This window comes from Leucopleurus acutus (assembly GCF_964270905.1).
Source record: "Leucopleurus acutus genome assembly, chromosome: 14".
NCBI classification, from domain to species: domain Eukaryota; kingdom Metazoa; phylum Chordata; class Mammalia; order Artiodactyla; family Delphinidae; genus Leucopleurus; species Leucopleurus acutus.
The window spans coordinates 19,371,143-19,515,321 of record NC_139156.1 but is presented as its reverse complement, the minus strand read 5'-3'; the positions used below and the strand labels follow the sequence as shown (position 1 = coordinate 19,515,321).

The 144,179-nt window shown below is 44.5% G+C and overlaps 2 protein-coding genes and 1 pseudogene across 3 annotated transcripts; all 3 read left to right on the top strand.

Annotated features, from left to right (window-relative positions):
* Positions 1 to 49,131: 49,131 nt before the first annotated feature.
* On the top strand, positions 49,132 to 61,314 carry DUSP5 (dual specificity phosphatase 5; the record flags this gene model as incomplete). Its single annotated transcript, XM_082853942.1, has 4 exons — positions 49,132 to 49,656; positions 54,716 to 54,864; positions 57,918 to 58,137; positions 60,908 to 61,314. Exons 1-4 carry the CDS (start codon positions 49,278 to 49,280, stop codon positions 61,312 to 61,314), a joined length of 1,155 nt encoding a protein of 384 aa, XP_082710068.1. The 5' UTR covers positions 49,132 to 49,277.
* Positions 61,315 to 75,609: 14,295 nt separating this feature from the next.
* On the top strand, positions 75,610 to 96,246 carry LOC309971467 (large ribosomal subunit protein eL28-like; annotated as a pseudogene). Its single transcript has 2 exons — positions 75,610 to 75,645; positions 95,787 to 96,246. The product of its transcript is annotated as a large ribosomal subunit protein eL28-like (transcript).
* Positions 96,247 to 100,987: 4,741 nt separating this feature from the next.
* SMC3 (structural maintenance of chromosomes 3) lies at positions 100,988 to 133,401 on the top strand. The gene is made up of 29 exons (XM_082854384.1): positions 100,988 to 101,100; positions 102,081 to 102,156; positions 107,388 to 107,426; positions 108,928 to 108,995; positions 110,888 to 110,959; positions 111,336 to 111,415; positions 111,691 to 111,769; positions 113,177 to 113,294; positions 114,267 to 114,442; positions 115,016 to 115,096; positions 115,325 to 115,489; positions 115,815 to 115,936; positions 117,411 to 117,624; positions 119,943 to 120,046; positions 120,224 to 120,323; positions 120,950 to 121,110; positions 121,437 to 121,578; positions 123,565 to 123,715; positions 125,187 to 125,339; positions 126,690 to 126,841; positions 127,611 to 127,769; positions 128,411 to 128,518; positions 129,019 to 129,127; positions 129,781 to 130,028; positions 130,115 to 130,327; positions 130,649 to 130,840; positions 130,966 to 131,143; positions 132,209 to 132,315; positions 132,872 to 133,401. Exons 1-29 carry the CDS (start codon positions 101,086 to 101,088, stop codon positions 132,941 to 132,943), a joined length of 3,654 nt encoding a protein of 1,217 aa, XP_082710510.1. The 5' UTR covers positions 100,988 to 101,085; the 3' UTR covers positions 132,944 to 133,401.
* Positions 133,402 to 144,179: the final 10,778 nt, after the last annotated feature.

Sequence of the window (144,179 nt, the reverse complement as noted above, 5' to 3'; positions counted from 1 at the left end):
GCATGGACTCTTGGAGGCTCACTTTCCTCGTCGGGAACATTAGGATTGAAATGCTCACTTCCTAAAGCTGTGAGGCTTTAAGGGTGCTAACATGGGCCAAGTGTTGGTCCCCTTGGAGCTGGGCTGAAAGAATGACTAAGACCGAGGGGCTGGAGTGGGGTCAGGGGAGACGAGTGGTGGTAGCCCTCTCGGGGGAACTGCAGGAGCTCAGGCAGCAAGTTGGGCTGCCCTCCCTCAGAGACCCCTCTGGACCAGGTGATGCTCATGTCACTCTCACAAAGGCCCTGAGCCCTTCTGGCTGCAGTTTCTCCCACAAATTATCTGCACAGTGGAGAAGGGGCTGGTGCTGGTCAAAACCTCCATGGGATGCTGGCTCAGGGCAGCTGCCCCTGAAGTTCTCCAGGAAACAGTAAGTTGTCCTCTGGGCCTGGTTCAGATGGAAAAACAGGTCCGTTTGCTGTTCTGCTTCAGATTAGGCTTTGATTTCTCTCTCTCTCTCTCTCTCTCTCTCTCTCTCTCTCTCTCTCTCTCTCTCCCTCCCCACTCCCAATGCCTCCCCCTATGCTTGTCCTACAACTTCTTTGGATGCCCCGTGTCTGTAACCATGCCACTGGGGTCTCCAGCCAAGGTACATCAAGCACATGTGGTCCCCAACCGCGATTCTGACTCGTCCTCTGACCCCATGGATCTCACCCTTTCCCAGCCTTCATTTTCTTCCATCTTCACAACAAGCCTGGGAGGGACAATCCTCTCCAGTTTAGAGATGAACAGACTGACCAGAGAACCAGAGTGACTCACTGTTCTCGCCTGCCTGGGTCCAATCATCTCCACCCAGCCCACTGCCCCCTTTAGAGATACCTACCTAAAACCAGATGGGCCTTGTAATTTCCCCCACTCAGACATTTCTCGCCATTTCCTAGGGCCCAGCAAGTGAAGAGGCCTGGGTTGACCTGCTCTGTGTCATTGCTCCCATGTCCCTCCATCCACCCTACACTGCATCGATCACCTGCCATTTTTACTGTATGTTTTCCCGCCTCCGTGACTTCACTCCTGCTGTATCCTCTGCCTGGTATTCTTGCCCCTCCTTCTCTGAATGTCAAAGCTGAATTAATCTACTAAAGTCCAGCTCAAATGCCACCACCTCCCTTGGGACCCCCTCCGCCATTCCCCAGGAGACGTTCATTGCTTCTTTCTCTGCACTTGCTAAGCTTCTGCTCTTACCTCCCTGGGTCTGTCCATTTCATTCTGCCTAGAGCTGCCGGTGGTTTGCACAAATTAGTCTCTCCCAAGGTCTGTGAGCAACTTGAGAGCCAGAACCCCAACACGTAGTCACTTTGCTCTAGGACCTTGGGAAGTAACTTGGTCTATAAAACAGGAATAACACCAGCTTTTCCTGGTTGCGGGGAGGATTAAGCAAATTGCCCCACTTAGTGCCTCCAGTACCCATTTGGAGAACGGTGGGGAATGACGGCTGTGAACCAAGTCAGTTACAGCCAGGTGTGGCCGGACCTCCCAAGCCCAGGAAACACGGTGCTCTTTGTGCACTACCTTCCTCCCAGAATGTGTAAACCTACCTGGGGAAGTGAGACAGTTGTGGTTCTTAAAGGCAGCTACATACTAGAACCACCAGTGATCTGTTGCATCAGAATCCTCTGGGGAGCTTGCTGAAAATGCAGAGTACTAGGCCTTACCCCAGACCTTCTGAATCACCCCCCGTGATTTTAACAAGCTTCCCACGGGATTCTGATGCAACAGTTCTGGTCACACTGGGTCATAGTAAAGTTGGAGGCCAGCTCCGGTGGGGACATGACGTCCACACCTCCCTCTTTGCTTAGGTGACAGTAGAGGTGGATCTGGGGGCTAATGATGCCAACAGCCAGTGCCACTCCCACTCCCCAACCAGCTTTTCTTTGAGCCCCGGCGCAGAGCTGGATATGGGGCTGATCTGCAGCCAGACTTGGTTACCGGATTCACCTCTGTCTCCCAGCTATCGGCAAAGTACCTGGCCCAGGCTGGGCGCTCAGCAAATATTTGTTGAGCCAACTGAACTCCCCTAGGGCCACCTCCGGCAGGAGACTGAGGACCCAGACTGCTGGGCTAGACCTCAGCCCCTGTCCTTACTGACCCTGGATGTCTCTGCGCAGAGCCAATGGGGGCTGCCAGACTGGTGCCTTGGGGAGGGTGTGTATGGTGAGGCAGTGGGCAGAGGGGGAAGCTTTGGTCCTCAGGCCAGGGAGCCATTCCCCAAGGAAGGGAAGCTGGAGGGAAGAGTACCTGTCTGCTCTCCTCCCCACTTAGAAATAGAGGCAGATACCAGTCAGCAAGAATTTACTGAGCTGAGACCATATGGTCTGACTTAGAGCTCACCCAGGGCCTCTTAACCCAACTGCACAGTAGATTATCTGAGGATGTTTGAAAAACACCCAGGCTCGGGCCCACCTCAGACCAAAAGAATCAGAGCCTCTGGCGTGATGCCCAATCATTGATATTTCTATAAAGCAACCCAGGTAATTCTGTTGTGTGGCTATAAATGAAAACTTGCTGGACTGGCCCCTCCTTTCCTCTCTTTTCTCCTCCTAATGCTTGCAGCCTCACATTACCCAAACATTTATAATAATGACTGCAAATCATAATTAGTGAGCCCTTCCTATGTGCACAGCTCCACACTAGTTACTGTAGATACAGCAGGGAATAGGCTAGACTTGGATCCTCCCCTCACAGGGCCCACAGGCCAGTAGAGAAGACGGACTAGCAATAATTCCTAATCATGATAACACAGGATGTTCTAAGGGTGCTCCAGAACCCACCTCAGCTGCTGAGGGTTGGCAGGGATGAGGGGAGGCTTTCTGGAGGGGGTGGAGCCTTTGCGGAGGTCTGATGGACAGGTTGGGGTTAGCCAGGGGGGCAGGCAGGTGGAGACAAGTGAGGCAGGCACGTGCAAATCCCCAAAGCAAGAAACAGCTTGGTTCGTGGAAGGAGTGAAGGAAGTTCAGGTCCACTGCACTGTGGTTGGAGGGATTCCCATGGAGGGGGAAGGCGGACAGGGATAGATCACAAAGAAGTTTGTAAACCATGTTAAGGAAGCCAATTTTGATCCTAAAAATAGTGAGACGCCAGCGATGGATTTGTAAGAGGGGAAAGTAGAGGTTGACGTGGACAGGTGGGTGTTTCACCTGCTGCTGGGTACAGAATGGATTGGAGAGAGGGAGCGTGGAGGCGGGGAGACCAGTCAGGAGGTGATGTAACCGTCTGGGTGGGGGATGATGGATGCCTGGACTCAGGTAGTAGTAGCAGTGGAAGTAGGTGGGTGAATTCAAGAGCTACAGAGGAAGTGGCATTAACAGGGCTTAGTGATTTACAGGAAAAGGGAAGAGTGAGGGTGTCCAGGACACCACTTGGGTTTCTAGTTTGCAAAGCCAGGTGGGTGGGGTGCCATGTGCTGAGCCGTGGTGCCCGGTAGAGGAACAGGTAGAGGAACAGGTAGAGGAACAGGTAGAGGAACAGGTTGGAAAGGGAGATGAGGGGTCTGGTTTGAGGCCTGTTGGGTTTGAGGATCAAAACTGCTCTGGCTATAGCTGTTCCCCTCTGACAGGTACGGAAAAGTAGCCATGTAGTCATGGAGGAATGGGAATGAGATGTCCAGGGACCACCTTCTAGGTTTACGACTCCCCGTGTGCCATTGGAGAAGCCCCTGACCGTCTCGGGGGCCCTTTGGGCCTTCCACGTCCTGTACCACTTGGGCCTTAGAGCCCTGTCCCCACCGGCCATGCTCCTGGGACTAGGCCTCACCATCTCTCAGGGGAGAAGGGCTGTTGTTCTTGGTCTTCCCATCCAGGATGTTAACCAGGAAGGGGGCCTGTGCCCCAGGGAGCCAGTGAAGTGCAAACAACTCAGAGTTGGCAGAGTGCTCTTCTCTTCCTGCACAGCCTCCCGCCGGGAGGTAAAGCTCCAGTAGGTCCCCAGGCCACCTCGCCTCAGAGCCAGGAGGCCCCCAGAGCAGAGGTCCCGGCGCAGGGGCTGCAAAGAGAGCCAGGCCCAGCCAAATTCCGCCGCTGTTCCTTCAAACACCTGGGCCTTCTCTCCTCCTCGTCTCACTCTCCCGCATGCCCCAGAGCTAGGATTGCCAGATTTAGGGGGGAAAAGGGATACCCATTTAATTTAAATTTCAGATAAACATGAAATACTTTTTTTTTTTTTTTTTTTTTTTTTTGGCAGTACGCGGGCCTCTCACTGTCATGGCCTCTCCCGTTGCGGAGCACAGGCTCCGGACGCACAGGCTCAGCGGCCATGGCTCACGGGCCCAGCCGCTCCGCGGCATGTGGGATCTTCCCGGACTGGGGCACGAACCCACGTCCCCTGCATTGGCAGGCGGACTCTCAACCACTGCGCCACCAGGGAAGCCCTGAAATACTTTTTTAATATAAACAAGTCCTAGGTAATATTTGGGACTTAGTTATACTAAGAAATAAATTTGGCACATATCTGAAATCCAAATTTAACTGGACATCCTGTACTTTATCTGGCAGTCCTACCCAAAGAAGCCCCAGGAGCCAGCCAACAATCAAAGGAGAAGCAAGGGATGGTTCTCCAGCCCCTCTCCCCACCCTGCTCCACTTGCTCCAGCCAAAGGCTGCTGAGAATTGGTCATTCCCCAAATCCATGGCAATCAGCAGCCTCCACCAGATGTTAGGGCTGGCTTTGGAGTCAGGGTATCTTTGGAAAGGTGTCACATCTAATCAACCTAATAAGTAGGTTGTAAGCTCAGACCGGAACAGGCGGAGGAATCACCCTGACAGATGGGAAGGAGAGGGTCACACCTGCTGCAGGCACCTGCCAAGAAGCCGCCGGTGTGTCCTGCGGAAGAACTAATATGAGGCTTTGACTCCACATCAGATATGGGGCAAGAAGAAGTTAGACCAACATCATATTAACCACCATTTATGGAGCCCTTACTATGTGCCAAGCACTGAGCAAGCATGATCTCATTTAATTGTCACAACGACTCTAGCAGGCAAAGGCTATTATTATCCCCATTTAGGAGATGATGAAACTGAGGCCACAAGAGGCTGAGCAACTTGCCCAAGGTCACACAGCTGGAAAGGTGTAGAGATAGGGATAGAGACTGCAGCCATTTGGACTCTGGAGTCTGTGTTTTTAGCCACTGACTCCTTGGTTCCTTCTCCCACCTCTTCTCCCCACCCCCAATCAGTTCCAAAACATTTGTGAATGACATAAATATAGTGAGGTGGATGGAAACTCCATTTATTCATTCCACCAACTTTTGAATCATCGTCTGTGTTGAAGACATGTGGTAGACTGGCGGGAGAGATAGGTATCAATAAATTATTGTTAAAGAAATGAAACAAAAATGTTCAATGAAATAGCATAAGTGTAATAACACAGTGTTGCTGTCAAGAGAAGCCATAGAACATGGTGGTCAAAAGCCTGGGCCCTGAAGCCCAGGCTTGCACACAAAGCCTCCCTCTACTAAATGTGTGACTCTGGGTAGGTTAATTTACTTCTCTGCACCTCAATTTCCCTGTCTGAAAAATGGGAGTAATGTTACCCACCTCACCACGTTGTAAGGATTAAATGAATTAACACTTGAAAAACACTAGGATAGTGCCTGGCACAGAGTGAGCGCTTTATTCAGCAAGTAGTTTCTGAGTGACTGCAATGTGCCAAACACTGGTTTCGGCTATTGGGACACATTAGTGAACAAAATAGGTAAAAATACCTGCCTTTGTAAAGTTTGTATTGTTGCTTACCTTCCAATGATAGCTATTATTATTTTTACATGAACTATTATCACATAAATACTATCAACAGCATTTTTTAATTATTATTTTAAATGATCTGGTATTACTTAATAAATCGTGCTCTGTTGATCTTGACAGGACACAAAGCAGAGAAATATTTAATCCTCTGAGTTGGCCCGAGGACATTTCCTGTGGTTTCAGAGGTGGGTGGATGACTTTATTTTAAACCCTCACTGGGTCTGGGGATGGGACTTGAGGCTGTTGATAATCTACCAGCCTCAAGGCACATCAGTTGAAAAGCTGGGGAGCAACAGGGCCTGTAGGATCAGGGCTTGGGCGAGCCCAGCTGTCAACAGCCGGGTGGGCAGAGAAAATGTGGGGATGGAGGGAGGGGGTGGTCTGCCTGCTGGGGCTGAGAGGGTGGGATCTGGTCTTTTTCTGAGAATCCTATGTACAACGCTGGTCTGAGGAAAAAGCCTGGCCCGGAGTAGGTGGCTAAAGTTCACTAAGGCTAAGGTGGTAAGTGAACTTGGCATTGGGAGAGGGGAGGAAATCAGCCACAGCTTTGGCAGCCCTGACTAACTGCTAAAAACAGGATTCCGGCCACAGGCTCAAGACACTCCAGGGCCCTACATAAGTCTAGGAACTCCCACTCCAACCTTGGCCTCCCCGCCCTGCCCCCAAGCCCTGGCACACACCTGTTCAGGAGAGAATGACTTTTGATTTGTCACCTGTCATGCTGCCAGCCTGCCCCGGAGGGTGGGGAGGGCCCCCGGAAGCCCTGTGGGAAAACTGAAGCTGTTGTGAAGATTAGATGGGAGGGAGCGGGAGGCAGGTGTGCCTGGGAGAGCTCCGGGGATCAGGTGCCCTGTTCTCACGCTCTCATTATCTAGAGAGAGAAGGAGCCTCTGGCTGAGAGCAGGGATGTTAAGTGTCCAGCTGGATGACCCCCCCTCCCCCAGCCTGTGTGCAAGGTGTGGGGCTTGTGGCCCTGCAGGGTGTTTAACTCATAGTCAGTGAGGGCCTGGGAAGCCCCTGGGACTGTTTTTGTTTGGAAACACACACTTTAAACTTCTGGTTAATAGAAAGTATCTTTGGCTCAGGGGGATAAGGGGGAATTCTAGCCCACTGGTAGCTGGTGCTGCACATGTATAAATACAGCAATGTGCCTGCTGCACCCAGGAGGGCACGTCTGCTTTGCAGGCCTGTGCTCATCTCTGGGTGGACCTGTGTGTACATGTCTGTGAGCCTGTGTAGATATGCGAGTATGGTTCGTATGTCGGGTCAGGGTGGGCAGGAAGGAGCTCTACAGAGTAAGTCAGAAAATGTCAATTTCCCTGTGTCTCCTCCCAGCTGGGCATCTCATGGAGTGAGCCCTTGGGTTCTGTCCCTTCTGCTCTGCAGGCCTCCCCTGACACAGAGCCCGTTAGTCCAGCTATGCTGCCTGATGCTGATGACCCTGAGGGTGCTGGGTTCTCAGTGCAGTGTCCCGGAGCGGAGAGAGGAACTGGGGCCCAGGAAGCCTCCATGGATAGGCATAGGGTCACGGGATGCACCCCACGACTGGCTAAGTAGTCCCTTAGCTCGGAGCCCAGGCGCCATCATTCTGGCACTGCTGCCCCTGCTCCCGGCCACGCCCTCTCAACCAGGCTGCTCCAGGGATAGGAAGAGAAGCTCTGCCAGCCCACGGACCCACCCAACCAGCAGCCAGGCCAGGAAATAAATCAGTGTTCAGGGCTCCGCCCAGCCTCCTGGTCTCAGCCTGCTCTGTCCACTTCCTGTTGGAGGCAACCTTTAGGCTTCCTGACATCATGGTGAGAAAACGCTATTTTCGGAGAAGCTTCCCAGCATGGATGTTAGCAGGGAGGGGGTTGAGGGTGGTAGCCATCCCTGAATCTGGCTAATTATCTGCCAAACAGAGTCTCCAGAAACAAACAAAAAAATCCATGCCACCCACCCATTTCTGCTCAGACCACCTCTGTCTCCATCTTTCCCTCTCATTCCCGGGCTGGTTGTCCTATTGGAGAAATTCTAGTGCAAAGGCTCTCCAGTGGAACTTTCTGCAATGATGGAAATATTCTCTATCTGTGCTGTCCAATATGGTAGCCACCTGCCACATATGGCTATCGAGTACCTGAAATGTGGCTAGTGTGACTGAGGAATTAGGTTTTTCATTTCATTTCATTTCATTTTGGAAAGCACAGCTCTAGTAAACCAATTCCTACAGAAGGGACTAAAAATGGGGTCACCATCCAAGATGCACGTTTGACACTATACCAATGCCAGAGTTCTTCCGTGTCCACCCCCATTGGAGTCTCACAGCAACTCTGCCAGGCCAGGGCAGGAACTACTAACCCCACTGCACAGAGGGCCAGACAACTTGCCCAAGGTGTCCCTAACAGCAGGCAGGGAGGTGGAGCTGGAGCCCAAGTCTTCTAGTTCTAGAAGTAGGGTTCTCTCCATCAGTAGCCTCGTCATAGTAGACCTTCAGTCAAGCACTGAGAGCCAAAAACAATGACTGATGCTAGAATTTCAGGCCCAGGTTTGACCTGTAGAGAAGAGGTTTTAAGGGTGGTATTGGAACTAAATTGCTCACTCTATTTGTAGATGAGGAGAGGGGAATATGGATATGTCTGGGGGCACTTGTATGCCAGACACTGTGGTAGGCTCCTTACAAATCTTTTTTTTTTTTTTTTGCGGTACGTGGGCCTCTCACTGTTGTGGCCTCTCCCGTTGCAGAGCACAGGCTCCGGACGCGCAGGCTCAGCAGCCATGGCTCGGCATGTGGGATCTTCCCGGACCAGGGCACGAACCCGTGTCCCCTGCATCGGCAGGCAGACTCTCAACCACTGCGCCACCAGGGAAGCCCGGCTCTTTACAAATCTTATCTCCTTTACCTTCACAAAGTAAATTTTACATTTACCCCACTTTACAGATAGGGAGGCTCAGAGAGGTGACTTGAGTTGTCCAAGGCCATACAGCAAACAAGTGGTGGAGCTGGGCTTTGAACCAGGCACTTTGGCTCTGAAAACTTCTCTTCCACTACCACCTGGCTTGGGATGAAGGCCTGATTTAGAAGAAGCTGATTGTGTGAGTCAGACAGCACTCTGCACTGGGCCCCCACTATGTGCAGATCTATATTTGAGACTCTCCAGGGGCAAGAAGAACAAGGCCCCCTGGGGCCCAGCCCTGGGAGCCTACTGCCTTTGACCGGGAAACAGATACAAGTGAGCCAATTAATGGCCATGAACAAAGAAAAGGGACTGGAGTGGCCTGGGTGAGCCAGGCTGGGACTGATCCACCTGGAAAATCTTCTCCAAGGAAGAGAAAAGATGTTAGTGATTCACCTGCATTTGATGCTTTCATTCATTCAGCATCTCCACGGGCAGCTTCCTGACCAATTAGTTTCAAGTATGTTTTTTTTTTGTTTTCTTTTGTGTTTTTTTGCAGTATGCGGGCCTCCCACTGTTGTGGCCTCTCCCATTGCGGAGCACGGGCTCCGGACGCGCAGGCCCAGCGGCCATGGCTCACGGGCCCAGCCACTCCGCGGCATGTGGGATCGTTCGGGACCGGGGCACGAACCCGTGTCCCCTGCTCGACAGGCGGACTCTCAACCACTGCGCCACCAGGGAAGCCCTGTATTTTTTTTTTTAAGTAAGTTTGTTTTTTTCTTTTTTTTTTAAATTAAGTTATTTATTTATTTATTTTTGGTTGTGTTGGGTCTTTGTTGCTGCATGCGGGCTTTCTCTAGTTGCGGCGAGCGGGAGCTACTCTTCGTTGCGGTTGCGTGGGATTCTCGTTGTGGTGGCTTCTCTTGTTTCAGAGCACAGGCTCTAGGGTGCACGGGCTTCAGTAGTTGTGGCTCGTGGGCTCAGTAGTTGTGGCGCACGGGCTTAGTTGCTCTATGGCATGTGGGATCTTCCCGGACCAGGGCTCGAACACCTGTCCCCTGCATTGTCAGGCAGATTCCCAACCATTGCGCCACCAGGGAAGTCCCGAGCCTTCTAGTTTTATCTTTCAAAGTTCCTCCCCGTTACGCCCACTCACTGCCTAACTGAACTGCACTCCAGCAAATACACCTGTGCCTCGGTGCCACTGCACAGTCTACTCCCTGCCCAGGATGCCCTTCCTCCAATCATCCATCTGCCCAGTCCTCTGCCAGCTCTCTTCCTCCCCAGGGCCCTTCCCAACCCCCTCCCCCAGAGCTGGCTTCCTCTGCTTTTCCCCCAGTCGTTGATGGGTCACAGTGGCTCACCTGTGGAGGCAAGCAGGCTAAGGAGCTTGCAGGGCTTTCTCAGCAGCCCTGCGGGAAAGACCACGCAGGGACCTGGCCTTGATAATGACAGTGGGCCCCAGTGGTCAAACACAAAGGCTCTGGAGCCAGGCTCAGTGGTTCAAATCCCACATGCAACCTAACTTTTCGGTACCTCCATTTTCTCACCTGTACAGTGGTGATAAAACAGTACTTAGCTCCTAAGTTTGTTGTGAGAGTTCAATGAGAAAATGACATGGAAGGCACCTGTGTCTGATATGGAGTGAATGCTCCATTGTTATTGTTCTTACTGTTATTAATACGTGCTCCTCATAGGCCTGGCTGCGGATGTCTGAATCCCTTGGAACAAGGGAACCAAGGCTGACCCCGCTGTGACCTTCAGCCAACTCCTCCCTCCCTCCCACCCTCCCCCAGCCCCTAGAGCCCAGCTGGAGCCACAGTGCCGGGTGTCACAAGGTTCCCTGTTGCTGAACTCCCAGCCCCCAACCCTCAGTGCCTCCCTACCTGGACTCACCCCGCCACAGACCCCAGGCAGCCTGAGGGGTGTCAGCAGGAGACCACCGTCCTCCAGCAGCTGAGGCTCTGGGTGTCACAGAGAAGGAAGGGTCTGACACGTCCCCACTCCTGGCTGGGTGCTGCTCTTTCCTCTCTCCTGGGAGGTCTGGAAAGGGGGCTATTGAATAGAATGAGGTCTGTGCCCCTTTCCCAAATCTGGCCGGAGCTCACAGGCCCTGAGACAAGTTTAGAGAGTGTCAGCCTCAGAGTATGGGGTGGGCCTGTCTAGTTAGCTAATCAGTCGTTTTTGTTGTCCATTCTTTTCTTCATTCCACAGAGACTTCCTGAGCACCTACTACGTACCAGATGCTGTTCTAGATACTGAGGATACAGACAGAGCAGGACTGATAAAAGTGGACCCCAAGAGAAGTGTGCCATGCCTGTGAGTGGGCAGCCACTTTGTGGCCTTGAGTTCTGGGGGCCCTGTTTGGTTCCCTCCCTCACATCTACCCATGCCTGGCACAGGGGCAGAACGTAATCTCGGGACTCCACAGTCAGAATCCAGTCCTGGATGTGCCTCTTACTCACTGAATAGCAAGTTTGCTCAACGTTCCGAGCCTCAGTGTCCTTATCTGCAAAGTGGGAGTACAGTTAGGAGGGCCAAGTTAGCAACACCTGCCAAGGAGCGAGCACTGTGGCAGAAGCTTCTTAGTACGTAACAAACGGCCTTCGTCTGCCCCCTGCCATCATCGCCAGCAACTCCCACCTCCTTGGGCTGGAATCGTGCCCTCTTCCTTCTGACTTCCTGGGCCAGACGCAGCTTTGCTGACAATAGCCAAGTTCCCTTCTGGACCCCGGAGTATGCCGGAGACCTTTCCTGTGAGCCATTTGCCCCCTGATGCCGGGGTCACAGAGGTCTTCAAACCTGAGATCAGAGAAGGAAGAGGAGGAGGGTGACAGGGGCCATATATCAGGGGCCTGTCCTAGCTGTCAGCAGGGACTCCTTCCCAGCCAAGGACAGATGGGACCAGCCTCCCAGAGTCGGGATCGATTGGGCACCTGGGGTGGAAGCCGACACCAAGGGTGAGGAATTCATGTGACCCTGTCATCCCCTGTCAGGAGACTCCCACGCTCCTCTTCCTGCAGCCAGGAAATGAAGTGACAGGTCATTCTGATGGGCAATTGCTGACAGGCCCTTCTGTAACATTTATTTAGAACTGGCAGCCCTGTCTCCTTCCAAAAGGGGCTAAGGGACTGCTCTGACATTTGTGGGATGCCTACCGGCTAACCAGGCCTTTCTGCATTCACACCATCATCAAATCCCCACGAGAACCTCCATTTCAGCAATGAGGTAACTGAAGCTCAGAGAGGTGAAGTAACTTGCTTATGTCACCCAGCTAGTCCAAGGCAGAGGAGCATAAGGAACCCAGTTCCTCTGACTGTTATTCTTTGAAATGCAGATATGACAGAACAACAGCAACAAACCAAAACCATAACTCTATCAAAGGACAGAGAGAGCAATGTTCTTAACTTCCGGGAGCACCTTCTAAGAAGAGGATATACATGTGCATTCATAATGCTTATAAATGAGTTCAACATTTCCTGAAGGGATATAGAAGAAACCATGACTAGCACAGACCTTCAGGAAGAGAAACTGGAATGGGGGAAGGAGTAATGAGAGAATTTTGCTTCTCATTCTGTGTCTTCCGGTAGCATTGGAACTACTTTCCACGCGCATTTAATAAGCAGAAACAAAGGGTCATCTGAGCGGTGAGAGTATGGATCGTTTTTCATTTTCTTGTTGATATTTTTCCTGAGATAAAGAAAGAAATTAACATATTTCTTTAAAAAAAAAAAAAAGACTGGGCTTCCCTGGTGGCGCAGTGGTTGAGAGTCCACCTGCCGATGCAGGGGACACGGGTTCGTGCCCCGGTCCAGGAAGATCCCACATGCCGTGGAGTGGCTGGGCCCGGGAGCCATGGCCGCTGAGCCTGCGCGTCCAGAGCCTGTGCTCCGCAACGGGAGAGGCTACAGCAGTGAGAGGCCCTTGTACCGCAAAATAAATAAATAAATAAATACACAAATAAATAAATTAAATAAAAAGACTTTGAGAAGCTGATGAAAACTGAACCTCAAGAAAATTTCACAAATACATTTATGCATACAGTTAAGAACTCTTTGTAGGGAAGATCAGAGGGAATAAATTATACTTAAAAGCCAGGCTGAACCAAGATTTTCATGACTGAAGGCAGGGTACAACTGTCTGATATCTGTATTGAAGCTGCTGTCATCAATAATTAAAAATGGAAAAACTAAAACCTAGGCTAATGTGGTTTCTGGAACCAAGCATTTCATTGTGCTTTGAGCTTCATGCCTTAAATGGAGCCTGGAACACAACAGATGCCCCCCAAAATCCATTGGTTAATAGATAATCGTCTGCTGTGCTCACTGGATCCTGAAGCAGGTACCCAGTCAATACCCGTTAATGGAAACCAAGAATAAAATGCTATCAATCTCAACCAGTATCCTGGACCCCAGCTACAACCCTGATCCAGGCGGGGCCCGGGATGAGTGTCATCAACATTGGGCTGGGTCGTAAGACTCTGAGCTCCCCTCTCCACAACGGGAATGGGCAACCAGGGGGACTGACCCTCATCTCTGTCCAGTATCTGGGAGTGGTGAGCACAGGCAGGTCTTCCCTTCCTGATTGCCCTGTCAATACGGAGCACAGAGGATGTGTGGGCTCAGCCTCATGCAATATTTACTGCCCTTTCTCAGCCTACCTCCGCACATGCAGGTGTGCGGAGGCCCAGACTGAAACCCTCATTCTCACTCATCTCTAGGAACCAGCATCAAACGCCCACAGGATTCCTTTCCTCAGCCGAGATGGCACCCAGAGCACGGTGGGCCTGCCATCGCCTCAGAGACAACACAGCTCCACCCGATTGCACCATCTTCCTCCAAACCAGGCTTTTTCAACTTCCCGCTCTGACCACGGCTCCGCATTCCCCCCATCACCCAGGCCTACAACCTCCGTCTCCAGCCCACTCCCCAAATCCAGTCTCCAGTCACCACGTGTCAAGAGCACTTCCTCCACCAGGCCCACACTGCCATCCCCTCCAGTTTTACTGGCAGCCCCCTCACCAGGCACCCGCAGTCATCTCGTGCCTGGACCACTGCAGGAGACTCCTAACTTGCCTTCCTGCTCCCAGGCCCACTGTCTCCAATCCAGCCTGCACAGGGATGCAGTTGAATCAAAGTAGAGAATCCTTTCCATCCATGCACAGTCCTGCCCAGAAACAGCTAAGAGTTTCCAGTTGCCTTTAGCGTGGGGTCTCACTTGCTCACCAGCATTCATTTAATTTGACCGACATCTATACAATACTCACTCAGGATCAGGTACTATTTAGTCCAAGTGCTTGCACACATGAAGTCATTAAACCTCATTAAAATGAGGTCGGTACTATTATGATCACTGCTTTACAGATGGGGAAACAGAGGCATGAAGAGGTAAAGTAACCTGTCTAAGGTCACATCGTTAGTAAGTGACAGAAAACAAATTTGAACCCAACTACTAGTCTAGCTCTGGAGTCCTCATTCCCGTCTTTGGGCATCTGTGGCTAGGATGCGTGGACCGGATCCTCCTTCCTTTCCCAACCTTCTCTTCCAACCCCTGGGACTCGTGAACTGATGAACGTGGCTATCCTCTGCTCCTTTCCTTCCCATGAGGACGCCTTTGCTCTGTGTCCCTCCTACGTGTAATGTCACTCCCCACCCGCTCTGTTCTGTCTAGCTCTTGCCCTGTCAAGGCTAAGCTCAGCCCACTTCCCTGACACCCCCAACCTCAGTCATCCGCACCTCCTATGACTTCCCCTCAGCCCTCACCTGGTGCTCTTGTCCACAGTCTGGATTGCCCGCCCTCTCTCATGGGGTCCAAATAGAATCTACCTCCCCTGTTCCTCTAGGGCAAAGAGAGCATGTTGCAATTCTCACTGATCTCCCATAATAGCCCATTGCCAGAGGGAGCGGGGAGAAGAGAGGGAGCTGGTGAGACTAGACCAAAAATGAGACGACCACAGGAGGGGAGGGTGTGGGCTTCTTGGAGGAGGTGGACATGCACAAACTCATCAGTCCCTGCAAGGAGGGAAGGGAAGGTCCTCAGGACTGGCCAGCCCCTGCTTGCCTTTCCCACCCTGTGATCTTCCCATTGCCCCTCCTCATCAAATTCCTGGCACCCTGGCCTCCTCATTCCTGTCCTGGGGCATTTGTGGCAGAAATGCTTTTCCCAAGGTGCTTGCAAGGCCGATTCCTCTTGTCTTCAAGGTTCAGCTCAACAGTAACCTCCTCTTCAAGTCTTTTCCTGACTGCTCTCTCCGATGTTCTAGCCTCTTCTTTTCTGTCTCTCTCTCCGTTACCCTGGTTTATTGCCCTGTTTTATTTTTCTTTCTGGTATTTCTCAGTCCCCAAAGGTCTTTACTTCTTTCCTTGTTGTCTGTGGCTCCCACCACTCCATTTAAACAGATCTCCCTTATTCACCTCTGAATTCCAGCAATTTGAGCATAGTAGGTCATTAATAATTATTGATTGAATGAAGAATAAATGAAGGGCCAAATGAGAGAAACGTGTTTGCTGTGGACCAACACATGCATAGGCCTGTGCCTCTCCTGCCCACTTTGGATGGGAAAGACTATCTGTGCCCACATATGGCGGCAACGCAAAACCTCCCCCAGATGAATGCCTTTGACAAGACCCCAAAGGCACTATGGGCAGATGTGGAGTTGTCAGGACATAGGACTGTGGATAAGGGTGGTCTTGATCCCCAGAGTTTCCAGCTTAAGTGGAATGAATGTTTTTGGTTTCAACCCTGATTCAAATATTTAATATGTGTAGGTCATTTTGACCATTGTGGTAGGCAAGATTTGTTTAATGTAGGCATAACTTCCTTAACCAACCATTTTCTTACTGGATTCTTATATGATCCCCAAAAGGTAAGTAGTAATCTGTTTTAATGGACGATGAAGTTGAGGTTCAAAGATATTCAACTACTCACCAAAGATTACTCAGTTCTGGGGTGGGATAGGGAGGGTGGGAGGGAGAAGCAAGAGGGAGGGGATATGGGGATATATGTATATGTACAGCTGATTCACTTTGTTATAAAGCAGAAACTAACACACCATTGTAAAGCAATTATACTCCAATAAAGATGTTAAAAAAAATTATTCAGTTCTAAGTTCTTGTCTTAGATCAGAATATTATTGAATGATGTCTGATCACTTCATTCTTACTGGGGGGAGGGGGGATCGTTTGTACAAAGAAACCCTAAGAAGAGGAGGTATCAATACTATGTAGCTCTTATCAAGCTATTTCTATGTGCCAGCCACTTTTCTGAGACACTTGCATGTTGAAATTGATTGAATCCTGTCGCTGCCCTAGGAGAAAGGAACAATTGTAATTCTCAGTTAACAGATGGAGGAACTGAGACACAGAGAGGGTAAGCAACTCGCCCACGGACACATAGCTAACCAGCGGATGTGACAACAATAGTAAGTCTCCCCAAATACTCCATTCGCTTCCCTTTGTTTCCCACTCTCTTCCTGTGAAGCTGTGACTAGTTCTAGCCAATGAAATACGAGTGGAATGGACGTCTGTCACTTCCAAATGTAGGCAGTGAAAAGCCCAGGCATGATTCTCCAGTCTGCCCTTTTCCCTGACATGGAAGCGTGGAGATGTACGGATGGCACCTCCAACCACCTAGATCCCTAAGTCACTGTGTGGAGCAGGGTCCCCCACTGCCCCACATGGGACATGCAGCATGGGAAGAAATAAACTTGTATTGTGTTAACGGCAGAAATTTGGGGGATTGTCTATCACCATGCATCTCCTAGTCAATCAGTAGTGGAATCAAGGCTCAATCCAGCTCTGTCTTTACCATGAATTCTAAGGCTCAAATTATCTGGGGATGACTCTTACCTAGTAATGGCCACCAAAATCCTCAGAACAAATCGAGCCACTTCTCTCCTTCCCCTGCAGGCTGCAAATCTGTAGGGGACATCTCATGGAGCTCCCGGGTATCTTAAAGCCCTCAGCTGCAAATCCGTAGGGGACGTCTCATGGAGCTCCCGGGTATCTTAAAGCCCTCAGCTGCAAATCCGTAGGGGACGTCTCATGGAGCTCCCGGGTATCTTAAAGCCCTCAGCTGCAAATCCGTAGGGGACGTCTCATGGAGCTCCCGGGTATCTTAAAGCCCTCAGCTGCAAATCCGTAGGGGACGTCTCATGGAGCTCCCGGGTATCTTAAAGCCCTCAGCTGCAAATCCGTAGGGGACGTCTCATGGAGCTCCCGGGTATCTTAAAGCCCTCAGCTGCAAATCTGTAGGGGACATCTCATGGAACTCCCGGGTATCTTAAAGCCCTCAGCTGCAAATCTGTAGGGGACATCTCATGGAGCTCCCGGGTGTCTTAAAGCCCTCATTAGTAACACTACTCTGTCCATTTGGTTCCGGTGGAACCTAGGACACAGCCTGGGCAGTGAGAGCACTGAATTTTCCCAGCCCCAGTGACTGTGCACACGACTCTGGTTGGTGCAGACAGGGCAAATCCCAGGGCTTGTGTAGGATTTACCAGGGCAAGAAGCACTCTCTCTCCTGTTCATCCTTAGGGGCTGTAGGCCTGAGCTGATGGCCATTTTGCCACCCCGTGGGACCTAAGAGTGAAACCAAGCCCCATGGTGAGAGCTGAGCTGAAAGGCAAGACCCAGTGGTGCTATCTGAACCACTGGATTCAGCTGGGTCTCATTCCAGCTCTACTCAAAAGTGTCTGTTGTTGACCAAAGCAGTTCAAATGGAAATCTTCTGTCACTTGCAACCAAAAGGTTCTGAGTGGGATGTCACTGCCCCATCTGCTTCTGCCATGCTGCAGAGCACTGTGTTATCTCGATGGAGGGAGAAGAGTTGCCTGGGGACCCAGGAGCAGGGGTCAAGGAGACATCTGGAAGAGATGGTGGGCTTGGGCAGAGCAGGGCTGAGGTGCTGGCAGGATGCCTGGATAGAGGTGCCTGACAGGTATGGAAGGAAGTGTGGACAACAGTCTGAAGGGTGCTAGAGCCTCTGATCCAGATATGGAAGGTCACGGCTGAGGGTGCGGGAGGATGTGAGACCATGGGACAGGGGGAGGGAGGGGAGTGGGAGTCAGAAAGGGACCAGAGAAGAGAATGGAGTCCAGACCTTAGGGAGTGGGAACCTCAATTCAATGAGAGAAAGACTTAAGTGGAAGGTGTTTGTGGCTTGGGGCCAGCTCCTGAGCTACTCTCTCCCTCAGTCTCTTTCCCTGTTAAATGGGTTCATAGTCTCCCTGTGTTGTGCTGTGGTGAGGCTGGAGGATGCAGGGCAAGCCCATCTCTGAGTGCCAGAGCTCAGCCAAGCTGAGCTGGTATTAATTAAATGGGAGAAGAGAGGTAGAGGACCCAGTGTGGACGTGTAAGGAGAGGCGTTTCCAGAAGAGGTGGCTTCCTTCCTGGTGTTCCCCGCACATGGCTCTCACAGCCTGTTGTTCTGAAATTGCCTGTTGCCACCCAGAGCCCCTCAGGTGGAGGCAGGACCTGTTCTCTTTGTATCCCAGAAACCAGCTGGCATGGGGTTGGCACAGAGCAGGCCCTGGGGGAGTGCTGGGTGTGGGGGCTGGTAGAGGAATGGAAGAAGGACTAGCTGCCCTGCTGACTTCTACAGAGGAGGAGGAGAGGCCCAAGAAGAGGCCACGCCATTTGTCTCCTAAGAAGTCACTGGTGGCTGTTGGGCATCGCATGGTTGACTGAGGATCTGCTGCTGTTCTATGTGTCCCTGTCCCTCCAAAAGTCACTTCCCACCACCAGCAAGTGAAAGGAACTGGGGGACCAGGGGGTATCGGGCTGCACCTCTCACTGAGTTTCCCAAGGGCAGACCAGGCTCCCTTTCTCAGGCCCAGACTTGTCACCAGCTGGCAGGTAGCCAAGGCTGCCGCCCCCCTCAATTTGGTAGGGGCTCTTATCTCAGACTGCTGGAGGAATTTGACACCTTTGACCCCCTTTCATCCTTCCTGGGGCAGTCTGGCAGGCAGAGATGTTCCAAACAGCAGCTGGGCTCATCCCCAGAAGGGCCACCCATATATAGGTGATGGTGGCGCCAAGGGCACTTCCCCAAGGCAAGCCCCCAGGGAACCTGCATCTTGATGATATCTGCTGAGGCCCAGGAGTGATGCGGGAGGGTTAATCTGATGTGGGCTGGGGCAGAGGCCCTAGAAGAACCTTTTGCACCTGAATCCCTACTTTGCACAACTTCACTGTCCCTGCGGCCCTGCATTCCATCCTTGGGGTTGTTGTGAGTCCTCCTTTAAGACGAAAACACCTCCAGGGTGGGACACCATCACTGTAGGGAATAAAAACAAACCCCTCAGCTGTGGCCCTGTGGACACAGGGAGAACACGGACTTGCTGGAAGGGATGATGAAGAAAGTGAAGGAGTGGAAAAGGACCTCAGCAAACCTTTCCCTCCTTCACAACGTTGCCTCCTCGCAGTGGGGTGGGGCTGAGCTCCCTCTTGCCTTTCTTCCCTTCCAGACTCTTTGCCAGCTGCTGGGTCCGGTGACAGGGACACCCCGTTTGTTCAATCAAGTCCCTTGAGGTGAGAGTGAGGTGAGACCCGCAGAGCCTGAAGAGAGTAAGTGTCCCTCCCCTACCTTTTACCCCTCCCACCCTCTCCCTTGTAGCCCACCCTGTCTCAGCGAGGAGGAGAGACACATCTGAGGGAAAGGGCTCAGAGGACAGTGGGGGACTCGGGAAAAGCCGCCCTCGCCTCGCCTCTGGATCCTCAGTCCCCGGGTGGGGTGGGATGATCCTCGGGGTCTCTTCCAGCTGAGACCACCACAGTCGTCAGTGCCACCTACCTCATCCTCCTGACACATAAGAGGAGAAGGTTTTCCCCTTCTCCCTGCTCCCAAGTGATTCCCAGGGGTACTGGAGGGGAGACAAGCCTTCGTTCCAGATCGGGGCCCCTCTCTGGATCCAGGTGAAGCCTGAAAGGCACAATTAATGCCCTTTACCTAGAGCAGTGGCTCAAAGTATAGCAGGAGTTTATTCTGATGCCACTAGTTTGAGAACCACTGACCCAGGGAAGACTTAGGCTAGAGTTTGTGGGGGGACTGGGTGTGGAGTGGAGACAAGGGAGAGGACATCCCAGTGGCCTGGCTGGCAGCAGCAGGTGGGCTTCTCCACGGGAAGGAGCTGGGCCAACTCCAGGGTCAGGGGTCTGGCCCTCCCTCTGGGCTGGGGGTGCTTATGGTGGGCAGGCCAGGGGAAGAGCTGGCCCATGGTTTTCATAAGCTGTTCAGAGGAACGTGAAACCCCACGATACTGGAGCCTTTCTCTGAAAAGCTTTTAATTTATTTAATACACAATTAATATTTGAATACATTCTCACCAGAAAAAGTCAGACCACACCAAAACACAGGGCACAACAAGAAAAGTCCTCCCCTGACGCCCCACAGGGCTAGACCCCTCCCCAGAAGCAGCCGCTGTGACCTGTTTGGGGTTTGTCCTTCGAGAACTCTCTGTACATGTGTATGTACACACAGAAGTACACGGCTGGGGAGTTTTTACATAAACGGGACAACGATGGGTATATTACACTTCAACTTCCCACCCCTCACCTCCCCCACCGCACCCCCATTTAACAGCTCATCTTAGCAATCCATCACAGGCTCTGGGACTCTTCTCAACAGCGTCTCTGCTGTGGTGGCTCTTGTGGCAAGACAAAGAAACATGTTCACATCATATAAGAGCATCCTCCTTTCCTTGGGCCCTCCACGTGCCCCATCCCAGTCATGCCCACCCTACCCTGACACACACACTCTGACAGTGGTCTGAATTGAGGAAATCCTCTGCAGCTCTTGACCTGCGTAGCAACCCCTGAACTCCCGAGCACTAGGGTGCCGAGGATCTGGGGCCTCTTTTGGCTCCAGGGCAGGCATTCCTTGGCCCCCAGAAGGCCCTCCCTGGAACCAGAGCGGGGATGGGCACTGGAAGGCGGTGTCACCACTTAAAGAGTTGTGTGCATTTGTACCTTTATCCTGAGTGGGAGTCCAAAGTCTTCCCTCAGTCCCAAAGGCTTCCAAAACCCTGAAAGATTAAAACCGCAGCTGTAAATTGATTACTTCTTAATGGGAAAGAGCATCGTAGTCAAAATAATTCAGTTCTTTCTAGAGCACTTTCTAATGTACAGTCGCAGGCTCCGGAGTCCTGCTTGGGAATATGGTGGCCTCACCCTCTCCCCAAGCTTGGGGCTGGGGACAGAGAAGAGGGAGGAAAGGAGTGAGGGAGAGGAAAAGTTAAAGACAAGATGAGGAGTGAAGCAAGTGAGCAACCCAAGTGTCCCCCCAAAATCCATGTCCTTCCCGGAACTTCAGGATGTAACCTTATTAGATAGGGTTTTTGAAGCTGTTTACTCTTCATGACTGTAGTTTTGTAGTAATTAAGTTAAGATGAGGTCATACTGGAGTGGGTGGGCCCTTAATTCAACATGACTGGTGTCCTCATACAAAGAGAAGAGAACCGACACAGAGGTCCCAGAGGGGACAAACGCCACGTGACAGTGGAGGCAGGGGTTGGAGTGATGCATCTGCAAGCTAGGGACCCACAGGGCTGCTGGCAAGCACCGGAAGCTAGGAAAGAGGCAGGAGACAGCCTCAGGGACCAACCCTGCCAGCACCTAGATTTGGGAATTCTAGCCTCCAGAACTGTGAGAGAATGCATTTCTGTTGTTTAAGGCACCCAGTTCATGGTACTTTATTATGGCAGCCCTAGGGCCCGAACACACCAAGACAGGGTGGCAAAAAGCAGAGTTCAACAATGGGTTCTGGGGAGACCCCGAAGCCGCCTCCCCCCCCCCCAACCAGAGTCCCCGGCTGTCAGTAACTGAAAGGGCCAGACCGCTCTGGGTCAAAGAGTCTGCACCATGTCCTACCCTAGCTGGGGCTGTGCTCTCTCAGGTGTGCAGGCAGCTCTCAGCCTGGAGAGATTTCCCCTAGTAAACAGCAAAACCAAACACATGTTCCCCTCCAGGCCCCGCGTCACCTGCCACTTGGCAGTGAGAGACGTCAGCCCAGCCCCTGGCTGGCAGCGCTGACAGGCGCCCATCTGCTCCGGAAGTGCCCGGCCTGGGTAAACACAGCCGGGCTCTGCCTCTCACTGCCGGACCAGCCGGGCCCGGCGGGCCATGCAGGAGCCCTGGGCCTCAGGCCCCCTCAGGGTCACTTGCTACCCCAGGCTGGCCACGGCCGGCTGCCCCTACTGGAATGGCATCCCTGGAAACTGGGAGGGAAGACACAAGAAAGGAAGAGTGGCGGCTCATCGCAGGATGTAGCCTCCCTCCCAGGTCACTTCCTTGAACCCCTCCCTGCTGGGCCCAGGGTCACTGCCCCCGCCCACTTGCCCTCCCCTCCTCACTCATGCCCACGTAAAGCCATCTGCCACCCTCGCCCCCCGGCAGGCACCACAGCCTGTGACTCAGCGCCCAGCCCTGAGGCTGCTCTGTGGGTGGCCCTGCCGGAACCTTGGTGGGGAGGGAGGTGCTGGGAAGGGGGCCCGGGGTTGGTGGGGAGGGGGAGGGCTGGGGGGAAAGACACGTGCAAACCCCAGGTGGCCTTTCCCTGAGCACCAAACCCTGACCACACTGCCTTCATCCGGTTCTTAAAGCAGATGACTCTCCAGCAGAGGTGTTGCCTAAAACGTAATAGTCTCGTTAAAATGCGCCTAATTCGGTTCCTTTTATTCCTCCCAGTTCCACCAGCTGTTCTTCAGGCCCTGACCCCTGGGCCCAACTGGGACCTGTTTCTCTTGAGTATTTCACCCTCCCCTCATGTGCCACCCCCAGCCCCTTGCAGCCCTTGGAACAGCATATTCACCCCATGCGCCCTTGGGTGGATAAATTCCCGCGAAGGGTTTAGAGATTTCCTGTCACCTCCCTGCAGACTTGAGCAAAGAGCTTGATCCCAGTGTTTATCCCAAAGGAAGGGCGGTAATGGTGAGACCGTAGGCGTTATTCTCGGGAAGGAGTAAGTGAGGGTGGAGAATGTCACCCCTACCAGCGGCAGGACAAGGGGCTGGTCCTCGCCCTGCGCATCTTGGGAAGGTGGCTCCAGGTCTGCTTCTGAGTCAGGAGCTCTTTACGTGTACGTTCTTTTCCCTCAAAGGGGTTTGGCCCCTGGAACTTGGCTGTGGAGGAAAAAACCTGGAGGCTGGGCCTGCCCCACAGCTGGAAGACCGGGATTTGAGGCCCAGCCCCAGCCCAGGGTTGAGGATAGGGGTGGAGGATCCAGCCCCGGAAGACCTGAGTTCCCAGCCCACAGGAGCCTGCTTGGGGCATCTGTCTCCACTCACTCTTGCTGAGCCTCCTTCCAGAGGGTCCAGCCTCCTCCAAGGCTCTCGTGAGCTGCGTGGAGTTTTAGCCACCTCGCCCCAAAGCTGAACAGAGTCCTCGGGATTTGGTCCTCGTTCCCACCCTTACCTGGCGGCCCCCTGGAGTCTGTCTCGGGATTCTCTTACAGAACCAAGCAATGATGCCCTGTCTTCTTTTCCCAGCCCTGTTCCCTCCCAAACAAGCTACAGCCTCCTTTCATTTCATAGTGGTTGTTGTACTGCTGGTAGCCACAAGGAAAAGGATCAGGCCTAGCAAAAGTTAAGAATCCTGGAAAGCTCCAAGAAACCTCAAACTTGTAGCAGGAAGAGCATGCATGTGTTTAACTTCTGGCTCTGCAGCCACGTGTAAACTTGAGCAAGATACCTACCCGCTCTGTGCCTCGGTTGCTTCAACTCCAGGTAGGGGATAACGTGAGTATCTGACCCAAAGTGCAGCTGTGAAGGTTTAATGAGGCAGAGAATTGTGAAAATACACAATCTGAGATAGTTAGTCTGGTTCCTTCCAAAGTGTACACAGTCTGCTAATAGTAAAAATTAATCATAGTCACATTCATTATTCATTTAGCACTTTTCTGTGTCGACGCAATGAGTGTCAGACACTGTCTGAGGATTTGCCTCCCATAAGTCTGTGTTCTTTCACCCCAGTCTTTCTTCCCACACTTCTTCAAGAGACAGTTCAATGCCCACGGAGGCGCGCCTCCCTCTCCCTGGGCACTGGGTTATTTTCCAGGCTAATCCTCTTTAGAGGAGAGTCTCCCAGGCACATATGCTGCTTCCCAGAGCAGGAAGGTGGGCAGAAAACGGCCCCAGCTGGAAAAATCAGAGTTTGCATTTCCACACAACTCCTTCAGAATGATAGACTTGTAGAAAAAAACAAAAAGCTCCACTTAGAGAGCAGCAAAGCTATTTTGCCAGGGTTCTCCCGACCTGCCCCATTTCACAGCTGCAGAAGTTGTGATATTTCCCAAGGCCACACAGCAAGTAAGCAGCAGAGATTCCACCAACACTGAGCACCTACAACATGGTAGGTACTGTATCCACCACGGTAGGTTCCGTATCCATCCACGTCATATACACCCATGGCATCCACGCCATGCTCCCAGCTCTGGTCAGAGCGCTGGAGAGGTAGGAACCGGGAATGGCATAGACATTCTATGGAGAGGGATCAGACCCCACACAAGTCCAAAAAGTCACTGCTGGGACTGATAAATGCTATGAAGAAAATAAATCTGGGTGCCAGATGGAGTGGTGGGTGGATTTAGGGGAGGGGGCGCCCACTTTACCTACTGTAGTCAGGAAGGCCTCAGAAAAGTGACATTGAGCAGAGACTGAAAGATGAGACACAGGTATGTGAAGAGCTGGAGGAAGAGGCCTCCAGCTAGAAAGATGGCAAATGCAAAGGCCCTGGGGCAGGAGTATGCTCGGGCTCTTCCAGGAACAGGAAGAAGGCCAGTGTGGCTGGAGCAGCAAGAGTGATGGGCAGTGGAGGAGACCAGGAGAGAGAGGCAAGGGGCCTCATTGCCATGGTAATGAGCCTGAATTTATTCTAATGGCAACGGGAAGCCATAGGAGGTTTACTAAGCACGGCAATGACCGTTATGATGTGTCGTGTACAAAGATCACTCAGGTGGCTGTGTGAAGAATGGATGGAAGGGGGGCAAGGAGCTGTGAGGAAGCTTTGGTGGCCTGGACCACCAGGCCAGCTGTGGGGATGGAGGGAAGAGGAAGGCAGATAAACACCTGGTACTAACACATGTGAAGCACTGAGCACCGGCCCGGCATGCATCAAGGGATACTCACCATAGAGTTGGGGGCCCAAGAAAAAGGGGTGCTTGTGGCTAGATGTGTGGCCAGGGTTAGGAGAAGCGGGGGCAGTGACAAGGAGTTGGGGGCCTGCCTTTCCTGGGCTTAAGGCCACAGGAGGCCAGCAGCCCGGGGTGGGACCCTGCAGGGACAAACTCTGGGGATCCCACATCCTCCTTTCAGTTCCCTAATGTGTATGATGTCTTTCTCTTCTTAAAAGGCCATTGTCAGAGGCACTATTTGTGACATATCAGTGTTGCAGAAATAAAAACCTGGAAGCAATTAGAATAAAAAACAGCTTACTATATTCAGTTTTGTATTTCAAAATTTTGTTTAACTTGTACATACACGTGATAAAAATTTCAGAGTACAAGAGCATATAGCAAGAGATAACTCTCCCTCCACCCCATCCTCGTCCCTAGAACATATTCTGTTATCTATTCTTTTTAATTTTTCCAGAAATATTCTCAGCATATACACACATATATATATTACACATTAAACATGGAAATAGCATAGTATAGTGTTTTGTATCTTTTTTTCACCAAGCCATATTTCTTAAAGATCATTTCCTATTAGTCCATGAATCACTGTTTCATTCTTTTTTGGTGGCTGCATGTTACACCATTACAGAGCTGTATCATATAGGAAAGTAGGTATTTAGATGATTTCCAGGTTTGGCTAATATAAGCAATGTAGCCACAAACATCTTCATATGGAGGTCTTTGGCATTTCCATTTCTAGCTCAAAGGACAATTACATATTTTTCTGTTTGAATAAGTATTGACAAATTGCTGTTTAGAGCAGTTGGACTAACTCACTCCCCACTCTCACCCACTGCTGACCCTGACAGCATCCCTTTCACAATGTCAATACCAGTCATTGTCCAAATGTTTCATTTTTGCCAATCTCACCACACCTGACAACTTGCATGTGTTAAGTGTAAGCCCACCTTCATTGGTGTGGTGGCTGTCATCACCCTCATTCTGCAGTTCGGAGAGCTTAGTTCACTCACCCCAGGACAAAGCCAGTGTCCCAGCACTGCTGTGAACCACAGAGATGACAGAAAGCATGGATGGGAACAGAATAGGCAAGGCCAGGAGTGGGGAAGCTGAGGCCAGGCAAGGGTGTGGTTACCTAAGCAGACACTCAGGCTCTGGCAATCAAGATGGAGGAAGGGGACATACAGGTCAGAAGCCAAGAGACCAGTCAATGATCAGGTCTATAAACCCGCTCCACCGGGACCAGGGACACAGTGCTACCTCTTCTGCGCTCATGCCTGGGCCAGCCTGAGCCCCGGATGTGGGCGTCAATGAGCCATATTAGGGCTAAGGGAAATAGGTCAGTCACTTGCTGGAGGAGTAGCAAATTTAGGAGCAGAGATGAGAGTGGATGTTGACACCTGGGACTAAAGCCCCAAGTTTCCTTTCTTCCTACCATGAACAGCTTGGCGGTTGCAAAGCAGGAAAATGCAGTCTCCATTAAAATTGAGAGAGAAAGGTCCCTGTCAATAAACCACAGTTGCCAAATGAACCTAAGTTTAGCATCACACTCTAAGCCTGTTCGGGAGCCTCTTGACTTTTCTAATGGGCTCCACTTCCGTGAACTCAAGGTAATGGCATCAGCTTCAGAGAAAACAATGTTCTAAATAAAGAAATGCAATCAGAGCTGCTGACCTCCGACAGAAGACTCCTCTCGTACGACTTGGACTTGAAGTAAGGAATGTGTGCTTTGAGAGGGTGTATGTGTATGTGTGTGTAAAGATTATGAATTTCAGGCGTGACTGAAACCAGAAAGTCCTAACATGTTACTAACGCTGGCCTATTAAACAAACAAACAAAAACTTTAAAAAAATTTAGAGTCAGGAGGGCAGGGAAACCTGACTTCTGAAACTGACATTAGGGCCCATCCAGGTATAGGGGGTATTATTCAGAGATAGGATGCCCAAAGGAGTGGGTTTCCAAAGACCCCCTCCCAGACTCATGGCACAAGCCTGAGCAGCAATTTGAAAACATGGAATGCTCCAAGGTGGGCAAGGTAAGACTCCCAAAGCAGGCTCATCCTAGAAGCTTGCATCCATAAGGAGAGCACTTGCTGAGCTCTGAAGGTCAGGATCAGGCAACCATAAAGGCCTTCAAGGGGGTCCTAGGGTATCAGCCCAGAGAAGCCCAGGGTGTGGTCTGTGGCTGGCAATGACTGTCTGAGATACTGGAATTTCCAGTTGTTCATCCTTCTCAGTGAAGATGGTCTCTACTCCTCCAATTTTCTGGAAATTTCCATGGTATTCCATACTGCCTATCCATCTATCCCATCCATTCCACTGTCTCAAGCAGTCCGTAAAAAAAACATTTTTTGAGCCTATGACAAATCAAAGACCATGCTAGGCACCATGTGGGATACAGAGTAGGGCACAAATGGTGGTGGAATGTTGGCAGTGGGGACTCTGATACAAGGTCATGGGGAGTATAGGTAGGTGTAATCACTTTGGAAAACAATTTGGCACAATTTGCAAAGTTGAACTTGCACACCAATAACCTAGCAATTAATTCCTCTCCTAGCTATATACCCCTCAAACTCTTGCAGCTGTGTGAAAGACATGTATAAGGATGTTCAAAGAAGCATTGTTCAAAATAGTAAAATTATGAAAAACCCAGATGTCTATTACCAGGAGAAGGAACACTTGTGAATTATGGTCTGTTCCACAATGTACTATTATTATGCAGCAGTGAAAATGAATGAACTATAGTTATATGCAATAAGATGAATGCCTCTTAGAAACAAATGATGAGTTTCTGTTTTTTTTGTTGTTGTGGGGCTTTTTTTATTATTTTATCACTAACAACTTTTCCAGCTTTACTGAAATATAATTGACATATGACATTTTGTAAGTTTAAGGCGTACAACATGGTGACTTAATACACATATATATTGCAAAATGATTATCAAGATAAAGTTAGTTAACACATACATCACCTCACATAACTACAATTGTGTGTTGGCGGGTAAGAAAATTTAAGATCTACTCTCTTAGCAACTTTCAAGTGTATAACACAGTATTGTAACTGTAGCCTCTATGCTGTATATTAGATTCCCCAGTGTACCACCATTTATTTATCCATTTACCTACTGAAAAGTATCTTGGTCGCTTGTAAGTTATAGAGTATCTGTAAACCTTCATGTGCAGATTTTTGTGTGGACATAAATTTTCAATTCATTTGAGTAAATACCAGTTAGTAGGACTGGTGAGTTACCCAGTAGGCCTAGTTTTCTAAGAAACTGCTGAATTGTCTCTCAAAGTGGCAGTACCATTTTTGCATTTCCTCTCTTTGAATGAGAGCTCCTGGGGCTCCACACCCTCCGCAAGACTTTGTCTCGTCTGTGCTTTGGATTTTGGCTATTCTAATAGGTGTGTAGCTCATTGTTTTAATTTGCAATTCCCTAATGACACATAATGAGGTATCTGTTCAGATCTTTTGCCCATTTTTAATTTTTCAGGTTACTCTCTTATTGTTGAGTTTTAACTGTTCTTTGTGTATTTTTAAAAACAGTCCTTTCTTGGGTATTTCTTTGCAAATATTTTCTCTCAGTCTGTGGCTTGTCTTCTCTCTCTTTTGTAGAGCAATTTTAAATTTTAATGAAGATCAGCTTATCAATTATTTCTTTCATGAATCGTGCCTTTGTTGTTGTAAAATGATGAGTTTTTAAAAAGCAAGTTTCAAATTAATACAACTTTGTAAATCAACTATACTTCAATAAAATAAATTTTTTTAAAGAATTTTAAAAGCAAGTTTCAGAAAACTACATATACTGTATCAATTTTTTCTAAAGCTTAAAAACAAGCAAAGCTAAATAACATTTTCTAAGGAAATCAAACAAATGTATCTTAAAATTTTTTTAGAACCAGGAATACTGAGCATAAAATTTCGGATAGTTGTTATCCCTGGGGGCAGACAGGTTATGGGACAGGGGAGGATCCCACTGGTAGGGCCAATGATCTAGTTCTTGGGCCACATAGGAGGTATCAAGTGTTTGTTTTATTATTATATTTTATTCATTGCATATATTCTTTGATATCAGAAATACATGTAAACATTTTCATGGCAATAACTCCTGGTCTGAAGGAGACTGCCATTTATACGAGAAAATACAAACACAGACGCCCAAAAAAGGCATTTCGTATGTCACAGTACAAGAAAGAACCTTATGAATGACCATACTTGTTTGGACTCATCGCAAGTGACTGAAACCAAATTCAAACTATTTCAAGCAAAAGTAATTCGTAAGTAAATAATAAGTAAGTAAGCAAGTCTGGCTTGTTAATTGAGGTGAGGCCAGGACCAGGAACTCTAAAAACTCGAATAATGAGCGACTCACTTCCTCACTCTCACTGCTTCTCTCTGTTGGCCTCATTTCCTCCCACTTCGGATGGGTAGCTTGGGGACCTTCCTTCTGGTGAGGGAAGGAGAATAAGGGATGCAGATACTGCCAGCCTGGCTTGCATCACGCACCATGTCAGTTTGGCAAACCCAAGGGAAGGAGAGATGGGTTTTTCTCCCTATGTTCCATTCACAAAATCCCAGGCAAGGATTCCAATTGGCCTGGTTTGGGTCACAGGTCCATCCCTGGGCCAATCACAGTGGCCAGAAGAAAGGGTATTATGCGATTGGAGGCCTCATCAAATCTCAGGGACCGGACGAGGGGCGGGCGACTCAGAGAAAAGGGAGTCCTATCGTCAGAGGGAGCAGCTGAAAGGATGACAGGACAGACAGACATGATAGATGTCCACTCCCAAGGCTCAGACAGCAAAGGGGATAAGAGTCGGGGAGTGGGGAACACAGTGAGGCTCTTTGGAAGAGAAGGTCCTAACGTGTAGGCTGAAGAAAGGGCAGAACTTGACGCCTTAGGGAGGGAGGGAGGCTCCTGCCAGACCCTGGAGGCTGGAGGCTGACTGTATAACACAGGAATGGCTCTGGGTGATCCTTGGGGAGCCATTTTAATTGTTCTGTGGGCTGGTCGGCTCCAGGGTGTAAAAACAAACCCTGATGGGAGGGATTCCCTGGGAATGGAAAAAAGGTAAGCAGAAGGCAGAACACAGGATGTTGCGGAAGCCCAGAGGACGCCCACACACAGGGGTCGGGCTGAGTCAAGCGGACGTCTGGGGCTGTGGAGGGGGCAGGTTGGAGGCAGCTGGGAACAGAGCACCGCTCAGGGCCGGGAGCTCTTCCCTCTAGAAGGAGTTGCCTAGAAGGATGGTTTCCAGCCCGGCCGATCTGGTTCACCACCCCCAGGCCGCAGCCCTCAGGAATCCCACGCCAATTGAGCCAGAGGGGTGGCCCTCGGTGTGGGCACCAGGGCCCAGCAGGCCGGGCAGCCATGTTACTGGCCTCAGGAGAGGCGGGGCCTCCAGGCCCAAGAGTCCCAGCTTCAGAGAGAAGCGGGGGTGGGGGGCGGGTGCGAAAGCACGTCAACTCGACAATGCCATGCAATTGTCAATATGAGTCCCGGGCTCTAGCGTTTGCCCTGGATTCGAATCCCTGTTACGACACTTGACGAATATGTGACCTGCGCCGCATGCTTCACTCTCTGAGTCTCAGCTTTCCAATCAGGAAAAAAGGCCCAGAACACAGTGTCATACCTACCCGAAGGGCCAACTGTGAGGTTCAGGTGAGAAAAGGTTATCGTTGGCATGAGGTTCTGCATCAGTATTTGCCATGGTTATAACATGACTTCCTAATTTAGAATCCCTGAGATGAGAGTTGTGAGCCCCCAACAGTGCAGACAGCCACACAGAGGCTAAATGACCCCGTCCTGAGGACACTTTAGAAGGCGCTGTACAGTCCATTTGAAGCACTTCCCCACCCCCGGGCCTTAGCTTATGCCATGCCCCGACACTTGGAAGACGCTTCCCTCGGATCCTACATGGCTGGCTCCTTCTCATCCAGGTTTAGGATAAATGTCATCTCCTCAAAGAAACCTTCTCTGATCACCCTAACTAAAAAAAGTAAACTCCCTGCTCTCCATCCAATTACTCTCATTTATGATCTTCCTTTCATTATTACCCTCTTATATTAACTTATGTATTTTATTTGCTTATAATCTGATTCCCCTCTGGAATATAAGGTCACTGAGTACAGACACCTGTTTCACCACTGTATCCCTAGCCTAGCATGGCACATTGACTGGTGCTTACATATTTGTGGAATGAATAAATGAAGACTGCCCTGGTAACACTCAGGCCATGCATTTCAACTAAGGCTCAGAGAGGTTCCCTTACGTCTCCCATGACCTTATTTACATCTGGCTTCTCAGAGCTCCTGGCTGTGAGGCCCTGGTTCAAGTCAAGCCATGGAGACACCAGAGCCGGGCACCAACTCCTGAACCACCCTAGCAACCTGGTCTTCCCTGGGGTTCATGTGGTTCACCCAGAACCTCTGTGTGGGGCTGGGGCTGGCCAGTTGGAGCTTAGCTAGAACATCCATCAGTCTATCAATAAACATTTGCACAGTCCCTCACTACCTGCCTTTGGGAAGTGTCCTGGGTTGACCTGGGGAGACAAGGCCTGTTGGATATCCTCCTTGGCCACTATCCTGAAGCCTTCTCCGTGGCACCTACTGGGTAGTATCATGCCTAAATGTTTAACCCTGAATGACAATTTATGATTTCATGCTGAAAAATGTCACTGAGCTACAAGCCTGACACTCCGGTTTGCTGATCAGCATGAGCTTCTCTGCCTGCAAGTCAGTGTTTTGCAAGGCATGGTCTATGGCCCATCTGTAACAAATCATGAGCTGCTGGTTGGGGTGGGGGGAACTACACAGGCTCCTAGCCAGCCTGGACCTGCTCGATCGGAATCTCTCTGCAGCAGGTTTTGGAGTCGGCACTTTTCTTTAGAGTAAATAAGTGGGGCAAGATCGCATAACTAGTGAGTGGTGGAGGAGGACCAGACCCAGGCATTCGGGCTCCAGAGCCTGTGCTCCTAACTTTTGTCCAGCGGTACCTCTCCATTCCCACAGGCCCACCGCCGCCTGCCCCAGCAGAGACTCGGCAACACTTGTCTAAGTTCCATTGGCACCCTTCCAACGAGCAGGTCCAGTCCCCCTGATGATGGCTACCTCCATCCTTTGGCAAAGTCTGTTGTGAGCACGCAGGTCGGTCTGTCTCCCCCACAAGCTCAGAGGGTGAACAGTTACTTGGGTCATTTCTGCACCCGTGGAAGCCCAGACAGGGGCTGGCCCAGATTAACTCCAGTCTCTGTGGGTTGCAAAAAAGGATATATTCACCCACCCAATACTTCTGTGCCTACCATGTGCCAGGCCCTTTGTGGGCACTCAGGATGCAGCAGTGTAAAACCAAACAAAAATCCCTTTCCCCCAAGGAGCTCATATTTTGTGGGTGAAATGTACAGGTGAAGTGATAATGGCCCCTGCAAGGTCTGCTGGGAAGTAAATGAAATAAACTGTAAGTGTGGAGAGAAAGGTAAGAGCTCTGGGGACTGAAGCAATCAGAGAGGGCTTCCTGTAAGAGGCTTCATTGGCATCACCTTCCTTATTGTTGAAATCACCTAAGATAAGTCTGTTGAAGACTTGGATTTTCTCTGTAGAGCCTCACTCCCAGTGGCCAATGCTAAGGACGTGGTGTATCAGGCACAATTCCCACAGTTCAAAGCACCTTGACCAGGGTCTGCAGGGAAGGTGTGGGGGTAGGAGGAATGAGGGTGGAGAGTCAGAGGGACACTTATTAGTAGTAATGTTATTTTGGGTGAAATCTTTGTTCTGGAATCCAATCCCAACTGTTTCTCTTGGGTTGCTGTGAGGATTAAATGCTTAACTCGGACAAAGGAGGAGAGGTCAATTAATGGACGGCATTGTTGCTGTTTTGGGTAGAAAACACTCTCAGTAGTCCCAGCTCATCTACCTTAGTGGACAAGAGGGAAAGGTAAGAGATGGTCTGGGAGCCTCAGATTTTGTGGGGCCTTGCAGACCATGGTGAGGAGAATGGATTTAATTCTGAGATGGGAAGCCATTGGAGGCTTTTAAGCAGGGTGATGATGAAAGATCACTGGCTGCTTGAAAAATGAACTGTTGGGAGGATAGGGTAAAAACAGAGACCAGTTAGGAGGCTACTGCCAAGGTCCAGGTGAGGGACAGAGGAGGCTTGGATGAGGGTAGTAAAAGAGGAAATGTCTTGGTGAACACACATGAATTTTGGATGTGTGAAATGCGGCAGGGGTGGGGCACAAGGGAAAGATGAATCAAGGAGGACCTCAGGTTTTGGGTAGGTAAATGGGGGTGCCATATTCTTAGATGGGGAAGGTAGAGGAAGAGCAGGTTTGGGAGACAAAACCAAGAGCTCTGGCATGCTTGCGTTGGTGGCAGCTGAGCAATGCCCCCCAATGATGGAGCCTGTGAATGTGTGGCCTTACATGGCAAAGGGACTCTGCAGATATGATTAAGTCGAGAATTTCGAGATGGGGAGATTAACTTGAATTATTTTGGTGGGCCCAGTGTCAACACAAGGGGCCTTATAAGCGGAAGAGGGAGGCAGGAGAATCAGAGCTACTCAGCGTGAGAAGGACTCAACCCACCTTTGCTGGCTTTGAAGATGGAGGAAAGGAACTTTAAGTCAAGAAATGAGACAGCCTGCAGCAGCTGAAAAAGGTAAGGAAATGGCTTCTCCCCCAGGGCCTCCAGAAGGAACACGTTCCTGCTGACACCTTGCTTTTAGCCCAGTAAGATCCATTTTGGACTTCTGACCAAGTTCTCTCCTACCTCTCTCTCTCTCACCCACTAAGTCCCAGTCCCAGGAGCATTCATGAATCCTCAAACAGGCCACACTGATCCTAGCCTCAGGACCTGGAACATTCTTTCCATGATTCATACATGTCTGGCTCTTTTTGATCATTCCATCATTACTTCAAATGATGCCGCCACAGCAAGGCCTCTCTGGCCTCCAGCTATAATCGCTCTCCCTTCTCCCCAGCTCCTACCACACAGGCTGGCTTTGCTGAGTTTATTTGTGTATTACCTGTCTTCCCCACTAGAAAGAAGATCCATGATGGCAGGGAACTCATTTACCTTGTTTACCACTGAATTCCTAGTACCTGAGCCAGTGCCTGGCATGTAGTAGGTACTCAAAAAATTAAATAAAAATGAATGTTAAAAACCCAACAAACAATAAATTTGACGAGAATGTGGAGAAAAGGGAAACCTCATACACTGTTGGTGGGCATGTAAATTGGTGCAGACACTATGGAAAACAGTATGGAGGTTCCTCAAAAAAATAAAAATAGAACTACCATATGATTCAGCAATCCCACTCCTGGGTATATACCCGATGAAAATGAAAATACTAATTTGGAAAGATACATGCACCCCAGTGTCCACAGCAGTATTATTTACAATGGCCAAATATGGAAGCAACCCAAGTATTCGTCAACAGATGAATGGATAAAGATGTGGCATATATATTTAAAACTCAACCATTAAAAAAAAGTGAAATTTTAAGCAGAAACTAACACACCATTGTAAAGCAATTATACTCCAATAAAGATGTTAAAAAAAAAAGTGAAATTTTGCCATTTGCTACAACATGGATGGACCTGGAGGGTCCCTCCATGGACCTGGAGGGTCCATGCTTAGTGAAATCAGACAAAGACAAATATGGTGTGTTATTACTTATATGTAGAATCTAAAATATAAAACAAACAAATGAAGATAACAAAACAGAAAAAGACTCACAGATATAGAGAACAAACTAGTGGTTACCACGGGGAGATGACTGGGAGGGAGGCAAGATAGGGGTAGGGGGTTAAGAGACACAAACTACTATGTATAAAATGAATAAACAACAAGGATATATTGTACAGCAAAGGGAATATAGACCATATTTTATAATAACTTTAAATGGAGTATAATCTATAAAAATATTGAATCACTATGTTGTCCACCTGCAACTAATATCATATTGTAAGTCAACTGTACTTTAATTTTAAAATAAATAAAAAATGAATGTGATTTAGAGAAGAAAAAAAAAGATAGTCCTTGGTTTATGTCCACAGAAATCTAGAGTCTGAATGCTATCAACCAGCTCCCCTTGAATTCACTGAGCCTATTATATACTATTTCCTGGGAGGCAGATGGGGAGAAGCCAGCCAGGAGCTCACAGCCCAGGAGGAACTCATGGAAGGGAATGGAAGGGGAGGGAAGGGGAGGGGAGGGCAGGGGAGGGGAGGGCAGGGGAGGGCAGGGGAGGGGAGGGCAGGGGAGGGCAGGGGAGGGGAGGGCAGGGGAGGGCAGGGGAGGGGAGGGCAGGGGAGGGCAGTGGAGGGCAGGGAAGGCGGAGAACTCAAATACAAGGCCCTCTGGTAAATGTCCAAGCAGAGTGAGTAGAGTCCCAGGAGCTCAGCGAGGACTGGCTCCGTCCACTTAGGAAGGAGGAGGAAGAGATGCGATTTCAGGGGCTGGGGGTCCGAGAGCTGGGGAGAAAGCGAACGCTCTCTTAGCTCTTTCTGAGAAGGCAAGTGTGGTTAATTCAAGAAAATTCTGTCTGAGGAATATAAACAGCCTAAGAGCCAACTTTGGCTCCAAGCCGCTTGCAATCCAGCTGTGGAGAGGAGTACCAGAAGTGCCCAGCAGAGCACTGGAGGGATGCAGCGCAGGGAACGGCTTCGGAACTTAGTTTGGGGTCAGGCAAGCCTAGGTCTGCGTCCCACTTCTGCCACTGACCGCTGTGCCTCAGCTTCCTTATAAGAATTTTACCTCCTTCACCAGGTTGTTGTGAGGCTTAAAGGAAGATAATAAATCTGAAGTGCTCAGCAGAGAGCCCCGCGCACAGTTTAAGTGCTCAGTAAAAGGCAGGCATTATTATTAAAATAAGTAGCTTGTTCACTGGGCGAATCTCTTAGTGTTTGTGAGATTCCAGGGGTGAGAGGGCAGGTTAGTGTACCTAGAGATGAATGTCTGGGTCATATATAATCCACCAACCTGTGTTTCTCCCCGTGGGGTGCCCGGCAGGCCACCCCAAGAGACCCGTGAGGCAAAAGGTCTGTGGCAGGATCCAGAAATCGGAAGTTTAACAACCCCGCCTCCCCACCCAGTGACGTCAGGCCACTCAAGGCCAAGAACCATTGCTTCAGCGGAGCCACGCTCAGGCAGACTCCCCAGGTTTTTGCTCTTCAAAGCAGTATTTGGATGACTTTCTCATGGAAGCTGAGTGCCTTAACCCTGCCTTCAGTTTCCCGGAGCTGGGGCCTTCCATGTGCAGTCAGAGACACACCTGGTTTGTGGATCTCTGAGGGCTGGGACTCAAGGAGACCTTCTGAATAAGGATGTGGTTCAGAAATCTACAGAGACTTGAGCTGCGGGGAACACCAGCTCACTCTGCCTTCCGCTTGGGCCCCCCCCATAATTCTACCTCCTGAGCTCCTTTGCAACCTATCCCTGTGACCCCTAAACCGTTCCTTGTTTAATTTTTCTCCGTGGCATTTATGACTATTCCACGGGCCGCTAGTCTTACCCATTGTGTTTAGTGTCCATCTACCTCCATTAGAATGTAAGCTCTCTGATTATAAGCTTTTGTTTGTTTATTGGCTGTTTTGTTCTGTTTTGGTCTTCTTTGTCCATGCTGTATCCTTGGGCTTAGAACTGCTGGCTGGCACACCACAGGCCCTCAATAAATATTCATCGAATGAGCGAATGAGTTGGACAGTTCTAATTCCTTCCTGCCCCAGAAGCTCCCAGTTCAAGAGACAGTACAAACCTGTGTCCTTTCTCCAGCCTTGTCACCAGCTAATCCTTGGGGCAGTGTTGGGGGTCTGGTGGCCTCTATTCTGGGCCTTTAAAACTTTTCCCTGCTCCCACGCCAGTGTTTTCTTTAATTGCCCCTCTTGTGAGAATAGAGAACATCGCGTGGGGCAGGGGCTTTCAGAGCTGGCTAATTAACGGGCAGTCATTCCCTTTTCTGTCCTCCTCTCTCACATTCCTTTTTATGGGGCTGAGTGTATCACAGGAAGGCATGTGCAGCCTCAAGATACCCCTGTCCTATGTTTACATATATAGACAAAGAAATATTTACGTACATGTTATTTTTAGTTATACAAGTAATAATAACAGCTGAACTTCACTGTTTACTGAGTGCCAGGCATTGTGCTAAGCATATGCATCTCCTTGTTTAACCCTCTAAACAACCCCATGAGGTCAGTTGTGTTATTACTGTCATCCCACTTCACAGATGGGCTGCAAGAGCTTCAGTGTCTGATCCAGAGACACATATCTGAGTTTGAAGCCAAACAAGATGGTCTGACTCCAACATACCCCTCATTCCTAACTGCTACAATGACTGCCTCTCTCAAAAGGTGTGCTCATTATCAGAAAGTCAAACAATAAAGAAAGTAAACAGGGGGATTCCCTGGTGGTCCAGTGGTTAAGACTCTGTGCTTCCAGGGCAGGGGGCACGGGTTTGATCTCTGGTCAGGGAACTAAGATCCCGTGTGGCACAGCCAAAAATCTTTTTAAAATTAATTTTTTAAAAAAGAAAGTAAACAGGGGGAGCTCCCCTCACTCCCCCAAAGAGGCTGCTGTTAGCTGATAATGCTTTTATACTAGGGAATTTCTTATACCAGCAGAATATAGGTAAGAATAAGAAGGTCTATATGTCTATAAAAACACACACCCATGTAGTTAAGTGGGTTTTTTCTTTTCCTACAATAGTAGTTCCAGACCTTTTGTTTCACTTAGTTTTTTCACTCTCTAATAATACATTTTGGACCAGATCTTTGAACTTCAGTAAGTGATGCCTCCCCTCTTCGAAGCTGTAGGTTGATGTTCTGGCTGCCGAGGCTAAGCATGAAGTGATGTGATGAAGACAAATCTACGGATGAAGCGAGAGGAGATACATAACATGCTGGCCAGATCGCAGCTGGGCGAGTTTGGACTCTTACAGGCTTAGGAGCTGCCTTTAGAAAGGGGGGCTTGTTTGTTGTTGTTCTTGCTTTTTAGCTTAGGCAGTTCAGGGTACTATCCTATTGGCTGAGAAATGAATAGGCTTCCCTGCCTGTATCAGAGGATCTCAAAGCCAAGCTGTCCTGGGCAGCCCCAGGTAACCTCTTGGAGACTGGGCTCAAGGGAGCCGAGGGGCTTCCATTCTAAGGATCCTTAAGTATTACGCCCATAACTCATCGCTCAGCTTCCAGGCATAGCTACTGTGCTAGCCACCAAACTCCTGGCAGTAGTTCATTTAATCTGCAAAACCCTACCAGGTATTTCACTGCCCCCACCTTACAAATGAGAAACTAGGGCTTCCCTGGTGGCGCAGTGGTTGAGAGTCCACCTGCCGATGCAGGGGACACGGGTTCTTGCCCCCGTCCGGGAAGATCCCACATGCCGCGGAGCAGCTGGGCCCGTGAGCCATGGCCGCTGAGCCTGCGCATCTGGAGCCTGTGCTCCGCAACGGGAGAGGGCACAACAGTGAGAGGCCCATGTACCGCAGGAAAAAAAAAAAAGAGAAACTGATACTCGGAGAAGTTAATAACCTACCCAGGATTGCACAGCGAGTGTGTCTTTCTCACTAAGGCCTCAAAGAATCGCAGCAGAAGGTTGGAGATGATTGAAATCTTCTAACTCTGGCCCCTTCTTCCATATAAATGAAGCACACAGCCCAGGGCCCTAACAAAGTTGGCTGCAGGCCACACAGCAGGTGTAAGGAACTGACTGAGGTTCCGGTTTTTCAGACTCTATTTGTTATAAAAGACCTCCAGGGAAGTTGGTAGAACTGAATGGAGTAGAGTCAGTTCTGCATCCTGGTAGCCCAGAGGCATTGGAGTAACTGACTTCCTGAAGAGGATTTGCCCACAGCAAAACAAAATTAAGCCCTGTGTCAATATGAACCCAGGGCAGGAGGGATCCTAATCTATAACTTCCTCCAAAGAGAAAAGTCCTACACCTGCCAAGGGGGGGTCAGCTGATAGAGCTGCCCCGAGGGGGAGTATGGGGTGTGGGGATATTATTACTGGAAACCTAAGACACCAGAAACTCATCCTTCAAATAGACCCACTCACTCCAGCTGGCCATTTTTACCAACAGGGACCATCCTTGAATCTGGAGCCCCTAATTAAATCCCTCCACCCCAATCTGCCCAAGCCACACGTATAGCCACCTAGAAGGACCTCTCCTCCCAGTTTATCCTTTTCTGTTAAAAGCAAACAAAACCCTCTGCCCAAAGAGGTGTAGACTAGGATGTCCTTCAATAGGAGATCAGATAAATAAATTATGCCAAATCTGTACCATGGAATGTTCTGAGGTCCCCCCCCAAAAGAATAAAGGGCATCTGGAAGATAAGAGCACTGAGACTTACTAGTAAATGGAAAAAACAAAGTTGCAGAATGGTAAGCAGAATACATAACTGAAAATATGGAAAATATACAAAAAGAGTATCACAACTTCATAGGAAAAATTTGGAAAATACAGAAAAGTAGGGGGGAATCACACACCCCCCCCCCACCGGCACAGACCTCCCACCCTGAACAAAAGAACCCTTGTTAATATTTGATATATTTCTCTCAGGTCTCCTGGCTAGAAGTGGTCGCGTTACATCAGGTGGTGGTCAGCACACACTGGAGTGTGACCAGAGCTCAAATCCCAGCTCTTCCACCTCTACCTGGGAGAGCCTCACTCTGTGTGCAAATCTGTTCTGTGGAAGTCATTCCACCTTCTTGGGATGGTTGTATTGATTAAATGAGGCCAAATATGTAAAGCACTGACTGCCTAGCAAACAGCACTCGATAAATGCAGCTGTCGTTGTTATTTGTAACCTGCCATTTCCCTCAATATTTTAACATAATTGATTTTGAACATTATTCAGAATCTTTGAAAACGTCACACGTGGTGGCTGCTGAATGTACCGATTTCTTCACCATTCTCTTATGAGAAATGTTTTGGCTGCTTCCATTTTTACCTTCGTATAAATAGCTCTGTGATGAACACTACTGTGAGTAGAGCTTTACGTCCCCCATGTTTTGAAGATTTTCCTTAAGATCATTTCCCAGAAGTGGAATTACTAGGCCAAAGGGTAATCACCATTTTCAGGCTTCATCTGCACAAGGCCTGATTGCACAAAGCGGGCCTTATTTCCTAGACCTAACCTCCCCCGCCTCCTTACCATCCCCAGAGCCTCCCTGCCCCCCACCAGGATGGCCTTCTGCTCCCCGGAGAGGACACCTGGCTGCCGCCACCTCCCTTGCCTCCTTCAGTGGCTGAGCTTCTCCTCTCTGCCCATGTAAATCCTCCCTGCTTTCAGTTCTTATACCTCTCCCTGGCCCACCCTGACTGCTGGGCCCTTGACCATCTCCCTCTCCTCTGGGTTTCCCAGCCCCTTGAATCTATAAACAAGTCCAGCCTGACTCATGGACACTCTTTCCCTTTCAAGATTCAGATCTGGGTCCATAACACCCAGACAGTAAGCTCCTGAGGTCAGGAATGAAGCCCTGGGCTCTTCTTCCTTCCCCTCTCAGCCCTGGAGTGAGCAGTACAGTGCTAGGATCTGAGTTCCCATTGGGCAAGATGTCTTCCTAGGGTCAGCTGTGGTCCAGGCTAGGCACTATGGCTGCAGAGACCTTAGGTGCTGGCTCCTCGCTCGGGGCGGGGAGAGGGAAACATAAATAATCGAGTGTAACCATGAAGGACAGGGGTTTTGATACAAGTTCATAACAGGGGAGAGAGAAGGGAGGGCGTCAGCTCAACCTGGTGGGCTCTGCTCAGGCTGTGAACCTTGTTGGATGTCTTGCCGTGTGACCCTGAACAAGTCATTTAACCTCTCTGAACCTGGATGCCCCCTTCTGTACCAGGCTCTCTTCACTGGGATGTAGTGAGGTTAAATCAGTTATTCAGGTGAACTTGCTTAGCCAGAGGTATGCAGCAGGTGCTCAATAAATGTTTGCTCCTGGTGAGGGCTCAATACAGACTTGTGGATTAACAAAGGGGCTGCACTGGCAGGGTGCCTGCAGCCATGGGACTCAAGCATCTCAGCAGGCCTGTTCTTCTCGCTTGGGGACTAGGTTGCTGGATGCCTATTTCTTCCACTGACGGGCGAGTTTCTTGCAGGTTCTGGCCACCTGGGTCTCCACACCAGAGTCTGGAGGGGTATGTGGAAAGGCTGGAATCATGCTTACAAAGAGTTTACTCGTGAATCACCTTTGCCTCTGATACAGTACAGCAGTGGGATGGAATGTTGAAATGCCTTCTTTTACATCCATTTTCTGAACTCGTGGCAAGCCTGCTCCCATCCCGGCTGCAAATCCTCCCCTCTAGCAGGCAGAACCTTGCATGAGGCCCAAGGAACAGAGGCTTCCGGGAGTGATGTCACTCAGAGCTCAAGGAACACCAAGGGCACCAAACTGGGCTCTCCAGTTATTCATCCTCCCTGCAGTCAAGGCGGGCTCTAAGCAGGCCCATCCCTGCAACAGATGTGGCTCAAGGTTATGGCCAAGGTCAGGCCTGTTATGTGTCCTTTAGTGGTGGGGGTGGTGCAGAGATCACTGGCCTCAAGTTTGGATTTAAAGCTGAGAGAATCCTTAGACGCCATCTAATTCAACCACCCTCCCCTTTGTAGAGGGGGAAACTGAGGCTCAGAAAGGTCAAGAGATCTGGCCAAACTCACACAGCTATGGCATGGGTTATAAAGCTAGGACTCGCTCTTTCCAAACCCCACAGTTACAAGAATTCTCATCAACCTCTGCTCTATCTGGGGTTACCTCTCAACCCACCCTTACCCCCATATACACCAATCACTATAATACTGATAATAGTGGTACCATCTATTGGATAAGCTCCTGAAGGAAGCACAGGGCTAAATGTTTAGGATGTATTGTCTAATTTAAGCCTTTCAACACCTCTAGGAGTTAAGTAAAATAACTCCTTGCTAGTCCAAGTGTGGTCTGTGGCCAGCAGAAACAGCATCACCTGGAAGTTGGAAATGCAGACTCTCCGGCCCCAGGAGGAAAATCTGCATTTCAGCAGGCTTCCAGGTGATCTTAGGCACAATCAAGTTTGAGAAGCATCGCCAAAACTCTTCCCACTTTAAAGACAGGAAACGAAGCATGGAGCACGGGAGTGACTCCCACAGTGTCCCACAGCAGGTCAGGGGCGGAGCCCTGGCTGGTGGAACCTTGGCCAGTGCCCTGGCTCTGAAGTCTTGAGGTTTAGGAATGTTTTCCCACTAGTTCTAGGCCAGAGGAGGTAGGATTCCAGACCCCACCTTCCCCAGGAGCAAGGAAGTTACTGATAAAAGGAATATCCCAAGCATTTTACAAGGTACGTTCAAGTATATTATTTTGTTTTTACTTTACAACTTGTTAATTATCCCAACTTTACTAAGAAGAAACTGTCCCTTGGTAGAGTCTAAGCCATTTGTACAAGACTGCACTGCTGGCCACTTCCAGAGTCTGGGCCTGACGCTTGTCTTCTTTACTCCAGAACCCAATCACTGTTTCTCCAAGCACAGAGTGGCATCCCAGTGGCAGGAGAAGTGACTGTAGGTGGAGTACAGACGAAAGTCTCCTATTTGAATTGCCATATATTTTAATTTCTACTGCAAAAAAACACAATTAGATTATTAAACCTCAGAGACTACTGTTTAAGACAAAATATGGGTTGGTTTTTTGTTTGTTTGTTTAATGAGTCTCTGAAAAATCAATTTCAGGAATGATAGAGTACTCAGATATTGCAAAGTCCATGAAGGTGGTAAAAGACTGGAGTGTGGGAAACAGCTCCAGGCACCACACAGCGGGGGTGGGGGGAAGTGGGGAGAGAAAACCAGCAGCCAAAGAGATCTCTACTCAGAGGCTGTAGATTTTTCACATATAGGTGGTTTTCTCCCCATGGCCTTCCCATCCTCATTGCCCCCAGAGTCTTAGTATGGAGCAAATACGATGCTCACTTAAGGGCACACACTCCCTATTTTAAAAAAAAGACCATGTTTTACCAGCCATTTATCTTTCTAGCCAGAATCTCTATGGTGAAGCTGGAGGGACCACAAACTTGCTCCTTCTAACATCCTCCCACACCCAGCCCACTTCCTGTAGCTTTCAAGGATGCCCCATGCCCATCCAGGCCAGACTTGAAATGCTGCAGGGGGTAGGCTAGGAGTGGGGGGTAAAAATCCCCCTCGCATCCTTCAGAAATAGTCTGTGGCTCCCCAGTGGAGGGGAAGAACCGCATCTTTGCTTTCAAGTGTTTGCTCTCTTCCATATCTTCCTTACTCTAACCATGTCCAGGGCCCTTAACAGCCACTCTTTTTTGGTCAGACCTTTGAACTTTGAGTAAATGGACATTCTCTGCTGCACCTCCGTTTCATTCAGAGATCACAAGTAAAGAGTTCTGGCAAATAAACAAAAATCTTCTAGGAATTCAGAAAACAGTTATAGTAAGGAACAAGGACTGTTATCTTAGAAAAGATAAGGTGGGAAAGGGACAAGATGACCATCTTCAAATATTTCAAAGAAGTTCTAGGTTTAGACAGTATTTCTCCAGAGCTGGAAGCAAAGAGTGGATAATATAGCTCTTTGTCCTTGATCAACTGTAAGATGGGGGCAATAGTGCTTACATCACAGGGAGGTTGTGAGGATTAAGTGAAGGGCTCAGGACATACCTGCCATCTCATAAAAATCCCAGAATATGCTTGTTTCCTTTTTTGGCCTCATTCAAAAATGCCTCATGAGGCAGTAAGCTCCCTCCCTGGAAAATTTCAAAATAGAATTACAATTCCTTACTGCCAAGATTCTGTGCTTCCGTGCTGCCTGTGACTTTTCATAAAGAAAAATACTGGCTCACACGGAGCCCTCACCATGCTCCAGGCAGGCAGAGAAGGGCTTTTTGTAGGTACTTCATTTAATCTTCTCATCAGCCCTATGAGGTAGGTACTATTATTATCTCTCCCCGCCCCTGCCCCGTTTTTTTTTTACAGATGAGACAACTGTGGTTTCGAGAGGTGAAGTAACTTGTCCAAGGTCACACAATCAGTAGTAAGCGGCAAACCAGGGACTTAAACGTCACGCTCCAAAGTCCTTGCTCTTACAATTGGAGGCGTTATTTATCAAAGCTAAACCCCTCTCCCAGCCTCGCCTGCTCTAATGCTCCAGGCTTTATTGATCTGTCTTCTGTAAAGTTTCTTCAGGTCTCAATATCAAAACCACCTAACTTAGCACTTATTATTGTGTGAATGGCTTCTTGTCCTTCCTAGTTTACTGTTAGTGGATCTGGGGATTTTTACTCTTTAAATATCCTTTTGTACTCAGTAAGCCTTCAGAACAAGTTCACAGGCTTCTAGTAATTCTTTCTTTCACTGACAGCTGAATTAGACAGCAAGTAACTCCTTCTTCCCTGTCATGCCTACCCCCGTCTTTTTTTTCCTGTGCCATTAGAAAAGTCTTTTCTTGGCTGGAAAAAATACTACAGTCTGTTCAACTAGTTAACGTTCATTGAGTTCTTAATATGCACCAGGCACTGTTCTAAGTACCTTTCGTGGATTAACCCACTGAATCCTGATAGTAACCTATGAGCTAAGTCCTATTTTCACTCCCATTTTACAGAAGAGGAAACTGAATGTACCAGTGCATGAGGATTTGACTGAGTAAATGAGTAAATGCTTTGCTGATGGATATTATCAATAGCAGCAACAACCACACAAATACCTTATGCTGCGTCAGGCTATAGCTTTATGAATATTATGTCATTGTCACTCACCATTAGCAGATAGGCGCTAATGTCCCTATTTTATAGAAGAGGAAACCATGACAGGAAAACAAAAGGGTGAGTGATTCTCAACAGTCACACAGCAAGTGCTGCCTGTATCCCTGAGTGAACATTGTATTCACTCCACTCTAAGATCCTGGGGGCAAGGGAGATGGGAGGGCCATGGGGAGAAAAACACCTACACACACAAAAAGCATTCTACAAATATTAGGGAAACAACAGAAGCCAGTCATAGCAGAGGCTGGACAGGAATCCAGATCTTTGACTCCTAGTCCAGTGCTCTTTCCTTTGACCAAGATGGTGGGAAGCAAGTCTTGGGTCCAGACCCAACAGCAGTCTTGACTGGGGATGTTAACACCAAAGAAAGTAGTGCTCTGGAAAAAAACAACGAGCATGCGCGCTACTTTCATGATGAGAAACAAGCAAATGAAGAGAGCTGGCAAAATGCATCGGCCGAGGGCTGGAGCCGCTAGACGACCCTTGGGTTGGCTTCGGGGTGGCACTCTGGGGCACCCTCCGATCCACCCCCACAGGCCACCTGGCCGCACTTTTTGGGCAGAGGAAGGAAGCAGGGACCATCACAGGAGTTCCCAGGTCCATGAAACTCCCTGACATTGGAAGCTGAAAGCTGTGTGTGCACTTTTCCAAGGAATGGGCCCACACTTTTTAAAAAGGGGCACTATGACCCTTCAAAGGGTAAGAACACCGGATCGCAGCGATGAACCGGGGCCTGAGGACTAAGATGACCCGTCAAGGAGGGTCAAGAAACATAAAAATCTCCTTGCCCGACTGAGTAGAACTGGCAGGGGAGAGCGAATGACAAATAGAACAAGGTCTTGCCTCATACGCTCATGTTAATTTAAATTCTGCCTTCTTCCCTGAACCCCCCTCACTCCCATTCCGAAGCAGTGGGCAGGGGGTGGGGGGGTGGAGAAAGGCATGATTATTTAAACAGTTGCAGTCTCAGACACACTCCTCCTCCTAGGCCTGTGGCCTATGCATTCTAGCTCCTGATCCTAGGGCCGGTGCATCCACAGCTTCCTATCTTGCCTCCTGACCCAGGGTCTACGGCCCTGATCTGTGCTGTGGCCAACTCTTCCCCTGGGTGCCTCCTAAAAAGCCTGCTGCTTTCAAGCCTCAGCAAGCACTGGATTCCATTCCACCAACATTGCCTGAGCTCCTACCATGTGCTGGGTGTTATGACTGGGTCACAGATGGTGGGATAAGTCCTGAGTATGGCCTGGGAGCCTTCAAACTAATGGCAGGACAGATAACACTCTGTTGGGGGAGGGGAAAACTGCACAATGTGAGAACACCCAGGAGGGCGACTGATTAACAGGCTGGGGTATTAAGGGGGGCCTTCTTGGAGGTGCAACGGCAGCTCTGGAGCTGGTGTGTGAAGGCAGGGAAGGATTCCTAACAAAGGAATGGGGGAGGCGCTCAAGTCCTGTAGAAAAGTGTGGAGGCAGCAAAATACTGGGCAAGTTTAGGAAAATAGGTAGTTTTGTGTGACTGGAGCCTGAGGCTGGGGGAAGGGGGAAGGGGGAAGGAAGGAGACGAACGAGGCTGGAGGTGGGTTACGGCCAACTGGCTAGAATTCACTAATGAATTTGGATTTTATCAGACAGTGCATAGGTGCCACTGAGGGTTTTCGAGCAGAGCAGGTGGGCTCTGTGCTCTGATCTAAGCTTAAAAAGATCACATTGCAGAAGACAAGAGAGAAAGGAGAGGGCTTGGCGATTGGGAGGCAGGATGCTACTGTAGGGTCCAGTGCAGGGGATAATGGGGCCCTTTAACTACAGCTATGCCTAGCACGGGATACATAATTTGCGGGGCCCAGTGCAACAGGAAAATTCAGGGTCCCTTGTCCAAAAATTATCAAGAATTTCAAGAGAGTGACAGCAGAGCATCAAACCAAGCATCATGCCCTTCTAAGGATGGCCTTGTGGTCACACAGGTCACACACCCAGGAAGCTGGCCCTGGCCATGGGACTAGAAAGAGCAGGTTAGGAATGAGATCTGGAAGGCAGAGTCTTTGGAAGCCAGGGACTTGGTGATCTGTTGGGGTGGGAAGTGACAGAGCAATCCACTGATGGATGGCCTTCCTGCACTGTTTGCCAGGCCACCTTTCCACCACCCCCTTGGGTGGCCCAGGATCAACTCCTACTTATTAATAAGTCTAAACTTCACCCCCGACCCCTCTCCTGCTACACACCCGGACCTGTTCCTGTAGGGTCCCTATCTAAAGGTGTCACCGTTTACTCAGTCACCCTCTACTCCTCTCTCCACCATCCCATCCCTTCCGGCAATTTACTTCCTAAATGTCTCTCCCATCTGTGTGGCCTCTTCAATTGCTGCTATCACTGCCAAGTTCCGGCAGGCCCTTATCAGCTCAGGCCTGGATTACCCACAAAAGCCGCCTATCTGTCTCCCTGACGCCGGTCTGGACCCCATCTCCACTTGCAAATAAAACATCCATCCTCCACAGTGCCACCTCAGTGAGGTCCCCAAATGCTCACCTGACCAAGTCACTGAGTAACAGCCTCATCCATGGCTGCTCCAGCCAAACGATAAGATCCAAATGCCTTAAATGGCACACAAGTCCCTCTGTCACCTGAGCCTGCTTAACTTTCTAATAAATGCCAGAAATGCCTTAGTCTCCCACGTACCTCCAGCACATACCTCGCTGGATTCTTGGTTTTCTTCCCTTTACCGCAAGCAGTTTTCTCTGCCTGGAATGTCCTCCACTCTCCCACTCCATGGCCTGGCTCACCTGGATTCACTCTCGTTAAGCTCACCTCAGCTCTCCTCTGCACTGAGTGGCCTTCTCCAGGGCCACATCCCTACCCCACCTCGCACACCGTGATGCTCTTCCACACTGACTACAGGACCTTAGGCCTGTGGCGACTTCCCTGGTGGTCAAGTGGTTAAGACTCCACGCTTCCACTGCAGGGGTTCGATCCCTGGTCCCCTGGTCGGGGAACTAAGATCCCACACGCCACGGTGCAGCAAATTAATTAATTTAAAAAAAAAAGAGGCCTCTGGGCTGGACCAAGCCTCGTCTCCTAGCTGGGGGCAGCTGGAGCAGAGTGAGGACTGCTCACTTTGGTGTCCAGCAACCAATACAGAGCCTGGCCATGTGGTTGTAGGTTGAAACGTCTGAGGCTGGGTGGTTCCGGTGACACTAGAGGAGAAGCAGATTGCAGGGAAGGCTGGCACGTATAATCCCAAAGAGAAAGAAAACCCCCCGGCATCACATCTTCGTTGGGATTCCAGTGGCAGGGTGAGGACAGCGCCTCTGACTGAAGGCATCTGAGACCCAGAGGCAACGGCCAGCTGGCTGTTGTCCGGTTTGACTGCATTTGATTTCAGAATTGGACTTCTGCTTCCTTCTAAAAACCTCACTCCCCTCTGTCGGTAGTAAACAAGCCCCACCCTAGTGGAGGCAGGCTGTTTTCCATCAGGCAGTCCCCTCCTGCCTCAAGCTCACAATAAAATGGTTCGTCCTGAGTTTGGGGGTAGAAGCATGTCCCTGCAGCTACCAGGGCACAAAGCTGACTTTCAGTAAATACTTGCTGAATGGGTGAATCGTGTCCAGTTCCCCAAGATTGGGGATGGGAAGCCTGAAGCTGCTGGGGACTGGCGGGTGCAGACAGCCTGGGATTATACTTGAGCCACAGATAATCCCCCAAATCCAGAAGCCACCTGTACAGTTGGCTGGGCTGAGCTCCATCAACGGTGCGTGTTGATGCTGCAGCTGATTTCAGGACAGATTTTTCTGGGGCTCAGAAAACGGTTCCTCAAAAAACAATTATTCTAATTTTTACTGGGAGTGTGACAAAGAAAAGGACCATCAACCCTTTGAGGGCAGAACCCATTTGGGGAGATTAGTTGCTGGCTCTTCTCTCTCCACTTTTACTTTGAGGTGCTTTTATCATGGAAAATTTCAAAATATAAAGAAAAGTAGAGAAAACAGTATAATGAACCTCCAGGTACCCGTCACCAAGTTTCAACGATACCAACACAAGCCCAATCTTGAGTCGATAACCCAGCCTTCGAAACAAATTCCAGCTATCATCTCATTCCCCGCGTAAAGACGCGTAAGGATCGAAATCTACGTCAGATCCATCTGGGGGCACTGGCCGAGGCCGCCCCTAGCTCTGCCTACCACGGTACCTGGCCCGGCCCCCAGCGGGTTCTGAACCTACGTCTCTGAAACTCTAAACCCATGTCACGACGCCAGCTCCGCCTCCCCCGCTTCCTCCTCTTCCCGCACAGCGTGGGTCACCTCGGCCTCGTGGCGTTCCTGACACCCCACCAGCAGTCCCCGGTGATGCGCAAGTGAGTGTCTCCGCGCAGCGCCACAGAGAGCACGGCAAGTTGCCTGCCACTTCCTCTTTCTCAGGCTGACTAACGCTCGGCGCCCGCCCAGCACGTCCGGCTCCCGGGGGGCGTGGCCACAGCCCGAAGGGGCGGGGAAATACTCTTATTCGGCCTTATATGGGCAGCCACGTCACAGGCTGTACACCCATTCACATAAAACGCTGAGCTGCCGGCGGAATCCCCGGCTTCTGGGGCGGCGAGTGGCCGGGCCGGGTGCCGAGCGTGAAGGGCGGGAAAGAAGAGTTGAGCGGTCGCTCCGGCGCCGGGCTCGGTCGGCCGGCCGCAGGCCCGCGGGTCGCCCTCCCGGGCCTCGCCGGCGGGCACCCTGGCTGTGGGCACCTGCGGGGCGCACTGCGCGGGGCCGCTGGGCGGCGGCGGCATGAAGGTCACGTCGCTCGACGGGCGCCAGCTGCGCAAGATGCTCCGCAAGGAGGCTGCGGCGCGCTGTGTGGTGCTCGACTGCCGGCCCTACCTGGCCTTCGCCGCCTCGAGCGTGCGCGGCTCGCTCAACGTCAACCTCAACTCGGTGGTGTTGCGGCGGGCCCGCGGAGGCGCGGTGTCGGCGCGCTACGTGCTGCCGGACGAGGCGGCGCGCGCGCGGCTGCTGCAGGAGGGCGGCGGCGGCGTGGCGGCCGTGGTCGTGCTGGACCAGGGCAGCCGCCACTGGCAGAAGCTGCGCGAGGAGAGCGCCGCGCGCGTTGTGCTCACCTCGCTGCTCGCCTGTCTGCCCGCCGGCCCGCGGGTCTACTTCCTCAAAGGTGAGCGCGTCGGGGACGCCGGTCCCCTGTCACCGTCCGCGCCGGGACGGCCCCGGGCTCTGGGGTCCCCTGCTGGCGCCGGGCGCCTTCCTTGACGCTAGAACCCGAGCGGTTCTCCGCTGGCGGGAGTCTGCACCTTGGGGCTTGACGTGCGCTAGGGAGGGCACTGCTAGTGTCAGCGCTCACAGCTTCCCCACTGGAGTTCCTCGAAAGCGCTTGACGATCGGCCTTTCGGCCCGGGTGGGTGGGGTGGGGTTGCTTACGCAGCCGGGGGCGCTGCTTCTCAGCTGGGGGTCGGTCGCCTAGTGCTGGGCGCGGGCCGGCTTTCCTGGCGCCGGCTTCACCGCTCTCGCTGGGGCCTGCGCTCTGGAGCCGTCCTGATGGACAGATCTGGAGGGATCAGCAGGTCGTAACACCCTCACCCCCGAAGTGTGGCGCCGCGGTGTCCCCTTTTCTCCCTCCTGCACGATTAACGTATGTTAGGCTGTGTCTTCTTCGACCCTCTTGCCTTTTTGACCCTGGCGAGTCCCTCTCCTCCCCTCCCCTTCCTTTCCATTTCATTTTATTGCTTTTTATTGTTCTTTGGCTTCCCCTTCTCCCCTCCCAGGCCTTTCTCTCGCTCCGTTTGGAGCTGACACCCTTTTCACCTCCTCTCCCCCACCCCAGGATCATCTGTACTGGTCGTGGGCCAAACCCGGCGGGCCTAACGCTGTCTGCCAGGGGTGGTAGGCAGGCTGGCCAGCGAGCCAGGACACGTGAGAGGTGCCACAGGGTGGCTGTGAAGGGGATTGCGTCGCATTTGGTTTGAGATCCCCAGAAGCTGCTTCACCAGTCTGCCCATTCCACCTGCTGGGGGAGATGACGTTGGTGGTGGGTGGGTGATTTACTCTCAGACTCCAGAATATTGATTTCTGTGTCACTTCCTATAACTGCTGCCGCCTTGTATTTGAGTCCTTTGTAACCTCAAACGTATTGAAGGCATAGCCTGTAGGGCAGACATGAGGACTCAGCCTAGGCTGCGCCGGCCGACTCTGACGGGGACACCTGGAGATGTAACACTGATGTGGTTCAGAGCTCAGGTGCAGTGAGCTGAGAGAGTGAGAGCGCTGTTTTAAAACCGTGCGACTTGTGGAGTTTCACACATTCCAGGCCAGGATATTCCAGAGGCACACGGGCAGCTCCCACCTCTGTTAGCACCTCTTACAGACGGTCCCCTGTTGATTCCTGTTAGGGAAACAACAGAGGCAGAAGATAATGATATTCCTCTTTTACCCAGCCTCAGCCCCCAGGAGATGGAGAGTGCCCTCCAAGCTCTGCAGAGGTTTTTCACACATAGTCCCTGATTTCTTTTTGATATGCTTTTTGTCTCCGCTTCTTAGCAGTGAGTACAGAAAAAGCTTCTGCCTCTCCAGTAGCACGAAAGATACATTCCAGGAAACCCTTCCGGGTCCTACCTCTGCTCCCCACCCCTCTGCAGGGGGCCACGCTAGCAGTTTGGAAGTTATTGCCACAGGAAGTAGGCAGCTCTGTAGACTCACATCTCAGAAAAATTAATGTTTAAAAAAATTTTTTTAATGTAAGTAACATACAGCACAAAGGCTGTACAATGAAAAGTGGATCTTCTGCACACCCTAGAACTCAGTTCTACTCCTCAGAGACAACAGTCAACTATTTCTTGTTCATCTTTAGATAAATTAATTTTCCATGAGTAAAAATAAAATGATTTTGTATATTTCCTGTTCCTGCCTCTTTCATCTAACTAGATCTTGAGAGATTTGTCCATATCAGAGCATACGTGTCCTATTCACTTTTTAAACCCATCCCCTGGTGATAGCCAGTAAGTAGGTTGCTTCCAGCCTTAGTATTTGAAGCAGTGTGGGAGAGTATACCTTTGTCCAAATGCTTTTGCATGTGCACTATCTTTCAGTAAAATTATGAGAATTGCCACGTCGAAAGTTATGTCCGTTTTAAATTTCAGTAGAAATTGCTTAATACTTACCCTTATAACAGTACTAAACTTTAAGTTGTTGCCAAAGAAAATTTTTTCTTTACCTGACTCACATCCAGATAAGAGTTCAGGTTTTTAATCTAGTGGCATCCCAGATCGTGGGGCAAACCATTTTTTTTGGCCACGCAGCATGTGGAATCTAATTTCTTCAACCAGAGATCAAACCCACGCCCCCTGCACTGGAAGCACGGAGTGTTAACCACAGGACTGCCAGGGAAGTCCTGCAATGCCTTTTACACTTCCCTCAATGCCCGCCACTCCCAAAAAAACCCACTAAAATGAGATGACCGAACGGCATTGTCAGTACGTATTTATATATAGTGTCCGTGTGCTTTCTCTGCTCAGTTCCCCTGGTAATGCGGTGGTGATCAAAAACAGAATCACTCTGAAGAGGATTGAAGCTGCCAAAAGAATTGCCACGGCTCTTGGAGTTCAAGTGAGGCACCAGAGAGGAATGTTCTGTCTCTCCACGCCTCTGATGGGAGTGGGTGAAAGACAGACCATCTAATCTATAGGACTCCTGACCCCAGCTAGAAGAGGCAGGACCCTGTTTATCTGTCCCTCAACTACACTGAGACTTTGTCTGCCTGCCTTATTTTGTCAACAGGCAGGCAGGACCCAGCCCACACCCGCACCTCCTGTCTGTCCTCCTAACAGCCAACTCTTTTTATTATTATTATTATTTTAATTTATTTTATTTTTGGCTGCGTTGGGTCTTCATGGCTGCCCGCGGGCTTTCTAGTTGCAGCGAGCGAGGGCTACTCTTCGTTGCGGTGCACGGGCTTCTCATTGTGGTGGCTTCTCGTTGCAGAGCACGGGCTCTAGGCACACGGGCTTCAGTAGTTGTGGCACGCAGGCTCAGTAGTTGTGGCTCAATGAACTCTAGAGTGCAGGCTCAGTCATTGTGGCACACGGGCTTAGTTGCTCCAGGGCATGTGGGATCTTCCCAGACCAGGGCTCGAACCCGTGTCCCCTGCATTGGCAGGCGGATTCTTAACCACTGTGCCACCAGGGAAGCCCAACAGCCAACTCTTAAGTGCTCTGTTTAAAGCCAAGAGATGGGGTGGCCTGAAGGCTTCTCTTTCCCAAGCTTCATTCAGAAGTTTGAGAGGGCCTGGGCCACTCTTACTTCAGATTCCCATCCCCTATCACTCAGTTTGTCTCCTGGGACTCAAAATGTTGAGGCCCAGGCACAGGAAGTGATTTGCTAACTAGGGACACCTCTTCGGAGGAAGCTGAGGGTCAGTGTAAGTGTGGTTTCTTTCTGCCTTCTGGGAGGGAAGGGGGTGGGGGCAATGGTGGGGAGGGAGGGAAAACTAAGCCACAGACACCTTCAAACTTTCCACCTCCGCCTCCCTCCGGCATGGCCTGTCATCATGACCGGGAACGTGGTCATTGTGGAGGTCCAGAAGCTCATTTGGGAAGGCCCAATTGGCTATTTGTTGAAGTGACCACAGGGGAGATTTGGGTGTGCTAAATGGGGTTGGGGGCAGTTCCAGCAAGCTGAGAGGAAGCAGTAATAGCTAGATGACTCATTCTAGGAATTGGCTGTAGCTTCTGGGAGAGAGCTGGAGACTGCCGTGTAATCCATTAACCATTTGCCTACTGCAGGGGTTTAAAAAACCACCATGTGCTCCACTGTGGGGCTATTACAACACCAAAAGACAGAAGAAAAAAAGGGGGCCTTTTTGGAAAAATACATGGTCTCAGAATGCTTATTTAATTGATGATTTAGGGAATTCCTAATTCCTGGCAGCACTTTCACTGCCAGGGCCCAGGTTCAATCCCTGGTCAGGGAACTAAGATCCCATAAGCTGGCAACTAGGATCTCACAAGCTGTGCAGCATGGACCAAAAAAAACAAAAAAAAAATTGATGATTTGACCCCAAGTGAATTCTCTGGGCCAGAAAAAGAAGCAGGTTTTCTGGAGGCTCTTGGAAGTGTCTTAGGTCCCTTTGGATTGGAAGCAAAGTGTTTCCCCACACAAGTCTGGCCTATGCACCCAGCAGCATTTGGCATTCTGAGGCTTCGAGGCCAGTGTTTCGTTTGGTTCTTCCCTACCTCGTGTGTGGGCCTGAGAACTTAACCTACTCAAGTTTCTATGACGCTGTCAAAGAGTAGTTTTTACCTTAAGTGATCTGATCCATTTGGAGAAGTTTAAATATAGTTAGGATTTTTATAGAATCATACCTGCCAGGTATGAGGGGGTGTGTGTGTGTGTAGCTGGGGAGAAAGTTCAGGAGGGGAGGGTCATAAGATAAAGGGAGAGTAGGTGGTCATCAAGGAGAAAGAAGGAGTTTTTACTTAAGGAGTTAAGAATTAAGTTCAGAAGGCCTCATTGCTCTGGTTTGGAAGGTAATTAACTAGATTGATTACATTGGACCTATGGAGAGGATTGTCAGCAGTGTTCTTAGCACCTTGGCAAAGAGAAAGGGCAGAGCTGTTTTATTGCCCTGAGTTTAAACCTCCTGTTAGCCCCCATTCCCTTATGAATAGAGGAGGTTTCGTCTATAATCCAGTTTAGAGCTAAGGGACTAGGGATGAACCAGACCAGTTTAGAGTCTCATTCACAAATTACTGAAATTCTGCATAATCACACCTGCATTTTAGGTAAATGAGAGAAAACAGCTTTTGTTTTCTGGAGGGATTTGGTTAATATTTGCCACATGTCAGATATATTTCCTTTCACAGTTTAAGCTTCTTCTGATAGGCATAGAAAACTTTCATTTCTTCTATGCCTATCTTCTGATAGGCATAGAAAACTTTCATCACTGCCTTTCTGAATTATAGCTTTTTAGGAGAGAGAGAGTGTGTATGTGTGTGTGTGTGTGTGTGTGTGTGTGTGTGTGTGTGTGTGTGTGTCTGTGGAGCCCGTTTCTATTCTAAAACTATTACTTGTTTTGGCTCAATTTTTTAATATGACCAAAATGTATAGTAGCTGAATATTTTTTTACTATTCCACACTCAGGGTATGGATCAATTCTGGGCATTTTCTGACAGCCTGAGAAAAATCGATGCTTTTATCTCTCTTGCCTTTTTTTTGTCTTTTAGGGGGATATGAGACTTTCCACTCGGAATATCCTGAGTGTTGCGTGGATGTAAAACCCATTTCACCAGAGAAGGTTGAAACCGAGACAGCCCTCATCAGTCAGTGTGGGAAGTCAGTGCTCAACATCAGCTACAGGCCGGCTTATGACCAGGTACACGGTGTGGAAGTACCGTCCCGGCTCCTGGCTCTGTTCCTTGCACAGCACCCTGGCTCTTCCACTCCCTGCTCAGCAACCTTGGTTGGTTCCTTTGTGGATCAGGGAGTTGGCAGAGGCCTCTAGCTTTAGAGAGCCTCTGTTGCTTGCCAACTTGAGTTTCCATCTAAGAGTAAATGGGCTTCCTTCCAGCAAATAAGCTGACAAGAGCAAATGCGCTTCAGGACGCTCGGTGGCTTCTGGCAAAAAGTGGAAGCGAAATATACATTATTGTTAGCTGGCCTGGGAGGTGCAGAGAAGCTTTGAAATATCGGTTTAGGTTTCCCTGAAGACGTTTCAGAGCTGACTTTCAGGCTTCCTGTGTTGATCTTCTTCGTAACTGTTCATGCTCTGCAGTTTCTGCAAACCAACCCAGTACCTGTAAAGGCGTGTCTAGGTATTTTTAACTGAAGGAGGAAGATTGGGGGAGGGTTGTAGAGAAATTACTATTTGGATGGCTAAGCAGCCTCCCCTAGGGGTTTCTGATGCTTATAATTCCATAAATTCTGAAACCAGAGATCAAGACACACTAGAGGATTTCATGTGTCTACAAACATGTGGGTTTCTTCCCTTCAAAGAACTGTACCTTCTGGCAACTCATTAGAGGAAGAAAAAGTGGACGGCTCAGGCAGGGGTTACCTATACAATGCAGGAGGATGTGGAAAAAGCCAGCAAGGACCCAAATCTGCAGAAAACAGAGATCAAAACCTACCTTCCCATTTTACAGAGGGAAAAACTGTCACAGCTGGTGGGATGATTGATTTTGCCAAGAATCCTGCAGCTGGGTTCATGGCCACACTAGGCCCAGAACTCCCTTCTCTTAACTCCTTGTTCTGGTTCTTTTCAGGACCCTGTTCTGCTTTCCACATGCCTTCTTTTGGAAGAGGGCCATTCTAGGCATCTGACTTGGTAGGAGGAGCTTTTTGCACAAAAAGCTCTTTGCACAAAATAAGAACATACCCAAATCATAGAAGGAAGATTTCTAGATACTGTGTAAGATGCCAGCTGCCTGCCAAGAGCAGAGCTCTGCCCCTGGGGATAAACTTCCAAATACAGCCAGGTGGCTTTTCCTTGAATGGAAACCTGTTAGCTTGGCGAGGTGCCAGGGTTATTATTTTGTTTGTTTTCTTTTATTAAAATTACAGTGTATGATGAACCCTGGACTTTCAAGCCATGGGCATCCGGCTTAGCTGAATTTCTATTTTTGTTTGTTTGTTTGGGTGGTGTTTTCCTCCTCCATTCTCAGAAAGTGAAAGAGAAACGAGAATTTGCAGGATGTTGTGAAAGCACAGCAGACCTTTGGCCAAGCAAGGACCAGGGAGGCCCTGGTGTGTTTCCACGGTTCATCTGGGGAACCCCCTAGTGCTACTCTTAGTAGCGCTTCTGCCTTGAGAGAAGCCGGGTGAGGTCGTGTTAACCTTTGGGGTTTCTGAAGGCCTTTGGTTTCTTCCTCTTGAGTCTAAAAAGAAGATTCAAAAAAGGAAAGAAACATGGTTTCAGGGGTGTTGGGCTAAGCTCCAGGAGAAATTGAGTAGGTTCCCAGGCCTGGTGTGTCAGCATTTTCCAGGCTCTAAAGAGAGGGAGAGATCTATGTAGGTACACCTAAAGTGTTAAGCTCAGGGGCCAGCTATTAAAAATACTGGTTACTATTACTACCTTTTGTAAAATCTCTATAACTTTCTTTCAAGTGGCCAAACTGGCCTTTGCCTTAAACACCTGACTTCTCAGGAAAGAAAAAGCAAACACCCATGCGGGGTAATTTGAGAACTGCCTTCTCCTGGCCCTCGTCCCGTGCCCCTTTCCCTATTGTGGGTCTGGCAGAGAGTTTCCATTCTACTCTTATTCCAGGACAGGAAATGGAAACACAGGAAGCGGATGGATGATATGGGAAAGGCTGCCAAAGACACAGCCACTGTCACCCCAGCTCAGTGTTTTCCCTCTAAATCTCCAGGGGCTCCCATTGTTCCAAGTATGGAACAATGGCTTTTCTTGCCACCCTGGAAATGCTGAGACTGCCAGAGTCTGACTAGCTAGCTGTTCTTTTTAGCTTTTCCTCAGGGTAGATGGTCTCTGGTTCTTTGGGGATCCTTCTTAACTAGAAACCTCAGGTATAGGTGGTCTCCCAAAAGGGTGAAGATGTCCGCGTCTCTCACCAAAACTCAACCCCACGAGAAGATCAGGCCTGGGACTTCCCTGGCAGTCCAGTGGTTAAGACTCCACGCTTCCATTGCACGGGGCACGGGTTTGATCCCTGGTTGGGGAACTAAGATCCTGCAGCCTGCATGCCACGCAGCGCAGCACAGCCAAAAAAAAAAAAAAAAAAAAAGGATCAGGCCCTGCTCATGGCCTAACAGCTTTTCATTATCCGAGGATTTTGGATAGATAGTGGTCATTTTCACTTCTGAGAAGTTTACTTTTTTGGGGGACGGGGGAAGCATATTTTAACATCTCTGAGCTCCAAATGCATCTTAGGATCAACAGTGTCCTAGGTTTGATGAAACACATTTTATATATATATATATATATGTATAACGTCAGGATTGTAAAGGAGGGGGCTCACCTTGTTGAACCATTTTCCATTTTATCTAGAAGGAAACCGAGGCTGCCCCCAAGGTTAAAGGACTCACTCTGGCACTCTCAGGGCAGCTAGAACTATAGCACGGGCCTCTCAAGTCTTCCATCACACCACCCTCTTCTCATCCTTGTCAGTATAGGAAGGCTGCCGGCATTTCCTACCACCTCAATATATATAAGAAAATGAAAATCTTAGCTGTGTGGGATTTGCTGTCACTGAGTCACAAGGCAGTAATGTAGGGTAGAGAGTTTACCAGGACAGAGGCTCCACCCACACACTCTTGGGTGAACTGCGCTGACTCTGAGCTCTCTACCTGGAAACCAGAAAGGGAACCTCCCACCTGAAAACAAATAGGTCAGCGTTGTTTTGTTTCTTCTCCCCAAAGAGCAAGCTAATCCAACATTTCCTGGTTGTCCTCCTTTGCCCCTCCTTCCAGGGCGGCCCAGTCGAAATCCTTCCGTTCCTGTACCTTGGAAGTGCCTACCATGCGTCCAAGTGCGAGTTCCTCGCCAACCTGCACATCACGGCTCTGCTGAATGTCTCACGACGGACCTCTGAGGCCTGCACGACCCACCTACACTACAAATGGATCCCCGTGGAAGACAGCCATGCGGCTAACATCAGCTCCCACTTTCAAGAAGCAATAGATTTCATTGGTAGGTGCAGCCATTCCCCCTCAGTTGTTTTGGGGGCCCCCTAGGGGAGCGTGTTCTTGGATTTTGATGTACTGATGGGGGTTCCCGTCAGTGAGAAGAAAAGCATCTTGTTGTAGAGCCAACTTGGCTCGTTGGATGCACCGACCAAAACGACAGAGGGGAGGATTTGAGTTGCTATTAATAGGAGCTTTAATTTGCAAGATAAATGAATTACTACAATTTTATAGCAATACTCTGTCGCTCTTGTTAGTGTTTCTGGCTGGGCGGGAAGCAGGGTGCATCCGTGTGTGAGGCTCCATGCCGGGGAAGCAGGGGAGGGAAAGAACCACCCAAACTGCTTCTGTGTAGGTTGGGATATTTTTGAAAACAAACAGAAGGACTGAGAGAGCACTCCTTACGCACTGAGCCCCCAGGGCCCTGGCAGCTTTCCACGGTTTTTGGCAAACTGCTTTGGGGGCAATTGTTTTGCATTTTCAGCTGATTTGGGACTAAAGATAGCGCTCATCTCAAGCTCTGTGCTTTATGCACAGAGAAGTTGGCATCTTTTTGCATCCTTTGTACGTTCCGTGAGGCAGTTATCATTTACTCCATCGTGTAGGCCTGGAAACCTCTCATCCCTCTGCCTAGAAAGGGCTTTGGGCCTTGGGATTCCAACTCCTCGAACAGGCTGGATTGTTCTTTCATTGGACATCTCTGTTTCCCTCAACCATCTCCCCTGGGGGCTGGACTGACTTTTTTGTGTCTCAGATTTGCAAGCACCCACCACTCCCCATCCTTGTGGGCTTGCCTCCCTTTCCAGAGTCCTTCTTTCCCTTTAACATGCATAGCTGTTGAAGCTGAGCAGTGATCTTCCTGCCTCGTGCTCTGAGGGATGTTGGAAGGAGAAAGGCCGGTGCTGGGTGCAGCAATGATTACTTAGTGCAGGGAGCTGTTAAAGGCCCCCCTTCCACCACGTGGTGAGCCCTCTGCTCAGCACACACAATCTCTACTCCACAGAAGCCTGCAGAGAAACTCACCAGAGGCAAAAGGCCGAGCCTGCCTCCCTGTTCCCTGAGCCTCTGGGCTGCGATGGTTCCTTTGGAGTCTCTGAGAGACAGTCAAGATGATGGGGTCAGGGTGGGAAACCCTTGACTTGTTCTCCCTGTCCCTGGGAATGCCTTGCCCTTGTCAGCCTGTTATTCAATTATCTAGATAGCTTCTCAGTGAGGTCATGAAACCCGCCCCCATCACTTCTCAGAAGCCTCCCTCCCCATCCTGTGTGTGCATTGTGTCTGGGTACACAACCGCACAAACCCACAGCATTCTGAAGGCACACGAGATGCCTTTCCCCAGACTCCTTGCCCTCCTGAAGGAAGGAGGGACTGAGGCCGAACCATGCATTGACCCCTTCCGAGGGCCACGTAGAAGGCAAGCCCCCAGGGGTGAAGTGGGATCCAGAAGCAACACACTGTAGGCCCTTTGCTTTCTGGGATTTGGCTCTGGGCCAATTAACAGCTAGACTACCAGCTTTTTGCTGGTGGAGGAGCAAAAGAAGGTTGGAGTCACGACCCTATAATCCTAGGAACTTGGAGTCTCTTTTGAACTAATTTACAGGAACTTTTTTTTTTTTCTTTTAAATCAGAGACTGGGGCACTTCTAATGAGGAACCCTGGGGTGTCCTTTGGGATTTTCATTCTGTTAGGGAGACTCCAGGTTCCTCCCTGACTCCTCAGAAACTGGATCTTTCAGATCTTAGAGATGCATTTGCAAATTTCTTGAACTTGAGGAGGGAGGTGGGTAAGGGGGCTGACTTTTTATTTGCCCTTCAAAATCTTAAATGTTTTTGCATACTGTGACCTTACATAGTGCCATGGACATCTAACTTCCTGTGATGTAATTGTTTCCTCACTAGCAAGAGAGGGAATTGGAAAGACTCTTTTTTGTGGTTTTTATTTGATGTGTATATATGTTTAACCTTTTACCCCTGCTCATTTTTAACAGTTGGAGCTCTTTTGGGGGGAGGAGTAGAACAGAAAAGGAGGGCACCCCGCGTTTGTCATATTGAGCTAATGAATGCTAACTGAAGGTGGTAGCTTTATAGCAGTGACTCCCATTGTTGTGCAAGATGGAGTTTGCCAAAGCCATTTATATCCTCCATCTAGTAAGCGTTACTTAGCCAAGGCTATAATTAGTGGCTGTGCACTATTTATTGTATGTTTGCTTGGTTGGGAACCCTCGGTGCTGAGCCAAGCATCCCGCCCTGGCACAGCCAAACAGGGATCCTGGGGAGGACGGAAGGCCTCAACCAGGATGAGGGCTAGGTCATCACCATTAGAATCAGACCCCGAGAGGCAGGAATTGCTTCTCCAAGTCAGTCTTTGAGCCTGGGACCCTCTCAGGGAAATGTGAATGTGCAACGAAAACTTGCATGCAGCTTCAAAGATTTTCCAAAGTCTTCTTGAAACGCATCCATGGAACCCGAGTTAAGATGGCATCCCCAGGAAGGCGTTACTCCAGGTGTAGCACCTCCAGTGGCAGAACCTGTGAAAGCATCCTAGAGAACTAAGGATTGTGAAGGTCCTACGCAGAGATAGACATCATGGTGGGACCCTAAAGTCTATCCTCAGCAGTGGAGGTTAAAGACTGGCAAAAGCCTGGTGTGGGACCACAGACGTTAAGCAGGGAGGATGATTTGATTACTAGGTCACTTTTTTTTTTAATTCTTTAATTAAATCCAGTTGCCTTTGAGTTCCAATCCCAACTCATTTCCACTGTCTTTTCTTTCTTCCAGACTGTGTCAGGGAAAAGGGAGGCAAGGTCCTGGTTCACTGTGAGGCTGGGATCTCCCGCTCACCCACCATCTGCATGGCTTACCTCATGAAGACCAAGCAGTTCCACCTAAAGGACGCCTTTGATTACATCAAGCAGAGGAGGAGTGTGGTCTCGCCCAACTTCAGCTTCATGGGCCAGCTCCTACAGTATGAGTCCGAGATCCTGCCTTGCGCGCCTAGCCCCCAGGCTCCCTCCTCCCAAGGGGAGGCAGCCGGCCCTTCGTTCATAGCCCATTTACAGACACTGAGCCCTGACGTGCAGGGTTCCTACTGCACGTTCCCTACCTCGGTGCTGGCACCGTTGCCCACCCACTCAACGGTCTCAGAGCTCAGCCAGAGCCCCATGGCCACAGCCACATCCTGCTAAGACCAGAGTGGGAAAACCAGCCCAGCTCCAAGAACAACTGTGATTTTGTATTTTGACTCATGGACATTTCATACGTGTGCAATACTGAAGACCTCACTCTGTCCCGCTGTCCTGGTGGGACCAGTGAAGGGTCACCAGGTTTGCAAACAAACTTCAGACTGACCTCGGGGATAGGTTCTTGGGACTGAAGGAAGGCCAAGCCATTATGAGAGCACAGCACGTGCTGACTACTGTATTTCCAGACCCCCTGCCCTCAGGACTGCCCAGTCTTTGCACCTCAAAGTTTGCCTTTTCATTTCAAGCATAAGGCAATAAATACCTGCAGCAATATGAGAGAAAGCAGTTGCTGGACCAGGAGAAAAGGCAGTAACAAAGCCAATTCATTTTGAAGGAAGCACAATTTCCACCTTATTTTTTTAACTTTGGCAGTCTCCGTATCTGTCTGTGTTGCTTCAGGGCATAAGCTGATCACCACCTAGTCAGGAAAGTAACCCTACAGGGTTTTAGGGACATGATGTATATGCTCGTTTGAACCCTCAGATGTTTTTGAGACTCTGTCTTGGGTCAGGTGGAGTCATTTGGGTGAAGTAGTGAGACAGTAACACTTCTGGTTTCCTCCTCACTGTGGGTTTTACCCTGACTTTGGACTTTGGCATGATTCTTACTCATACTTGAACCTTTCTCGTTGCACCTCTCCTCAAAGCAACTCTGGCGTCATTTGAAAAGAGTTCTTTAGACCATAGACCAACAATCACCCCTTTGAGGTGGTGGCACTGGGTGCCAGGAGAGAAAGGGTACCCACTGTCTGAGTCAGTGGCATTGAAACGGTTGTCAGCCCAGCTTGCTGTCCTTACATGTGCTTGTCTGGTCTCTGGTGACACTTGTTCTCTTCCCTGCCCCTTGGGGTTGTCTTCAAGCTGTTGACTTCTGGGATTTGCAGATTTCTCAATGTGGTACTACTTCTTTTTTGTCTGTAGGTTATTTCTCCAGGGGAAAAGGCAATAATTTCCTAAAATCCAGATGAATGTGAAGAAAAGCAGTATGTTACTGGTTGTTGATGTTGTTGCTTTTTATAGTGCAAAATAAAAATAGTGAGAAGAACAAAAACGCTTCTTCATGTTGGTGAGTTGGGGTAAGGCAGGGATACACTGAGGCGGGGCCCAGCCTGCCTCACTGGGTTTTATTTCCGAATGAACGCTAAGGTGATGGTGGTGGGTGTGCAGTTGGAGGCATGAGGCTGTGCATCTGCTCACGAGCTGGTGATCTTAACAATACAGAATAATGCTTTCCAGTTGGGAGGTTTCCCTTGGCTCACTTGCAAGAGAGCTCCTTAGGCTCAGGCCACATGGAGACGTGGTCAGAGCATCCGCCCACCCTGGGCTCTTTGTGAGCCCCAGGCAGAGTTCAACTTGAACCTCCACTTCTTCATCCATGAAATGAGTGAACTAAGCTAGTTGATCCCAAAAGCCCCTTAGAGCTCAAGACCCTTGATTCCAGCAAACCTGAGTGGCAAGTTTGTGGTCAGCCCCCTCCCTCCAGTGCCTGGCATGTGGCAGACTCTCAGAAAAGTTTGGAAAAACGACCAAGGGACAGATAAGTGAACTAGGTAAAGGTTTACCTTAAATGCCTGTTCTCCCTCTTTTACCCTTGGAATTAATTCTTCCAGATAATTCCCTCAGGAGTTCCTAGGTAAATCCCTCAATGAGTTGATTGAAATCCAAGGCTGAATCAACTTGCCTTCTGAGTAATTTCCTCTGTGTGGTGGAGGAAGGAAGGGGAAATATTTGCGTATTCCCGTGGCTTATGCCTCTGCTCCAGCCTAACTCTTGGGGCCTGTTTCCTAATCAAGGGGAATGGGAAATTGGCTGGGAATGATACCATACTTGCCTGACACAGGGATTCCAATCCATACCCCCTGATTATGGGGGGGGGGGCGTCCAGAGAGGCCTCCAGCTCCCCCACAGCAAGCACCATGTCAACAAATAGCAAGATGGCGGCCAAGCCCAGGGTAGCCCAGCTCTTTCTAAACGTCTCACCTCAAAGACTTTGCTTGAGACTTTGCTCCCCACACACCTTTCCTTCCCCACTGGTCCTTGGAGAGTCCTCAGATAAGAATGTCACCCAGACTGGGGAAGCTGCATTCGCTTCAGCCTGCACCCCTCATCTGCATAATCCAAGCAGGGTTTCCAGGGGAAGAAAGTGGAGTGAAGGGCACTGTATAGGAGGAAGAAATCCTGGGTTCTAGCCCTCACCCTGCCCCTGACTCTAGTGCTTTAGAGCTAATCTCTAATCTTGCTGGACCAAACTTCAGGGCTTGGTCTGCCTGAGGTCCCTCCCTGGTTTCATATCTCTGAGTCTCCGCTCTGCCTTGGAATGTGTCCCATTGTGTGGGCCTGTCCAGGAGTGGCTGGAGGGGCCGCAAGCAGGGAGAGCCAGGGAGGGGGAAGCTGGATGCAGGCTGGGGTGATGTGCTAAGCCGCATCCCACTTGCTGACATTTGCTTTATTGCATTAAAGTCTTTCTCTGAAGGGTGAGTAAGTCCTCTAAATCAGGCATATGAGGATTGCTCATAAGCCAGTGAGTCACTGGAGGGTAAGCCAAGTGAAGCCCCACAGCTGGGGATGGCTCTGTAACTCTCACTCCCTTAATAGTCTTCTTATTAATTACACCTCCATTTTTGCCAAGACCAACTTTACATTGGCTTCCAGTGCCAGGTGGAGAATTAAAGCTGGTGTTATCCAGTTCCTTCATCCCCAGGTTTTGAAGGAACACTTCTCTTGGTCTCCAGCAATGCTTCAGGCAGAGATGTGTCTGGGAGAATAGAAATGTTAATTCTCTATTCTGTTCCCCAGCAGAGTCTGTGGGTGAGCTCCTCAGGTCTACCCTAGCTCCTGAGCTAGGCCTGACCTAGGGGCAGGAAATGTGAAAGCAACTCACACCAATGTGCTCGCAGGAGCCCTGTGTACCCATGGCTCTCCTTTGTGTGAGGACCCAGGGAGAAAGCACCCCAGATCTCAATACCCTGAAAGGCTGCATCTCACTGAGTCGCTGGTGGTTTCTCTTCTGAACACCATAAAGTTGGTGACCACCCCTGTTTCCCTCTTTGCTCAGGCAAGGAGACAGCTCAGAACCAAATTTTTAGCCTACCTCTGGCAATTTTATAGGACCTTATGGCATATATTTTGGGTATCAACTCTACCTGGTTTCCATTAAAATTTCCCAACTTTATTTTTCTTTACTTCCATTTCCACAGTGACTTTTAAAAAAAGAACAACACTTGGGTAATAAATATTAAACACACCACAGTGCATTTATAGAATGAGGTGATATGAACGTAGAGAGAAGCCAGTACATCCTCGGTGTTGCTACTCTCCCTCTCTCTGAAGGATTTATCCATGGGACTGTATAAATCTTCACCTTCTCAGTAAATCTGCCAAGTTTTGTATTCTTTCTGGAATAAACCCTGTCCAGAACCCAAACCCCATGACTAGGGCCTGGCTCCATGTCTTAGAATCTCTGGCACTGAGACCCTATATTCCGCTGCTGGTGACTTTCTATGGGGGGAGCCCTGGACCAGATGGACAGATTGCTCAAAGCCACAGCATAGATGCTCCCAACCCTCACACACTGCATGTGATGGATGTGACTCTGTGCCTAGATAACCATCATCCGTCCATCCATTTAACACTGAGCACCTGCTAGAATCTGGGATTCAGTGGGGAAAGAGAGCTTCATAAGTACTGATGACTGTCCACTGGACTTTCTGTCCCAGAGTGGAGCTGGCCTCCCAAGGTGGACCCATGTCCCCAGCCCCACATAATCCCCTTCCCCAGCTCCCCTCTTCTTGGCTCGAGCTCCATCCTCTCCCCTCTGGCCCCAGGATGCTTCACGCCCAAGCTCCCAAATATGCCAGCCCGTGGACGTGGCTGTGTTTCCCCGTGCTAACCGTCTGACCCCTGCCTTGGCTCATCCCTCAGCTTCTCTTGCATTGGTTACTACCTTGTCTTGAACACTGTATTAGTCTTGCCCCACCTCCACCCCCCGACCAGTGTGCAAAAAGAAGTGAGTTCTGGCTTCCCTGGTGGCGCAGTGGTTGAGAGTCCGCCTGCCGGTGTAGGGAACACGGGTTCGTGCCCCAGTCCAGGGGGATCCCACATGCCACGGAGCGGCTGGGCCCGTGGGCCATGGCTGCTGGGCCTGCACGTCCGGAGCCTGTGCTCCGCAACGGGAGAGGCCGCGACAGTGAGAGGCCCGCATACCGTAAAAAATAAAAATAAAATATATATATAAATTAAAAGAAAAAAAAGAAGTGAGTTCTTATTGAGCCATGGTCCTTTCTCAGTCATTTGGCTAATATCATGGTCCTTTCTCTGTGGCGGGACAGGCCACAACAGCAAGAGGCCCGTGTACAGCAAAAAAAAAAAAAAAAAAAAAAACCACAACCTTTTGTGTATAGACATGAATGGCATTTAATGCCCAGTTACACTCCACTCCAGCTACAGTGGATTTTTGACAAGCTCCTTTCAACAAGACATGTTCCCTCCCGCCTCTTTTCACATTCTGGCTCCTCTGCCTGGAACACATTTCTCCCCTAAATTCACCCTTCAACTAAATAACTCCTATTTGTTCTTCACTTCTCAGCTCAAACTTCACCTCTCCGGGGAAGCCTTCTCAGGCTCCCAGACTAGGTCAGACGTCCCTGTTCAATCTTTCATAGCTCCCTATCTATATCTTTTCTTCATGTTTCACCAAAGTTTAAGAATTATTCATTTACCTGTGATTATTTTATTAATGTTTGTCATCAGACTAGAAGCAGCAGGAGAGCAAAGATTATATTGAATTTCAAGAGGAATCTAGCACAGGGCCTGATTTATAGTAAGTGTTCAATAAGTATTGGTTGAGTGAAGGAGTGAATGAATGACAAGATAGGAATGAAAAGCTATCAGAACCAGAAGCTGCTCTTTCCATCTCTCTCAAAGCCCATGCTGTCCTCTGCACATAAGCTCATAAGCCTGTTAACCCCAGGTCCCACTTTTGAATCCCTCCCCACTCCTAAAGGAAACAGGTTTCCTAGATTTAATTACTGCTACCATATTGGTCAGAGTCCATGTCAGCACATCACCTCATTGGTCACTGGTCAGCCTATGGACACTGGTCAGCCTATGGACACCTTGGGTCAGGCGTCCACCCTGGCACCAATCAGGTTCCTCTAAGTTCAGAGAGCTGCCTAGCTCAGAATCCCTGAGCAAGGACTGTAGATGAAGCAGTTTCAGCTAGAAGGGGTGGAGATCCTGCCACACACTGGACTAACTTGCCACTAAAGAATTTAATTAATGCCCAAAGACTGAGTATTCAATAAGAAGGCCCTGGAGATGACCAGATAGCCTGGGCACAGGAAAACTCAACCCTCTCCTTCTTGTCCCACCTCCGGTGAGTGCCCTCATATTATCAGTTAGAGTACCTAAATTTAAAATCATGGTAGTATTTATTTATAGTAGCAGGTCAGATCCCTTCCTGCCACACACATCCACCCCCATTCACTTATAAAGTTTATAGAAACCTAGAAGCCACTAGGTGGTAGTTTAAAATAGACCCTTGAAGCATTCCTACGCTTTTCATCCTGGGCTTCTCCAGCAGCCAGGAGAAAATGTGCTGCTCGAGAGGAATAAACCTCCCAGAGAGTGAAACCTCAAATATATCTCTAAGGTAGGAAGGCGAAAACAGTTTATCTCCAGCCCACGAGGAAAAGAATAGTAGACTTAGAATCAGGAAGCAGAGCTGCCAGACCCCTGGTAATCTAACTGCTTAGGACCTTTATTTATTTTTTTATAGATTTATTTATTTATTTATCTTTGGCTGTGTTGGGTCTTCCTTGCTGCACGTGGACTTTCTCTAGTTGCAGCGAGTGCTTCTCATTGCACTCATTATCGTGCGTGGGCTTCTCATTGCAGTGGCTTCTCTTGTTGCAGAGCACGGGCTCTAGGCACGCAGGCTTCAGTAGTTGTGGCGCACAGGCTTAGTTGCTCTGCGGCATGTGGGATCTTCCTGGACCAGGGATTGAGCTCGTTTCCCCTGCATTGGCAGGGGGATTCTTAACCATTGTGCCACCAGGGAAGCCTGCTTAGGGCCTTTAAAAAGACCTTTAAAAAAGCACTTAATATGGGCAGGTTGTATGCCGGCTGTATTTTTTTTTTTTTTTTTTTTTTTTTTTTTTGCTGTACATGGGCCTCTCACTGTTGTGGCCTCTCCCGTTGTGGAGCACAGGCTCCGGACGCGCAGGCTCAGCGGCCATGGCTCACGGGCCCAGCCGCTCCATGGCTTGTGGGATCCTCCCGGACCGGGGGACGAACCTGTGTCCCCTACATCGGCAGGCGGACTCTCAACCACTGCGCCACCAGGGAAGCCCCACTTATTTCTTCTTGAGTGAACTTTGGTTGTTTATGTCTTTCAAATAATTTGTTTATTTCATCAAAGCTGCTGACCTGCCTGGGGACACTTTGCTGCCGTCTTAACACACACACACACCTCCATTGGTGTTATACACCTGGAGAACTACTGGGTTTGGGGCCTCATCTCCCCTGTCCCATTCTGCACATCAGTGCCAGAGCATGCACACTGTTGACCTGTGTGGTTTAATGGCCAGAGCACTGGACTGGGAGTCAGGGCACTCCGTTCTCACTCCTCCTCTGTGGCTCACCAGTCATGTCTCTTTAGGCACATTAGTTAATGTCCCAGGGCTTGGAGTTTCTCAATACCTAAGGGAAGGGGGTTGAATTAGATCAACTCAAAGGCTCCTTCAAGTAACAACATCCTATGAGTCTACGACTTAGTGGCCTTGCTGATAGAAAGCTAATAATTTACTTAACCTGGCAGGACATCTAAGTTTTATTTACTTTAATAATATTTATCAAAACCCAGAGCTTAACTACTCACTTCATGCTCTTATATCTTCTCTGGTTTCCTGTTTATCCCAAAGGTTATCAAACTGCCCTTTGGGCTTATAAAATTTCTTTTGTGTTCACTACATATTATTAAATGAACAAAAAGCAGGTTTACACAACTGTATGTATCCCATTTTATTTTTTTTTAAAGTGTGTGTATAGTTGTATGTGTAAAATATATATACAATATATATAATAAAATTATAAGTATATATAATAGATTTATATAAATGTAATATATATATTTATATTGATATTTACATTTATATAGTCTGAACAGATGTGTATCAAAATTTAGGATGACTTTTTCTGGATGGTGAAATAACTGGTGATTTTCAGTTTATTTTTTCTTTATATATTTTTGTCCTTTGCAATTTTTGTCCAATGGAATTGCTTATATTTTTAATACTTATTACTTACAAACACAGTAGCTCACAAACCAATAAGTTATATCTCCTTTGGACTCAGAATCCCCTGCTCCTTTAACTTCTTCTCTGGTGTCTTCTCCCAGGTTGGCTACATGTCTTTCCATTTTAAAAAACAAGACGATGGAGGAGGGGGTTCTTGACACATGGGACCAAGTCATCTAACCTCTGGGGAGTCAGCCCTTTCTAGCCCCAGCTTTTGGCTATCCCCCTTTTCCCCAACCTCCAGTCTCTCTCCTTTTGTGTCAGTATGTTGGGGACCAACATTTTCCTCAACAGGTCTTCCCAATTTTAGTTTCTCCCTCTACAACTGATCTTGAACACTTCCAGCTTTCATTCACTCATTTGTTCATTCATCCATTCACTCATCATAAATTATGCGTAAATCAGAATAACTGAATAAGTGTGTGGTTTAGAGTTGAGGGCTGAGGTTTTGAGTCTGAACCTGCCCGAGGTATACCACGATCATGTGAAATACCCTTGGAAAACTGTAAAGACTGGACCAGTGGGAACTGTCATTGCCCAGGCCCTGTGCTTACCCCCATGGAGGAGATGAGGGGGAGGAGCCGCTGTCCTGAAGAAGCTTAGAGTTGTCTGGGAGGGTCCAGGCGTAAATGCAGAGGGGTAGGGGGAGGGCAGGGAGGGATGCAGAGATAATATTCATAGACATGGGAATGAATGACTGGATTCTGTAGAGGATGAAGAAGGCTGAGTCAAGAATCACCATGGGGTGTGGGGACGGGGTGACTGAGAAAACAGTGTGCCATTAATGTATTTGTCAATCCATCTACTCATTCATTCCACAAATACGCATTGAGCATCTGACACCAGCCTGGTACTGTCATAGTTGATAGAAAGGAAGCAGCAAACAAAACAGATAACAATCGCCCATCTACCCCATTTTGTACATTCCATGAACAACAGAGAGAAAGGAAGTAAACAAGTATATAAGCAAGATCATTTCCAAGGGTGATAAGTGCTATGAAGAAAATAACACTGGGTAGTGTGTCAGAGAGCAACCAGGGGAGGTGACATTTGTGCTTGTGTGTCATTAGCTGAAATAGAATTCAGGAGCTGGACTGAGGAGAGAGATGGTGAATTTCATGGTAGGGCTGCTGACTCAGAGATGTTAAGATTCCCCTCCTGGTGAAAATGTTTAACCTTTTATTAAACTCTGCCTTGTATCATTCTCTGGCTCAGAAACATTCAGCGGGTTCCCACTGCCCTCTGGACAAAATCCTAATTCTTTAGCTTGACATTCAAGGACCTTCACAATCTCCCCCAGCCTGCCCATCTGCCTGCCCACATCCTCACATGAACCTTCCACTCTGGCCTCAGTGGGCTCTTCATTGTCTCCACTTAGGCTGTGTCCCTTTGCACCTCCATACTTGGGTCCTGGGAAAGTCTCCTGAGTTCTCTTGTCCACAACTATCCTGCTCTTCTCAGGGCTCAGGACTTTTCTCTGCCTGCCTGCTCTCTTAGATTGTTTAAATGTCTCATAAGCAAAGGACTGACTCTCCTATAAGGATGTGTCTCCTTGAGGGAGGGGCTGGCCCCTTCATGATCCTCTCTCCATTGGATTTGCTCTGTACACCTGCCCAGAAACACATTAAGTAGCTTTACAGATCAATCATCTTGTATAAAATAAAGAAGGAAAGACAGAATGAGAAGAGTCCAGAAAACCAAAGAGTTTCCCCCTCCAAAATTCATGGAGCCAGAAGATGACAGAATTAAGCTGTGGTCAAGTGTTCAGAAGCAATCAAAAAGGAAGTGAATCAGTTTACTAGAGGAATTAGAAGTTGGAATAAACTCCATCTACTCTGTGCATCTAGGGATGAAGCTGCTTGGCGTTGCATGCTCTGAGCCAGAGAGTTCTGGGATTCCTCCCATTCCTCAATCCACAAGAGGGGCAGAATCCTGGACTCTGGTCCAGAGGAATCCATGGCCCCTCTCTCCAAGGCTTCCTTCCTCAGTTTCATAGGCTTCATCATAATTTCTTCCCTTTAACCTGTGGGGGAATGGAGAACCTCAGTTTACCCATCTGAAATGCAGGATTGTGGGGTATCAGCTGCCCCTGCCCTTCCCTCCTCCCCTTCAGCATCTTTTGATACTGATGCTCAACTTCTGTGCTTTGAGGCTATGATGTCAGGGCAGTGGGAGGTTAGGAGAGAGACACATGACTGTCATGATGGATGTTTGGGATGAAAGTCGATACCGTAAATACATATTCATCGTGACACTCCTTCTGCTGCGTCTTTCATCTGGGGAATCTAAAAGCCCTGGACAAATGGTAATTAATATTCACAGTGGCTTCCACAGGAGGAAGCAGTCTGCCTGCCAAAGGCCAGAGGGCCATAGTCCGAGTACCCCTCCCTCAGCCCTCCCTGCTCGCTCCCAGCTGCTGCCTACCCCAAGGTGGCAATTGTGAGGTGGATAGGATGCTTAGGTCTTAGACATCTTTGGGGGATTTCTCTGCCTAGAAGGCTCCCAGAGCAGGTGGAGGCTCCCAACTAACCTCCTGCTCCCACCCCTACCCTGCTTTCCCAGAGGATGACTAAGTGTAAACCAGGGCCGGAGTGGGAGGATTTCCTGCCTCCACCAGCAAGCTGGGGCCAAACAACTAGTTAGCTGACTCAGCAGGAACCACATGGCTCCAAAAATGCAACTACCTCTGCCCAGATACACCTCACGCTCCCTTGGCCCTTTGGATACAGTCACCTGCTCGTCCTCCCTCTTCCCCCTACCCCGGGGGAGCTACTCCAATTGATGTTTGCCTTAACTCTGATTATAGAGGAACTGTATGCTCATCAAAGAACACTTGGAAAATATAGAAAAATATAAAAGGGAGAATTATTTTAGTAATTCCACAACTCCCCAAATAACCACTGCTGAAATCTTGTTACACTTCCTTTCTATTCTTTCTAGGTTTTTTGGCTTTTATCTAAAAATTAATATATAATCATGGCAAATATATACACATAAAATTATATATTGCATATATATTATTTTATATATTAAAAATAAGACAGAAGGTTATAAAGTGAAAAGTTGAAGTCTATCCTAACTTTCTATTCCTACCCAAGAGGAAACTACTGTTAAGAGTTTCTTGAGTATCCTTCCAGAAATTGCCTATTGCACGTCCCAGCGTGTATATGCACACTCATTTTACATGGCTGAGGTCATACAGTATTCAATAATTTAGCCTTATCTTCACTTCACATGAATACATGAGCATTTTCTATTCCGTTAAAAATTATTGGTTAAACAACGTTTTTATCGACTGCCTAACATTTTATATTTTTGGTATGCCATAGTTTATTTAACCTTTTGCCTATCGTTGGGCATTTACTCAAGTGAGGGGCAGGGAGAAGGAAGCAAGCCAGAATGAAGTGTTGGGAGGAGGAAGCGAGCTAGCTGAGACTGAGGACCTAATGTGTGCCAACCACTTTTCCTATCTGCCCAATCATTCAATGTGAGAATTTAGGCCCTGTTCCCACCCTGCAGATGAGGCAACTGAGGCCCAGAAAGGTTAAGGAAGAATCTGCTTATAGGTAAGAGAGTCAGGTTTTTTGTTTGTTTTTTTGCGGTACGCGGGCCTTTCACTGCTGTGGCCTCTCCCGTTGCGGAGCACATGCTCCGGACTGCGCAGGCTCAGCGGCCATGGCTCACGGGCCCAGCCGCTCCGCGGCATGTGGGATCTTCCCATACCAGGGCACGAACCCGTGTCTCCTAAATTGGCAGGCGGACTCTCAACCACTGCGCCACCAGGGAAGCCCAAGAGTCAGGTTTTAAAACAAGATTTGTCAACTCCAAAGCCCATGGCTGTTCTCTTTCACCAAGATGACTTGGAAAAGTCCCAGGGTTTAAGATTTCCCATTGCTTAGCATAGGGGTGGGGAGAGCCCTTCGTTCACTTATTCTCTCATTCATTCCAATAACATTGATGTGCCAGGCAAGAGGAATTCAGGGTGGGAAAGACCCTGTCCTTGCTCTCTAGAAGGTCACAGTTGCATGGGGGTAGACGTGTAAATAAGTCATCAACCTGGTGTGGGAGAGGAAGATGCAAGGTGCCATAAGGGTCAAACTAGGGGTTCCTCTCCCATTCTCCAAAGGTCAAGGAAGGCCTCCAGGATGAGGACACTGTACACTGAGTCAGTCCTCTGGCACCAGCCAGGAAGTGCCAGTGAGGCCTGAGACGCCTCTGCTTCCTCTCCTCCCCAACCCCATGCGCCCCAGTCACTGGAGGCAGGAGTTGGCTCCACCCTGACCTGGCTTTTGTCTCTGGCTTCCTGCCCTTCACCGATTGGGTTGCCAGGCTCCCACGGCAGTCGAGTGGGTGGTGGGCCGCCAATTTCTGAGAAAAATTTCAAGCTGATGTTTCCGGTTTGTTTTCTAGGAGTTCAGGAAATGTTTATCATACTCTGGGGAAGAGTGGACAACACAAAAGGATTAGTTAAATGCTTGGGCTCTGGGTGGACAGATCTGGGTTACAGTCCTGTTTCCACCATTTGCTCTGAGACTGCTGGAAAATCACCAGTATCAGTCAGAACTCTTAGTAACAAGCCACAGAGATGGACCTGGACGATCTTAAAAAAAAAAAAAAAAAAAAAGGGAATCCAATGCAGTAGAACTGGCAGGGATTCAACAGGGGTAGTCTTGGGAAAGGAGCAGAAATTAAGGCAGTGCTCAAGGTCCAGAGCAGCAGAAGGCACAAAACCACCCTTTGGCCGGGAAGCATCTACTGAGGATGCCGATGTCACGGCAGCCAGGTACCACAGCGAACAGAGTTCTAACTCTCCAGCACTCAAGGGCTCAGGGCCCAAGCCTCAGGTCATGTGCCCACACGCATTGCCAGGAAGCTGGAAGGGGGAGGATTTGCCCTTGGACCTCAGTGGTAGGAGGTAGGGTGCTTCCTTCCTCCAAGCCAACACACAAGGGTAAGTCCTGCATACGTCAGGGGGCTTTGGAGCCTGGATACCGAAAAACTCAATGTCCCGGAAATGCCTAACATCTCAGAGTTTTGTAAAATAGAGACATTAAGGGAATTCCCTAGTGGTCCAGTGGTTGGGACTCAGCGCTTCCATTGTGGGTGGGACACGGATTCAATCCCTGGTTGGGGAGCTAGGATCCCGCAAGCCGCATGACCAAAAAAATAAAAATAAAATATAAGATAGAGACATTTATAATGTCCACCTCACAGGATTGCCATGAGGATTTTTTTTCTTTTAAAGAAGTAAAGTGCCTAGCACAGTGCCAGATACCCAGTAAATGCTCAGTAGATGTTAGTTTACTATTATTGTTGTTGTAATTATTAGTATTATTATTATTACTCTTATAATCCACTTTCTCTCTTTTAAAGTAAAAAACATGGCTAGTTTTCACTATAAAGTAATATATGCCATAGATAGAAAAGTTAAAAAATACTGAAAAGTTGAAAGAAGAAAACGAAATCTCCTACCACCCACAGAAAACCACTGTCAACATTTTGCTGTTTCCTGCCAACCTGTTTTCTATGGATTGGTTTGGGTTCTTTCGTTCTTTCTTTTTTTCTTTCAAACAGCTGTGATCATCCTGTGTGTACAGTTGTGTATCCTACCTTATAGCCTCTGCACTTCCTCATGTTATTAAAGACTCTTTGTAATCATCATTCTTAGGAGCTGCAAAATATCCGGTGGAGTGGATAGACTCATTCCCCAAGTATTGTTTCCACTGTTTGGAGGTGTGGCGGCAAAGAGGGGTGGTATGCATTTACAAATTATGAGTGTTTTTTCAAAAACTGTTTCTGATTCTGGAATGCTTCTTTGGAATACCAACTGATGCTTAATTGACATCAATTAAGCATTTGTTCAAGAAACTTTCAAGAGACTGTTTCCTAAAATTCCTACAAATCTGATGCAGGTCAGGGGACAGGACCCTACTGGATGCGTACCATATCATTGAATTTTTTTTTTTTTTTCTTTTTGGCTGTGTTGGGTCTTCATTGCTCTGCGCGGGCTTTCTCTAGTTGCGGTGAGTGGGGGCTACTCTTCCTTGTGGTGCATGGGCTTCTCATTGCGGTGGCTCCTCTTGTTGCGGAGCACGGGGTCTAGGTGCACGGGCTTCACTAGTTGTGTCACACGGGCTCAGTAGTTGTGGCTCAAGAGCTTAACTGTTCCATGGCATGTGGAAACTTCCCGGACCAGGGCTCGAACCCTTGTCCCCTGCATTGGTAGGTGGACTCCCAACCACTGCGCCAGCAGGGAAGTCCCCTTCATTGAATTTTGACAGGGCATTTTCACTGCCACCAAGAGTATGAGTGCCACAGCCCCATAGTCACCTGGACAGGGCAGGCCTGCCCACTGCTTTCTCACGTTCCCAATATGCTCAACCACTGTTTAGACTGGGATGGTTTATCCTGCCTGTGAAATTACCTGCCTTTAGTGTAGTAGGAAGTGCCCTGGCTCTTCCTTTTGGCAGCTTGGGACTTGGGGTGATTTTCTTACATCTCTCAACCTCTTCCGGAAAATGAAGAGAATCGTGTATAAATTCACTTAGACAGTGTTTCTTCCTTCTTCCTGGAGAGTTTCATATTCTTCCCTTCTTCACCTTACATCCCCCACGAACACACACCCCGACTCGGCCCCAGCCCCTTCCAGCCTCCTGGCACCTGCCGGTCCCAGGCTGAGCTCCAGGAAGTGGCTCCTGCCTACGGAGCACCCAGGGATCACGTGACCCGGCTCCCCACCAGGGGTGACTAAAATGCCATAGGTGCTGATTATTTGGACTTCCTGGGCAGGGCCCGGCAACGGCCAGCGGTGGAGCTTTGGAAACAACAATAATTAGTATTTTGCAGAGTGTGATTCTGATTGCCTGGCCGAGGAGAGGGTCCCACCCTGAGCTGGGAGCTCCGTGGGAACTGCCCCGGCCACATTCCCCGGAAGCGCTTGCGCAATGGGCACCCGCGCCCAGCCGGCAGGGAATCCAAGGGTGCCGCGGGCAGGCAGAGGATGCGCCCCAGCCTACCTGGGCGCAAATACGCCCTGGCAATGCCCTGGTCACCGGTGTGGGAATGAAGTGACCGGAAAGGGTAACTGAGGAGGGCAAAGGGAAATGAAATCGTCCTTTCCCCTCCCAACCACACCTCCCGGCCTTCTGAAACACCATTAAAACCTAAAAGAAGCAGGGGGCTCAGAGCTGTCCTTGCCCAACTCTCTCCTTTCATGCAGTTGGAAACTGAGGCCCAAGCAGAAGTGTGTTGGTCTACTTGAAGTTTCGATAAGAAATGACCAAATGAGAGTGTCAGGAGCTTTCGGAAGCGCTGTCCACGACATTGTTAATTGCGTGCGATTTCAGTGGCTCAGAAAGGCTTTCTGACCCCCCAACTCCCCAACACCTGAAATTCCACTTCACTTCTGTAAGGCTTTGATGCCCAGTAAAAGTTAAGCTTCCCCTGGAGGGGATCACTTTCCATGTCAGTAAGCAGTAGTTTCTGTTCCTTTTCTGAGAGCAGGTGTGATGGGGGAGGGACGGACATAAAACTTCACTGTGCCAGGAGGAGTCCTCTGATGACTTCCCAAATATGGTGTTTTCAGTTTTCAATACACTTGCAATGGCAATTTCCAGTCACCTTGGCAACAATGCTGTGAGGTGGGAGAACACTTAACTGTCATTCCCATTCATTAGATGAGCAAATGGAGGTCCTGAGGAGTTCAGTAACTTGCCCAAGGACACACAGTAAGTACCCAGACAGAGTTGAAATCCTGGCACTCAGCTGCTCCCCATAGCCAGTACAAGGGTGTGATGTTAGTATTTTTGTTGACTGGTTTATAGAAAAGCATTAAACAAGTCCTGGGGCTCAAGATTTGAGAGGACTTGGAGTAATATAGTGCAGAATGCCTGCCTTCTCTCGTTTGAGCCTCACCGACAGCCCTAGGCAAACATCATCCCATTTTCCAGAGGAAAAACCTAGGGCTCAGAGATTTACTAAATTCATTCAACTGTGAGGACCTCCAGGGCAACGAACTCGGTCATGTCTTTCTTTTTATGTCTGAGCCATAACTTTATCTATGAATGTTTGTTGAGTGTTTGCAGAAAGAATCCTAACACAGTCTGTGCATTTTACAGATGAGAAAACTGAGGTCTGCAGCATTAACAAATATGCCTGGGTCCCATAATTAGTGGCAGAGCCTGGACCTCAGAGTTCTCGATCCCCACTCTGGTGTCCTTTCCACTTCATTCATCCATTCATCCATTCATTCATCCAACTGTGAGAACTGAGCTGACACACCTCCAGGTACTGTGCTGGGCTGAGGATACAAACAGGACGGGGAATAGTGTGAGAAGAGTTGAGTACTTGCTTTGAGTACAAAAACCTAAGGGAGGGGTGGAGTGCCAAAAAATAATATTTTAATGCAATATTTTTTAAAAATCACATGGCAAACTAAGGCCCATAGGCCTTCAGCCTATTTTTGTAAATAAAGTTTTGTTAAGATTAAATCCCAGTCCCTGTTTTGAGGAGCCCACCAGTTTCATCAGGGCAGAGAAGCCCAAACAGAGTATTTATTTACTTCTGCATGAATGTCCTCAGGAAGCAAGCAAGAGGTGAGGAGGAGTGCCGGGGCAGGGAAGGAAATGTGCAGAAGTCTAGCTGTACTCCAGCTGGGGTTATTAGGGGGAATGACAGCAAAGTTCTTTGGTGTAGTAGAGACAAGGTCACGAGGCAGGGGAAGGAGTGGTAGGTAAGCAGGTCTCAGAGATTAAGGAGAGGACAGAGTAACGCAGGGCCCACCAGGCTGAGAACGTCCTCTAAGGATTTTGGACCTTACATCACAGGCTGACACTAAAACAGGAGAATAAGACACAAACCAGAGGGGGCAGATCTTCCCTCAGAAATACGTTCACACCACAATGAATATGTTTGGCTGGCTGTCCCTAGATGTACCTGGGGTATTTGCCCCCCTCTAGTCCTTGTCTGCCATCCTGGGGCTCTGTGGCCTCATCTGTGCCTGGACCTCTCCTAAGGGCAGAAGATGCCCACAAGCTGCTACTGCCTCAAGTGAGCTGCTAGAAGCCAGGGAACACCTTGGAAGAATGGGAGCCGCCATGGAATTCTCCTCACTTGCTGAGAATATTAGAAATGCATATTTAAAGATATTCCATGTGAATCAGAAGAGAGCCTGGCATAAAATAAATACTCAAAAAATGATGGCTGTTACTTTATGTTTATTATAAAAGTATTTTAAACAATTTTTAAAGTTATGATTTGAAAGATCCATGTTTGAAGGATGTTGTCCTTCATATGTTTGTCCTTCCTCATGTTTATGTTGATTATTGATGGTTGCAAGATGTATCTGCTAGATCAGGCTGTCAGCTAATAGCTGAGAGGGCAGGGTGTTTGGGAGGGACTAGAATCCTGGGGAAGGTTTAATGCCAGAGGACTTCCTGGAGGGGGTGGCTGGGCAGAGAGTTTTAAAGGAATTGATGAGAAGATGGCTGAAAGCATGCTGAATGACATGGCATCTGAAAGATGGAACAATTTTGCCTACCTTCTCTGAGGATTAACTGATATCATATACATTAAATGGTTGGCATGTAACAAGAACCCAGTTAGTGGTGGATGATGAACGGGGGTGGGGAGAGAACGAGGGAAAGGGGCTGCGAAGCAGGAGACCTCGGTTCTAGGCACACCTGTGCCTCTGGTTAGCAATGTGAGACTTTGGGTACATCACTGGCCCTCTTGACACCTCAGATTTCTTTTCTTTAAAATGGATTATTCAGGTTAAGATTTCCACCTCTGAGAGTCCCTGATTATAATAAATCCTAAATAATAACAGCTATTGTTTATTACCACCTACCATATACCAAGCACTTTTCTAAGTGATAAACATAACATCTCATTTGATTTTCACAACAAAGCTGTTAGTGGACTCCATTATTATTCCCATTATATTGATAAGGAAATAGAGGCTCAGAGAAGTAAAGTAACCTGTACAAATGGTAGCTTTAGTAAATAGGGTCTCTGACTGCAGGAAAGCAGAGAGATGCTGCCTCCTGGGGGCTGTCCCCTCTACGGAGAAACATTTTCCCACATAGCTGGGACTGGTGCTGGCTGTGACTCCCTGGAGACACCGATGCTACAGGAAGGAGTCTGCCCTCCTTCCCGGCCTCACTGCCCAGTTTCTGCGGCAGCACCGGCCCATAACTTGAACATCCAGCCACCCACCCACCCACCCACGCTCCCACCTCAGCACTGACTTTCCCCAAAAGCTGTGTCACTCCCACCAGATGACAGGAAAAAGTTCTGTGGTTGAATCACAGTGACCACTTCCTGTTTCGTTCAGGGTCCCCTGTGCTCCAGAGCCCTGTTTAGTAATAAGAGCCATGATACGTATGACCCCCAGCTGCCAGGGAGGCTTAGTCACCCCTTCCTGTGCCTTTATCCTACCAGGTTGAGAGGCACCAGCTCTCGACTTCAGCCCTATTCCACAACCCTGCTATGGAAAGCCTGGCGGGAGACCCTGGTTGTCCTGGGGCTGGGTAAGGAGGGTAAAGAACGAGGACCCCATCCCTCCAGACCTGTGATGTAAGGCTGACGGGGACAGGTAGGCGGATGTTCAAGCCTTAGCCATGAAGTAAGGAGTAGTCACTGACCCTATGGGTGCCTCCTGGGCACCCACTCAGGGGATATTGTCGTCTCCAAGCACAGGGGTCAGGACTCTGAGTGGAAAGACAAACACAAACGAGGTTGTATGTGCTGGGGGAAACCCCAATCCTCTCCCAGTCGCACAGAAAGGGCTTCCTGGAGGTTGACAAACTGCAAGGAACGTTGAGTGTGAGAGCGGAAGAAGTCACCAGATATTTGAAAGGCTGTCTGGTGGGGGACACTTCCTCCGGGTAAATGCCGAGAGCAGAATCCAGGAATATTGTTTAAGATCTTTCGAAGTCTTAAGCCTCTAATGATCATATTTCTTGCCCACCCTCCTCCCAGAGGTAATATAAAATTAAGCAATCTAATTCCTAAAGACAAGTATAAGGAAGTCCAATAAGGTTCTGATTTTTCTCATAATGACCGCTTTAGTGTTTTCGTGTCTTTTGTTTTCTTTTTTTAAATAGTATCAAATATCAATGTCCCTTGAAAATTTGTTTATGCTTTCAGATGCCTCCACTTTCTGATCCTGTCAGCCCGGTTTGGTCTGCCTGTTGGATGGGTGTCACTGGGCCACATGTGTTGTCTAATATAGGGAAGATCTTTCTCACCACTTGTGTTGTGTGACCACTGAGTGGGCTGCCCAGGGAAGGAGTGCCTGGTCCTTGGTGTGTTCCCACCCCCACGAGGTCAGAAGTCCCCAGGATGGGGATGTGTTGTGTGGGAACGGGAGTCAGGAAAGGGGGTGGCTCATCCTCTCAAGTCCCTTCCAGTCTGGTGATGCAGGGGTGGGAATTCCAAGCACTTCGGAAAGTAAGCGTTCCTCAGGCCCGCTCCAGGCTAGGGGTCACCAGCTGTGGGGATGGCCTCTGGGGTCCTGTTGGGGATTTTGAGGAGAAGAATTTCCCTTCCCCCAGGGAAGGCAAGCTTAGCCCCACCTTGGAGGCTTTGGGACCAGCCCTGCAGGTACATCTGGAAAACCAGCCACTGCCACAAGATGGTGGATGGGCCAGGACCAAACGGGTGGGACTAAGGGGCATCTGGGCCACTAACCCAAGCAGTCTGTGTTTAGTCCTGTTTACACAAATGCTGCCCCCAGCTCCTCTGCTTGACAAGAGCTCCTTGAAAGTCACAGCTGCCTTATTGGTCCTTGTATACCTGGTACCAGCCCCCAGTTAAATTAATTGAACAAATAGAGTCAGGAGAAGTGGGGTGGCATATTTCTTTTAGGCAGTACATAAATGCACATTCTATAGACAATAAATAGAATGCTTTCTGATTGTTTAGTGACTTTCCGAAAGGATACACAGTAAACTGGCCATGGCATTTGCCCCTGGAAGGGGAGACCAAGGGACGAGGTCTGGGGGTAGGAGGGAGACTCTCAGTCACTTAGTGTCATTTTTATCATGTGCATTTATTACTTACATAAACTAACATAAAAATGCTGGCTTAAAAATTTTCCAAAGTGCTTTCAGCAACGACAGCAGGTGATTTAAAAATAGAACGGAAGTACTGGATTTTGCAAGTGCGTGACACTCCCTAGAAGGGGCTCTCAACTTTTACTCAACTTTATTGACTTTCAGTTTACAGTTTTCACCACACTGCAGTGTATATTGTCCAGGATAGAGCTCATTAAACACATCGGGTTAAAGGCGGGCTTGTGGTGAGGGCAGCAAGCACACTTTCCCCAAGAGAGGAGTCAGAATAAGGTACCTCAAATGAGAGTCACCAAGATGACCAAGAGTTACTGGCAAAAGATTACCTTGCAGTCATGTTGTTTTTAAAGAAAGTGAGTCAAAATACTTCTTTGTTAAATCAGTTATTCCAGACAAGCTACAGAGTAGATTTCATTGACACCAAGAAGTTTGCAACCATCCATGAAAAAGAGGGGATTTCCACTTCAAGGACCAATGCTGGGCCACAGAGCCCTTCCTTGACCTCCTGCTGACTCCAAGGTGAAACCCGCATTTCCTCCCGTCATCTGTGTAAACACTGGACACCTTGACCTTGGAGAATTGCTCAAACTCTCTGGGACTGAATTCTACAACAGCCAACTGGAAATTAAAATTCCTATACTCTGTTCTGTGCTCTGATTGTGATGCTAACAGGGTGAATCTATACATGTTTAAAATGCATAGAACTGGACTTCCCTGGTGGCGCAGTGGTTAAGAATCCGCCTGCCAATGAAGAGGACACGGGTTCGAGCCTTGGTTTGGGAAGATCCCACATGCCGCGGAGCAACTAAGCCTGTGAGCCACAACTACTGAGCCTGTGCTCTAGAGCCATCAAGCCACAACTTCTGAGCCCGCGTGCCACAACTACTGAAGCCTGTGCGCCTAGAGCCTGTGTTCCGCAACAAGAGAAGCCACCGCGATGAGAAGCTTGCGCACCGCAACAGAGGAGCCCCAGCTCACTGCAACTAGGGAAAGCCCGCGTGCAGCAACGAAGACCCAACACAGCCATAAATCAATCAATAAATAAATTTATAAAAAATAAAAGAAATAAAATGCATAGAACTGTATATCAGCAGAATCAACTTTACTGAACAATAATTTTAAAACAAAAAAAAAATTTTTAATCCTATGCTTTAAGTAAGACGCTCCTTACATGGCATCCTTTTTACCTGTTTATTCTCTCTGGCATCCAGTGCAAGGTCTAGTTCACGGTACACTTCAACAAGTTGTATATTTGTCGAATGAATGAATATTGGAAAGAGGAGAACGCTGATGGCAGGCAGGTGCTCAATTGTTGTTTGTTCCTGCAACCTTCCCTTTAGTCATTTCAGATAATAGGACACAGTGCAGGTTTCCAGAAAATACTAACCGCTTGATCAGTTCTCGGCCACTTGGGCAATGTTTGACCCAAGGGGAGAGGAAAGGCAGCTGCTGGCACGGAGAGTGACCTCAGTGGTTTCCTGTGGCCATGGATACATTCTATATCGACCAAGTGACTTCTTCCTGCCAAGCACGTGGTGTGCATACGGAATCAATTTAGGCACATCTCTCTCCTTGGTCAACTCACATGACGGAAACCGAGCATTTATCTCAATGCCCTTGGGTTAACATACGCTGGGGAATCACCCAGCTTCTAGTCTCTACAGAAGTCACAGCTTATTTCAAATGACCCCCTGGGAATTAGACTGAAGGAGATTGGGCAGGAAACCAGCCAGGGTAGCCAGAGCCTGCCAGCGTGGACCCTGGGACTTGACCCACCTGTTCCCCCAGCCCTAATAAGCTCTGGAGGGACCAATTTATTCTAAGTAATAACAAGAGTGGGAATAATGAAATAGGAAACTAATGTATTAGTTTATCAGGCCATTCCTGAGTCCAGCAGCAGCAGTATTGTTCTTTGCTACAGGATAAGGCAAGCCGAGGCTACTATAGAAGCAGAAGGTTGCTCAGAACATAGAAAGAGCACAGAAGGACCTGGCAACTCTTTACAAGGAAGCAAGTGATGTCGTAGAAAGAAGGTGGCCTTAGAGTCTGAAGCAATTGGTTTGAAATCATAGGTCCAGCACTTATGAACTGTATGATCTTGAGCAAGTTACTTAAAGTCTCTGTGTCAGTTTTTCTGTAAGTAAAATGGGCACAATAACACCTAACTCATACTGCTTTAAAGTGTAAATGAGATAACATACAGGAAGATCCAGGTACAAACTAGATATCACCCAGTGGTCACTTTCTTTTAATTATTTTTTATAGATAACTTTCATTTGCAAAGGTAGCACATGCTAATGAATATGGAAAATATGCAACAAGCCAAAAGGAAAAAATCAAAACCTCTCCATCATCGAGAGGGAACTGTTGGTAGTATTTTAGTATTTGTCCTTCCAGGCTTTTTGTGTATTATAATTTTTTTAAAACAAAGATGAGATCCTATGCCCACTCCATCTTCCAACCTGCTCTTTTCACCTATAAGTGTGTATTAACATCATCTCATGTCTTTAACTGGTCTTCTACAGCATCATTTAAAAAACAATGTCTGGCATAGTGTCCTACCAGATAGTCATATCATCATTTATTCAACCAATCCCATATTGTTGAGTATTTTCACCATTATAAACAATGCCGAAATGAACATGTTAGCAGTTGAACATCTTTATTACTCCCCTATGATGAATTTCCTAAAGGAGAATTGTTGGTCCATACTTACAAACAGGCTTCCAAAAACTTCATGTCAGTTTGTGTTCCCACCTATCAAGTCCAGCAGTGTCCCCTATCTTGATTGTCGACAGCCCTTCTTTTCTCTCCAGCAACGGTAGCCTGATCACTTTCTCTTCTCCGTTCTAAGGATTTTTCTGTCCAAATACATAAATTTGGTCTCCCAGCCTCACAAGGCCTCTTCTACCTTGTCTAGTTCTGGAGACACAAACTCTGACTATCGTCTCCTGCCAGTTTTCCATCACAGCCACCAAGCCTTGCTTCACAGAGGACCGCTGATGATTAGTTAGATGACTGCTTATTTGCTATTGACTACGTTTCCCAAATCTCATCAGCCTTGTTCACAAATCTCATCTAGGGTGAGTTATTTCCTTAAAAGTTTTCCACAGATAGCTAATATCACTCATTTTCTGTGGACACTTCTGAGAGTGAGGCTCTGGCTTTCTCTCTAAAGCCAGGAGTTGGGGAGGCAGGCATTTTATCAGAGCTGAAAGTAGCAAATTTGGTTCCTGGGACAAATAACAGGAAGTAAAGGCTCAGATCAATGGAAGGGCCTCCATGGGGAAGGGGCATGGGGGAAGCAGAGGTCCCATTTCACACACTGTCCTTGGCTTGTTGGCCCACATCAATCCAACCACTGCTTCTGATGCCACGTCTGCCCCTCTGACTGCCTCCTTGTTTCCCTTAGGGACTCTCTTGAGATTACCCTGGACCCACCCACCGGGATAATCTCCCAACTCAAAATCCTTAATTTAATCACATCAGCAAAGTTCCTTTTGCCACGTAAGGCTATATAATCATAGGTTCTGGGATCAGGACTTGGACGTATTTGGGGGTCATTATTCTGTCTACCTCACCTGGGCAAGCCATTTTCTCTCTCTGGCCTGAGTTTTCTCATCTGCAAACTGTGAGTCTTTGATGAAAAGCTCTCCAGATTCCTTCCAGGTTTGGCTGCTGGGAATATTTTGAAATGTGAAATGTAGGGTGGCTGAGGTATAGAAACTGCACTGAATTTCTCCTGGGTTTCCCTATTTCTTCCTCTAGGACTCCACCCTCTCCCCTAAGTTCTACTGATGTCATTTTTGCTTATGCTCCTATTGATTGAAAAAGCCCACAGAGTGTGTTTACTATGTTCCAGGCTCTGTTCTAAGCACTTTGCAGCTATGAAACCATTTAACCTTCATAGCAACACCATGAACGAAGTGCAGTGGTAATCCCTATTTTATAGAGGCACAGAGAGGTTAAGTAACTTGCACAAGATCACAGAGTGGCAGGCTGAGGTCAAACCTCGGCTGTCTGACTGTAGATTCTGTACTCTTTTTTTTTTTTTTTTTGCGGTACGTGGGCCTCTCACTGTTGTGGCCTCTCCCGTTGCGGAGCACAGGCTCCGGACGTGCAGGCTCCGGACACGCAGGCTCAGCGGCCATGGCTCACGGGCCCAGGCGCTCCGCGGCATGTGGGATCCTCACAGACCGGGGCCCGAACCCGTGTCCCCTGCATCGGCAGGCGGACTCTCAACCACTGTGCCACCAGGGAAGCCCCAGATTCTGTACTCTTAACTGCTGATGACCGAGCCTCTCAAAGCCCTTGACCCACAGTTATGTAGCCATTGTTTAAGTCCTCTACACTGTGAGCAACTCAAGAGGAGGAGCCTTGTCTAATTCTGTGACTCCCAGCTCTGATAACACCCTGGCACACAAAAGAACAACAACAACAAAAACGATTGATTGAATGAATGAACATGGGCGTGACTACTTATCTACCTGAGAGTCTCCTACAGTTCAGAGCCATGTTTGAAGGACATGAAAATAAACATTTATGGGACACTTCAAAAGAGAGCATGATCCTCACACCAGCTTTGGGTGGTAGGTAGTGTTATTAACGTCATTTTACAGACAAGTTAAATGCAACAGAAAGAGGATAAGTCACTTGCCCAAGGTCAGCAACTGGATTTGACTTGAGACCAGCTTGACTTCCATATTTGCATCAGGAAGGTCAGCATGAACTCCCTGAGGCCTACATTTTTAAAGTTAGGACCTAGTATGACTCTGGACAACGGAAGAGCAGGAAGGAAGCAAAGGAACATTTTATTGGGCAACTATTATGTGCCAGGCCCTTGTGCCAGGTGCTTTACATAATATATACCATTTAGTCCTCAGAGTTACCTTATTGTCCCATTTCACAGATGAGGAAACTGAAGCTTACAGAAATTAAGTGACCTTCCTCAAGTCCATTGGTAGAGCCGGGATTCAAAACCAGGTCTGTTTAACTCCAAAATTCATGATCTTTCTGCTATCACTAGGCTGCTGGGCCTCAGTTCTCTCATCTGTAGAATGGAGTTGGATGAGATGATCTCTGAGTTCCAGCTCAGCTTATTTTTTAAAGCCAGCACTCACTGTGTGCTTATCCTATGCCAGGCAGTGTGCTAAGAACTTCACTTATGTGATTCCATCCTCACGACACCCTCTGAGGTGCTACTCTTATTATTATTTCCACTTTCAAGTGGGGAAACCAGGGCTCAGACATAATGTCTGAAGTTACACAGCTACCACGAGGTCCAACCTGAGTTCTAACTGCAGCTTGTCTGATTCTTAAGTCAAACTCTTACCCATCCACTATACTGCCTCCAGCAGTCCCAGACAGTCTTTAAAGTGAGAACATCGTGTGTTCCTACACGAATCGGAACAAGGCTGGAGTATGTGTGGCATGAGTTCCTCAATGCGTGGGCCCCTCTTCCTTTGGATTTCAAAGACTCACTTCAGTGAAGTTCTGTTAAAGTCAAAAGGTGACATGCTTCCATGGACAGTTGGCCAAGGCTGAGTCCAGCCCTGGCACCTCAAAGGCTTGGCTGTTTTCTCTAATCTTGTTATCAAGGCAACTCTGGATCACACTATGGTCCTACAGTTATTCTCTCTTTTTCTTTCTTGTGTTCCCACCTTTGCAAGAGAACACTTGAGAGACAGCAGCTCCAAGTGGCCCACTTGTCACCGATTGAAGGAGATGCTGACTTGAAATAAAAACAGTTGCCAGGACCTTCAAGGCCCCAAACATAAAAAGCTATATTCTCTAAACACCTTGAGAGTAGAAGCTCATTCACAGCTGTACCCGGAGCCTTACAAGGTGCTGGAAACAAGGTGATACCCAGCAAATGTTGAATGAACTAATTAGTGAAAGCAATTCCCTAAAGAAGTCAGCTAGGAAACTGGAATAGAGAGATGGGCTAAGATTTGTAGTGACAATCAGAATAAAAGTAAGTGTATGTATGTGTGTGTCCCCCAGAGCAACAGCTCAGTAACACCTGTGATGTGCAGCCTGTGTCCCTCTACTTCTCCTCCATGTCTTATGAACTGGAACTGTCAATATAGATGGTTTCAGCCCACCCAGGCTTCAGGCCTGAGGAATGAATCAACCTCTCTCTCTCTCTCTCTCTCTCTCTCCTGCATGTGCATGCACTCTAAAATACACATAATATAAAACAACACCTTGCAAAACTCTTTCTTTACCCTTGTGTTGTCTCATTTTTACCTATCTTGGATTTTAGCTATGAATACATAGACACTGGGTTTCGAGCTCTTCATCGAGTCTTAGTGTGTTACAGTACAGTATTGGTACCAATAAACGTTCGCTGGGTAATTGATCTTGCTCTGTTTTATTTTTTCTCCGTACTTCAATCTCTTAGTTAAAGAGCAATTTTGGCTTTATGATACGCCCAACACTTATAAGTACTTCTTGACTGCCCTCTAGTGGGAAAGATGAAAAAGTGAAACTCAGAACAATGTTCATCTTTCCTACTGGAATAAAATTGGCCCTTTTTTCCTAACTTACTGGACTTCACATCACTCAAAATTGTAATCAACGGCTTCCCTGGTGGCGCAGTGGTTGAGAGTCTGCCTACCGATGCAGCGGACACGGGCTCGTGCCCCGGTCCGGGAAGATCCCACATGCCGCGGGGTGGCTGGGCCCGTGAGCCATGGCCGCTGAGCCTGCGCGTCCAGAGCCTGTGCTCCGCAACGGGAGAGGCCACAGCAGTGAGAGGCCCGCGTACCGCAAAAAAAAAAAAAGTCAATTAAAAAATAAAAAACTAGATAAATTACGTTTAAAAACAAACATATAAAATAAAAACCTAATTGTTACTATCAAATTCAACAGACAATATTACGTTTCAATAAACATAATCAGAACAAACATAACAAAGGAAAAAGTAAAAAAATTGCAAAGTCTGTATGTGTTGTTCATTAAATGTGCATGTAATAACCGATTAATATAGACGATTGCTATTATGCGAATAACTTTTTTGTCATTCTTCAGTCATAACTAAAGAAAAATTATAAGTACGATATGTTTCCCCACTTCGAATGAACATTATTTATATCAATATTGTGTTTTTAATGGAAAAATACACATGCTTATGGCTTGTTAGGCTATCTAATGCAGGCAGAATGGAATATAATGCTACTCACAAGGTACAATGTCTGTTGAAACTGTTTCTAAATTTTGTTTTAATAAGAGCTCTAGTGGAGAAACCAGTATTACAGAGGTTTGTTAATGGGAATGGAAGAAGAAATTTTAAAGCCATTCCAGGAAGCTCAAGATTTTCATCTTTCACTTTTACCCAAAGTGAAGCAAATGATTCTGATTTTCAAAATCCATCTTCAATTCTCAATCCATTGCCATTTCCACCACTTTATCCTGTAAGGTTATAAAGTTGAATCAAATTATCTTTCGATTAAAGCAAAGGTTTCTGGATCTGTAAATTTCCTATCGTGGATCTTCTTTTGATGGAAATAAAATTTAAACAATTCTGTGAAATCTGTAAGACATTTGGCCATAACACCTCCCAGATGTGCAATATCAAGATCATCACCTACTTTACTGATAATTGCTGTTAAATTATGGAGCATGTTATAACAGTCTATGGAAACTCTGCTCTTCCAAGCTTCTCAATTTTATTTTTGCTCTTCGATCCCATCTGCCATTGAAAATCATATTGCAGTCTTTCGTTGCTTAGAAGTAGTAAGATCATCAAAAAATGCCAAAAATATTACACAAATAAACTAGTCTGTCATCCAAACCACATATTTAAAAGGTGGGGACCTTATGTAGGTGCGTTTTTCACTTGCTAGGAACACTGAAAGTTTGTTTCATATTCAGACATTGTTAATAGAACTTTCCCCTTCAGTAAGCATGGAATCTCATGCCTCATATCATACGCAACAATAGATGTTTCCATGTTATCAGCTTCCATGTTATCACATAATGAAGAGAAAAAAATCTCAAACTTAATACATCAGCTTTTGCATAATTCACATTTTTTTACTACGTAACTAGACACTAAATTTTTTTCATTGCAAAGCTTTCTTGATGAGGGAAGCCATGTGCTGATTTACATGCTCATGCAAGCTCTTTAACTTGGGTAATAACTACAGAATGTTTTTCTGTCAACGCAGCTGCACCATTAGAGCATATTCCTACACAAATTTAAACTCAAACCACATTCCTTAACAGTGTAATCCTTCACAGTTTTATGTAGTTCAGAGCTAGTTGTGTTGTCATCAATGAGGCTGAAAAAAAATTCTTCCTCATATCTCTACAATGTTCAAATTGCATATACATATTTCAAATTAATTGTCACGTTAGCAGTATGTGTGCATTCAACAATTTGCAATGAAAAGAAATAAAAATACTTTGCTACCTGTATTTGTTTTGTGAGTTAATCTGCCATGTCATTAGCTAGCTGCTGAATTTGTCCAGCTATGAAGAATGATATTTGACCTACCTTCTTTGCCACAAATTCACCCATAATTTCCAAGATTTTTGATACAGTTTTGCACTATTTTTTTTAATTTTAGCATCCCAAAGTCCTACTTTATTAGACACAATTAACAATGTTTATATGGGAAATTTTGAACCTCTGCTTCTATCAATTTTTAAAAATTCAATAGTCTTGCAAAGTATTCTTTAAGTTTTAAACTTATTCTTTTGTTTTCTTTGTAAATGCTACCTAAATGTGATGACTTTTTATTTATTTATTTATTTATACAATTTTTAAAGGTTACACTCTATTCATATTATTACAAAATATTGGCTATAGTCCCCATGTTGTACGATACACCCTTGTAGCCTATCTTACACCCAATACCCCCCACTGCCCCACCCCTATATTGCCCCTTCCCCATTTCCCCAATGGTAACCACTAGTTTGTTCTCTGTATCTATGTCTTCTTCTTTTTGTTATATTCACTAGTTTGTTGTATTTTTTAGATTCCACACATATCATGCATAATTTGTCTTTGTCTGTCTGACATTTCACTTAGCATAATGCCCTCCAAGTCCATGCACATGGCTGCAAATGGTAAAATTTCATTCTTTTTTATGGCTGAGTAGTACTCCATTTTATATATATTTTTATATATATATATATATATATAAAATACATCTTTAGCCATTCATCTGTTGATGGACACTTAGGTTGCTTCTATGTCTTGGCTACTGTAAATAATGCTGCTATGAACGTTGGGGTGCATGAATCTTTTTGAATTAGTGTTTTTGGTGATTTTTTTGGGGGGGCTATATAGCCAGGAATGGAATTGCTGGGTCATATGGTAGTTCTATTTTTAGTTTTTTGAGAAACCTCCATACTGTTTTCCACAGTGGCTGCACCAATTTACATTCCCACTAACGGTGTTGGAGGGTTCCCTTTTCTCTGCATCCTTGCCAACATTTGTTATTTGTTTTCTTTTTGATGATAGCCATTCTGACAGGTGTGATGTGATATCTCATTGTGGTTTTGATTTGCATTTCCCTGATTAGTAATGTTGAGCATCTTTTCATGTGCCTGTTGGCCATTTGCATTTCCTCTTTGGAAAAATGTCTATTCAGTTCTTCTGCCCAGTTTTTAATCAGGTTATTTGTATTTTGATATTGTGTTGTATGAGCTGTTTATATATGTTGGATATTAATCCCTTATTGGTCATACAATTTGCAAATATTTTCTCCCATTCAGTAGGTTGTCTTTTCATTTTGTCAATGTTTTCCTTTGCTGTGCAAAGCTTTTAAGTTAAATTAGGTCCTACTTATTTCTGCTTTTACTTCCCTTACTTTAGGAGATGAATCAAAAAAAGAATATTGTTGTGATTTATGTCAAAGAGTGTCCTGCTTATGTTTTCCTCTAGGAGTTTTATAGTACCTGGTCTTACATTTAGGTCTTTAATCCATTTTGAGTTTATTATTGTATACAGTGTTGGAGAATTTCTAATTTCATTCTTTTACATGTAGCTGTCCAGTTTTCCCGGCACTACTTATTGAAGAGACTGTCTTTTCTCCATTGAAAATTCTTGCCTCCTTTGTTGTAGATTAATTGACCATAAGTGCGTGAGTTTATTTCTGGGCTCTCTATCCTGTTCCACTGATCTATATGGATGACTTTCTTTATTAGCTTCATTTGCTAGTACATCTCTGCAGATAACATACCACAGTTTTAGTGGTTTAGTATCAGTTATGTCCACAAAAGTGAGCTTAACACATGAAGACTTATACTTTCAAGTAAAACTAATACAAATTCTTTTGGTTTTAATTTCTTCAGAATCACTTTCACAGTCATCATTTGTTTTATTACTGCTGCTGTTGAGTGTTAGGAAAAGTATGTCTTTTCTTGATTAAAAGAAGTCAAGTGAAGAGTGTTTTGACAACTGTAAGTTATAGTTAAATATTATTATGAAAATTTGCCTTCCTAATTTAGCTAATATCTACAAATTTTAAACATACTTTTACAAAAAAGTTATATTTAATAAGTAAAAAATAACAAATTATACAAAGACCTAAATGCTTTTATTTTCTCAGATTTTTGTATGCATTTGGTTTACAGTTGACCAACTAACCCTTAAAATATCACACATGGTAATATTTTCCTACTATACATACAGCTCTCAATACACCTAACTCGTGGACAGCATGAAACAATTTCCCTGATCATGCACTGGACGTCAAATTGCATGAGAGTTTCTAAACACCTGCTCTTCATCCTGTACTGCTCTCCTCATGTGATGCAACAAGCAGTTCATGGGCTGCAGGGAACTGAGTATTGACCAGAAGATCTAAGTGAGTTGCCCAAAGTCCACTGGTGCGTAAGTAGTGAACCACCTTTCTCCTAGTCTAATGCCCTCTTCATTTCGCTCTCTAAGGAAATGAACAATTTCTTCACCCATTAAATGGTTTTTGAGAGGATTGGATGAGATTTATCCATGAAGTGTCTGCACAGAGTCTGCAGGAGAGTAGATGCTATGACTATGACTATCAACTCACTGTGTGAGGGAGACTGGTATCTCACCAACCAGATTCCTAACCCTCACTCTCTTCCACAGGACAAAGTCATGCGGGGAGGGGTCAGTTCATTGGCACCGTTCAATCAGCACAGATACCCACCAATGCTCTCTTTCCCAGTCCCTTCCTGTTTGAGAAGGAGCTTCCATTTGAGATCTTTATCTTCAGTTCTCCATATGACACAAGCCTAGGAATGGTGTCCGCAGGAGCTGTGCAGTGCAGTCTACATGGTCGTACTTGGCGGCATTGTCTAGAACAGCCAGGACCAAGCCTTGGCACTGGGACACAGTCTCCTTCCAGGTAATAGATTCACCGGCTTTCCTCCCAGGGAAGTCACTGTGGTGACTATAAAACCAGCTTAGATAACATAATCAAGATCCCAATGACTGTCCTCTACTCCTTTCACAAATCAACAGAAGGTAACTGTGACTTCAGACATGATCTGCAAAGAGCAGAGATTTTATTTTGTGACTTCCGATTCTTTAGCCCAATAGGTACCTGTAGTTGATGTTTACTTGGATATCTGGTCCAGGACTGGTGGCACTTGATTAGTTTCCTTCTCTGGGATGCATAAAAATATGGGATGAAGGCAAACCCAGTGCCCTGGGCAACAAGAGGCAAGGTCAGCTAGGTATAAACTTCAAAGTGCTTAAGCATATCTTCCTTCCTTTTTTGCAGAACCATGATTGTCACATTTTGTAGTGAATGAATGAATGAGTGAAAAACAATCAACACCTGAATGTATAAGTCACAATGTAATTCCAAGGGACTGCATGATACACCTTGAAGCAGCCAATAGTCTGACCTTTAAGGAGTGTGAAATGCAGGTGGGCTAAAAGCATGGGGAAACATTCAAAGGCAACAGAAGAGTGGTGATCATTTTGAAATGCATAGAAATATCGGATCACTATGTTGTACAGCTGGAACTAAATAGTGTTGTAGGTCAATTATACTTCAACTGAAAAAAAAAAAAGGCCGGTTGCAGAGAAACGCACACACACACAATGGAGAAGAAAATTCTGCAACATGCTCCAACATGGATGAACCTTGAAGTCTTTATTCTAAGTGAAATAAGCCAGTCACAAAAAGACAAACACTGTATGATTCCACTTGTATGAGTTGTCTAGAGTGGTGAAATTCATAGAGAAAGAAGGTAGAATGGTTGCCAGGGGCTGGGGGAGAGGGAAATGGAGAGTTATTGTTTAATGGGTAAAGTTTCAGTTTTGCAAGAGGAAAGAGTTCTGGAGATGGATGGTGGTGATGGTTGCACAACAATGTGAATGTGCTTAATATCATTGAACTGTACACTTAAAAATGGTCAAGATATGTAAAATTTATGTTATTTGTATTTTGCCACAGCTAAATATGTCTTCTCCATATTTTAGCCTACAGAATACCCTTCAATTATGAGGACTCCTTTTAAACTGCAAAAAGTTTCATGGGGCCTGTCTTCACCTTCTAGCTGTTCATTCTTCATGCATTCAACAAAAGGCATTATTTCAAACCCTGATAGAGAATAGAACGACCAAAAACTACTATAACATTTATAATCCTTTTGAAGGGATGTGTATATTTCATTTATTACAATAGCATCTATTGAAAACAATGATGCTAACAGAGAAAGAAATATTTTTTTTAATGTATGAGAAGGTGCTAAACCTTACTCAAAGAAATGAAAATGCAAACAAAAAGACATTAAAATATCATTTTACATATTTCAGATTGGCAAAGATGAAAAAGTTTGATAACACTTGGATTGGGGGAATCATTAACTTATCAAATTATTATTGATCACCTATTATGAGTCTATGCTGGACACTGAGTAATTGGCAGTTAACAAAGTAAACAAAAATTCCTTCTTTCCAGCAGCATACATTCCAATATGGGCACAGGGGTATACAGTAAATGAAAATGGAAAAGAGAAGAAAAGAGAGACAGAGAGGGACAGAGAGAGAGTGTGTCATATAAGAAGTCCTCTAAAGAAAAATAAAGCAGTGTAAAGTATGGTAAGTGACCAAAGGGTACTGTTACTTTAGATAACGTGATCAAAGAAGACTTTGCTGATAAGGTGACAATTGTGTAAAGGCCTAAATGAAGTGGGGGGTAAGTCTTGGGGATGTCTGGTAGAAGTGTTTTCCAGGTAGTGTGGAGTGGTCAGGTGACTCCTTTCACAGATATCAATTATAAAAATTGGACTAGGGAATTCCCTGGCCATCCAGCAGTTAGGACTCCATGCATTCACTGCTGAGGGCTTAGGTTTGATCCCTGGTTGGGGAATTAAGATTCCACAAGCCATGCAGCATGGCCAAAACCAAAAACAAACAAACAAAAAAAACTGGACTAAAAGTTAGGCAATAGTTTCTTAGATATGGCAACAAGACCACAAGCAACCAAAGAAAAAATAGATATATCAGGTGACATTAACGTTTAAAACTTCCGTACTTCAAAGGACATTATCAAGAAAGTAAAAAGACAATGCACAGAAAAGGGAGAAAGTATTTGTTAATCATGTATTTGATAAGGGTCTAGTATCCAGGATATATAAAGAACTCTTACAATGCAACTGGGTCCTCTCTTTGGGTCTCAACATGCTGAAATCAAGGTGTCAGCCAGGTTGCAATTTCATCTCAACCTCAGGGGCCTCTTCCAAGCTCACTGGTTTGGGGCATAATTCAGTTACTTGCAGTTGTAAGACTGAGGCCCTCAGTTCCCAGAGGCTGCCTGTTATTCTCTGCCATATGGCCTTCTCCACAGCTTAAAAGCAGGGGAGCATCTCTGGCTTGGAATCTCTCTGACTTGACTTCCTTTCTGATGCCCTCTTTTGAAGGGCTCACCTGATTAGGTCAGGCCCATCCAAGATCATCTTTTTCAAAAAATTAACTCAAAATTGCCTGATTAGGGGTCTGAATTACATCTGCAAAATCCCCTCAAGTCCCTTTGCCATATATGGTAACCTAATCCCTGGAGTGATGTCCCATTGTATCCACAAGTCCCATCTACACCCAAGGGGAGGAGATTATACAGGGCATGTACACCAGGGGACAGAAATCTTATAAATCTGCCTGAAGGTGAGGGAGAAAGTCAGATAGATATGTTAGGGAAGAGAAATGCAGGCATCAGGAAGGGCAAGTGCAAAAGTCCTGAGGTAGGGGATACCTGGTACACTTAAATGCACCTAGAACAGAGAGGGGCGGTAGCAGGAGATGAGATCAGAGAGGCAAAAATGGGCTAGTTTTTTTTTTGGAAACTTCTAGGACTTTTCTCCCCCCAGAATGTTTTTATGAAAATTATCAAATACAAAAAAGTTAAAAAATTTTTACAATGAAATCCATATACCTTCCACTCAACTTTCCCATTAATGTTTTAACTACACTTATTTCATCCCATCTGTCCATCTGTCTACACAGCTAATTTTGGGGGGATAAATTTCCAAGTAAGTTGCAGACAACAATACACCTCCCCCTAAATACTTCAGCATTCATTATCATTACCTAGAATTCTATATTTAGTATGTTCTTTCTTCTGATGTATGTAAAATGAAGATACAATTAAATGCAAAATTCTTAAGTGAATAGTCATGGAGTTTTGATACACGCAGAAACCTTGGAACCAAAATTCCTATAAAGATATAATTACCATAACCTTCCCCCAAATTCCCTTACGTTCCTTCTCATTTCCCCTGGAACCTCCCCTAAGTAATCATTACTTTTTTGATTTTTTTTCCCACCATGGATTTGCTTCACCTGTTCTAGAACCTCCTATACATAGAGGTATGCAGTATGTATTCATGTAGATAGGACTTCTTTCACTCAGTTTAATATTGTTGGGATTCATCAATGGTCATTGAATGTATCAGTAATTCATTTCTTTTTGTTGTCAATATATATACCTCAGTTTATTGATTAAGTCATCTGTTGATATACAAATCATGTTGGACTTACGTTTTCATCTTAGGCAAATACCTATGGATGGACTTGCTAGGTCCTAGGGTAGATGTATATCTAGTTTTATAAGAAAGAAACTCCGTATCCGGCCGCTGCCACGAGAGAAGCTGCCGTCAAGTCCGCGCATCTGCAACGGATGGTCGTGCGGAACTGCTCCAGCTTCTTGATAGAGAGGAACAGCAGACGTACAGCACTGAACCCAATAACCTGAAGGCCCGCAACTCCTTTCGCTACAACGGGCTCATTCACCTTAAGACTGTGGGCGAGGAGCCGGCGGCGGACGGCAAAGGGGTCGTGGTGGTCATGAAGCGAGGATCCGGCCAGCGAAAGGCAGCCACTTCCTTCGTGCGGACCACCATCAACAAGAACGCCCGGGCCACCCTCAGCAGCATCCCGCACGTGATCCGAAAGAACATACGGATTTGCGTATGGCCGTCACCCGCAGAGCCAGCGCTATCCTGCGCAGCCCGAAGCCTGTGATGGTGAAGAGAAAGCGGACCCGCCCCACGAAGAGCTCCTGACAGATCTATCCCCTTCCCCAATGCAATAAAGCTGTCAGTTGACTGGCCTCAAAAAGAAAAAAAAAAAAAGAGAAACTCTTTGCAAACTGGTTCTACCACTTACTTTACATTTCTATCATGAATGTATGAGTTTCAGTTCCTCTAAGACCTCGCTCTAATACCTTTAGTGTTATCAGTATTTTTAGTTTTAGTCATTCTGATGCGTGTATAATGGTATAAAAACAAATCTTAAGTGTGCTGAGTTTTAAAATGATCAGAGATTTCAGGGTCTTGAGAATTGTCTCTTTGGGAAGGTGCCAAACAAACAGCTGAAGTCTGTATGTTGAAAAGTATAAAATATGAAGTTGCTTTTGAGAAAGTTGATTGAATGAGGTTTTGTTTGTTCTTTAGCCAGAAAAACAGATGATACAATGTCTGCATTAAATGATTTTTAAATCAATAATTCTTTTTTTCCATCTGACTTTCAACCTGGAAAAAGAAATTTAACTTTGGGCTACAGGCCAAAAATTTGGGGAAAAAATCTTGGTCCTGAGGTTAGGGTCTTTAAATCTTGCCTATAGCAAAAACTCTGGTTCTAGAAAAGGTGCGGGGAGGAGGTAAACCTCCCTCTTTTTAGTAAATAACTCATTTTTGCATTGTGTTGCTTCTTCCCCCCACCAAAAACCCTTATACTGTTTGGCGATTTTGCATTAAATAACTTTTAAATTGTAGAACATTTTAAAATACCAATTAAATTGGAAATTTTATCATCTTATTTGTTAAAGAATGTAATTTTGTGCTTAACTCTGTAGTGATAGTTATTATAGAATGCAAAATCGAGAATTTGGAAGATGGCATATTTGATTCCAAGCCAGAATTTGAATTTCTGCGCTAACCTAAATAGCTAAAGTTTTGAGTAAAGATGATATAAACATGAGATTTCAATAGCATATTTGAAATTATAATGTATTTTAATTATATATACATATATAATTTTATATATACATATCACTGGTGACTTTTATGGAATGGTTCTAGAATGACCCAGATAATTTGTACATTATATAAATCTGCACATGACCTAAATCTGGGTATGGTTGTGTGTGGATTTTTAAAATTAATTTATTTATTTTTGGCTGCGTTGGGTCTTCATTGCGCATGGGCTTTCTCTAGTTGCAGAGAGTGGGGGCTACTCTTCATTGAGGTGCGCAGGCTTCTCATTGCGGTGGCTTCTCTTGTTGCTGAGCATGGGCTCTAGGTGTGCAGGCTTCAGTAGCTGTGGCACGTGGGTTCAGTAGTTGTGGCTCGCAGGCTCTAAAGCACAGGCCTAATAGTTATGGTGCACAGGCTTAGTTGCTCCGTGGCATGTGGGATCTTCCCAGACCAGGGCTCGAAACCATCTCCCCTGCACTGGCAGGCGGATTCTTAACCACTGTGCCACGAGGGAAGACCTGGGTATGGTTTAAAGATCCATAATGAAAATTTTTCTAGTTCTTTTTTTTTAAGCTTTATTGGGATATATTTCACATATAATAAAATTTACCCGTTTAAAGTGTACAGTTTTTAAATTTTTTTAATTGAAGTATAGTTGAATTGCAATGTTGTCAGTGGTTTTTACTATGTTTAAAAAGTTGTATAACCATCATTACAATCTAATTTTAGAATATTCTGAAAACGCTTCCCAAAATCGTTCCCCAAAACCCATTTCCCAACCTTCCCACCCAATCTGTAGCCCCAGGCAACTACTAATCTATTTTATGTGTCCATGAATTTGTCTATTTTGGACTTTTCATATAAATGGAATCATACAATATGTGCTCTTTTGTGACTGGATTCTTCCACTTAGCTTAACATTTGCAAGATTCATCCATGTTTATTTGTGGGGTTTTTTTGGCTGTGCCACGTGAGTTCCTGGACCAGGGATTGAACCCGGGCCATAGCAGTGAGTGTATGTGGCAGTACAGTCTTCAGCATGTATTGGTATTATTTTTTATTGCTGACTCATATTTCATTGTATGGATAGAGCACATTTTACTCATCCATCAGTCGATGGACATCTAGGTTATTTCTACTTTTTAGCTACTATGAATAATGCTGCTATGGACATTCATACACAAATTTTTGTGTGGAAGTTTTCATTTCTCTTGGGCATATACCTAGGAATGACATTGCTGGGTCATATAGTAATCCTATGTCTAACTTTTTGAGGAATAGCTAAAGTGGCTGCACCATTTTACATTCCCAGCAACAATAATATAAGACGGTTCCAATTTCTCCATATCCAGGCTGACACCTGTTATTGTCTGTCTTTTTTATTTTAGCTATCCTAGTGGGTGTGAAGTGGTACCTGACTGGCTAATGATGGTGAGCATCTTTTCATAAGTTTACTGACCATTTGGGAAAATGTGCATTCAAATCCTTTGCCCATTTTTTTTTTTTTTTTTTTTTTTTTGCGGTACGTGGGCCTTTCACTGTTGTGGCCTCTCCTGTTGCGGAGCACAGGCTCCGGACACGCAGCCCCAGCGGCCATGGCTCACAGGCCCAGATGCTCCGCGGCATGTGGGATCTTCCCGGACCTGGGCATGAACCCATGTCCCCTGCATCAGCAGGCGGACTCTCAACCATTGTGCCACCAGGGAAGCCCCCTTTGCCCATTTTTAAACAGAGTTATTTGTCTTTTTATTGTTAAGTTATTAAGTTGCTAAGTTACTGTAAGAGTTCTTTATATATTTCAGATCCAAGTCCCTTGTCAAATATATAATTCACATTTTCTTGTCGTTTTACTTCTTTTGAGGCACAAAAGTTTTGATAAAATATATATTTTTTTCTTTCATCACTGTACTTTTAGTATCATATTTAAGAAACCATTGCCTAATCCATAGTCACAAAGATTTACTCCCATGTTTTCATCTAAAAGTCAGACTCCCTAAAACTGCCTTAAGGCCAGCCAAGATAATAAATTAGAAGCAGTACCACATCTTGGACAGAATGGTGGAAATAAGTGCCACTCTCAAAGGTTTAAAGAATGAGGGGGGGTGGTCCCCATTAAATCTCCATTTAATTCACCCGTTAGGTCCTTGCAAAAACCAGATTGATCCTGACAGACAGTGGATTAACAGAACTTAAGCGAGAAGTAACTCAGCTGCAGGGCTGGAGGTAGAATCCTTACTAGAAGAGATCAACACAGACTGGCAGTTATTATCCGGCAAAATGTATTCTTTTTCATCTTCATCTGGAAGGAGTGGAGCACTCCCATGGTGCCTGCAGCAATTCACATTCAAGGGCACATTACTTCTTTGCTCTCCGTCATAATATAGCCTAGAGTGCTTAATTCTCTCATCATTGAGCAGATTATCATGCTGGTCCACTATACTGACACCATGTTCCTCAGACCTGGGAGGAAGTGGCAGGTATACTCTGAATACCCTCTTGAAGGGCTCCAGAATCCACTACTGTGGCATAAAAATTATTTTGAGCTTAAAGTACTTGAGTTCCTGAAATCTCTTATCTGCCTCCCAAAAGAGCTCAAAGTAACTCAACTGTCATAAATCCTCTCTCCGGGAACTCACAGAGAAGTCTGACTCTTATCACTGAGTAACACCCAAACAAAGTCACAAAAACTAGCAGGTCTCCCATCTGATCTCCTAAGGGCCCATTTGACTTTCCTAAAAGTCATTTGTTTTCCCTTATGTGCTCTTTCTCTCCCCCTTTTCACCTTCAAATAAGTCATTTGTTTTCCCTGAAGTGTCCTTCTCCCTTCATCTATTAAAACGGTGTGTAAAGAATTCTGCCAGCACTAAGAGGCGCTGACAGGGATGAAGTTAAGAGGCTACTAGAAACAGTTCAATCTAGAAAGACTAAGGTCTAGAACTGCCAGCCGCAGCGGGAGGGATGGCGAGGACCAACCAACTTGAGTGGCTGCTGAGTGTAATTTTACAGGGACCCGGAGATCCAATTTCTAACAATATGTTTTTCCCCTACGATTGATAACACATCAGATACACCCAGGGTTGCCACTAGCACTTCGTATGTTTTAGGCTGTTATAAAAAGGGAGGGGAGGGGAGCTTTTCATCTTACCTAAACCTCTTTTTGTTGCAGTTGTCCAACTGCCTAGATTTATAGCAGTTGGCAGAGCAGTAAAAATCGCCCGGGGTATTAATAATTATGACATTATTAAAACTAATTTTCGAGCGTCAAGTCTATTTGGGGTGTCCTGCGACTGGGCGGTCCAGACCCAGTGGGAGCAATTCTAAATTTATAAAAGTTCCCAGAGCGAGAGAGAAGAGTGGAGGAGCAGGGATTCTGCACACCGAATCCCACCCGCGTCCAGTACGTTCCGTGTTCGGGGACGCGCGCCAGCACCGTATTTCCAAACAGCCCGACACCACGTGAGCACCTGCCCGCACCGCTACTGGCCCTTAGACTCCCAGTCTTAGCTTTGGCGCCGAAGCTTTCCCCCCTTGTGGTCGAAACCATTGGCTCCACGCTCGGAGGGAATACGGGCCAACCTCACGATCAAGGCTCTTGTCCGAGTGAAGCTTCCGACTAATTCTCAGGAAAAACTCATCTAAAAATTGAGGAATCAAGTGAAATTCACCTAAAGACATTGAAGAAGGGCTCCTTCTTCCAAAAAGAAAGAGCAGATCTGACTTTGATTCCCCCTACGCTCCTTGGGGGCTGCGAGGGTGGTTCCGTCCGAGGCGGGGACTCCGCCTCCTTGGGCGCCGCCATTTTGTTTGGCTAGAGGGGAGAGAGCGGCGCTTTGGGGGGAGGGGTCTCCTAGGCGCCTCACCTGATCCAGCTGCCGAGTTGTTGGTTCTCTCGCGGGAGGCCTTCTCCCCGGCTCGGGGCGAGGAACCATGTACATAAAGCAGGTGAGGCCTGTGCGTCCCTCCCACCCTTCACGGGCCCGTGAGGACCGCTCCTTGAGGCGGAGGTGTCGCTTCTCCCCGCAGGGTGGGCGCGGGGCTGGACTGGGACTGGGTGGGAGGGGTGCGGCCCCGGCCTGCAAGCGCGGGGGCCGCGGAGAACTGGGGCGCCGCTTTGCAGCCCAGGCCTCCCCGCTGGGCGCTCGCCTGAGGGAGGCGGGTTCTCGGGGAGAGGGGTGGAGGGGTCGGCGGGGCGGGGCCCTCTGGAGGGAGCCGGGCCTTCCCGGGAGGGTGAGAAGCGGCCCTGTGCTGCGGGACCGGCTAGCCCCCCGTGGGCCTTTTGCGTGGGATGTGTGGAGAGAGGGTCTCCCCGGCTCCGGGGACGCCCCTGAGGCCCAAGCTGGGGTGTCTCCCGACTTAACCGGAGAAGTGAAAGGGCTCCTCGTTCCTGCTGAATGTGTAGCGCCGCCTCATTCCGTTGTTACTTCTGTCAGAATGGCCTTCCCGCGCTGGAGTCCACCCCACAGATGAGCCCCTTCACACTCTTTACAAGAAGTGTCTCTGCTGGAGGTGTTGGACTCCAGGCAGCCCTGTCCCGGAACGGCGGCTCTTTTTGGCCCGTGTGTGACTGACAGGGGCTCCCAGGAAAGCTGGGCCGGTCTGCATACTTGATAGACTTTTAGACGGCCCTCTGGTTAGCGTTCCAACGAACCGTATACAGGGTGCTTGGTTTTGAGAGTTCCCTAACAGGTTACTAATTATAACTTTTAAAAAAGCAACAGTGGCAATGGTTACTGATAAACGGGCTGTTTAGAAGTTTTTTTAAATCACTTTCCAAAATGAGTTTTTCTTCTAGGACATGGAAGCTTTTCTGTCTTGCGTTAAATGAGAAACCAGAACGGGAAGGAGTGCAGAAGGAAAATGTTAGCTTAGAAGTTATTTCTTTTGGGGTGTGTTCTGAAAAAAATCTCTCTTTTATTTATTAGGTTATTATCCAGGGTTTTCGAAGTTATAGAGATCAAACAATTGTAGATCCCTTCAGTTCAAAACATAATGTTATTGGTAAGTGTTCATGGTTTACTAGATCAGATTTATGTCTCTACAGCCGTTTAAATCCTGCTGTGTTTAGGCTTAAGGAGACAGGAATTGTCTCTGAATATTACATAAATATATGTGTATTTTTTTCTATATGAAATTACTTTTCTGTTTTTTATCTGCACTGATGAAATTGCTTCCTTTATACGGTTAAAATACTTGAATAAGACAATCATAAATTACTCATTTTTATTTGGTAGCCTCGTATGTGTATGTTTTGACAGATTTAAGTTTATAGTGAATGACACTAAATTTAGCGTTTCAGCTCTTCTTGGTATGTCATTTTCTAGTTAAAGTGGACACTATTGCCTTATTTCAAAGGTGACCATTCTTTTTTCACAAATTAGATTGTTCTCAAATTTTTTTTATTTCCTATTATAATGTCTAAGGACAGACTACACAGGTTGGTGGAAAGAGCATAAACTTTGAATTGTAACAGAATGGGGTTCAAATCCCAATTCTGCCATGTATTCTTCAAACTTGACTTCCTGAGCTGCTTAGTTTTCTCATTTGCAAAGTGGAAATAATGATATACATCTCATGGGGCTGTTGGGAAGATTAAATGAGAAGGCAGTTGTGTGAGGACAAGGGGCTAATGGTGATCGCCTTTCAATATAATAGTTAATCTATAGGTTCTTCAGATGATAAGGTTCCATTTTGCTCATACAGACAGCAAAAGTGTTTTCTGACACTGCTGAGTTTTTAAAGGATAGGTGAAATGAGTGCTTCTAGACACCAGAAAAGCAAAGATTGCTATTGACATAGATTTCTGCTACAGTGTCCTCACAGAGTTTATTGGCATGCTAGTCGGCTTGGTCTACCATAACAAAATATCATAGACTAGGTGGCTCAAACGACAGGGATTTATTTTTTCACTGCTCTGTAGGCCTCCCTCTCCATCATGCTCACAGGACCTTCTTTGTTAGAGCCTCTCCCTCACCCTCTTACAAGAGCACTGATCCCACCATAAAGGCCCCACACTCCTAACCTCACATTAATTACCTTCCAAAGACCCCCTTCTCCAAAAAGCTTCACATAGGGGGGTTAGGGCTTCAGCATATGAATTGGGTGGGGAGGGGACACAATTCAGTCCATAGCATGGGTGAGGTGAGATAGAGAAATCAGCAAAGAGTGAACAATGAATACTGATGTTCCCAGAGAAACTTGGAGAATCATACTTTATTTTGAAATAAATGAATATATAATACAATTTAAAAATTGAGGGCAAGGAAAACACCTGCCCTTGGTACATCAATTGCAACTTTGTAGTTGGGAATAAAGAAAACATACTTTTCCCTCTGCCTTGCCTACTGGAGAATCATTAATTGAATTGGTGTGCCATAAGTGTAACTTGATTGTACTAGAGTTTTACTTACATTTTGATTATAAGTGCCTTCTGATTTTCGTCAATAAAAAAATCTTTAGAAACGGAGAAAAATGAATAATCACTAGATTTATATTATTTCCTTAACTTACAAATTAAAAGTGGGTAAATATCTTAATATGTCAATTGTATACAGTTGTCCCTGGGTATCCTGAATGCTTGTATAAAACTTGTTATAAAATCTTAGTGTTTTTGCATATAACCTAAGCATATCTCTAGATTACTTATAATACAATGTAAATGCTATGTAAATAGTTGTAAATACAATATACCTGCTGTGTAAATAGTTGCCAGCTTGTGGCAAATTCCAGTTTTGCTTTTTGGAACTTTCTGGAAAGTTCCCCTACCGCCCCCACCTGGAATATTTTCAATCCGCAGTTGGTTAAATCCCCAGGTGTGAAGCACAGGGATTTGGGATTTGGAGGACTGACTGTAATTTTATAAATGAACTGTAAAATGATGGCCATTATTACTTAGAATGATTAAATTATATCTTTAGGGCCTATCAAGTATTTTTGTTTTAGCTATTATCAGACAGCTGTTTTACTACTTTGGTTGCAACATTAAGATTGTTAATAGTCACAGTTAGAAAGGACATTATCTAAATGTTCTTTCGTTTTAACTGAAAAAACATAATATGACTTTGTTTAACATATTTTAAAAATAGGTCCCTTAATCATATAAGAAAGACCAAAAATAGTATACAGTGAGATTGTTCCTAAAAATGTCTTTTGAAAGCTTACCACTTTGATTGTTTAATGATTTTGACCCTTAAAAAAACACAAGATTTGAAGGCAGATACCTCATGTGCTGATACTTGAATGTTTGATGTTTAAGTGCAAGAACCATAAACCTTTCTAAGTTTACCTTTTTCCTGGCCTTCTAACAAAAGAAATATACTTGAAGTTATAGAACATAAAGAGCATAAAAGCTAAAAGGAAAAAATTTAAACTGTAATCCTCCCCAGAGCTAGCTTGTGGTTTCCTGGAAAACGGAGCCCGAGGCCTGCTTAGCTGCTAAGGCTTTAATGGGAGGGAGCAGTCTGAGGGCAAGGGGTTGTGGGGGGTAGTGGTCATAGCTTTATAAAGAAGATACACCTGGTTTGCCGTCACATTGGATAACTTACAGACAGACTTTGTAAACCCACCACACCTTGGAAAGCTCAGGTGGGAGAGGTATGGAGAAGGTTTTATGTGCTGGCTTCTGTCTCTCTTTGGTCAAAGTTTACCACATAGGGCATTGATTCCCCCCTCCCCCACACACACACTGTGCTTTTGGATTGTGTTACTCTGGGGACTAACCCCCCTGGAGTGGTTGGGGAACTGCAACCTCCTTTGGGTTTTCACAGATCTGAATGCACCCCCAGGGTAGGCAGAAACAACCTGAGGTGTTGGGAGACTAGCCTTTCTATTGACAGACAGCCAAGGCCTGGGTTAGGGCAGGTGAATCTGGGGACACACATAAACTGGGTCTATCTCAATACCCCTTCAGTTTTTGTGTACATATATATAAGTACGCCTTTTTAAATAAAAATTGGTTTGTAGTAATCTTTTGGTAATTATTTTTTTCTCCTTCAGAATAAACTGAAATATCTTTCCCTATCATTAAGTATTCAACATCCTTAAAATTGCTATGTAGCATTCCACTGTGTGGGTAGGAGTAATTCTTAGGGAAATTATAAATTTTTCAGTTATTTATGAATGGATTATGGTTTGAACTATTTCTGTAATTTTTTAATGATAAATTACCTTTTAAAACTTTTATTTAGTGATAATTTCAAATTTACAGAAAAGTTGCATAAATAAAAACAGTACAGAGACACTACTTGTGTATCCTTTACCCAAATCTACTGTTTTGGGTTTTTTTTTAATTAATGTATTTATTTTTGGCTGCATTGGGTCTTCGTTGCTGCGCATGGGCTTTTTCTCTAGTTGCTGTGAGCGGGGGCTACTCTTCGTTGTGGTGCGCTGGCTTCTCACTGCAGTGGCTTCTCTTGTTGTGGGGCACGGGCTCTAGGCGCGCGGGCTTCAGTACTTGTGGTGCACAAGCTTAGTTGCTCCGTGGCATGTGGGATCTTCCCAGACCAGGGCTCGAACCCATGTCTCCTGCATTGGAAGGCAAATTCTTAACCACTGCACCACCAGGGAAGTCCCCCAAATCTACTGTTAACATTTCCCCACTTGCTTTATCATTTGCACTCGCTCTCACACTTATTTTTCCTTAGAGTAAGTTATGTACATCATGGTTCTTTACCTGTGACTTCAATGTGTACTTTCTAAGAATAGGGATATTACTTATATAATCACAGTGTAACTATCAATGTCAGTAAATTTAACATCAATACAATAATGTTATTTTATTTTCTAGCTATGTTGGCTGACCCAGAAATTTTCTTTGTAGCATTTTTCCCCCTCTAGTACAGGATTTAATTTAGGATCAGGCGTTGCATTTAGTTGTCATGCCTCTTTAGTCTCGTTTAATCTGGATAATTTCCACAGCCTTCCTTTGTCTTTTACAATGTTATTTTTGAAAAATATTACATAAATGATGTGTCCTTTTCAGGGTATTCCACCTGGAGGCACATGATATCCATCTACTTCTTATTGATGATGATAATTTTGATCACTGAGTAGAGATTCTGTCCAATTTTTCCACTGTATAGTTAGTGTTTTCTCCCTTGCAACTAATATGGAGATGGGGAGAGACTTTTGGACTATGCACATATTGTGCTCCTTATCAAAATTCCCCCTTAGATTTAGCATTCATTGATAATTCTTGCCTTTATTCTGATGGTTGCAGAATGATGATGTTCCATTTCCAGCACTCCTTTCACATTTACCACTTGGTATTCTACTGTAATCAAACATCTTCACTCCTTAGCTATATATTTATCTTTTTATTATCAGTATGGACTCATGGATTATTCCCGCCCACCGCTGCCCCAGCACTAATTTATAATTCATCTAATTATTTTGGTGCTCAAATTGTCCTAGATTTAGCTAATAGAAGCCCCCTTCAGGCTGGCCTCTGTGTCTGTTATATGCCTTTTTTTTTTTTTTAAAGCATTTCATTACTTTCTGATTTCTTTAGAATTTATCTTGGATTAAAGGTGATGACTTTGGGGCTAATTTGTTCAGGATATTGGTCAAGATTGTGAGAGAGAGTGGCATAGTTATTCATGACTCTTAACAATGAAAATTTTGTTAAACAAAAGAAGTTCAAATGAATCATTAAATCTAAAATATTTGATATCCTTTTATGTATAGAATTGCTTATTTCTGAACTCAGGTAGTAAAAAAAAGTGCCTCATAGTTGTCTATATTTTTGTGATTCTAAGAACTATACATGATGTATAGGGCTGCTCAGAAACTGTTTAACATGGAAATGGTTTGAAAATTTTAAATGATTGTTTAAGTATTTAAAATTTTTAGCATTATGTGAATCTTTAAATTGTTAAAAATATTTTATTATATACAATTAAATAGAATTACATGTCCATTGTAATGATTATAAATCATGAAAACCAGGTAGTATATTTAGTTATTCCTGTTAATTTTAAAGTATTGGGAAAAAGCAAAAAAATAAACAATGAAATAAATTCCTTTAAGAAAAAAATTATCTGAAGACTATGCAAAAATTGCACTCATCTGGTAATTAAAGCTGTTTTGTTTATTGATTTGTTCACTGTTCTGTTGTACTTAATTTCAGTTTTTAAGATGTTATGTTAGAAAATTGGATTTTATATTTTTTGAATACTTTCTGTAAAGTTTTATTGTTTTTTATACAAAATAACATGGACTTTTTGATTTTGTAGTGGGCAGAAATGGATCTGGAAAAAGTAACTTTTTTTATGGTAGGTATTGTTTTCTGAATTCTAAACATAGTAAGACCTAGGTATCTTATGGTAGTTTATCTGAGGTTATGTCTGCATGAAACACAAGAAATACTTCTTCAAATGAGCTTGCAATTTAATGTAGAGGGTTTAGAGTGTAAGAATCTGAGCTCTAGTGATTAGCCATGTGAGACTGGGCAAAACAGTTAACTTCTCAAAGTACTCTTTCAGTTTAAAAACAGAGATATTTGCCCTGCCTACCTTAGATGGGTTGTGAGAATCAAATGAGATAATATGTATGGAAGTGCTTTCTAAACTTCAGTGCTGTATATAAATGTTGTAAATGCAGAGAGAGAGAGAGATTCAAAGAATGTAAGTGCAGTAGAATAGTTAATATTGTTATGGAAAATGGCTTATCTGTTTCATCTAAATCAATTATTTTAATAAAAGATGGAGGGGTGTAAAAAACTAGACTCAACAAAGACAGTTGTTGTCAGAAGATAGTAAGTAGAACTTTAAAAACTATCTCTAAATATAAAATGCGTTTAAGCATAGTAATGCCTCTGTTAAATTCTTTGGGGAGAAAAAATATTTTAACAGATTTGGACTGTACAAGGAGTAGATTGAAAAAATTTTGAACCTCTTAGTAGTGCTTGAGGAAAAGGAGAGTGTAGTAATAGCAAAGGTTCTATCCCTTGTTTACCTATAAAGCTAAAGGGTACTCTTTACCCCATCAGTGGTTGTAATTTGGGGATGGTGAGAAGAGTAGGATTGGAGTGGAAGTATTAATATTTCCTGATCTCCAGGGGAGATGAGGGCAGTTTGAACCTGTCCCCTCCAAGGTGATTATAAAAGAAAACCAATCCCCACCTCCACCCCCAGCATACACATTCATATATACATACTCCCTCTTTTAGAGTGTCAAAGCTCTCTTGGGTGGACTGGGAATAGAACAGTTGAATAAAGAGTTCCATTTCTAGGAGAGGGTGGTCCAGTTAGGCATCCTATGGAAGCAGGAATGGCTCCTTACAGAAGACAAAGGGTAAGTAAGTACTGCAGTAGAAAGTGGAAATCTGAAACATTTCCTACTTAGTGCTATTTATTTTGAAAAAGTATGCAATTAAGGATATTATAGGAATATATCCTATTTTGTTAAATATTTTAATTTATATTATTTATATCTACTGGATAAAAGCAACTATAGCTTGAAACCTAACCATGTATACTTTGATCAAGAGGTACACCTTAGTTCTAGTCTGTTCGTGTATTTCAGTGTTTTTATTTTCTTACCTTAAATATTTCAGTGAAAACTTAATGTTTTTCTAATATCATCATTTCCTAGCTGATTAGTCTGAAGTACAGGCAAATTTTCTGCATTCCTTTTGTCTATATAAAACAGGTAATCTACTTTATCTGCATTGTTCATTACCTGATATACTGTATTCTGTGAAGGTATGGGAAATTATAACTAAGGCATAAATCCTTTTTTAGATCCTCCTAATAGTTGTTTTTGTATTTCTAGCAATTCAGTTTGTTCTCAGTGATGAGTTTAGCCATCTTCGTCCGGAACAGAGATTGGCTTTGTTACATGTGAGTGAGACTGCTTTATGGATATTAAATACTTCTAAAAATACATTGTCAATTCTGGTAAACAAAATTATTTTTTCAAGTTTCAGATCCTTTGTGAACATGACACAGTGTGTCTCTTATGTATGTTGTTCTGCTGTGAAATTTAGCTTACTATATTAATGCAGGATAAAGGCTTAAATTTTATGTAATGGTAAGAAAATTGTGCGAGTTCCCTATGGATGGATATGCCTTCCATATAAATATAAATTCTTTATTAGGAGTATGGCCTGGTAACGGTCTGGAAGCAGGTTTGCTGAGAAAGAAGAAAGTTAGGTTGGGGATTAGAAACTTTGAGACTCAGAATCAGAAGTTAATTGTGGGGACTTCCCTGGTGGTCCAGTGGTTAAGACTCTGTACTCCCAGTGAAGGGGGCCCAGGTTTGATCCCTGCTCAGGGAACTGAGATCCCACATACTGCAGCTAAGCCTGCGTGCTGCAGCAACTGAGCCCGCGCACTCTAGAGCCCATGCGCCACAACCAAGACCCAGTGTAGCCTACATAAATAGTAAATAAATAAATAAGTTAATTGGGAGCATAGAAAAGCAACCATTACAAACTAAACAACATAAAGTTACTTTTAGCCATATTTATACTTAAATGGTAACATCATTTGGTAACAACGGTAACATCCAATATGAAAGACAGTATATAGTAATGAAAATTGTTAGAATTTTTCTTTAGATAATTATGAATAATAAACTAATTTTAGGATAAGAAAGTATAAAAGGCTATGATAAAATGATGTAACTATTTATTTACTTACGTACTTATGTACTTACTTACACTGGGTCTTTGTTGCGGCATGCAGGATCTTCATTGCAGCACGCGGGATCTAGTTCCCTGACCATGTATCGAACCTGGGCCCCCTGCACTGGGAGCGCAGAGCCTTAGCTACTGGACCACCAGGGAAGTCCCTGTCTTGTTTAAATATGGCTTATAATTAATTTTAAGACCAGAAAGCGAGATTCTTCAATATATCTCCACAGTATCTCTCAGACTTAAAGTTCTTTTTCTGACCATTATATTTTTCTCTGCCTCACTCTTTTTTTTTTTTTTGGCTGCGCCATGTGGCTTGCAGAATCTTAGTTCCCCAACCAAGGATTGAACTAGGGCCATGCAGTGAAAGCACCAAGTGCTAACCACTGGACTGCCAGGAAATTCCCTCCCCCACCTCTTACATTTGAATTTTTAGTCCAGTAATCAGGATTGATTCCCTATAGAAAAATCTCTCTTTAGGTTTCTCAGATTAGCATTAAAAGAATAATTTCTTTAGGTATCATTCTTCATTGTATTGAACTACTACATAATAGCAGTTTTCACAGTCTAGAAATTATCTGGGCTTGGTATGTAAGTAGTTGGGTCACAAATCGGTCTGAATGTGACCCATATGTTAAATGCATATGTTTTCATAGCAGATTTAAAACTATATAGAATATCTCAAATGTTTAAAAAGACAGTTTTTATCATGTGACTTGTTAGGGCTCCTTTCTAGCATTAAGGTGAATCTATAAGAGAGAAGCCTCAAAGTGTTTTATATTTTAGCAAATAGGTAAAATAGGGTGGCTATGGGGTCTTATGCTCTAATGAGGTGATATGCAGAACAAGACCTATGTAAATCTAACTTTGACGTCTCTTGCATAGTTCTCATTTTTAAAATTCAGAATCAGAAGCTGTTTGGTTGAGTTTTATTATCCTAATCCAGTGTTTGCTGCTTTGGCAAGAGGGCTGTATTATTAGTCTGATAGAAATTTTTCTCCATTGAATCAGGCTTGTTACCATGCACTAAACTTTAAATGTATTTAAAGAATATGAAAATCCCACTTATGCAACATATTAATTTTTCTCATGTTTTAGGAGGGTACAGGACCTCGTGTTATTTCTGCTTTTGTGGAGATTATTTTTGACAATTCAGACAACCGGTTGCCAGTGAGTAACTGCTTTTTCTTTTCAGTAGTAACATTGAGAATTTTATTGATGCAACTGACTTTTTTCATGCTTTGAAACACTTATTTATAGTTGTACTTAGACTTTTATAATTTAGTTCATACTAAAATAACTACAGCTTACATACTAATTTTGTCTTAAAGTTGTAATGAATATTCTGGTAAACAAATGGGAATGTGCAAGCCATTGTGAAAAAATGTCTTTGTCATAGTATTGAGTATTCGTGGCATATCTTTAGTGAGATGATTGAAATTTCAAAATAATTGCTATGGTGAGGGACTCTGAAATGACCTTATTAACTATAAAGTTTCCACTTTTACTATTAGATTTAACTTTGGGCTTTTCCTTTTTTTCTTAGATCGACAAAGAGGAAGTCTCACTTCGAAGAGTTATTGGTGCCAAAAAGGATCAGTATTTCTTAGACAAGAAAATGGTCACGTAAGCATTTTTCTTTACGTTTGTAATTTCTATACAAAAGACTAAAAGTATTCTTTTACTTGCCTCATATATGGTACTTTTGCCTCATGTTCAACAAATCACAATTTAGAGCATAAACATAAGAATCAGAAGATTCTCTGAGGCTGATAGAACAGAAGGGTTAAATAACTGTTCTGTACTCCTTCATGCACCTTAACTCAGGAGTTAGTGTACTCTTTTTGCTTATAGTTGGATTGTTATGTATTTGAAATTTTTTTTTAATTGTTTATCAACAGGAAAAATGATGTGATGAATCTCCTTGAAAGTGCTGGTTTTTCTCGAAGCAATCCTTATTATATTGTTAAACAAGGAAAGGTAAGAAATAGTTATCTTTTTAAGTGGAATTTGTTTTTTGAGTATATTCATTGAATGATGAGTTTGATTTCATTCTAGTGGTTAAGTTGGAGTGAAAATAGACCTTATTGTCTTCTGTTTTCATTGATTTATTTTGCACTGAAGTTTGTATTACCTTTTCTGTGGCCATAAATTTATGTACAAAATAGATCCATTGCATAGTGGGATAAAAGTATTTCAGTAGAATTATTTAAGTGGATCTTATTTTCGTGGTGATCTGTATCATTTACCAAGGTGCACTGTACTGGAAGACATTTTTGGTTTGTAGAAGTTACAATCATATTTAAGAATGTTGTAGAAACTTTATAAAAATCACATTTGAAAAAAGTTACTCTCTGAAATTAATACTCTCTCTGTTAGTATATCACAGAGTTAAAATGCTAGAATGCTTAAATTACCAGAAATCTACCGTAGTGCTACATATTATTTTCCCTTAATACAATTTATATTCTTTATAGTTTTTAGGAGTTATATACTTTATCTGATTGTTCTACTGTTTCCTCGTATGTTTTAACTATATATATCTAAAATAATTTCTTTTTCTTAGAACATATCTGCAGTGTCCTAATAGCTTTCTGTTGTGCTATATTGAACTAGGGGAAAATCCTTTTAAAATGTCCACTTCTTATTTCATGTTGGAGGCTTTTTTAGGTATGTGTTGGAAAGTTAGCATTCAGAAGAAGTGATTAGAAAGAATATGGAGTTTCACTTTAAGAGCAAGAGTTTGAAAAGACTGTCTTTATAAGAGAAATTTCTTTAAAAGGAGGCTGGGGTCTTCCCTGGCGGTCCAATGGTTAAGACTTCACCTTCCAACTCAGGAGGTGCAGGTTCAGTCCCTGGTTGGGGAGCTAAGATCCCACATGCCTTGGGGCCAAAAAGCAAAACAGAAAACAGAAGCAATATTGTAACAAATTCAATAAAGACTTTAAAAATTGTCCACATCAAAAAAAATTTTTAAAAATAAAATAAAAGGAGGCTGATTTGAAAGCCGTTATCTGAGTCTTCCCTGCACACATGCAACATAGTAGGTCCCTTTACATCATTTCAATTTTTGCTCATATGTCATTTCATATAAGCGATCTATGTCTGCCTCTTTTACAAGAGCATTACTGTCACTCCAACTCTTTATGCTGTATTTTCTTATTTTGTTTTGTTTTTCCGCATAGCAATTATAATGTAATGGTATGCATACTTCCTGGTTTTTTTCCACTAGAAAGTAGGTTCCTCGAGGGCAAGACCTTTTCTGTTCATTGCTATTTTCCCAGTGTGAACTCATACTTAAAGCTTAGCATGTGAATAACTTTCAAGGAAGAGCTCTTAAAGAGCATTCTGTAGCTCTGTAAATAATTATTTTTCTAAAACTTTTAGATCAACCAGATGGCAACAGCACCAGATTCTCAGAGACTAAAACTATTAAGAGAAGTAGCTGGTACTAGAGTGTATGATGAACGAAAAGAAGAAAGCATCTCTTTAATGAAGGAAACAGGTAAAATAAATATGATTCTACATTATTCTTTTTGTTGTGAATTACTTTTTCATTGTGTTATGATACTTGAGAGGAGTTATCTATTCTCAGAAGTGTATTGTATGATAATTTGCTTATATACTGAATGGAGAAAAAATTAGTTTCAGGAAGTTTAAGGTTTGAGAGTTCCAATAATTTGTCTCTTTGAATAAAGAGTTGTTACTGTGAGATAATAGTGCTTTTCTAGGTCACCTACTTTGTGCCTCTAATGTCCTTTTTATTATTAGTGAGGATAATAATGTATGTATTCCTCAAAAAAAAATTGCTGGAATATCAGTTGGCATTAGGCTTTAAGTTGTTCAGGAGCAAGTAAATATGAAATTTTGAACTTCGGTCTTCCTTAGTACATTTATTATGGAAACCCTACTTTGCTTTTCAAGTGCTGTGCCCTCTCATGGCTTAGAGTCAGACAGTTTTGGGTTCAAAATCTTACTAATAATTACCTGATATTGTGACTTTAGACTTGACCTCCCTGGTCCATAACTTTCCCATCTTGTGAAATCCTTTTTTATAGTTTGTAGTGGTGAGTAGAGGAGCAAAGTATCACCATGATTGGAATATAGTTGGTATTCAATATATGGTAGTTATAGATAATGCTGTTGTAAGAATTGAGAATCAGTGACACCAGTGATGTTAAGTACGTTTTTTTTTTTAATGTCATGGGAAGGCACACTGGCTTTTAAAGGAAGTTTAAACAGAGGCCTTTACCACATGTAATATAAGAATCAGTGTCACCATGTGTTTATTCTCCGATGCTTTTCATAATAAAGCATTTTAATGGCAATTTTAGCATCTTGGATTTGGTTACCACATAATATCAAAGAAATAATGCTAACGTTCTTAAGATTAAGTTTAACTCATGGTATATTTGAGAATTGATGTTACATAAAAATTTTATTGAACTCCTTCACCCCTCTCCCATTTATTTTTAAGAGGGCAAACGGGAAAAAATCAATGAGTTGTTAAAATACATTGAAGAGAGATTACATACCTTAGAGGAAGAAAAGGAAGAACTAGCTCAGTATCAGAAGTGGGATAAGATGAGACGAGCCCTGGAATACACCATTTACAATCAGGAACTTAACGAGACTCGTGCTAAACTTGATGAGGTAAAATACTTTGCCACTTCAGTTTAATTTTATTTTTACGAATATATTAAACTCATTCTATATTTATACTTTTCAATGATTTTTAAACACAAACTTCAAAATTTTAAAACCTCTTAGTGAATTCATTACTCAGCAAATTTACACTATCAGTTTACTCCAAGGAAAATGCCTAGACCCACATAGTCCTTGCTGTAGTTGTATCTGAAACATAATTAGGTGGTGATGTCAGGCAGACCAGGATGAGAGGAAGCCACCTTTAAAGTTTCATGAATTTTTTTCCTGGCTTTTTAAGGTGTAATTTGTTATTAGTATTGCTGACATTTTGTACAAAAATTTGTTTTAGGTAATGCTGAAAACTACAGGCATTTTCTATTTAAAACCACTACAATTATTTTTGGAAACAAATTTTTAAGTGAATGTTTATTTTAACAGATATTTTAAAATTTTGCTAAAAATACTTAGCAGATATTAAAAAATTCAGCAGATATTTTAAAATTTAGCAGATATTTTACAATTTTAAATACTGAACAAATTCGAAATGAGTTAGAAATCATAGCTTGGTTTTTTTCCCAGCTTTCTGCTAAGCGAGAGACTAGTGGAGAAAAATCCAGACAATTAAGAGACGCCCAGCAGGATGCAAGAGATAAAATGGAGGTAAGGTTATAAACCAGGTTTAGTCACATTTTTGACCACAGTAAACTTTTTGTACCAGAATTATAGAATGGTAACTTCAAGTGGGCTGTCACCGAGATTGAGTATTGGAAAGACAGTAGTACTGAAAGTTTAAATGAAAGAAAAAGAAGAGACAAATCAGTGGTGTCCTGATTTTGCTGTTGTATTTCTAGTTGTCTAACTTGTTTCTATTTGATACTTTTTGAGTAGGATATTGAGCGCCAAGTTAGAGAACTGAAAACAAAAATTTCAGCTATGAAAGAAGAAAAGGAGCAGCTCAGTGCTGAAAGACAAGAACAAATTAAGCAGAGGACTAAGTTGGAGCTTAAAGCCAAGGATTTACAAGATGAATTGGCAGGCAATAGTGAACAGAGGGTGAGTTAAAGTGCTAAAAATGAAAGATACAAATGTTCAGGTGAGTGGGAACTGCAGAGGACAGTCCTTTCTGTGGCACGGGTGCTTGAATTTTTGTAAAAGATTTGGCACATTAAAATAATTTGCATTCAAGTTGCAACTGAGTACTATCTTTGTTACTTACACTTAAAAGTTAGTTTTGTGTTGCAGGATCAGTTTAAAAATCAGTTTTGTGTTGCGTGATCAGTCTCATGCATTTTTTTGATGAGAAAATATTTTATGCTAGACTTATAAATTAAACAACAGTTTTTAAATAGATTGCATTTTTACTTATCTTCATTTACAGAAACGCTTATTAAAAGAAAGGCAGAAGCTGCTTGAAAAAATAGAAGAAAAGCAGAAAGAACTGGCAGAAACAGAACCTAAATTCAACAGTGTAAAAGAAAAAGAAGAGCGAGGAATTGCTAGGTCTGGGATTTTTTTCACCAACAATTCTAATTTTCTACATTGTTCCTCTATAGAACCTTATTAAGTAGTTATGGGTTAAGAAGGTACAGTAAATAAGGGCAAAAGTTAAATGTCCATTTCAAAGTAATAGGCAGTGTCGGCCAAGCATTATTGTATGCTTATTGCCTATTCAAAAGCCCTAGGAGATCCACAGTATCACCACTGTAAATTTGACAAACTGGAGGCTCTGGGGGTGTTCAATAACTTGCCCAAGATAACATAGCTAAATGTTGGGCATTTAAAAACATGCATGATGATTGTTCTTTTTTTACCCAAATTGTATCCTGCTGTGTGTTCATTCTCCCACTTTATGTCGTTTTAACATCTAGACATTTTAATATCTATCCATAGATTGGACTTGCCAACGTTTGCTGATTTCACAATTTAGTACATTATTATGTTTTTATGCCACTTATGTTCATTTTAATGAATTGCCTGTTGATATCTTGTGTCCATTTTTTTCTGATTTTTTTTGTCGGCTTTTTAAAATAATTTATTTTATCCTACTTATTTTTGGCTATGTTGCGTCTTTGTTGCTCTGCGCGGGCTTTCTCTAGTTGTGGCGAGCGGGGGCTACTCTTCGTTGCAGTGCGCGGGCTTCTCATTGCGGTGGCTTCTCTCGTTGTGGAGCACGGGCTCTAGGCGCGCGGGCTCAGTAGTTGTGGCTCATGGGCTCTAGAGCACAGGCTCACTAGTTCTGGTGCATGGGCTTAGTTGCTCAGTGGCATGTGGGATCTTCCCATACCAGAGCTTGAACCCGTGTTCCCTGCATTGGCAGGCGGATTCTTAACCACTGTGCCACCAGGGAAGCCCCATTTTTCTGATTTTTCCTGCGTTTTATAGGGTTGTTTTATGTTATCTGAGCATTAATATTTGTTCTGTATGTTGTGTTTTCTCTTGCCTTTTAATCTTTATAGTGTCTTTTATTGTAAGGAGTTGAAAATGTTCAAATAGTTAAATATAGTTGGAGCTATTTTGAAAATTCCTGAGATATGGGGTACTAGATTTGTGTAGGTTTACTGATTAACCCAGACCTGGAATGACCTTAAATCCTTAGGGGATGGGCTGTTTTACCTGACTGTAACTGTGATTTTTGCAGTTAAATTAATGTTATATAGAACTAGTCCCAGGAGCTCCATTAGATAACAGTTGCTTTTTATACTTAATTCCTTCTTTTTTTTTTTTTTTTTTCTTTTTTTACCACACCATGCGGCTTGTGGGATCTTAATTCCCAGACCAGGTATCAAACCCAGGCCCTCAGCAGTGAGAGAGCAAAGTCCCAACCACTGGATTGCCAAGGAATTCCCTTTAATTCCTTCTTTTATGGAATTATAGAAATGGTTATTGTCTCTGTGTACTCTTGAGGTATCTATTGCAATTAAACTTGGTTATTTCCTGTTGTCCTTTTCAAACCATTCTCTTCTATCTTGTGTAGATTGGCCCAAGCTACGCAGGAAAGAACGGATCTTTATGCAAAGCAGGGTCGAGGAAGCCAGTTTACATCAAAAGAAGAAAGGGATAAGTGGATTAAAAAGGAACTCAAGTCTTTAGATCAGGCTATTAATGACAAGAAAAGACAGATTGCTGCTATACATAAGGATTTGGAGGACACTGAGGCAAATAAAGAGAAAAATCTGGAGCAGTATAATGTAAGAACTTTCATAGCTGCTTTGTGAAATCTTTCAGAAGAGTGTGAACATGTGCAGTTTCATCTATTTCTTTAAGTTTTATTTGTAAATGGTTTATCTTAAAATATACAAGACCAGATACTTAATTAGGCAAGACCAGCACAATGTAATATGATACATATGGTAGTTCTCTTTTTCGAAGAAGAGTTCTTACATGTCAGTGAGTGTCCGTATAGATTGAATGTATTTTAAAATATATTTTTATGACTTGGTAATATGTACCTGAACTCTACCCTTAACTAAAACATGACTTTATAGTAACTTAAAATTTTTCCATTTTTATATTCTAATGTAGTTTTCTGTCATAGTAATAACTTACTGCAGAATGTATATATATTTTGTTAAAGCATTGGTGATTTTATAACATTTTCTAAATGAATTAAACATTTACTATGCATGTTTAGTTAGCATTTTCTTAAAAAGTGAAGTAGAAGATAAAATCATTACTTTCAGAACAAGAAAGATCTTACATTATTTAAAATTAGAAAGGGAGAAAAATTCTTTAAGTGATATGTGTGGATATATATAGATGATTGGAAGTGATGAGAAGGGAGTGTGTAGCACAGGTGTAGGGTGAGGAGAATATATATATACATGCCCAGAAGGAACCTTCTTACCCCATGAGATCTGTACCAGTTGGTATGGTTGGTTTATCAAAAAAAGCCACTAAAAGCATAAAATCTTAAATGTGTATACCTATGTATATTTTATGTATAATATTTATATGTATTTTTACACATATATAAATGTACATATTTATAAGTATTTAATTTTAAATAGATAAATATATGCGTATGTACCAATCTTTATTTTTTAGACTTTTTTTTTAAGAGTAGCTTTGGGTTCACAGCAAAATTGAGAGGAAGGTATAGAGATTTCTCATATGCCCCCTGCCCCCACACATGTATAGCCTCCTTATCAACCTCCTCCAGCAGAGTGTGTACCAGTCTTTTGATGTAGAGCCCAAGGTATTTCTTATGAATATGAGTAGTGATTGGAGTTCCTAGGGGACTTTCATGTTATGGACCACACATGTAAATACAGTTCTCCTTGAAGTTGGATGAGAACAGAATTCGGGTTTCAGTGTAAGATCATATATCGCATTTAGTTGTCATGTTTCTGTTATCTCCTTTAATCTGGATCAGTTCCTCAGTCTTTTTGACTTTGCGACTTGACATTTTGAATTACTGATATAAAGTGCACAGTATCTATTAACTTATGTATTATATATTAAATAATTATTTTCCCTAGTCTTTTAGAGTTGATTTGCCCATTTAATCCAATTTTTAGTGACTCACCTTTGAGTTTGTCCAAAACTAAATCAATTTTTTTAAAGAAACAACTCTTCCTTGTACTCATATCATCAGTTTATCTAATATTTAATGTAATCAGTTACCCCAAAACAAAAACATAGTAGGAAGCAAACAGAACTGACTCTGTAACCATAAACAACTCAACTGGTAGGAAAAGTGACCAGGAGTAATAGACAGCCTACTGGCCTTGAGGGTCCAGCGTACTTTGGGCTTTGTTCAGGATATTTTACGGAGGGGATGGAAAACACAGGTTGATTGAGGTAGTCAATTATTTGCAAATTTGTTAGTATAGTTTCAGCTGCGATAGCTACAGTTCTGTCTTGAAATAAAGAAAAGGCATTTTGTCTTGAGTTCATGGAAATATCGACCTCAACAGATGCCCTTTTGAAAAAGTTTAGTGATAAACCAAGATTTTCCAGTGAGAGGTTTTATTCATTCTTTCTCAAGCTTGAAGTTATTTTTCAGTATTTCAGCCACACTTACGTGTATCAAAATGACCACTTGTGAGGGTGAACTCTGTGCTTTATAATGGGTAGAGATGATTTTACAGTGCTAATTAATTGTACAAAACAGCCTTTTTGCTTCTTAGTCTGTTCCTACATCTCTTATGTTCTAGTGTATGTTTAGAGGGGGAAGTATGAAAAGTATGCACTGCAGTGTTTTGAGAATTTATTAATGTATTTTTTCTTTTAAAATTCTAGGGTGTGTATTATAGAAGTAGTAAGGACATTAATGAACAAATTAATTGTTTTGATATATGTGTATGCCTGTTAAACCATCACCACAATTAATATAACAAGCCTGTTCATCACCCCAAAATGTTTCCCATACCCCTTGGTAATTCCTCCCTCCCTCCTTTCCTGTCCTCCCCTTCCATCCCCTGGTAACAACTGATCTGCTTTCTGTCACTATGGATTTGTTTGTATGGAATTGGATTTTAAATTTGAATTATTTTTATTTCCATAGAAACTGGATCAGGATCTTAATGAAGTCAAAGCTCGAGTTGAAGAACTGGACAGAAAATACTATGAAGTAAAAAATAAGAAAGATGAATTACAAAGTGAAAGAAAGTTAGTATAGCCTAAAATATGTCTTAATATTTTTGAGTAATGTAATTACTGGCTGTTAAACAGTCTTTAAGTTATAAATTAACTATTGAAGTTTAATTTCAGTATTTATTCAAATTTGTATACTATTAGAATATTAATATTTTTAGAATTAAAGACAGTCTAATTTTTATTGATTAGTTACTTGTGGAGAGAGGAGAATGCAGAACAGCAAGCACTTGCTGCTAAAAGAGAAGATCTTGAAAAGAAACAGCAACTTCTTAGAGCTGCAACAGGAAAGGTGGGCAGGTTCTTTCATTACCTCAGTTTGCATTGTCAGTTATTATTGCGCAAGAATTTATTAGCTTTCAAGAGTAGAGGGCAAATTACTTGTCTTATAAATACGAAAGAATGGGTATCATTTAAGCACCCATGCTATTAAAGATAGCACTTTTGATTTTTAGATGGCGAGTCCATTTTTAATGTTGATGTCATAGAACAGAATCCATGATATAAAGTATTGCACGTAGTTGGCATATTTCAAGGGAGTGACCTGTTTTTGGAGAGAGTGTTTAATCTCTGGTGTATTTTTTATTTTTTTATTTTTTTAAATTTTTATTGGAGTATAGTTGATTTACAATGTTGTGTTAGTTTCAGGTGTACAGCACAGTGAGTCAGTTATATATATACATATATCCAGTCTTTTTTTAGATTCTTTTCACCTATAGGCCATTACAGAGTATTGAGTAGAGTTCCCTGTGCTATACAGTATGTCCTTATTAGTTACCTATTTTATATATAATAGTGTGTATATGTCAATCCCATTCTTCCAATTTGGTATATTTTTTAATGTTTAGAGTAATGGGTTCATTTCTTACCAGCAGGAGTGCCATTGGCACTATTTTAATATTTTTCACTTCTAAACAGGCCATTTTAAATGGAATAGATAGTATAAACAAAGTACTAGACCACTTTCGTCGAAAGGGAATAAACCAGCATGTTCAAAATGGCTATCATGGTATTGTGATGAATAACTTTGAATGTGAGCCTGCTTTTTACACATGCGTGGAAGTCACTGCTGGAAATAGGTGAGATGTTTTTGCTTGATATTTTGAGTTTTTAAAGGAAAGAGGGAATAAGAGTAACCTAAGAAACAACTTTTTGTAGTTTTAATACAATATGTCTCCCATTGTCGTCTATCCTCAGTTACTTAATTTTCTAATTAAAGATGTAGATGCTAAGTGTTTGTTCCTAATTGTAGAAGCTAGAAATTTCCCTTTTTTGGACTTCCTCTCCCTCCGTTGAAATTTTCTAAGTAGCCCTCCCCATACAAATTGGATTGCATAGAAAAAAAGTGAATTGTTTGCTTAAATGTTTATAGCACTTCAGATGTATCTGTTCTCTTTACATGTAGGTTGTTTTATCACATTGTTGATTCAGATGAAGTCAGCACGAAGATTTTGATGGAGTTTAATAAAATGAACCTACCTGGAGAGGTTACTTTTCTGCCTCTTAACAAATTAGATGTAAGGGATACTGCCTATCCTGAAACCAATGTGAGTTGATGTGTGTTAAGGTCTATCTTCCTTTCAATACGTTTTTTCTTGTGTTTAGCACATCCTAGTGCACAGGCACTGTACATTGGGAGTCACGTGGTCTGTGAGATAAACATTCCTGTCTTACCGAAGAGCATAGTGCTGGATGAGGAAAGGAAGAGAGACAGAGGTCACAGCCAAGACATAAAACAAACCATTGCAAAATGTGCAAAGTGTTAAAATATTGGGTTGGCCAAAAAGTTCATTTGGGTTTTTCCTTAAGATGTTACGGAAGAACCCCAACGAACTTTTTGGCCAAACCATACATAAGCACAGGATACTTTGAGAGTGTATCTCAGGGAGACAAAATTAAGATGAAGTAGCTGGAGAAGAATTCCCTGAGGAACTATCATTTAAAGTAAATATTTTAAAGTTTTCTGAATGTACTTTTTTTAAATGGCTTATAAATTAGAGTAAAAATACCTAGCAAGATGACAGGCTCTGAAAGCATACTGTTGCTTTTGTTATTAGCTGGTATATTTTTAAACAGATTAAAAATGTTCCCTAGACATCATTCTTGAAAAAAATGTAATTGCTTTGAGGTGTTTGGCTTCAGAATATTGATGGTAGTAGCAACTATTTCACTGTTTTTTAAGGTTAAAGCTAAAACCCTATGAGAATGATCTACAATTTAAGAGGAACAGTGAGAATCTTATAAGCCATTTTAGTGGTTAGCTTTTTCTTCTTTTAAATCTATGAATTATCTGTGAAGTTTTGGGGAGGAGAAATTGAGTCATAAATGTGATGTGTGAATGAAGCAAGACACAAAAGAATGCATGTAAGTATGGTTCCCTTTACACTACCTGAACAAAATAAGCTTAGATGATATAACTAGAAGTGCAAGGAAGTAGTGACCACAAAAGTTATATTGGGTTGGCCAAGAAGTTCGTTCGGGTTTTTCCTAACAGGTTATGGAAAAACCCGAATGAACTTTTAATAGTGTCATCCCCAGCAGGTAACCATTGAAGGTAACCACTATGATTAGGAAAGGGTTACACTCATGGCTTCTGGGTGTCAGTAGTGTTTTGTTTCATGTCCTGCATGGTGGTTATATTGGTGTTTGCTTCATAATTATTAATTTAAGCTTAACATATTATTGCATTTTTCTGTATGTAGGATGTATTTCTTTTTCTTTTTTTTTGCGGTATGCGGGCCTCTCACTGCTGTGGCCTCTCCCGTTGTGGAGCATAGGCTCCGGACGCGCAGGCTCAGCGGCCATGGCTCACGGGCCTAGCCGCTCCGCGGCATGTGGGATCTTCCCAGACCAGGGCATGAACCCGTGTCCCCTGCATCGGCAGGCGGACTCTCAACCACTGCGCCACCAGGGAAGCCCGTATTTCTTAATTTAAAAATTCTAAAAATTCTGTTGCCAGTCGAGAGAAAAAAGGGAAAATAAATTCTATCTGAAAAATTTTTTTTCTGAATATCTAACTTAGGTTATATATCTGTAGATAGAGATAAAATAAAATGAAAATATTTTGAGGAAATACTGCTAGTTTACATTTGGCCCTTCTATGTGACAGAGGCTATCCTAAGTGTTTCACATATATAACTTGCCTAGACTTAACAACTTTGTCAGGAAGGTACTGTTGTAATTGCAGTTTTATAGATGAAGTGACTGATACATAGAGAAGTTAAGCAACTTGTCCAGAGCACACATCTGAACAGCAGAACTGGGATTTGAGCTTGAGCAGTCTGGCTCCAGAGCCACTAAGCTCTTTATCACTGTGCTCTAGTACTGAAAACCTGGATGATTTACATGAGCACAATTTCCAGTATATTTCAGTAGAATGATTTTTCTAACTTTTTCAGTATAAAAACCAACAGTTTTGAAATACAAAGGTATTTTGTTTGTATTTCAGGAAGATGTAATTCATGATTCTGCTAACACATTTTAATTAACTGTGTTTTGATCTCTTTGCTTGCTTGTAAAATATTCATTTTTAGGATGCTATTCCTATGATAAGTAAATTGAGGTACAATCCCAGATTTGACAAAGCTTTCAAACATGTGTTTGGAAAAACACTTATTTGTCGTAGTATGGAAGTTTCAACCCAGTTGGCCCGTGCTTTCACTATGGACTGCATTACCCTGGAAGGTTTGTAATAATAATTCTTAGCTTTGAACAAATAAATTCCATTTTAGTTTTAAGAGTGTTTGAAAATTCATGTCCAGTTATTTCTCATTTTTAAAATAGTTGGTTTATTCAAGTCAGAATGTAAAAAGGGTCAACCTCTTTATATTTAGTTGATGTCTCTTAAGTATAATCATTTGATGTATAGTAGAGTTTCTTAACCTTTTTTGCACCATGGACTTCCTTTGGTTCTTTGGTGAAGCCTCCGGACCTGTTCTCAAAATGTTATATTTTATTCATTTATTTTTGGCCTCATTTGGGTCTTCGTTGCTACGCACTGGCTTTCTGTAGTTGCTGTGAGCGGGGGCTACTCTGCCTTGCAGTGCACGTGCTTCTCATTGCGGTGGCTTCTCGTGTTGTGGAGCACGGGCTCTAGGCCCACAGGCTTCAGTAGTTGTGGCTCGCGGGCTTAGTTGCTCCGTGGCATGTGGGATCTTCCTGGACCAGGGCTCAAAGCCGTGTCCCCTGCATTGGCAGGCAGATTCTTAACAACTGCACCTCAAGGGAGTCCTCAAATTTTCTTAGTTGTCCAAAAATATTTTTCTATCCAGGATCCAATCAAGGATGCATTCAATGCCTTTTCTTTAGATTCTTTCAGTTTCAGTATAGGACAGGTCTCCCGTTTTCCTCCCACCCCAAGAAATTCCCTTTCTCAAAGAAAGTCTTGTGTTCTGGATTATCTTACTGCTTTCTCTTCATTAGGTTTAGGTTAAGCATTCTTGGCATGAGTGATGTGTACTTCTTATTGCACTACACAATGTGTCCCACTGTTACTGATGCCAGGTTTGACCACTAACAAATCTTGGTTGTAAAGATGCCTTATCCCCTTTGTAATTAATAAGTGATATGTGGGATTATCCTTTAAGAATACATGAATATCAGGTTCCCCCAAACTTCTTCACCAGTGGTTTAGCATGCTTTGGTGACCCTTGCTTGACTCAAGTTAATACATTGGGGGTTTCTAAATGGTGGTTCTAAAATTCTGTGATTGCTTCTATATTTATTAGCTGTCACTCTTCTGTAAAGAGCCCCATCCTTTTTTCTTTTTTATGTACTGCTATGATTCATGGACTTCTTTTTTTAATTCAGTGTATTATCACATTGCCATCATCATTTTTGATTTTCAGATTTTCCCAGTTGTGGCTAGTGGGAATTTCAAGCTAGGTTCTGTGTCCTGTTGACATGTTCCTATTAGTCTTTAACACTTCTTTCCTTTCTGGCGGATGTTCAGGCTCACCTAGAAGGTATATTTTTTTAAATGCAAATGTTAATATTGTAAAGCAAATTTTTTTCCAGAGTGACTTAAACTCTTAACTTTTACATTCTTATTAAATAGGTAAAGCCTTTAGATTAGTCATTTGATTATTAATCAATTTATTATTGAATAAAGAAGTTGTTATACAGAATTACTAATTTTCTTATGTTTTGTTTATAGGTGACCAAGTTAGTCATCGGGGTGCTTTAACTGGAGGCTACTATGATACAAGGAAGTCTAGACTTGAATTACAAAAAGATGTTAGAAAAGCAGAAGAAGAACTAGGTGAGCTTGAAGCAAAGCTCAATGAAAATCTGCGCAGAAATATTGAAAATATCTTTTTGTCTTGTGTTGCTGTAGAGAAATAACTGTTTTGGTTGGGAATATAGAATCTTTTGCATGTTAGATGTATTTTCTCATATGCCGTGGGGAAAAGTATCCCATGTGTTTGACTTTTATTTAAGCACAGGAGCTTATGTAGTAAGTCTTTAAATTCTGAAGACAGGGAAAACTAAAAACTATTTTAACATCCTTTGCTTAGTTGTTAAATAGCTAGTAGCAATAAATCTACTTCTGAGAGAAAAGAACCTGAGGAATACAAAAATTTAAGGTTATGGAGGTAACTGAGGAGTATTTGTCAGACAGTTTTATAGGAGGAAAACCAGGATAGTATTTCAGTGGAAGAAGGGTGGACAGTATCAGGAATGCCACATACTACATAGAAGTTAAATATATAAAGGTTGAAAAATGTCCATTAGAGGTTATTATCTTGAGGCTCAGATTTAGTATTAGTGGAGGAAATGGCCATCAAAATGCAAGTCTTAGTAACCATAGTTCTCTTAGTTCTTTCAAATGAAAATGGTGTTCTGTGAAGAGTGACTAGTTCGATTCACAACTGTGAGACACTTGTGCACGTGCATCTTCTTAAAACAACCATGGTATAAGGTAGAAGTGCTTTATGTGTACTTTGCATATGTCACACAATATTAAGTACAGGTACACAAGCAGCAAAAATAATTATTTTTACTGCTTCATTAGGATATTCTTTATTGGAACTGGCATTTTTTAAAATGTGAGTTTATAGCTTTTCTGTCATCAGTTGCAAGCAAAAGCACAAAGAAAAAGGTAAACAAACATCTTAGTTTTAACTTTGCAGGGGTCTGCATAGCATACTTTTGAGAACTGCCCAAATTTGGCAAGATGTGAGCACGAAGCATGGGGAAATACTAATAAAGAGGTTTACAGTAGGCACCAACTACTTTCCTGTATTTGATAATCCAGCTAGATGGAGTTATTCTACATCGGGCAAGGCCTCCTCTTCATATCTGACTCCCTTATATAGTGCTGTAAGCATAATAGATTATATAGTAAATATTTGTTGAATGAAAAAATATATATGTATTATATTTCATTTAGCTTCCTTTAGGGCTTCCCAGGATTGTATTTATTATTTATTTTTTTGTATAGCAATTAGTAAAACAGTATGTGTGTTATTTTGAGAGAGAAGTGGGGTGAAATGTTTTAAGCTTCTTTTATGACTGAACACAGTGTAGTATTTAATTCAGCGTTGTTATGGTCCATAAATTTGTGGAAATAGCTTTATTTACGGGTAAAGAAAAGGAAGGGGGATACACAATGTTTTGTTAACAGGCACCAAAGAGAATTTTCCTTAGCCTTGTATATGGATTAATAATGAAATTGATCAGCTGATGAACCAAATGCAGCAGATAGAGACTCAGCAAAGGAAATTTAAAGCATCTCGAGATAGCATATTATCAGAAATGAAGATGTTAAAAGAGAAGAGGCAGCAGTCAGAGAAAACCTTTATGCCCAAGGTTCGTTAAGTATGCTTTTTTTAATAGATTTGTTTTAATTATAAAGATTTGGGGTGGACCATATATTATATAAGTTATATAACATATACATTCTGTTCCATTTTCGTTTAGGCCCATACTTTTGAGAATCTACATGTATCTTTATCACACTTTTACCCATGAGTACCCAGAGTCTCCTTTTGTAGGCCTCATTCAGACTTTCCAACTTCATTAAACAAATAGGCATTTTGAGCTGCGGCATAATAGCACTGCCTGATAGTAGTCAGCCAGTATCCATTTTTGTCTATAAAATACTATTTATGGATTTATTTGATTGCATTCTGTCCAGATTGTGCTAAAATGAGTAGAAAAACTATTACTGCTATTACAAATGATAATACACATTGGTGTCATAAACATGAAGCAGTTTTGACAAAAAACTATTAATTTTGTACATCAATAGTACTAAAACAACAAAGTTTAGAATATGTATATATATATATATACACACCCACAATTATACCACCCTAACATTCTAGCAACTTCTTTTTATAGTTTGACCATGGAATATGATGTGTTACACACATCCTGCAAATACTGCATCATAAATATTTTTCTTGTTGCTACATAGTTCTAATTATCAAATATAATGGATATCTAATATTTAATTGAGTTAATATGATTACTTAGCTCACTTTAATATCAAATTTAGATAGTTGCCAATTTTTCACTATTATAAGTGATACACTGACTAGTACGTTTATTAATAAATGGATAATCTGTCATATAGCAACGTAGCTTACAAAGTTTGGAGGCAAGTTTGCATGCTATGGAGTCCACCAGAGAATCGCTGAAAGCAGAACTTGGAACTGATTTGCTTTCTCAACTTAGTCTGGAAGATCAGAAGAGAGTAGATGCACTGAATGATGAAATTCGTCAACTTCAGCAGGCAAGTAGAGTTGACAGGAAAAAAATTTTTTGTTGACAATTGGCTGTTGTGAAAAGTGTCTTTCTGGCTAATAAAGGAATGTGAAAGAGATTATTGCGAAAATATAAGACTTATTAGACTTCTAATATCCATTAAAGTAAATGAGGTTTTAATAAGTTTTTCCAAACTATATGTTAGGATTGTGTAAGAAATCTTTCTTTTCTTTCATCTTACTTAATGCCCATTTGTCATTGGTAAGATGGAGCTTGTCAGCTTTGCTGTATTTATTGACCTGACCACCTTTACATATTTAATAATATTGTCTTGATTAAACATTTTAACATTTGATTTTTAAATACAGAGAGATGTAAGCAATTAATACTAAGTTCAAAAAACGAAAAGCAGGAAAAGAAAAATATTTTTGGTAGCATGCCTTATAAAAAGAACCAGGCACAGAAACAGCATTCTGAATAGTTAAGAGGGAAAAATGAAGAAAATATAGGGCTTTTTTTTTTTTTTTTAAATATAGGGCCTTTTGGAAAGGTGTAAAATTATTTCAGCTCATTTGAACAAAAATAATGGAGAAAACAACAGATTGATAGCATTCCTGTATGTGAAATGTGCATGGCTGTGTAGACAAAGAATTTTGTTTTTTCTTCTAGGAAAACAGACAGTTGCTAAATGAAAGAATTAAGTTAGAAGGTATTATTACTCGAGTAGAGACTTACCTCAACGAGAATTTAAGAAAGCGCTTGGACCAAGTAGAACAGGTATGTTCTTTTTCTAGGGTTCCTTGACAAGCATAACCTTTTGATAATGCTTATATGAGAGACTCTGATTTAGAGTATGGGCTCTGGGGACAGAAAGCCTAGCAGTCTGACCACCTGCCCTGGCTTGGAGTTCTAGCACTGCCACCTAGTGTACAGTACTGGGCAAGTCATTTAATATTTCTAAGCTCCAGTTTCCTCTTGTGTAAAATAAGCATAGCAGTAGTACCCGTTTTGTATGATTATCTGGCACATTCTAGGTAGTAAATATTAGTTATGAATATTTTCTCATCAGTAGTCAGATGCTAAGAAGTTTTCTGGTAATTTTTTCCCCTTTAATGGATACATTAAGTATTTACAATTATTTTAAATATGTTTTTTGGTTTTCTTAAGTGTTTATTCAGACATATCAACAGCTATATAAACGGCAGTTATAACATTTTGAAACTAACAAAATTCATATTTTTGAGGTTTAATGTTCTTAAGTTCCTTTTGTGTTGTAGGAACTCAATGAACTGAGAGAGACAGAAGGGGGTACTGTTCTCACTGCTACAACCTCAGAACTTGAAGCCATCAATAAAAGAGTAAAAGATACCATGGCACGATCAGAAGGTGAATTTTTATTTAGTAAAAATATTTTTGGTATTTAGTTAAATTTAGCTTACTGGTTTTATAGGATTGTTTACTACAAAATGAAATATCCAAATAGGCAAAAGCATGTACCAATAGTTTTATGTGTTTTCCATCATCATAAACAGTTTATAGTGAACAGAGTTTAGGGTGTTGATTATAAATAGTAACCTTTGTTTTGTTGAAATGTTTGTGACAATTTTATGAGAGACCATAACATTACTAGTTTCATTGACAAAAGTACGAAATAGCTGAATCAAGTTTCTTATCACTAGTTGCTGAGAAGAAAACTATTTTAGGTTTTTATAAACATTAAATGTAAACTGTATACCTTGACTCATGTACACTCCCAATTTTGTTCTGAAGTTTTTCATAAGTTTTCACAGTAAAATTTAAACCTATTTATTTTGATAGATTTGACCTTGAAAATCTTTGGTCAGCTAACACTCTGGCTTTAAAAACAGGTGTTTTGGGGAAATCCCTGGCGGTCCAGTGGTTAGGACTCTATGCTTTCACTGCTGAGGGCCTGGGTTCAATCCCTGGTCATGGAACTAAGATTCCTCAAGCCACGCAGCTTGGTCAAAAAAATAATAAAATAGGTGTTGTGGCCTAATTTGGTTTTCCCCCCATTTTAGATTTGGACAATTCCATTGATAAAACAGAAGCTGGAATTAAGGAGTTGCAGAAAAGTATGGAGCGCTGGAAAAATATGGAAAAAGAACACATGGATGCTATAAATCATGACACTAAAGAACTAGAAAAGATGACAAATCGACAAGGCATGCTACTGAAGAAGAAAGAAGAGTGTATGAAGAAAATTCGAGAACTTGGATCACTTCCTCAGGAAGCATTTGAAAAATACCAAACACTGAGCCTCAAACAGGTAAATCTAATTGGTTTTAAATTTGAAATCTCATTGCAAATTTCCCTGTATGTGGATTTATTTACACATTTTTTTCCTCTTTATAGTTGTTTCGAAAACTTGAACAGTGCAACACAGAATTGAAGAAGTACAGCCATGTTAACAAAAAAGCTTTAGATCAGTTTGTAAATTTCTCTGAGCAGAAAGAAAAGTTAATAAAGCGGCAAGAAGAGTTGGATAGGGGGTACAAATCAATCATGGAACTGATGAATGTACTTGAACTTCGAAAATATGAAGCTATTCAGTTGACTTTCAAACAGGTATGTTTCTATTTGTAGTAAACACACAAGCTAAAGTCTTCAGGTATTATTCAGTCTATTATTCAATTTGTAAAGATTTCTAAACTTTTTTTCCACTGATAATTGGATCTGAAACATGCAAACAAATCCAGTATATAGGTTGCAAATATAGTAACTGGAATGTTTTATACAGCTCTTAAAGGGGATCCAATCTGTTATTCTTGTTCTTAAGATTAAAAAAATAAAACTATTTTTGATTGCTTTTAAATTTTATCTTTTTTTAAAAAATACATATTCCAGTTGACACCCTATCTATCTGTCTGTCTATCTGTTTATTTTAAGGTATCCAAAAACTTCAGTGAAGTATTCCAAAAGTTGGTACCTGGTGGCAAAGCTACTTTGGTGATGAAGAAAGGAGATGTGGAAGGCAGTCAGTCTCAGGATGAAGGAGAAGGGAGTGGTGAAAGTGAGAGGGGCTCTGGGTCACAAAGCAGTGTTCCATCAGTTGACCAGTTCACTGGAGTTGGAATTAGGGTAAAATACCTTTACATTCAATTTTCCCCAGAGCGTTATCATAGTAGAATTTGTAGACTATTTTGCGAATCTAAATTGGTACATTTTTACCCCTTTGAGATATAACTCATTAAATATTTTCTTAGGTGTCATTTACAGGAAAACAAGGTGAAATGAGAGAAATGCAACAGCTTTCAGGTGGACAGAAATCCTTGGTAGCTCTTGCTCTGATTTTTGCCATTCAGAAATGTGACCCAGCTCCTTTTTACTTGTTTGATGAGATTGACCAGGCTCTGGATGCTCAGCACAGAAAGGCTGTGTCAGGTACAGTTTTGGTTTCATAGTTTCATAGTAACTTGCTAGAAATGATAACTTACCTCTTTTTTTTTTTTTTTACTTTTTTTTTTTCCCTTCATCCCCACTCCACTAAATTCCCTCACTTTCTTTTTTTAAAATATTTATTTATTTATTTTTGGCTGCATTGGGTCTTCGTTGCTGCGCTCAGGCTTTCTTTAGTTGTGGCGAGCGGGGGTTACTCTTCGTTGCGGTACGTGGGCTTCTCATTGAGGTGGGTTTGTTGCGGAGCATGAGCTCTAGGCCCCGCAGGCTTCAGTAGTTGTGGCACGTGGGCAGCAGTAGTTGCGGCTCGCAGGCAGCAGTAGTTGTGGCTCGCGGGCTTAGTTGCTCCGTGGCATGTAGGATCTTCCCAGACCAGGGCTCAAACCCATGTCCCCTGCATTGGCAGGCGTATTCTTAACCACTGTGCCACCAGGGAAGCCCCAATAGCTTACCTCTTTTATAGTATATTTCTTGTTGCCTGACATATCCAGGGAGCCTGGACAGGGTATTAGTAAATAAAATAATTTCTCTTTGAACAATTTTTCAAAAACCTAGTATTAGACTGCAAAGTTTAGTTCTGTGAGAAATAGATGTAATAATTGAAAATCCTCCTCCAGTTAAACTTTTATACAAACGTCTCTCCTTTAAACACTTTTTCTCAATGCTTGAATAGTCCCTGTCATAAACAATGTTGATGTGTTTAAATAATCTATATGTGATCTTTAGTAAGTTTATGCAAACAAATCCAGTATACAGGTTGGGGGTGTAGGTAGCAGGAAAAGGTTGCTTTTGGTTTTTTGTGTGAGAAAATTTACTTTGCTCTGACATTATTTCTAATGCTGTGTTAGAAGGTGTTGCTTCTTTATATTCTGTAACTAAATTATTTGTGTTAAAGATTTATCCCTAGTTTACGAAACAAGTTGATATTTTTTGTAGATGTATGCATGCAGGCAGTTTTAAGTTTTAGGTAAGAGTAAAAAGATAGTTGCTTTTTAAATTTTCATTTCAACTGAAAAAAGGGTTTTATTAGATTACTATTTCTTTTTACAGATATGATTATGGAACTTGCTGTACATGCTCAATTTATTACAACTACTTTTAGGCCTGAATTGCTTGAATCAGCTGACAAATTCTATGGTGTAAAGTTCAGAAATAAGGTAATTTTTTTTATATTAAGTTTTAAGTTTATGTAGTATTCAATCCATTATACTGTTGAATTCTTGTTTTATGTTACTTAAGTATGAAAGAAAATTTAGAAAGTTATTGAAAAAAACTTAAAATGCCTGTGAAGGTTATCAGTTTTTTTTGTAGCATTCATTGCATTGGTTTTATTTTTATTGGCATTAAGAGACACTATCTTCCTATCTATCTCTTTAGTGCTGATTTAATTCACAGTCTTAAACAGTTACATAAGTTCATTTATATTTGGTTAGACCACACAACTCTTCCTGGTGCTTTCAGCCTTAAGATTCTTTAAAATAGCAAAGTAATAAAAACTGAACAAAAATATGGTTCAAATATTTTTAAACTCATGCATTGAACAAACAGCATTGTAAATAAAGGTTTTATCAGTCAGTGTTTTAGAGTCATTTGACTTGTTATGTAAAATATTTAGGTGATTGGGTGTATTTTTAAAATATTACCCTATACAGGGGAACACTGATATATTTCTTTAAGATTTAACAGATTTTGTTTTTAACATTTATTTTTCAGGTTAGTCATATTGATGTGATCACAGCAGAGATGGCCAAAGACTTTGTAGAAGATGATACCACTCATGGTTAATTGGAAAATACTTCCCATTGGTTTGGAAGATGTGTATAGTAATATGATCCTCATACCCAGGAACTGTAAATTTAAACCTAAATATCTGGTCATTATTAATAGTTTTCAGACTTAGAGCATACATAGCCCTTTTATATTTCTGTCATTGTATTTTATAACATGCTCTGTAATGTTACATTTCTACTTATAGTTTAAGAATTTTTCCCACACAACCTTTTGTAAAGTGTCCTCCTATTTTAAATCTTTTAAAATGTGCTAAATAGTCTTTCCTAATTATTTTATCTGTTATATTGCCTCTTTTTTATAGCTTCAATTAAATAATTGGTTTTATGACTAACTTTGTGTTTTATGTGGCTTTTTATTTATGGTTCTATGATTAGAAACAAATTTTTCTTAAATATCTACCTTTTGTTTTGCTTAAGAAAAGGTCTGCCTTCACCTAAAAGTTTGTTTGTTTTTTTTTTGCGGTACGCGGGCCTCTCACTGTTGTGGCCTCTCCCGTTACAGAGCACAGGCTCCGGACGCGCAGGCTCAGCAGCCATGGCTCACGGGCCCAGCCGCTCCGTGGCATGTGGGATCTTCCCGGACCGGGGCACGAACCCGTGTCCCCTGCATTGGCAGGCAGACTCTCAACCACTGCGCCACCAGGGAAGCCCCTAAAAGAAGATTTTTAAAACACAGTTTAATATTCTGTTGAATTACAGCAGTGATTCCCAATCCTGGCTGCATTTTTAAATCCATAAGTGAGCTTATAAAAATGTAACATTGCTGGGCTTCCCTGGTGGCGTAGTGGTTGAGAATCTGCCTGCCACTGCAGGGGACATGGGTTCGAGCCCTGGTCTGGGAAGATCCCACATGCCACAGAGCAACTAGGCCCATGAGCCACAACTACTGAGCCTGCGCATCTGGAGCGTGTGCTCCACAACAAGAGAGGCCGCGACAGTGAGAGGCCCACACACTGCGATGAAGGGGCCCCCGCTCGCTGCAACTAGAGAAAGCCCTCGCACAGAAACGAAGACCCAACACAGCCAATAATAAATTAATTAAAAAAAAAACGTAACATTGCTGAAATCTTTCCCTAGACCACTTGAATCGAAATCTTTAAGGCATAGGGTCTTGTTCATTGTTAATTCTAAAGTTCTGCAAGGTGATTCTGACCCTCAGTGAGGGTTAGAACCCCTGCTTTAACTCAATGTAACAGTCCTTTAAAAAGTATTTTTAATTTAAAACGGCAGTGTGTTTAATAGAAGTTGGGGAGAGTATCCAAGAAATTGAGCTATAAAATTTCCTTGTTTTTCTGGATAAGTAGTTTGGAAAACCTTGTTATTGAAACATTGGTCTTTTCCCAGATTAGAGCTTTGCTGCTTATTGTGTTTTAAAATTGCTTTATTGAGGTAATTCATACCGTAACGTTCACCCATTAAAATGGTGCAATTCAGTGCTTTTTAGTTTATTCACAGAATTGTGCAACTATCTCTACAATCTAATTTTAGAACATTTCAGTTACCCCAAAAGTAACACTGTACCCATTAGCAGTCACTACATCTCCCTCTCCCCTTATCATTTCTCTGGCGACCACAGATCTAATTTGTGTCTCATACTATGGATTTGCCTATTCTGGACATGTCATATAAATGGAATCATACAGTATGGGACCTTTTGTGACTGACTTCCTTTATTTAGCATGTTTTCAAGGTTCATTTATGTTGTAGCACATACCGGGACTTGATTCCTTTTTATTGCTGAATAATATCCCATTGTATGAATATACAATTTGACCCTTGAACAACATGGGTTTGAACTGCTCAGGTTCACTTATACTTGGGTTTTTTTCAGTATAGCACCTGTATTGTCATTTTATTGATCTTTAAGTATGAGGATAAAGATTGTGTTCATAATATGAGGAATCAAAAGATCTAGGGTTTGAGGCCTTATTCTATCCAAACTGTTTTAGCTTCCTGCCCTTGGGTGAGTAATTTATCAATTCCTTTGTTTTTGAGGCGGAGATAACAGTACATGAATTTTCAACCCCAAAGGGGAGTCAGCACCACTAACCTATATGTTGTTCAAGGGTCAACTGTATACCATGGTTTGTTTATCCATTCATTAGTTGGACATTTGGGTTGTTTCTACCTTTTGGCTATTATAAATAATGCTATTTATGAACAAGTTTTTTTTGTGTGAATATGTTTTCATTTTTCTTGGGTATTTACCCTGGATTGGAATTGTTGGCTCATATGGTATGTCTAACATTTTGAGGAACTGCCAGACTTTTCCAAAGGCTGCACCATTTTACATTTCCACCAGTAATATATGAGGGCTATGTTTTTTTCCACATTCTCACCAATACTTATTTTTCTGTCTTTTTAGTATAGCCATTCTTATGTGAAGTAGTACCTCATTGTGGTTTAAATTTGCATTTTCCTAATGACTAATGATGTTAAGCATCTTTTTATGTGCTTACTGGTCATTTATATATTTTCTTCAGTGAGATGTCTATTCATATATTTTGCCCATATTTAAATTCTGTTACTCGTGTTTTTATTGTAGAATCATAGTTAGCATTATTATAGAATACTAATAACAGAAGTTAGAGTTCTTTATTCTGGATGCAAAAGACCCTTGTCAGGTGTGTGACTTGTAAATACCCCAGCCCTTGGATTGTCTTTTTACTTTCTTAATGGTATCTTTTGAAGCATAACATTTAAAAGAAATAAGCTCGTTTGTCCAGATTTCCTCCTAAGGACACCAGTCAGATTGGATTAGGGCCCACTCTCTCCAGCCTTATTGTAACTTGATCACCTCTTTAAAAGGTCCTACCTCCAAAACAGCAGTGATATTTGGAGGTAGTGGGTTTGGGACTTAAACATGTACATTTGGAGGGGGGATACAATTCAGCCCATAACAGTTACCGTGGTACATTTTTCCCCCAACGTGGGTACATTTAGTTTTTCAACTACAGATTTTGCCAGTTTTTCCACTAATGCCTTTTTTTCTCAGATCCCACAGAGGATACTACATTACTTTTACTTGTCATGTCTCCTCTGGTCTGTGACAGTTTCTTAGTCTGTTTTTCATCCTTGACAGTTTTGAGGACTGCTTTTCAGATGTTTTGTAGAATGTCCCTCAATTTGCCCTTGTCTGCTATTTTTCTCATGGTTAAACTGGAGTTAAATATATAATACTATAGAGGTGAAATGTCCTCATCACATCACATCAGCAGTGCCTGTTATTAACATGCTTTATCACTGGTGATGTTTACCTCGATCACCTGCCCAAGATTGTTTGTCAGGTTTCTTCACTATAGTTACTTTTTTCCCCCTTTGACACTCCTTTGGAAGCAAGTCACCAGTACAGCCTATACTGGGTTGAATACTCTTGTGTCCTTGGAAATCTCCCTTATTCTACTAGGTCTTTTTTGTAGATTCTTTGAGATTTTCATATGCAAATAGAGACAGTTTTATTTCTTCCTTTTTAATATATATACCATTTATTTCTTGGTGACTTTTGTTTACCCTCAGAGTTTATAGTTGTTATCTACAAGAGGTTTGGTTTGTTAGGAGTCTCCATTGGTGGGAGCCAGAAATCCCTAAAGAGGCACTTCTAAAATGAGGAAAAAGTATTGTGACTTTAAAATGTACATTCACTTTGAGTTTTCATTTTGACCAGCTGAACCTCTGTAGAGTTTAAACGTTCAGTATATTGTTTATAGTTTTGCCATAATATAACTGATCTTCCCTAACAGAGAATTTGGTATAAGAAATATTCTAAGACCCCATTCAAAGGGTTATGTAAGCACAGTATCTTTCTGATATTCCTAAAATGTTTCTTAAGCATCTCCCCAAGAATAGTCATTATGAGTCACTACCTGTGGAGATTGAAATGGTATATAGTTTATGGTCTATAACTTTGCCCTGATATGACCCAAACTCTATAATAAAGAATTTGGCAAGGATGTTACCTGCATGCCATCATTCTAGAACTTCCTAATAATCTTAAGCATGTCCCCAAGAATATCAGTATAAATGAGACTCCAGTGGATTTGTAACAATAAGCACCTAGATAATGAAACATAGAATATAAATATAAAACCCATATTCCTTGTTATATCTCAGTCATAAATTTATTGTTTTATTTTTATTTTTGCGCCGCGCTGCACAGCTTGTGGGATCTTAGCTCCCCGACCAGGGATTGAACCTGGGCCCCCGGCAGTGGATGTGCAGAGTCCTAAGCACTGGACTGCCGGGAAATTCCCTATAAATTATTAATTCTTAATGAAAATGAATAGAAAAATGTGACAATCCTGGACATACTTGGCTAACCCAGAAACTTACAGGAAGGAAAGAAATTCACCAAAGGAATTAGCCAGTGATTCATAAATCTAAAAAGTGCTTCTCTGTGGCTGGATAGCCCTGTCCTGATTTTTCCACTTTGAGATTTTGTTAATATTGTTACCAAGTATTAGTAGATTTGAAGTGTGAATATAATTTATATCCTGAATTTTTCACTTAGTAATACGATATAAAATATTCCTCTGTTTAACCTCTTGAGAAACAAAATTTTAATGGCCACAAAATTCTGTCAAATAGAAGTAGCCTAATTTACTTAAAATACCTCCTCCTATTGGGTGCTTAGATTGTTTCCTTTTGGCTACAATGCCAAAAACAAACCCCCTTAAACTGAGCATTTTTACACAGAACTGTGGAAATTTAGGATTATTTTCCCAAGATAGAAAGTTGTTTGTATAATTTTTGCACGTTTTTAAAAAATGTAAAATATGGAATGGTTAGCTCTTTGTTCTCCCTGGTTAACTATGGAAGTAAGAGATATTTTGTACCATAATTGTACAGTGTTGATTGGTCCTCCTCGTTACACCCAGTAACAGATTTTAAGGGCGAGTTACCACCATCTTTAGTTTTCTTTACCTTTTCCCTCCCCACCCTTCTCCCCTTTTCTTTTGCCCTCACCTATTTAGGTACACTCTGATCACTTGTGTCCCTGAATGTCCTAGGGGGATTGGGTTACTCCCGGTTGTCAGACTTCTGCATGAAAGATGTTAGTGTTGCTCCATAAATCTGCCACCATGTGGCACCAAGTCTCCCCTTCCTAGAGACAGAGAGTCTCCTGGGTGTAAGAGCCCTTGTGGCAGCCAGTAACTGCACAGGGATATGAGGCAGCATAGAGATTAGGTTTTCAAGGAGAATGTGGATATATTTACTCTCTCAAGTCATCACATTGGTTGGTATAAGTCTATTGCAAAGAGGACATTAACATTTGAATGTCAACTTTTATGTATTCTCTGTGCTTCAGACCAGTGCATGGCATGTTGATTATATAATACACAAGCAGTCAGGTGTGCAGTGATGCCAAGTCCTGCTTTAGCCTCATAAGTTAAGTCTGAAATTTTTCCTTCATTTAAGATGATAGTTATAAAGACTGGTAACATAGAAGTACATATAGGTGAGAGAGAAAAACAAACAGTAGAAAGTTGAATTTGACGGACATGGATGTGAGACCAAATCATTTGGAACCAAGGTCACAGAGGCAGTTAATGTGTAACATAGTAAAAGGGTCGTGCCACTTCTAAGGCAGAAGCCTTTGCTAGGAGAGGTTTTTCAAACAGGAATCTATCATACGCCCTCAGAATTAGAAATGATGACTGCAAAGGTTTGCTTCAGCTTTGTCTATGCAGCTATTTATTTCTCCTGATATTCTAAATCTCAAGTTACTTTGTTTATTTCCAGAACCGCTAGAGGGGGACCTTGACGCATGCCAACCCCTCCATTTTTCCAGTCTAGTTTTCAAACTAGTTTCCTCTTTAGTTCCTCATTAGTAGAGTTCCAGGAGCAATGAGAAGGTCAAGGTGTGATATTCTTGAGACTGCCCTGTTGCTGGAGCTTATGAGCTAAGTGCTCATAGAGCGGATGCTTTCAGCCAAGGTACCTAGTGCTCGCAACAGGTTGTATTGCTATTTAGAAAGATACACAGCAGCTGTTTAATAGGATCTTGTTAACAAAATGGCAACACTTTCTTCCAACAGCCCTACTTGTTTCTCAGAGCAGCATTTTTTTCTGCTGGTGCCTTCTGAATCCTTCTGTAGACCCAGAAGAGATTGTCTTCATTTTCCCTGTTTCCTATTTCTGACTCACACCTTGCATCCCTTAATGGAAACACCTTCACCTATTACGTTGCTTTTCAGTTTACCATTTCAGCATCATCTCCCCAACACTACTGAGTCAGAATTAGGATCTCTTACATTCTCTCACAGAGTGATGACAATACTTAATGATCTGTTTTCTTGTTAGAAACCTAGTTAGCACCCCTGTAGCCTTGGAGAAAGCACTATTATCCTCTTTAGGATTTTCCCAGAAGTCCAGTTTCTGTACTGCTGGAGAATAAAGTGTTCATCCTCTCGGTGAGCAGGTGTGAAGGAGCATGTGTGCCTGCCTGTGCACATGCACAGCCCTGCCTCTGTGCCTCAGCTGGCGTCACACAGTGGCCTAAATCTTATCCACCCTAACACTCCATCCATCCATGCCCCTGATGCAAATACTGGCACCAAGCGTGGCCTTATGATGCACTGGAGTTTAAGGCACAAGTAGAGAAATAAGCAACATGGTGTTTCACTTCTGAGGTGAGAGTGTCTATCTTTCATCTCAGTTGTGAGATTAAAGCTCTGGAAACTTCAAGAAAGAGAAATTACTGAAGCTGCATGCCAAAGAGGTCTTTCTAGTGACTCTGCTTTCTTTTTCTTGTGGACACGCTCCTGGGGTGTCTGTCTAACCTCTGCCCTTGGCTGGGTATTAAAATGAAACGTTTGGGGACTTCCCTGGCAGTCCAGTGGTTAGGACTCTGCTCTCCCAGTGCCCAGGCACTGGGTTCGATCTCTGGTCAAGGAACTAAGATCCTGCAAGACACGCAGTGCGGCAAAAAAAAAAAAAAAAAATTTCAATTTCAGGTGGTCGACTTGTAAGTGGTCCCCGAAAAGGAACTGCAAATCCAAAACCAGGAGCCCCCATCCCCCCCCCACCCTGTATCACACAAGCATCTTTGCAGAGGAGGATGCTGGCTGAGTGCTTTTGATTCCGGAATTCTCTAGCAGTTAACCATCAACTCCTCTTAAGTCCCCCAACCCTATTCTCTGCTCCCAATTTGAAAAAGGCAAAGGTTGCACATTGAGCACTGCCACCACTGCCACTCTTCCCTAGCCTCTTAGAGCTCAGTTTTCCCTGAGGAGAGCCTGGGTTCAGTCCTCATTCATCTTATCTTCCAGTTCTGAAGAGCAGAACTGTGATTCTGTGCCCCTTCCCATACCATCCCTTTTCTCTTTTGGTTCTCAAATCCATTTAATTAGCTTCACTTTGTAGTTTGCAGGTATAGGAAGGTTTTAAAGCAGTAACTTGAGACATTTGAGGTAGAGGCAGACTTGGAAGTTGATAGAACTAAGAATAGTTCCAGGTGACCAAGCCTTTAGACACACTAGTGCAGGGGCAGGGCACGGGGGGGGGTAAAAATTTTATTTGTTCTTCATGGCTGAAAAGGTTCTCCGGTCTCAGGAAGTCAGGCCCCCTTTCTGGGACCTCCACAATCTATTCTTGCTCCAAAAGATTGAATCTGAAAGCAGGAGCGAGGGCAGAACTCTCATCTGAATCAAACCTGTGCTTTTCCCCAAAGTTCTTTTCCTCTGTCACGTTAAAAACAAGAACCTTTTATTTGCCTTACTTTAGAGCAAAATCCCTTTAAAACCCTGTACCCTGTAAGCACTATGAGGACTGGGGCCATGTCTAAGTTTCTGTTTTGCTGTTTGTTTTTGCCGTTTTTATGCAGAGAGTGTTTGTAGAACGAACAATTGATGATAGCAGCTGGCACTTACTGAACGCTTACTATGTGCCAGGCTCTGTGCTCAGTGACTTATGTTCTTTATGGCAGACAAACCTCACAACAGCCCTGAGAGAGGAACTGCTGTCCTCGTTTTCCAAAGAAGAGGCTATTTCCCCACCCCGAACCCCAGTCACACAGCTCTACGTGGGGGCAGCCGGACCCCAGCCCAGGTCTGTCCTCCTCTGTGGTCCACAGGCACGTGGTGCCTCCCCGTCAGTGAGACTTCCTCCTGCCTGCGGGCCGTGTCCTGGGACACCCCAGGCTGCTTCTCCCCTCCGACTTCTCCCTCAGACTCTTTCTATCATCGCCCTGGTTCCCTTTGACAGGGTTCTCCCCATGCGGAAGGGGGCATGGATGCTCTGCAAAGCTATGCTCTGTGGGGTCCACTCTGCCCCACCCTAGGGGTGAACCTGGTGGCTGGGGAAGAAGCTGGAACAATTTAGTAGATGTTTGACGAGAAGTGTATGAATACCCCATATCCTGGTGGAGTTCTAACAGAAACCTATGTTACCCAGGCCTTGCCTCATCATCAAATTCACCTGGAGTGGTTTTTTTTAATCCCGCCCCCCGCCCTTTTTTCTTTTTCTTTTTCGGCCATGCCGCACGGCTTGCAGGATCTCAGTTCCCTAACCGAGGATTGAACCTGGGTCACGGCAGTGAAAGCCCCAAATCCTAACCACTAGACCACCAGGGAACTCCCCACCTGGAGTGGTTTTGGAAGATGCAGTTTCTCCCGCCTTTTCCCCTGGAGATTCTAAATCAGCAGGTCTGGGGCAGGGCGCAGGAAGGCCTCAGGTCCTGCCTGTTAACTGGGGAAATCTACGGGCCTCAAAGACTGGGCTCCAGCCTGTTGAAATCCTTGACCTCTGGAACAAAGAATGGCCAGTGACCTGGGAGAAATCCTTTTGCAGACGTGTATGCGAAGGAAAGCAGCAGACTTTTTTGGTTATGCTTCATCCAAAGAGGAAAATGAAACTTTCATCTGAACCGAGGTAAAGAGTGGGTGGCAGCTGGTTGCAGGGGGGCGGGTGGGAGGGAGGCCCCTGCGACTGGCAGTCCAGAGCCGCCACTGTCCCAACCCGCCTCAGGACTGTTCCACCTCCCCCATTGTACTGGGCACTTTAAACGAATTCCCATCCTGAGGGGAGAGTAGTTTTAAACTTACCAGCTTGACTCACGGGCTTCCTCAATAGAAGGGGCCTGGAGGCTCCCAGCTGAGGGTCCGCGCCTGCTGCCAGCAGTTCTAAGGGTGACACTCGGGGGATAATCACCGCCCTGGTGCTGCAGTGGACGCAGCTAGAGGGCCTGACAGCTGCTCCCTGCTGCCCTGATACCTTCCTTGCACACCTGAGGTTTCTGGGGAGCTTTTGTAGAAAGCCAAGAGCCAGGACCCAAGATGAGTGTGACCAACTCAGGGTGTCCTCTCGCCCAGCCAGGGAGGAAACCCCCCTTTTCTTGATCCCGTTTTTTTTTTGGACACACCGCACGGCTTGCAGGATCTCAGTTCCCTAGCCAAGGACTGAACCCGGGTCACGGCAGTGAAAGCCCCAAATCCTAACCACTAGACCACCAGGAAAACCTCCAGTGCCTCTTGCCCAGAGTCCCCACTAGGAGCAGTCCTGACCTCTGATGTGCACCAGGCCCTGCTCTGGTAGAAGCCCCAGGCCTGCCCAGGCTGTCACCGGCCTCACTAGGGCTCCGGTTCCTTCCAGACGGCTTCCCGCCCTCCTGGCTGCCTTCACCCCTGGGCCTGAGGCGAGGTCCTTGCAGCCAGCCATCCTCCATACCTGCCCCGCCTCCTCCGAAACCTCTTATATCGCAAAAGCTTCTGGAACCTTCAGCCTCAATCTCAACACCTGAAACCTTCCTTCTACCCCCCTGATGATTTCCTCTGAGGTCTCTCATTGTTGAAGCCCTTTTGATGGAGACCACATTTTCTCACCCGTCTCTTCTCGCAGGCTTAGGGAGAGGGACCCGTGAGCTCCGGGCTCTCTGTTGCCACTTTGCGTCATCACTATGTTCAGCAGTCGCCCCTCTGTAGTTCCATCTACCCCCCCTCCTCCGCATCCCCCCCCCCCACACACACATCACCACCAGCATCCTAAGCATCACTGCTCTCAGGACACAGGTGCACTTGGCCTTAAGCTTAGCCTTCCTCTCCATCCACAGCCCGTCATCCTCCACAGGGGCTGCATTCTTTCCAATTTCCACCCTGGGGGATCCTCCCACCCCAACCCTGGCCTCTTCCTAGAAACGTGAGGTCCGTGTTGAAGCATCATTTTTGAAAAGTTGAAAATACGATTCTCATACACAATATAGTGAGTGTGTGTTAAGAGATTTATCTCATGATTGAGGGAACCAGCAGCATGACAGAAGCTCTATAGGTCAATAAAACTATAATCTTTGGGGTTATTTTTCTAGCCTACAAGGATCATTTCCAACTTCCCAATCCTCTATTTCTTTCTAAGTTAACATCTAACTTTGCAGAGTATACACCCTAATCAGTGGAAGACAGTGTGTCAAACGAAATGGCCTTCCCTTAGAGAGTCAGAAGGCCCCTAGGGGGCCTGTTGGACACTGCTGTAGTGTGACCTTCAAAGAGCATTCAGTAGGCTTGCGCCTTATTTCCAAGAACTGGGTACATTTTCTAAACATCCGAAGGCTCTTGGACCCCCCGCTCTAGCCCTCAGAACTGTGACCCTGAGGAAAGTAGCTCACGGACTTGCAGGGTTGGAAGGGGGAGGCTTAGGAAAGAACACCTCGGGTCAAGCCCAGCTGAGTAGGTGTAGGGATGCTAGGAAGGAAAGAAGTGCAGAAGAGAGAGGGGTCCGGGGCCTGTACCACAGGGAATGGATGGGTCGATGTGGCGGGGACTGGTTTTACTCGACGAGCATTTGGTGAGGACCTGGGATGTAAAAACCTACGAGTTAGGTGCTATGATGAACCCAGTTTACACGTGAGGAAGCAAGCTTAGATTAGGAGCAGGCCCAGAGTCGCCAAATTCATAACTGGTGAAGCCCAGCATTAATCCAGGCCTGGGCCTCCTGTGCGAGGCCACTGGGTGGGAGGTGGAGGGGGCTTCCTCTGTGTGTGCGCACGTGTCCGCACTCTGGTGCAAGGGAGGAGGCGCCCCTACCACCCGTCTAAACAAAGCCAACTGCAGGATTCCTCACATCCTCACCGCGGGGCCCTCGTTCCTGCCCCTCTTCAGCAGCCGCCGCCTAAGACCCCAGAGAATGAGCTCGGAGGGCGGTGCCCCCAGCGATGACGGCAGCTGGCAGGGCCTCTGACAGCTTCGTCCTCCGCTTGCTTCCGCGTTGTTCGCAGGCAGGATGGGCCTCTGCTTTCCTGTTCG

Bases quoted from the DNA above. Each gene is read 5' to 3' on its own strand.
- SMC3 (XM_082854384.1), top strand. The intron at 128,519-129,018 runs GTATGTTCTTTT...TTTGTGTTGTAG, and splicing joins GCTTGGACCAAGTAGAACAG to GAACTCAATGAACTGAGAGA. The intron at 130,029-130,114 runs GTAAATCTAATT...TCCTCTTTATAG, and splicing joins AAACACTGAGCCTCAAACAG to TTGTTTCGAAAACTTGAACA.